We start from the raw sequence: 141,994 nt of genomic DNA on the forward strand, positions 1-141,994 counted from the left end.
ATTTCGAGAGAAGATGCAGGGAGGCGATCGGGAGGCGAGGGCACCCCGCGTGAAGTTGCTGGGTGAGATCGTTACATCGCTGGATGTTGGGGGGATGAGAGCGGCTTTAGGGAGGCATTCATCCAGCAGTGGATCGATCACGGCTGATGATGATACTGTATAGAAAATTGTATTCATTCATTATCAATTTACATTCCGCTGTCTCTGGATGTCGATTAAACTTGAAGTATATATTTTTTTGCATTGTCTACAATGGGGGAGATGGGCAAGTTTTTGGTTTGACATAGAGGACAATGGGTGGAGCGGGTGAAGCTGTGTTAGTTTCTCTCCGTGGTGTATCTTGAAGTGCAGTGTGCAATTGCTCCATCATCATCATCATTATCGTCGATGTCCCAATGCTTTAATCCCCACCTGATATAACTCTTTGTCTCACGTCACTTCAATGTCAATAGAAAATCACTTTCCCTGCAACAAAAAAACACCATCGCGACACATTCTTCATCATCAACGCTGTGGCCTTAAAAGAAAAAAATACAAAATAGGCGATGTTTGGGCAACGGCCCTTCTTCACCACACAGTCTCCAACTCTTATCATCCACTCTACCTCTGTGGCCTCGAATATGTACAGGGACTCCTCTGCTAACGAACGAGTTAGGTTCCAGAGCTCTGTTCGTAAGTCGATTTGTTCGTAAGTCCAACTTTACTCCTGTCGATTACAAACATGTTGTACGGCGTGTACACTAAACACGGAGAATGGCTTTGAAAGTTGAATAATCTCCTGTAGATGCCACTGGTTCTTCACATTCTGTAGATGTAGATGCCACCACCATCTATTGCGCGACGGTTGAACGTATGTCTCTCGGTCCAAACAGGCAACTCGACACACAGACGAGGTTTATCCAATGTCCATAAGTAAAGGAGTCCCTAGAAGTGCTATTCTATTCTTGCGTATGGCAGCGATATGTTCAAGAGCGAAATGACCGAACGTCGAGGAATGTCCAAGCCGACGGTACTACTTCTATGAAGAAGTACCATTGCTTGAAACGTCGGCTATTGTATATTGTTTTCAAGGTCACGTCGCAATTGACGAATGTGCTGTTTTTGTTAATTGTGCTTGTGTGATTCTTTCACTGTGCAATCGTATCGAGAGCACCGATAATCTGGGGTCTGTTAAGCATAGGATTGCTTTAGATGTGTCCGTATGTTGCAGTGTTCTCCATTTCCAGCAAACAAGTTGACTTCAAACAGCAACACAACTAATTGCCACTCTTGCTGAGAAAGTTGACGGCCAAAGTGTTGGAAACACATCCAACTGATACAGGATCCTTCATACGCTCCTGGATACATATCTGGCCACAATCCACCGAGTATCGCCCATGGCTTCCCGTCCACCCAGTCGATCGGCGGATCGTGTGTGTGGTGGGGGAAAGTGTGGGTACCACTGACGTGGAAGAATAGGCCAAAACACACCCTGCAGTACTCTGGAGAGGGGCTCCCCCTGGTGGAGGTCGTTCCACAAAACAGTGGCGTGAGATATAATATTCAAGGTTGCACGTTGGCTTAAAGAGGTTTAAATGTTCTTTCAAAGTTGAATATTTTGCCCTTCATTGGAGCAACACTGTGCTCTGCGAAATACCGCGTGTGGACTTTTCCATCGCGGCTGCAATAAACGAGGGAAAACTTGAGAGTAAAGCATCGGGCCATTGCCAAGCAATTGAGCAAGATGTACATCACACAGCGTATCGCCTTGGGAAATTGTGGTGCAATGTTGGGATTTATGAGTGTGTTGAACAGCGATATTCATTTTATATGGTGGCCTGTACGCGTGAGATATCTATTTGCATTGCCCTAATAAAAAAAACAACACGTAGCTATGATGGCAAGGGAGCAGGCAGGCAGGCAGAGCCATCAATCCATTTGCACACGTGCGTGCATACGGTATATGATCCCGGTGACGTGTCGGGGTTAGTGGAGGAGGTGGGTGCAAGGGAGGTTGCTGGATTGGTGTTCGGTGTCTTTGTCTTCCTGCGTGCGTGTATGACTTTGTTTGGCGCGCGGTGGAGCAGTCGTGAGCGCACTCGGCCGACAAACCCGGAAATCTGAGTTCCATTCCGGACCACGGCTAACATCAGTTGTGAGTGATGACCAGTGCCGGTTTAAGCTAGTGCGGGACCTGCAGCATATGTTATAATGGGCCCTAAATAAAAACACATAAATATTAAAACACATACATTTTTTTACTTGCATAAGTAAAGTAATTATATTCTTTCATTTGCTATACAGCCAGATAATAGGCAAATTGCTAACCTTAAACACCCAGGCGTTCATAAAAGTTGAAGGCGGTATAGTACTATAGTAATAGAGCAAGTGCAGAATCACTGAACTGGAATTGAAAGCTTGAAAGCATTTAGCGCAGGGCCCTTGAAAGTGCGGGGCCCGTAGCTCCTACATATGTAGCTACTTTTGCTACTAGGATAATCCGGCACTGATTGTGAGGGTTTAACTGATCCTGTCCCGGGCTTCCCTTAGGTTGACTCGGCCTTAAATGAGTACTCTACAGCAGTGGTGTGTAACATGTTTTGTTATGTGTATGTATGTATGTATTTCTGTATTTTTATTTTGTCTATGTTTCTCTGGCTAATGTACAGTATGCCTACGTGTCTTTGTGTATGTCTTTGTCTGTGTAGGTGTGTATGCCTCTCTATGTGTTATTTAAGTCTCCGTTGTGTGTGTGTGTGGGCAGCGCACTACGCTAAGAACCCGATGACCCGAGTCCGATTCCCGTTCACTACCAATACCAGTGGCGAATATTTGAACCGGTCCAGTTCCTGCCGCAGGTCGACTCAGCCTCAAAATGAGTACCTGGTGTGGTGCGTGGTGTGAAAAATATCATCATTAGGGAGACAAAGGCGGCCGGGCACGGGCGCACACACGAGCCCGTGTGTGCCCGTGCCGACCTTCATAGGACAGATATTCATCGCTGTCAACCCATACGGTTTAGCCGTATTCTTGTACAGGGAAATTGAGTTTTCAGGTCCGTACGGCATACAGCCGTTTCAATACGCGCAAAAAATATTTTGTCTATTTGTCTGTGTTTCTCTCTTGTGATGGGACTTTGTAGGATGAACGTCGAGATTTATAAGGAGCACGGGGTGACCAATAAGATCTGAATTGTTCTGATCGGGGGTTGGCAGGTATGCAGATACTCGCTTACAGCACTTGCCCCAAATGGTCCATTAAGGCTATACGAGACGAGGGGGGATCCTTTGCCTTTGTACGAACCGTGCAGGGTGGCCAACGGAGGGCGGTGCAGGGGGGGGGGGGGTAAGGAGGTGGCGGCGGTAGCCTGCAGCTAAAGAAGCCCCCCCACCACCACCACACCACCACCACCACCCCCCCACCACCACCCCCACCACGACAACCCCCCCCACCCCCCTACCACCACCACCCCCCCACCACCCCCCCCACCACCACCACCCCCCACCACCACCACCCCCCACCACCACCCAACCCCACCAACCCCCCACCACCACCACCACCCCCCCACCAGCACCACCACCCCCCACCACCACCACCCCCCACCACCACCCCCCACCACCACCCCACCACCACCACCCCCCCCTACCACCACCCCACCACCCCCCCACCACCACCACCACCCCCCCACCACCACCCCCCCCACCACCACCACCACCCACTACCACCCACCACCACCACCCCCCCCCCACCACCACCCCCTACCACCACCACCCACTACCACCACCCCACCACCACGGCACCACCCCCCCCACCACCACCACCCTCGTCACGCGCCACCTCGTGACGAGGACGACGCCGCTCAGCGCGCTCCGTGGGAAGCTCCGCGGCGCTGAACCTCATCATCCACGAGCCTCGCCACGACACCGTCACGACACGCGCGCGCGCAGCTAACGCGGCACGCCTCGATAACATCAACAACATCGTCGTCGTCGTCTTCGTCGTCGTCTTCTCACACGAGTGTCTACATCTTCGCTTCGTGATTATTATTATTTGTATTTGTTATCGGCTGGCTAGAAAGGACGTCGTCACAATCACATGGCCGAAGAGGCAAGCCGCGGTTGTTGTTTTTGCGCTCTGCGTGAACGGCGGCGCGTGTGGGTGGCCCTTTGGAATTGAAGAGGCAATAAAAGTTGCCGCCGTCACCGTCGCTGCTGCCGCTGCTGCTGGACGACCTGTTGTGGCTCAATGATTTCCGAAGACTGATTCAGCCAGCGGCTGCTCCGTCGATTGCCGGTGGATGTGCCCGCGACAGACGCAAGACGCAACTCAAACGCGGAGCGCCCTCTCCGCTGCGTCGCCAGGTGAGAAGCCGTCGAAGAGTCGTGCGACCACACGAGGTCCCGGGCGACACGCGACTCCTCCGTAGACGCGTGTCGCGGGGTCCTTTTTTAAAAGGGGCTGCTTCGTGACCGTTATCGATTAAGGATCATCTCGTATCCACCACCACCACGGTGCATTGCGGCTCTTGAAAGATTGACCGAATTCGGAAACAAATAATATTTTTTGTTATTTTAGCTGCTGGTCCCTGTGCTGCACTCACAGGCTATGTGTGCGCGTGCGTGTGTGTGTGCTACATATTGTGTGTGATTAGAGTCGTTATTATCCTGATGGTAATACAGACAAATCATGATGATAATTACAGCAACTTAATTCATTCACTGCTGGGTAAAGACATCCCCCACACCGTATCGATTATGGATGTGCGCGGGGGGGGGGGGGAGAGTAACCATACTTCACCACGCTGGTCAGTACCGGTTGTGATGTTAGGTGACCACTGATGTTAGCCGTGACCGGGAATCGAACAGAAATTTTAAATCAAGTTGGAATCGAACTAGAGGTTGCCGAGTTCACAGCGCAGTGCGCTAATCACCGCGCCACCGCTCCACCGCTCCACTTAACGTGTCCTTTATTTAACCAAGAAAGCCTCACAGAGTCTCAAGACTTTTTCAGTATTAAAACGCTCACTAACGTTTGACACATTCCATTAATGAGCGTTTTAATATCGCCGTACTCTACAATGTGTCACCTTACGTGGGGAGCGGTGGCGTAGTGGTTAGTGCACTTCGGGACGAACTCTCACCAACTTGAGTTCATTTTTCGATTTAAAGCTTTCGTGACTGCAGGGATTCATCTTCTTGGTTCTTTCGGTAAAGTCACGTAGAATGGAAATAATAATATTAGGTTTTATTTTTATTATTTTATTATTTCCATTCTACGCGACTTTACCGAAAGAACCAAGAACTTGAGTTCAATTGCCAACCACGGCTGACATCAGTGGCTCGGTGAAGCCAGAACCAGCTCTGTATCTCCCGGTGTAATCGTAAATAATGTGGCGGTGTGTGTAAAACATCGTCGCCGGGGAGACAAAGGCGTCCGGGCGTGGAGTTTTACCAAAACCTTCCACTCGTGCGCCGTTCCGACCTTTAATTATCGTAATAGGCGCTCGCTAACAACACTTGCCCCGGCGGCAGTCTGTTAAAGGCTACACGCGGGGGGATCTTTAACGCCACCAATTCGCTTCCCGTCAAATTCACATATTCGATTGCCGATGTAAATCAGCGTCGGAATGTTTATTTACACTGCGGGAGGAATCCGATGAGCTATGAAGCGCGTTCCCCCCCCCCCCGCCCACAGATTTCCCAGTAGATGGTCTCGCTCAGAACGAATCTCTCTCATGCCCCGACTCCACTCGTTTTTGCTCTAAGTTACAACGCGCAAGTCTTACGCAAACTCTACGGAAGTTGTTTCATAGTCCAGAAGGCTGTTAAGAACTTACGATCGGAGCGTGTGGTTACCACCACGACGAAGACAGTACATCCGCATAACGGGAGTTCTCTAGCTCGAGTGCGTCCAGTGATTTAAATCTGATTATCTTATTATAATCGTATTAGCCAAAGTATCCCAGAAGAGAACCCTCCTAAAAAAATCGAGGCGTTGAGACTCAGTGGGGCTAACCGTATCAAGGGACGTTAACCTTCGTTACCTTCGTTATACCTTTGTTATCATCATAGACATGAGATCAGCACGTGCCCCGGTGCTTGGGGGTTGGATTGTTGCAGTGCAACAGAGCGAGGGATTGCGACATCACAAGGGAGGCCTGCATGCATCCAGCAGTGGATAGATGAAGGCTGATGATGAATATTCAGATATACAGTTAGCGGGATGCGGTCAGGATCAGGGGTAGAGCTATACTTTACTTGCCTCGTGTGGTTTGGGATATGGTTATGATTAGTGTCTCGTTTGCTGAGTATATTTAGAGATAGAGTAGAATTGGCTAGTTTGTTGTGGTTACAAGCTGGGCTAGACTTTGGCGAGAGCGGTTTGGGATATGGTTACGATTAGTGTCTGGTTTGCTGAGTATATTTAGGGATCGAGTAGAATTGGCTAGTTTGTTGTGGTTACAAGCTGGGCTAGACTTTGTTTGGCTAGTGCGGTTTGGGATATGGTTACGGTTAGTGTCTGGTTTGCTGAGTATATTTAGGGGTCGAGTAGAATTGGCAAGTTTGTTGTGGTTACAAGCTGGGCTAGACTTTGATTGGCGAGAGCGGTTTGGGATATGGTTACGATTAGTGTCTGGTTTGCTGAGTATATTTAGGGATCGAGTAGAATTGCCAAGTTTGTTGTGGTTACAAGCTGGGCTAGACTTTGCTTGGCTAGTGCGGTTTGGGATATGGTTACGGTTAGTGTCTCGTTTGCTGAGTATATTTATGGATATAGTAGAATTGGCTAGTTTGTTGTGGTTACAAGTTGAGCTAGTCTTTGCTTGGCTAGTGCGGTTTGGGATATGGTTACGATTAGTGTCTGGTTTGCTGAGTATATTTATGGATAGAGTCTATTTGGCTAGTTTTTTGTGGTTAGAGGTAGGGCTAGGCTTTCACTTTTGGTGCTGGCCGCATCGTAACTTGACCTCGGATGAGGCGAACGTTCGCAAATCCCCTCCAGCAACCGATCGCGAACTTAAAATCAATATTTGTATTATCGCTATTGCCGCGGCCTACTAAAAGTTCCCACCAAATTACATCTAATCAAAATCGATTTGCAGAAGACATTTGGCATTAAAGTACATTTCGATAAATTTCTATAAATGCGTATAACACTGGATTGAGGAATTAATGTCTCACTGAATATTACCTCTGCCGCATCATGAGGTATCCTGGATGTGGTGTGCCGGATTTAGAATATTTTTTTTGTGGTCACTGACCCAGACAAGACACAGCTAAAATGAATCCCTGACGATATTTTACATCTTCAGTGATGATAGCACGAAGACCGCCGCTAACCTACTGGTTCCTAAGCCTAACGTGAGACATGGCGTTTAGCTGAATGTTTAGTGAGAGTGAATGTAAACCGCAATGCTTCTTGGTTCATTCGATAAAGTCACGTAGAAGGGAAATAATAAAATAATAAAAATAAAACATAATAAAATAATTCTCACGACGTTGTCTTTCCGACAGACCTGTTATTCACCTGAGGACGGCTGCTTGCGTTGTGGCCGAAACGTCGTGAGAATTATTTTATTATGTTTTATTTTTATTATTTTATTATTTCCCTTCTACGTGACTTTACGGAAAGAACCAAGAAGATGAATCCCTGCAGTCACGAAAGCTTTAAATCGAAAATTAAACCGCAATGCCGTTTGCTGTTCTCGTCAAGGAGCATAAACCATCATCACACGAACTCCGTCATGCTTCGCAGCAGCAGCGGCTTTTGACTCAGCCATCGAACAAAGACGGTCACCGCATCGCGAGATTTCAGATGCACTTCTGCGGCCGTCTGGAACGCTCTTCCATCCGATATTAGGACGCCACCAGGAGCTACGCACTTTTAAATAATTTAAATTGAAAACTCATTTCTTTAGAACTGCTTTTTTGTGTTGAGTTTGTTGTCCTTGCCCGCACATACAGTACATATGTAGTGACATCGCTGGATGTCACCATGCTGTGGGTGTAGTACCGGCCCTAGAGGGGCACGGTGTGCACTGAATAATAATTGCGCTGGATGGCACCACGCTTTAAGTGCAGTGCCAACCATACAGGACAGGGTGTGTGGGTGCCGACCGAACGATAAGGTTGTGTGAGGCCATGGCACTCTGGTTGACCCTGGAGGACACGTGACTGGTTAAGTTGACAGAGGTGCCCCAAAAGGGGGCCAGGGGGGTCACGTGATTGGGACCCAGATCCTTCCCGAGGATTCTGGAAGGTGGGCGTGGCCAAGGGCGGAGCCGGCCACGCCGCAGAGAATAAAAGCCGGGTCCCGAGAGGACCAGGGTTGTTGTTCATCCTGGAAGAAACCCTTCGTCTACGATCTCCGTTCAACGAGTCTCCAACACGTGGGTCCGTAGTAGCAGTTACGTAGTAACTAGTGTAGTTAGCTGGGTGGTCACCACCTTAGGTTGTTATTCTGTTCAGGGGAAGTGTGTTCGAACTGAATAAATGTGTCTACGTCTGTGACTCCGTTGAACCCATTACACATACATAAACTAATTTTAAGAGAGGTGTAATTGGCGCAGAAGGCCCTGTATGGTGTACTGTTATTAATAAGACAATTGCATGGTGGCCAGAGTTGCATGTTCGTTCCATTATATTTCCCGCCTTTAAGCAACAACAAAAAATGCGACGCTGATCTCCTGCCAATCACGTGATGCCTCTCTTGACAGCTTCCATGCAAAGTGGGGGTGTTTTCGGTGGTGGCGGAGACATGAACTTAGCTGACACGATGCACACAACCCTCCTGGGTTTCCACCACAGTAATAGAACAATGGCTGCTTTCAAACCATTCGTTGGTTGTTTGATCCCTCATCCCCGGCCCGATTGGCATGCGAAGGCGTCGTAGCTTCACGGAGCGCGCAGGTTATTGGTATCAAAGGTATCCGCTTATCTGTGCGCGCCCTCGCATCCAATTGCACATTCGCCCCCTTTCACTGCACGGGCCTGAGGTGTCACACAAGGGAAATTTAAAAAAATCGTTGTCGTCGTCGTCGTCATCATTATCAGCAGCATCAGCAACAACAGCAGCAGTCGCTGTGTTATTATTGACGGAAAAAAAGAAGAGGATTTTTTTTCCTTTCCGGCATTAATTCAGATGTTAAGACGTTCAAACACCAAATATACGCGTTTTGATAAGCGTCAAGTCTGCAATAAACACACATGCGTATGGTAGAACATTCAAACAAACGTGCTTTGATAATAGTGTATGCGTTGTCCTTGGAACTGATTGTTCTACACCACAGACAGCCTCCTTGTTTCACCAGTGTCAAACCAGAGAATGACAAAAGGCGAATAGCACAAAGGCAATCCAAATGCATCAATAGCTCCGGTTGAGCAGTTATTATAATTATCATCAACAGCAGCAGCAGAATAAGCGAAAGCAGACATCAAACCATCATCATATGCTGCCCTTTGACAATGTGTGCATGGGGAGTGTTTTAAAAGTAAAACTGTGAACTTAACTGTGATTGGTTAAATGCTTGGTGTTATTCATCTTGTGTGACTTTGTTTATATTTTAGGAGAGGAGGCGTCTGACCAGGGCCTATTGACCGGGACCATTTCCAAGTCCTGAATAAACCTTGCTGATCTCGTCAAGGAGCATAAAGCATCACGTGAACTCCGGTCATCCTCGCAGTGGCTTTTTCCTGGCCATCGGACAAAGACGGTCACTGCATCATGCGCTTTCAGAAGCGCTTCTGCGATCATGTGGATTGCTTTTCATTAAGATATTAGGAAGCCACTGAGAGCTGCTTTTTGTGTTTAGTTTGTTGTCCTTCCCCCGCACCTCCTATTAGCACGTTCGGCTACAGACAGTGCAAACGAAGTTCAACATACATACAAGCAAAACGAACTCACTCCCTCACTCGCTCAGGATTTCAGCTTTGCCAGCTCAGTGCTCTTACCCCAGAGCCACCTGGCCAACTCAAACACCCACCCACCGAACCCACTACCTGCACACTCACTCCCTCGCTCACCCCCTTGCTCACCTACCCTCCCATCAACGCACCCACGCTCTCACCCTTCCCCTGCCACAGCTCCTCTCTGCGCTCACAACTCTATAATCGCCTCACCGATCAAAGACTCGAGGCGCGATGCAAAAGGTACAGGCCCCCATGCATCCCACGGGAAAGAACGCGTGGCTATGCCCTCAGGGCCCACAGAGGCCTCTCAAATCTGCCCTCAAGGCGGCCGAGGGCGACGGAGACGCCAAGGAGCGACCCGCCTTGCGCGTGGGCTTCGACCTTCGCTCTACCGAAGTTCGGTACGTGCCTCGGGTGGTGAACGGCTCGGAGGAGCGGCTGCGCCGGGAGAAGGCGATCATGATGATGAGCAGCAGCAAAGCCGAGGAGGCCCTGCACCAGCTGCACCTGCACCAGCAGCCGCCGATGCTGCTGCTGCAAGGCAGGAGGCGCGCCCTCTCCACGTCGTCACTCACCGACGACCTGGTGTACCTGCAGCCGCCGCACGGCTCCCGCTACGAGCAGCAGCTGCAGCTGTTGCGGGTTCCGCAGCAGCAGCAGCAGCTCCACCGCCGCAAGCGCAGCCTGTCCGTATCGTGCGATGGCACGGAGCGGCAGCTCGGCTCGCCCGGCCGTGTGGTGGTCACGATGCCGGTCAAGGCACAGACGCTTCGCACGCTCAGGGACACGCGGCGGTGGCAGCTACCGGCGTCATCGCAGCAGCAGAGCGAGATGATGGACGGACCCCCGATGCAACTCATGATGGGACGTCGTGCGTCGCACAGTACCCAGGGCACAGAGCAGCACGGACTCCTGCCACGCCGTACCTTGCGCTCGGGCTCGCTTGACCGCTCCACCCTGCGGCTGGTGCCGGATCGGCTGGAGGTGCCGCCCAGCAAGATCGTCCACGAGAGGCGCCGGTCAGCGAGCGTGATAACGTCCCAGGCCGCGGCCAAACCCCCTGTGGCTCCCACGGTCGGCGAGGAGAAGAGGAAGAGCAGCGCCAACGTCAAAGGACGAGCGGCAGAGTCGAACTCGGCCGGGAAGGTCGGGGACAGCTCGAACGGCTCGCCGGTCAAAGAGGACCTCACACAGGTGGAGGAGAACTCGAAGCCGTCGCTCCGCGTAATGCTGCTGGGCATCATGAAGATTAAGAATTCGCGTGGCAAGGACACGACGTAGTTTGGCCTCTAGCTGATCCGCGTGAACAGCGCCTGGAGGTTTTAGCACAAGATGGCCGGGTGTCACAGGAGACCGATACTGTGTTTCAAGTCTCTGAGCCCTTCACCTGTGAGGTGCGAATCTGAGTTTTGGCCACCCGTGGTTAAACCAAGGTCTGGAGTGTAGTAAGTTGGTGGTTTCAGTTCGGTCGTCACTGACTGCACTAAGACGACATTAAGTTATAAAATTTGGGATGTCACTTCACTCGGTGTATTTAAATTCTCAAAATTACAAACATGTTTGCTTTGTCATGCGATGAATGCCTCTACAGCAGGGAATATGCGTTGGTGTGCCGTAGTGTGGATGAGGCAATTGAATGGATTTCAGAAGTAGTTGTTTGCTATCACCTTCCACATGCCATTCTCTAATAAGTTGTGATGTTATGTCACTGCTGTCCAAGAGTTCTGATTAGATAACTCCACCGTGTGACGTAAACACAATATACCTTGGAAAAAATAAATGCTTTTGCACTGCTGTCACTAACAGGCACGACCCTGTAATTAGAAACAGGTGAATTAATTTGTGGAGACAAATACCCCTGGATATGCGTAGACCTTAACTGGAAGGTCTCGAGTTCACATCTCTATTGGGTAGTCAACTCAGCTACTCATTCGTTCATCCTTTAGGAGTGGATAAAAATGAGTACCACTTTGTGGGAAGCAGACACGTGGGCTAGAACAAATACGGGGGTAAAGTGCAATTGGCAAAGTTTTTTTAAAAAAGAAGTTTCGTGGGCCAAAGTAGAATAATTAAATAAAAACTTGGAAGGGCAAGTGTCAAATGGTTGTAATCATTACTATAGATTACGCTTATATAGCACATTTCACAAACTACTGTTGTTCCAAGGCACTCAACAGTCTATCAAAAAGTGCAAAGTCTCCCAGACTACAACTGTTAATTCAACTTGCTCGCGCTCGCCATAACATTCTGGAATTTTTTTATTGGCAGCTTATGGCTTTGCCACACTTGCCAAAATTGGGGGTGGGCTTGGCGTGGCAGCCATGACAGGCACCCTGTGTTCCTTTGCTCAGGCAATCAACACAGTTGCTCCTCGAAAACATACACACACAAGCACACACATGCGTCAGCGGAGCCATAATGCGGCTCGGTGTTTTTTGTAAACAAGCCTTGCTCACAAAGGTCAGGTTCAAAGTTGACATCGCCTGGGCGTGCCTTCCTCTGCCCAGAGGTCAGGTCAACAATATTGCTGAGGGGCAAATTGTGGTGGGCCCTGCATTCCTGTGAAAATCAAAACATGCGTCTTGAGTTCCTGCAGCTGATACAGGCTGAGTCTGTGCCGTGTGTCTGCATGCGTGTGGTATACAGTGATGTGGTGGTTAGCGCACTGCATGATGAAACTGACCATCCGAGTTCAATTCCCGCTCATGGCCAACACCAGTGACGATTATGTGAACTAGTCCTCGGCTTCCCCTAGGTCGACTCGGCCAGGAATGAGTACCTGGTGCGATGTGTCAACGTCGCCACTCGGGAGACAAAGGGAGCCACTCACCCCCTCGTGTGCCGTGTCTCATTAACAAGGTGATCGCTAACAGCATTTGCCCCAACAGTCTGTTAAAGATTTGAAGCTTTCGTGACTGCAAGGATTCATACTCTTAGTTTTTTCGGTAAAGTCACGCAGGTAATAAAATTAAATTAAAATTATTTTATTATTATTATTTTATTTGTATTAATTCTAATTTCATTTTTTTACCTACGTGACTTTACCGAAAAAAATAAGAGTATGAGTCTGTTAAAGGCTGTTCGGCAGCAGTCCCCAACCTTTTTGGCACCAGGGAACGGTTTCGTGGAAGACGATTTTTTCACGGACCGGGGGGGGGGGTGTTCATCATCGGGTCTTTCCCCCTTTTCAAAGAAGCTCTCCAGCGACGTTTGTTTTTTACTCATTTTGGCTACTAGGGTTTGCTTGTGGGCTTACCAAAATTGTGACTGAAGTAGTAAATAAAATAATGGGGCGGGCCACGCGCGGACTCACCGCTCACCTCCTGTTGGGGGTCGGGGAGCCCTGCTGTACGGGATATCTTTGTCTTGATGTACAGACAGAGACAAACACAGAGAAAGAAACACAACGAGACATGGCGATCTATGGACACAGAGAAACACAGAAAGACGTGTTGCAGAGACAAGCATAGAGACAGGAGGCATGCAGAGAAACACAGAAACGTCCACGCGTGGCGATTCAGAGACGGGGAAAGAGACGGACAAGGCAAACGGAGAGACGCATCGAGACTCGGCAAAACACATCCACACAAACGCAAACAAATTTTGGAGGCGGTCTCCCAATCTCAGCGGCCGCGGCATTTAAACCCGGCCACCGGGTCACCAAAGGAACGTGGGCACACAAGGCCAAAGTACAATGCACCGAAATAAACGAGAACGCATTCCCTGGGCTTAGCAAACACGGGCGGAAAAAAGTCCTAAAATAATCTGAGCCATGCGCCACCCAATAGATTATAGGCTTACGTGACATCACGTCCACGCGGAGCAATGCGTAAAATGTAAAAGTAGCTGGAAGCTGGATAAGATTACGCCTTATATAAGCACAGCTCCGATATAAGCAACATCCTTCCTGAGAAGTTTGATTGGACACAAGGTGAACACATGGAAGCAAACTGAGAGACACTGTGTCCTGTGGACACAGTGAGATACGGAGGGAAACCAGACACAGACGCATACACGAAGACAAAGACACAGAGACATAAAGTGATATACTGTAGAGAGAGAGAGACAGATACTGGCAAACGGAGGGAACACGCTGAAACTCAAATATAGACGGGAGAAAAACATGTATCAGGGGCACTGGCTCTGGAGGGGGCAAACGGTAACTTAGAATACAGGCACACTTCAGAAATGAGCACACATGGAGGTGTGTATTTCGTTTCTTCTCCCCAGTGTTCGGTGCAGATGAGGAATGTTGTGTCGTGCTGGCCTTAATCGGGTGCTCGTTAAGAGCTCTGATTCCCCACGGCGTGTAAAGCTGAGAGTGGATCTATGGTTGCTCTGTTGTTCAGTTCTATGTATGCGCACTGAATGGACATCCTGTAATCCAAGTGGGTATTTGTATGTTGAAATTGTACGCATCTTGGCGTGGTGTTTATATATAGCAGGGCGCAGCTTTATTACCGTGTTATTGTTATTGTTAATTGGGATATGATCCGATCGCGATGTTGATTGACACAGACACGCAGATCGACGGATGCAGATACACCGCACGGAGAGAGATGTAGGTGAAGGAAAAGTCACATGGAGACATACCGACAGACACGTAGAGGACGCAGAGATGGCGTTACTGAGACGGGACGGAGAGAGAAGCGTAGACGGTGACTGAGATGGACATGGAGAAAAAAGACATGGAGACGCAGAGAAATTAAGACGGAGATATACGGAGACGATCACTGACATACACATATACTATGGAGACTCGTATATGTAGCCACTAATGCAGAATATGCTGCATGGATTATTGTTGACATTTGAGTACTAAAATTGTATATTGCAGTCATGTACTATACAAAGCGGGACTTTGTATGTCAATGGCACATGATGTTTTCTGTAATTACTAGTAGTTAGTACTATCACTAACAAACACAACAATAAAAGCGTTTTGTAACCTTCGGCAGAGAGACAATGACAAAATAAACACGTGTCATCAACCGCCGCCAATGTTGTTGCTGTTATTCATGTGTGGGATTCGGTTGACCTTATCTGAGTTTCAGCAGGTTCAAGTTCAAAGGACAGCAGGGCTGGGCACAGCTGAGAGCACAGATGCTGCATCTGTCAGTCATCTCGGTCAGTTGAGCAATGCCACCTGGGTCTGTCCCAGGACCTCCTTGCCAGCGGCGAGCATTCCGCACTTGGACATGATGATAGCAGCCTCAAACTGCACGGAGTCTGGCTCAAGTGGCCTGTGGCTATGCCAATGCCTCTTCGTGGGAGGATGGTGGCAGTTGTTGTTGTTGGTGTTGACTCAATGAAGAAATGGTGCTGTGCTTGTAACTGCAGTACATGCAGAGGTGCATCTAGTGAGAGGGAAAGGGAGGTTAGTTACCCCCCTCTACGGAATGCTTAGACAGCCGCTGTGTCTCATGGTTTTAGATCAACAATGTCTCCTTCGTATATCTGTCTCACCAAAGTAACGACAGTATTTCATCACGCGACCCACCAAGTCTAACGTCTGGACTTGAGAGGGCGCGGATTTCTGCAGCATCATTTCAGTCCGAGGGACTCGGTTTCAACGTGCGGCGCCTACATCAGTTTCATTTCAGTTTCATTTATTTGGTATAGCCATGTGAGCCATTCGGCTCTTGAATCGGGTGCAACCGCAACAAACACAAAACTAAAACATGAACAAGAAAACATCTTAAAGTGACTATGCGCAAACAGAAAAATCCAGGGAAAAACTGCAAAGTCTTCCAGAAAAAAGCACCGTACACCAACGCTGTGTGCAAAAATCTCAGTGGGATGCAAGTCAAACAACAACAACCACAAGACAACTTAGATTAAAGCCATCATTCTAACTCCGTCTAACATCGGCAGATGCAGGCGTGCTGGACGTACGTAGCCAACCATGTTTACACAATATTCCTCCTCCTGCTGCTGATGCTTCTGTGTTCACATTCAGTAGTTCATTGCAAGTGCGGGGGCCAAGCACGGGGCAGGCAATCTGAAACCACAAGATAAATAAATACAAACTTACACCTCCGTTCCCATAATTGTCTCACCGCACAAATGTAAAAGCGTTTGTGTACACATCCTACGAGGCACCGGTCACACGGCCTTCGAGTGATTTTGTTCTGCGGCATTTTTTCGACACAAGAAGACTCCGCACCGGTTTCAACATTCAGCGTCTCATCAGCAGCGTCGGATTTGCTCAAATTTACGCTGATCATTATTTTGTGTTTGTATCTACTCCATAGGTTTGCCTTAGAACTAGAGCCCATATTGCTGGTAGGAACCTCCTGGTTACACCAGCTCACAGGGGATTAATGTGTCCGTCTTGCAGAGAGGGGCTGGGTGGGGAGGGGAGGGTGGGGAGGGGCTGGGTGGGGAGGGTGGGGAGGGTGGGGAGGGAGGGGTGGGGCTGGGTGGGGAGGGGCTGGGTGGGGAGGGGCTGGGTGGGGAGGGTGGGGAGGGAGGGGTGGGGCTGGGTGGGCTGGGTGGGGAGGGTGGGGAGGGGCTGGGTGGGGAGGGAGGGTGGGGAGGGGCTGGGTGAGGAGGTTGGGGCTGGGTGGGGCTGGGTGGGGAGGGGCTGGGTGGGGAGGGGCTGGGTGGGGAGGGTGGGGAGGGAGGGGTGGGGCTGGGTGGGCTGGGTGGGGAGGGTGGGGAGGGGCTGGGTGGGGAGGGAGGGTGGGGAGGGGCTGGGTGAGGAGGTTGGGGCTGGGTGGGGCTGGGTGGGGAGGGGCTGGTCACCCCGTGGTGCCCTTATAAAACTCAACGTTTAACCTACCCACGCCGGCTTGTGCCCGCCCTCACAGTCGGTCATATTTGCGGAATACACCACGCCGCCGTTGACCCTGCAGGCCATTGACCGAGCAACCCAACGTTCCTACCAGCTCCCTCCGCAGGACAATGTGTTTAAGAGACAGAGAGAGAAGGGTCCTTTGCGTAGAGTATAAACATCTGGTAGTTCACCAGCATTGGTTCGAGCAGGAGATGGAGCGATGAAATTAGTCCACTCGCTGGGTGGATTTATTGTATGGGAGAAAGACGTTCATCCAGCAGAGTATTGAACGTGGCAAATCGTGTTGACGCTGCCACACCACCACGTACGCAGCGAATTCAAATTTAAATCTCGCCACAATCGATCCGCGTGTCGAATCACGTTTAGAATCGACTTCAAATCGATTACACTCAAAGTCAATGACGTCATTGTGCACGGCAGTGGGTCGCACGCTGCGCAATGACGTCATTCGCGCCGAACCGTTTCGCGACCGCACGGTGAAGAAAAAACACGCGGCGGCGTAATGACGTCACGCGTTGAGCTACCACGCGGGTGGTGACATGACGTCACCGTTACGTCATCACGCAGCTGACTGTCTCCATTGTCGGGGTTGGGGGCTATAGGGTCCGTATCACGTCGTAGGCGATTTGTATTTTTTTTTTATCCTTTTGGTTCGTAATTGACGACTTTGTAATTCCTACGACGACTCTCCTAACGACCCTGCAAAGGTAATATTTTTAATCTGTTGAGTTGGTGAATGTCACGCGCTTGCGTAGCTGCCTACCGGCTGTGATGAATCTAGTCGAGCCGGGAGTGTGGGTGAGTGCTGTAGGCCGCCACGTGTTGTGATTGCCGTGTATGGGTCCCAGTGATTGTTTTCTAAAAGTGAGGAATAATTATAATTGGTAACGTTATAATGAACCGCACAATTAGAGGCGCTCGGAGTTGTTAATGCTTGTCAGCGTTGCAGCGGTGGGTCAGCAGCAGCAGCGACGATCAATCGATTGCTTGACAAAGGCCTTCCGTAGGCTTCTTCATCCCTCGCTCCTGCACGGCAGTCGAGCTCATCTCGCTCCATCTCTCGCGGTGTACGACCTCCTTTGCGCGCCACTCAGTTATTCCTGCGTTGTATCGCCATCCAGTCTTGCCACTGGAGCTGTGCACTTTTAAATCGAGATTGAAAACTCATTTCTTTTGAACTGCTTTTGTGTGTTTTAGTGTTGTTGCCCTTTCCACCCCCACGTTTATCTACGTACGGTGCGAAGGAAGTTCAACATACATGCATTTAGACGTATGCTGTACTACCCAAACCCACTTATATACTTAACCAGTTAGCATTGCCTCACCTGCATATGTACGCTAAGCCACGTGTTTCTCGTATTGGTCGTGTAATCCCAAGTGTGCCTCCTTGCTTCTTTGCTCGCTTTTCAACGTTTGTTCCATCTGTTGAATCAGTCTCGGGGTTCACGTTTCTGGTCCAGATTTTCTCGTAGGTATAACATATACAGTGCCAAGTTGGGGGTCGCAAACGAATATCTATATTAAACAAAGTTTGCTGTGGCAAATTGTGAGGAGTTGATAATGAGAATCTACACCTTTTGGAAGGCTACTGCTGGATGAAGGACTGTTAAGTAATACAGGCAGACCTTGTTTAGAGCTCAAGATGCGTTCCTGGAGCGGTGAGCGATAATCGAAGCAGTGCCATTGTCATAATCAATATTTATAGTGGAGGAATCAGATGAGCAATAAAGCTCTTTTTCACAGATGACCAGTGGGTGGACGGGGTAAGAACGTTACAACAACAAACAGTACGAAACGTGATAGTTCAAAGTACAAGAAAGGTAAACAAATCACCCGAACACCTACAAATAAAACTAAACAATTCCCAACAGATGTTAACTTATTTTTCAGAAGCGACCTGGCCACAAATGATAGCTCAACAAAGTGGCCCATCATTTGGATATTTGATCCTTATGGCGGTACCCCGGGGTACCATATAATACAAAATAGCCGAGACGATTAAATATTTTATTTCTGGGACACTTTTTTTTCCAGGGGTGTCCTTAACTCCGCGACTGGGGTACCAATCAATACAAAATAAATGCTCGCCAAAAAGCATAACAAATCCGTTATCGAAAAATTCTGCTTTGAATAGTGCATCGTGTACAGCTCGTCGAGATGAGTCGATTTCCGCATCGCCGACCATCAACAGACTAAAAATGGTTCTAGATTTGAAGCTTTCGTGACTGCAAGGATTCGTACTCTTAGTTCTTTTGATAAAGTCACGTAGGTAAAAAATGAAATAAAAAATAATAAAAAATAAAAACTATAAAATCCGAAACGTCGTGATTTGTATTTTTTTATTGTTTTTATTAATTTTAATTTTATTTTTTACCTACGTGACTTTACCGAAAGAACTAAGAGTAAAACTAAAAATGACTGCATCACGGACATTATGCGAGAACCGGGGCACAATGGTACCCCGGGGGTACTGCCATAAGGTTAATTTATAGAAGCAAAATCTAAATAATCTCAATGCATGTTTGTATATGGAGAATGCATTTCCGACAGCTTTATTTCTCACGTCTGAACATATGAGGCCTTCGTTGGGACTTGGGGTATCGGTAGTAGCGCTACTAATAATACATTTGATAAATTATGCATTCGACTGTACTACAGTCCTGCTGGACATTTGTGAACAAAAGAGCTTTCTAGCTTATCGGATGCCTCCAGCATAAATTATAAATAATAACTCTAGGACCGCCGTTACCTTAGTGATTCCCGAGGACAGCATTTGCTGTAGTGAGGTGTCACTTCGGTGGAGCCTCAGAGTCTATCCCGGTCTCACGAGTTCTCACGAGTTCTCACGTAGCTGTATAATAACATTGTAATAAAATCGATATAGATATTTTTATGTAATCGTTCTCGTTAATCCATCGCGCCGGAGTGGCTGAACGAATGTCAGCACAGTTGCCAGCGGGTGTGCGAACTTTGGGTTTTCTTCTTCATTCTCGTGCAGCGTGATCCACGGGTTGTTAACAACTGCTTGTAAACTCTTCGCCCAAATTGAATGCTGTAATTCAATTCGCTCTTCAAAAATAGATTTTTTAAATCGAGATCTCCCTCTGGAGGCGTTCCGCGTATCAAACCACCGGGCCTGTACGCATGGCAAATTTCCAGTGACGGTAATAAGGGTAACAAGCCGGAGGGAATAATGCGTTTAGTGGGTGAATACATGAAAATGAATGGGAAATAAGTAACGTATTGCACCGGCTAATCAGGTAAATGCATTAAAGTATACAAACTCATGCGTTTATGTGGGGCACCGAGCAGAAATAAATAGCAGAACTCAGTTCTGTGTCTGCACATGTAAATTTAATGTTTTAGTCCATCGGCCTATTGGTATTCCAGACCGATTTTATAAGGCAACATTTGTTTAAGCAAGCAAACTCTGAACCAGTTAAGACCTTCTGTATCTTGTTTAACAAGTTTGACTAATGATGAAAATTATGATGGTAACAATTCATCTTCTTGGTTCTTTCGGTCAAGTCACGTAGAAGGGAAGTAATACAACCAAGAAGATGAATCCCTGCAGTCACGAAATCTTTAAATCGAAATGCTAACAATTGTCATAACGGTCACGACTCTTCATCGTAGGCGGTGCAGCTGGGATCATGTCACGGCAGCAAGGCGGCAGGTTCGAGAGAAACTTCGTCTCCAGAGGCTCACGGGACCGCGGGGGCAACCACGTCGTCGGCAGTGGCTCGCGGTTCGCGGGCTCCGTGTCCTCCTTCGCCTCCACTCCCGCATCGTCCTACTTCTCCGTGGGCAATGCGGCCGGGGCTCAGCTGATACAGAGTCTCGCCACCAACTCGCTCAACTCGCAGTCCAACGTGCATTTCAGGGTAGGGTGGGTCTCGCGTTATACTGGAGCTGTACACGTTTAAATTTCGATAGAAAACGTATTCGTTTAGAACTTGCTGTGTTTAGTTTGTAGTCCTTCCCCCCGCCCCCTCCCGATTAACATGGTTGGCTACGTACGGTGCAAAAGAAGGTCAACATTCCTGTAATTTTTCACGATACGACGCTTCGCACTCAGTTTAGCCTAACTTTGCAATTGTATTTTGTTGTCTTGTGTGATGTGATGTAGTTCTTAGTAGGAATAAATATCACTTAAAGGTTTTAAAAACTCTCAGCATCAGTCTGCCATAAGTGTTCTGACCATAGTAACTTTACACTCTGTAATGCTTACAGCGCACATGCTCTCAGAACCACAAAACATTATTACGGAAATGACATATGCCTATTGTGCGGTCAATTACTCTGGAATTTTTTTTACAAAGCACTGATGTGACGGGTAATGGAATTTCAAAAAATTATTTTGATGAACTGATTACTTCGTAAATATATTGTCAGTTATTTAGTATGTTCACACACGAGAGGGATACCGAAGGAAACAAGTATGTGTGAGGTGATTGCACTTAGAGGTGTCGTATAATCCAATACGTGTGTGTGCATATGAGACCAGCGTTATATAACTTTATTGACACTGGACACAAGTTTGTGGCGCATAATAGTTTCCGGTTCGTCTCTTAGAATACGGTTACATTATATTTTTCTCTTACAATGTGTGCTGTGTTTGTGCATTGTTTACTCCGTGGCTAGCCATCGCAGCTGCTGCCTGATGGCATGCAGTTTGGAAACATTCCCTGGAACACGGACGAGCCGCCGTCGAAGCAAATGAAAAGCAGTAAGTGCGTTGAGGCAATGTGTGCCTGGTGTCCTGTTATGGTTGCGTCAGAGACTGACATCTGATCTAGTCTCCTAATATACGCCTTCTGCCACGTGGCACGAGACAGTCAATGATAAAGAGGTCAGCGTAAACAGATGCCCTCATGAAGACCCCATTGGCACATTTAGATGAATCAGTATAATTATGCTCGTGTTTCCTTTACATGAAAAATATTACATGTTTAACCGCTTGAAGTTACATTTTCGATTTCCCAGCCTGGCATTTGAAGCTGAGCAATATAAAGTCTATAAAATCTCGTCCCCTCCCCCCACCACCTAAGTCCACCCACTAAATCGTTACACCACAGTCTATCGGCAGTTTGCATGTGGTGGGGTAAAGTGTGTGTACTGTCACCTCTCTAGATGTTTCCCAAAATACCCTTTAGAGGAGGCTCGACTCTCCAGGGCTCCCACTAGTTGAAGGCCCTTCTGTCAGCAGTGGTATGAGCAATGCGTTTCCTGTTTCGCACCGTTTACAATTTTAATTGGACCGTGACCATATATGTCAGCAGCGACGTGCAGTATATGCTGTACTGGTAAACTGTAGGTGTAAAATGCAGTATGCAAAGCAGAACCAAATAGCTCTTGTAGATACGAAGGTCGTGTATCCTTAACTGTCTATGATTAGTTTAGAGCTTTGTTTATGAAGGAAAAAAAGCACTTTCAAGTCCGTCAGGTGTGCTATGGCACTGCAGTAATGCAACTCCAATACATTTTAACACATCCATAAAGCGATGTCATTGAAATGCTATGCCTGCACACTTGACCATAACGAGAAAACTTTCAATCAACATTTCAAACTCATATTGACATGGCCATCGACAAAATTATAACTATTTACGCATTTCATGTAAACCTCACCGCGATGGGTCCGTCGTCGTGGTGACCAATGGAATGCGAGAGTAACGAGGGAGGATTCCAAAGCGAGGGGCTGATGTGATCATCCCGAGCTATTTCACCCCTCCTACAACCCACCCGTAGCCAAGGAGCTGCAGTCAAAGGCTTCATGGACAATTGTCAATGGACCAGAGAAATTAGTAAATTTGTATACATATTTAGTGACATCACGGGATGTCACTGTACAGTGCCGGCCTTAGAGAGGCACGGCGTGCGATGTAACGACATCGTGGACCCCGCTATGATGTGGTTGTAGTACCGGCCCTAGAGGCGCTCGGTGAGCACTGGTTGATATCCCTAGGTGGCACCACGCATTGGCGTGCAGTGCCAGCCCTACAGGATAGGGTGTGGGAGTGCCGGCTGTAGGAATGAGGTTACTAAAGGCCATGGCACTCTGATTGACCCAAGAGGACACGTGACCAGTTAAGTCTACAAAGGAGCCCCAAGTGAGGGCTAGGGGTGGTCACGTGGTCCGGGGCCAGCTCGATGATTCTGGAAGGTGGTTGTGGCCAAGGGCAGTAGCCAGCCACGCCACAGAGGATATAAGCCGGGTCCCCCAGAGGGACCGGCGTTGTTGTTCATCCTGAAGAAACCTTTGTCTACATTCTACCGAGTCCAACACGTGGACCTGGACCCGAGCTGTGGTCCCGGTCCGTAGTAGCCAGCTACGTTGTAATTAGTGTAGTTAGCCTGGTGGTCACCACCATAGGTTGTTGTTCTGTTAAGGGGCAGTTACTCCGTGTGTTGGTGTTAAATAAATGTGTTGCATCCAAGAGTACGTCTGCAACTCAGTTGAACTCACTACACATTAATACAAAACAGCTTGCGAAAGCGTCATTTAAATCCTACATGTTTCGTGTCTCCTTTGTCTCAGATCCAACCTGGATGTCAGGGCTGCTGCAGAACCAAAGTGGGTCCTCCACCCAGGACAGCTTTGTGCTTGGCCAGAGCAACAACTCCCTACTGAACCAGCCACCAGCTCAGGGTTTCCCATCGTCCAACCAGAGCGCTCTCAACCAGCAGCTGATCTCACTTCTCCTGCAGAAGCAGCAGCCACAGCAGCAGCCACAGCAGCAGCCACAGCAGCAGCCACAGCACATTACAGCTGTTCCTCCCGTTCGCCTGCTGGGGCCTGGCTTGACTCTGTCCACGCAGCCGAATCAGCAGCAGAAGGGGCTGTTGCCATTGCCGCCGAATTTTCTCTCAACGAGCAGCGCATCCTCGGCCTTCAGCTCGACGCCGTTTATGCAGCTCGCCTCGTCCTCGAGTCTCATGCAGTTTCCCCCGCCCGTGCCTCCCGTTCCACCCACAGCGGGGCTGGCGCCAGGTCTCGGCACAAACGGGATTGGCTCGCCTTTCCCGTCAAATATGTTCTCGTTGCCATCGACGGGCCTGGCCATGAACCAGGCTGCCCAGGCGATGAATCAGGTGGCCCAGCCTCTGTTGCAACATCTTGCACAGCAGGCGCCACCTGGCCATTTCATGATGGGCATGCAACAGCAGCAGCAACAGCAGCAGCAACAACAGCAGCAGCAGCAGCTACATCAGCAGCAGAATGCGGCGGTGCCGATGATTGCCGGTGTGCCGCTAAATGGCATGCTCCAGAACCCTGGTACCGTGGGTCTCCAGCTGCCGCAGATGAAAAAAGAAATGAGGGATGGGAAGATGGAGTTCAGCGATCCTGACCACCCTAAAGGTTAGTTATGTCATCCTATGTACCAACTGCCTGTCCAGTGATTTCACGAGCAATTGAGCAGTAGTTGTGTCTGCAATGACGAAACACATGTTTTGAGAGTGAACCTAAAGTGATGTGAACAAACTTAGGCGGATCAGGAATTGGTAACAGATATCATTGAGGTTATCATTTAGTAAATTGTATCATGTACAGAAAGTATGTTCTTTCGTGATTGATTGCAATTGTGATAAAAGTGTAATGCGTAATATGGTAGTTGATAATTATAACTTTTAAGCATATCTTTTTTTTTTTCAACGTTTATCATAATTGGCGTTTTTCAATACACTTCGTTATGGCTTGTCAATTGCTTGCTATCGTGTGCAGCTCCTGTTCGTTTTTGTCCTCCCATCGACTGACACAATAATTGTCTTCTTGTGTTCCTATTGTATATGTCATAGGTATTGTCTGCAAAGTTTTGTTTGCTCACACTTTCCAACTAAAGTTGAAAGCGCGTATGCATTCGCTCTGTCTCTCTCGGTCTGTCTGTGTAGGCAGTTCCCAATAACTCCCGTAAAGGTGATCCAGTATGAATTACATTTTAGTTAAAAGTTGTCTTACTATACGAGACTTAATATCTCAAACTGGCCATATCGATTAAAGGGTTACCCTACGCTTGCCAATAATTAAACAAGATTTAATGGGTAAGCCTTTTCGGCCAAGAAGATGACATGGGCACGCTCGCCTGCAGACGGCGTCATGTGTGACGTCACCTCGCGACGTAGTACGCCGTGTAACATCTCGTTTTGTGTTTTGGAAGGGTAATGTTCGCAGTCCTTTGTAAATCCACGGTTTTCAATCCACTGCTAGATGAATGCCTGCCCATGCCTTGCCAGTCTTGGGGGTTGTTTGACTATACTTCGCCACACACTGTGTGAGGTGGTGAAGGTGGTGGCTCAAATCGAGTTTGGATGGCACTTATCACTGATCTTAGCTGTGGCCGGGAATTGAACCTTTGTTGCCGGGGTGATCGCTTAACGATGGAACCGCTCCGCCACGACTCCCACCACCACGTGAATCATTTTGTAGTATCATCAGGTGTTAGGCCATTCCTATTTGTAGTTTTACACCACTTGCTGGAATTATTTAAAAGTAATTTAATAAATAACTATTTATAGTCTGAAATATGTCAAGCCCATTGTAAAATGTACAGTTTTTAAATATTCTGTTTCGTGACCTTTTTATTTTCTCTCAACAGGACATGGACTGCCTGCCACTAAAGAGTAATGTGATTCTGTCCAGTCAGTGTCCCTAATAGTTTATATAGGTCAATCAAGCAGCGTTAGTGCAGCTGTGATACAGCGCAGTAAGTACTGCATAAAACTGCGATTTTAACGGCGGCTCGGAGGAAGAACTTTACATTGACAAGGAAAAGGAAGTCAGTGTCTGTCTGTGATCGGAGCTTGTTTCTGACAGTGAAACAGCCTTGGGTTCCTCAGCATCCATGGTTCGTCCAGACTCAAGACTCGAAGCCGACATATTTTTTCTTCCTATTTCCAACACCCTCTTCCACCTCCCGCCTTCCCCCACCCTCTGCTTGTTAAACCCACACGTCGTGGGTGGTTGCCCGGCGGCCCAGCGAGAGCGATGAGAGCGCGTGTGCTTCCCAGGTTTGAGTGCGGATGAGACGAAAGGCTCGGCCGTTGGTGACGGTTCCCCATTGGGAGCCCTGGCTGGTCCAACCCCCACCCAAGACCCCCCTTGACTCCGACGCATCAAACTCCATCAGCCAGGATCCAAAGTTTTTGTGAAGTGTTAAAAAAATAACTTTGTTGGTGTTATCCCCCCCTTCCTCTGTTTTTGTTGCTGTTCCCCCTGGCTGTGTTTGTGTGTCCACTTCTTGCAGAAATGCTGAATGAAATGAACCAGCAACGGCATGACAGAGAGTTCACTGACGTGAAACTTATAGTTCAGGGTGGACTGTCCGTGGATGCTCACCGTAACGTTCTAGCCTCCTGCTCTCCTTATTTCAAGGAACTGATCAAAAGGTTTGCCGAACGCAATCGTCTCCCCCCACCACCACCTCCTTCCCTACCCGCTACTCTCCCCTGTTCCTTTGCGAAAATATTTTTTAAAACTACCAACAAGTCATCGATCTTCTCCTGTTCATACTACCCTTTCCCAGTTATATTCTACATTTGTATTCCTTCGTTTCTCTCTCATCAATCATTGCGCTATGATTGATTTATAATTTTGCTCCGCAGAGTGTTGTGCGGAATGTCCCCCGTCCATTTGTCCTTCTTTGACGTCCGTTGTTCACAGAGTATTATTTTTCATTCAGAACAAGTGTTACGCTGGAAGAAAAACATCTACGACGAGATATATTCAAATGACCAATAACATAATTAGTACAATAGTTGAGTGCTTTTCGTCTGATGTTCTGTAGGCTTTTCCATTTTGTTGTCGGGTTTCTCCGTGCCTGTTTGCAAGCCTTTCCACTTCCCTGTGCCAAGACATTTGCTTGCAGATCCTTCCAAGGTGGAATTATTCAAAACAGTTTGTTGAGCCGAATAATTGTCGATTTGAATTTGCCGATGGCCACCACCACCAATCCTGCCCCCTTTCCGCAGAAGCCGGGTTAAGAGTACGGTTCCGAATAAGTCCACAAGACAATAACGATCGCTTTTAATCCCAAGGAAGAACACGGCAACGACGCGAGGTCACCAGATGTGTTTCCGGCAAACTGGGTGCGTTCGTGACATTGTCCTAGCAGGTGCTATGGTTTGGCTCCGTTCGAGATTGTTGATTGACGGCTGCAGTGAATGGATGTTGGTTCTTTATAGGAGAGAGAGCTGGCAGTTGCTGAGTGAATGGGACAATGAACACAGTGATTGTTTGCCTACACTTGTCTGCTGCATTTTCACATTTTATACAGATGCCACGCTGCCCAGGAGACCCAACGTGTATCATGTGCTTTTGCGAGCGTTCATGATTGTAGGTATACGAGCTGGAAACGGACCCCGCATCAGCATTTAAAAGTGTTTGGTTTTGTGTGAATGTGCTTCCGTTCCAACGGTCAGCGGCTACAGCTCGAATTTCCCTGCGTGCCCGTTCGGAACTACACGTGCTAGTGGATGGAGAATGGTCCAGGATGCTAGTAGTGACGATTAGCACGGCGGAATGATGGAGAATCTTGCCTGCCGCGCCATCATCTAACCGACCGGCACTTAAGCGCGTAACCGTCTTCTCCCTGGCGCTGCTTTGCCAATGCAGAACGCAGCTGGAACAGTCGGGCACATTCGTCCCGACCAGCGGGACCGGCATGGGCGGTGTCCCCCCCCCCTCTGGTCCAGAGTTGCGGGCCCTCGAGCTGCATGTCGAGGGCGTGAGTGCCCAGGTGATGGAGATGCTGCTGGAGTTTATTTACACGGGCCGCTGCGTGTCGGAGAGCATCGCTCACGCCCGCCCCCTGGCAGAGGCCGCCCGCACGCTGCAGATCGCCTCCTTCTGCCGCGTCTGCACTACTTACCTAGGTACGACCGCCGTTCGATAAACTTTAAAAACTTGCAAACAAATCGGAGCCAAAAAAGGGCTATATGCAAATATGCAAGTTGCATTTTGCACCGACAGCTTTACATTAGCATCCGTAAAAGTTAAAAGTTCAGCCTTGCAATTACTTACTCACGTGACTACTGACGAAGGGCTTCCACTAGAGAGCGCTCCTAGAAAGTTTTTTCCAACTCTTCTACGCTGGCCGGATGTTTTATTGGCATCCGTATACGTCTTATTAAAAACATTCTGAGGGTGAAAGCGCATTGGACAGCGTCGCATTATCACGCATGCATCGATTTTTTTTTTCACTTTTTTGTTTTCACTTCACATCATTGTGAACGACGCAGAGAAGCAACTGAACGTGAGCAACTGCCTGGGTGTGTACGCCATGGCTGAAGCGCTGGGCAGCGCCGACCTGGAGAGACGGGCACGCGCCTTCGTTCTCACCAACTTCCCCGAGCTGGCGATGCGCGAGGAGGTGCTGAGCGTGTCGTGCGCCCAGCTGGTGTCGCTGCTCTCCAACGACGACCTCAACGCCAAGACGGAGGAGCTCGTGTACGACCTGGCCATCCGTTGGGTGCGCAAGGACATCTGCGCCCGCTTGCAGGTGCCCGCCCGTTACCCCGTGATGGAGGCCGCGTTTGGAAGCGTCCGCTCTGTTGTTTTGTGCTCTCGTGCGTATCGTTACTGGCACGTGCCTTGATGGGTACTGCAAGATCCGTCCGTGTCCGTCCAATGCTCGCCCAAGCTGCATTGGCTTCCGGTTGCCGAACGAATACATATGCAGAGCAGGTAGGTGGTAAAATGCTGCCCCCCGATTATGTAAATCAAAAGCAGCTTGAAGGGATCTCAGAGGTATCTCCGTGATAATAACTTCCTTGAGCCATTCTTTCTAACACAAACGGTTAAACTGCTCGTGGCCACGACGCCGATAAAAATTTCCGAAACGTGACCGCGGCATAAATATCCAGAGACGGCGTGGAGACATTAAGTCCTGGCCTCGTTTGATGCACGTTTTGCCAAACGACATCACATTTATCCCTCTATTTAATAATGAAACAGGAGGATTTCTCCACAAATATGGCTGTCGCCTGATGATGCTAGTCGTAATTACTGACTAAACGTCGTACTCGGATTATAAATGTTGTGGCTTTACTCTCCAACACACCTGTGTCCTGTACTAGTAACGTATTGGCTTTGTTTATATGGCAAACCTTACTAATTGGCTGTGGCGGGTTTAAGGACACATTTACGCGATCTAACCCAAATATAACTCTAATACGGAACGAAATCTGTGCGCAGCATGCCGCCGAGGTGCTGTCAGGTGGTGCGGCTGCCGTTCCTGCACCCGAGCTTCCTGCTGAACACGGTGGACAACGAGGACATCGTGCGCTCCTCCGAGGCTTGCCGCGAGCTCGTGAACGAGGCTAAGCGCTACCACATGTTGCCGGATTCACGCCAGGACATGCAGACGGCGCGTACACGGCCACGCGCCGCTACGGGTACGGCCTATGGCGCTGCCTCCCCCTCCTTCCCTATCACGCCTCCCCCCTCCCCTCCATCATCACCACCACCCGCCCACTCATCCACCACCCTATTGCCCGGCCTTCCCTGTCATCCACTCACGTGTAACATTATAGGGAGACGCAGCCCAAAACGAGAAATAAAAATGCGTATAAGTGTTTAATCCATGGAAGTGTTTAATTGGCAAAAATAAAGTTCAGGATATTGCAAATAATGTGGCGGGGAATCAATCGCTCGTTGCTGGACTGGTAAGCACAGTGCGTGGACCACTACAGCATCAACCTGCACTAACCAGCAACCGGTAACAACCTGTACGGCCAAGATGGTGTGGGGAGGTCGTCATCCAGCCGATCTCTAACACAGCACTCACATTACGTGGGAAATCGCACAATCGGGATTAAAGGCGCCACCTTAGACAACGGTGGTGCCAGTGAGCTCGTTGCTCCTGACGCCCCGACCCATCCGGCTACATTGCTTGCTCATTCCCTAATCCATTTAATTGGAAAAGTTCAGCGCTTGGGTAATCGGGCAAAGTCACAAAACAGAAGTGCCAGAAACGCTGTGTGTGTGTGCGTGTGTGGTAGTGCAGCGGTTCGCACGCTGCACTACGAACCCGGCAACCCGAGTTTGGTTCCCGCTCACGGCTAACACCGGTGACGATTATCTGAACTGGTCCTGGGCATTCCCTAGGTCGACTCGGGAGACAAAGGCAGTCGGGCGTGGGTGCTGGCCAATCACCCCCTCGAAATACTGTTCCGGCCTTCATAGTTGCTCACTAACAGCACTTGCCCCAACAGTCCGTTAAGGCTATACGTGAGATCTTTGTCTTTGTGCGTTGCAGGCGTGTCGGAGGTGATCGTGCTGGTGGGCGGGCGACGCTTTGACGGCGCCAGCCACCGCTGCCTCACGGCCGTCACCTGCTACAACCCGGCGGTTGACAAGTGGTTCCCACTCGCCAGCCTGCCCTTCTTTGAGCGCGACCACTACTGCGTCGTCAGCGCCGGCGACAATATCTACCTGACCGGTCAGCATCCTCATGCGTCGCCCGTGGCGAACACAACGCTAGTGCCGATGCATCAAGTTGTTTGACCTCGTATGTTCTATACGCTGAAAGCCGTGGTCAGGAATCCAACCCAGGTCATCGGGTTTTTTTTTGCACAGTGCCGTGAACACCTACATCACCAACCCACGCTGACCAGCGTGGTGAAGTATGGTCATACAACCCCCATGACCAACACATCAGTGGGTTGACAAAGGGACGGTACATCCATTTTTTTAAAATGTATGTGTTCATGTAAAATAATCTCTTTTTACAATTATAATTGATTATGATGATGCTGGTGGAGGTGACAGTGTGGGGAGCGGTGGTGTAGCGGTGAGCGTGCCGCGCTACGAACCTGGTGGACCGAGTTCGATTCCCGCTCATGGCCAACACCAGTGACGAATTTCTGAACCGGTCCTGGGTCTCCCCTAGGTCTACTTAGCCTCAAATGAGTGCCCGGTGCGGTGTGTAAACATCGCCACTAGGGAGACAAAGGCGGCAAGGCGTAATGCTGGCCACCCACCCCCTCCGACTTGGGGGAGTGGGTGGGTGGGAATTCCCTCCCTTGTGCCGTGTTGGCCTTCATAGATTTGAGGAAGGCAAGGGGAAGCAATCTCAAACGCTCCTTCCCTAGGTAAGGCAGGTCCACGGCAAGAGACGTGGACCTGCGAGCGAATAAGTAAGTCTCCTCTTTGTTTGAACGAGTGCAATTGACGTGATTGACAGGCGGCATCGAGAACGGCGTGACGCTGGGTGAGGTGTGGTGCTACTCGGTGATGAGCGACAGCTGGGGCCTGGTGTCCCGCATGGCGATGGCCCGAGGTCGGCACAGCGGCCTGGTGTACGATGGCAAGCTCTACTCGCTGGGCGGCGTGGGCAGCTCCAGCACGCTCACGCACTGCGAGAGGTCAGTGCTCCTTTGTTGTTGCTACAACTACTGTTACTACTACTGGTTTCATCATCAGGGTTGCCACGATTTCATGTTTCACCATTCGATAGGAAATGATGGATTTCTCGATATGACGATCATGATGGTATGTGTCCTATAAAATTAAACGGATTATTTGGTAATACTATGTTAGCAGTGGGTGCACAAACACAGCAAAAAAAATAACCTCATGCGCCATTAAGAAGGGCTGTTTCCCATAACTATTTTTCATGAGGCATGTGAAGTTAGTAGTGTATTGCATTTTTTCATTGATTCTGTGCTTTCACTGTACTTCTGGTATGGATGCATTGTTTCGAAAAGTTAATCGACTGGTTCACTCGGCCATGACGATGTTTCATTTTAGTTGTTTTTTGTTTCGATTACCGCACCGTCTCCAGGCTGGACACGGTGACGAACCAGTGGGAGGCCTTGTCACCGATGCCCAGGGCCGTCCACTCGGCTGCGGCCGCCACCTACGGGGGGCGACTCTACATGTTCGGCGGCATCAACGACGCGGGCCGCTCGGCCAACGTCATGCAGTCCTTCCTGCCGCACATCAACTCCTGGAGCTTCATAGAGACGCCCATGATTGGTGAGGGACGCGTCCCGAGAATGCGCGGGACGCGACAGCATGCCAGGAGGATGCTTGCTACTCGCCGTGTCTGACTGTTTTTAAATCCTTTATATTAAGTTCACTTACTTGCTTGCTTGCGCGCTTACGACCGTGCAAATCTTTCGGTCGTTTTTTAACCCACTTCCCGTGATCCAATCGAGCTGACATTTTGCACACAGACTCGTGCGTGACAATTTATTTTCGTGAAAAAACTTTTTCCAAAATTTTCCACTTTTTAGGAATTATTTTTTTTCATATTTAATTTAAAATACCAATGTGATAAAAATGAAACTCTTTCTCAAGAAAAACAGAAATGAATAATAATATAAAACCGATGCCACGCATATAAAGGATTAATAGTGAAAAACTTTGTTTTTACGGGTTAATTTTTTTTTAAATCCTTTATATTAAGTTCGCTTGCTTGCTTAGGACCGTGCAAATCTTTCGGTCGTTTTTTAACCCACTTCCCGTGATCCAATCGAGCTGACACACAGACTCGTTGTGTGTGACAATGCATTTTCGTGAAAATTTTTTCCAAAATTGTTTAGGGAAAATTTTTTTAATATTTAATTACCAATTGTTTAATGCTGCCAGACAATCATCTGACCCATAGGTGGCAGCCATCTCAAGCCAGAGGACGAGAGGACTCTAGCCGCCACGCATATAAAGGATTTCTAGTGAAAAACTTTGTTTTTACGGGTTATACTTGTTACGTATGTAGAACTTTCTTTCGCACCGTACGTAGCCAACCGTGCTAATCGGAAGAGGTGCGGCCAATTGGAGGTGCGATTAGCCTAGCGCATGTAAATTTGTCCCATCCTTACCGCATTCAACCACCGCACGCACTGCAGGTCCAAAACACTTCTGTTACTGCCCGACTTCGGAATCCCCTCCCGTCGTATCGTGCCTCCCACCAAGTTAAAAGGAAAGTTACACATTTGTAACGCGCGCAGTGTCCATACGTTCAGAGGCGTGGGAAGCCACCGACGAGTGTGAAGGCAAGCGCGAACAGGCGCCTCCAACACATTTTTATTTTCCTTTATATTCATTTAACCTTGCTCAATTCGAGAAATGCATTAACCCTTATCCATTGCAACTTTAATAGTGCTGTGTTTGGACCTTTGAGCCTCTGCTCGGTAACCATAATAAAAAGAAAAAAACGTGCACACGTACAAACATTCTTGTCGGTCCACTGTAGGATGAAGGCCTCCCACACCCTGTGAGTTATGAGGGTTATTTTTTATATCCTTCACCTCGCGCGTCAGCATGGGTTGGTGAAGGTGAGAACACATTCCTGCGGAGGGAGCTGGTAGGAACGTTGAGTTGCTCGGTCAATGGCCAGGGTCAACGGCGGCGTGGTGTATTCCGCAAATATGCCCGACCGTGAGGGCGGGCACAAGCCGGCGTGAGTAGGTTAAATGTTGAGTTTTATAAGGGCACCACGGGGTGACCAGCCCCTCCCCACCCCCCACCTAGCCCCACCCTCCCCACCCAGCCCCTCCCCACCCTCCCCACCCAGCCCCTCCCCAACCAGCCCCTCCCCACCCCTCCCCACCCAGCCCCACCCTCCCCACCCAGCCTCTCCCCACCCTCCCCTACCCACCCAGCCCCTCCCTGCACGACGGACGGACACAAACTTATGGGCTGATGTAACCAGGAGGTTCCTACCAGTAAAAGTGATTTCTCTGTACTGTCCTCTGCTGTCCACAATTGCCTACAACAACAACTTTTTGTGCGTGGCGGTCACTCATCCAAGTGCTACCAGGCTCAGTGCAGCTTAGCTTCCTGGAGTCGGATTGGATCGGGTGGCATTTTTGGCAATTTGGACAGGGCATAAAATGTGGACTTCCTGTTAACAAGGTTGCCAATGAAAGGACATTTAATTTCGATTTAAAGCTTTCGTGACTGCAGGAATTCATATTCTTGTTCCTTTCGGTAAAGTCACGTAGAAGGGAAATAATAAAATAATAAAAATAAAACATAAGAAAAAATATATATTATTTTATTAATAAAAAATAAAACATAAAAATATTATGTTTTATTATTTGTATTATTATTTTATTATTTCCCTTCTATGTGACTTTACCGAAAGAACCAAAGAGTAATGAAAGGAAAGTGTATGATCACATTCTTAGTTATATTATTTATTTGTTTATTGCGATATTCTTCCTCTGTAACCCAGGTGCGAACCTCATAATACTTTCTTTAAATGGATGTGTGAATTCACAGCCTTATCTGCTCATGCACCGTAACAGGTATTGAACGACATGACTGAAGTTCTTGTCTAGAACTGCTATTTATGTATTTTGTTACCTTTACACTTTGCTTTTCACAATCGTTATTATTCATAATTCATTTTTGGGTAAAGCCACCGAATGATCTGGCCAAATCTGTGTCATAAGACCCTCCACCACCCGACAACCAAACAAATGTGTCACATGTACAAGCGTTGCATGCACCAATTGTTATTGATATTCAGCTCATCGGTAAGTTTAAGAGGAATACCTTACAATGAAATTTAGCAATAATGTATGATGTTTCACTTGAAATTGCACCCAAGCATCTTCAGGACAAGATCCAGGAATAAAAAAAAAACCACAGCATAATTTTTTGTTGCATCCTATTTTAAGCTGCCCGCTCAACCTTCAGCTATTTGAACGCCTAACCCCTTGTGCCCCGTGCAGACAACAAGTATGCGCCGGCTGTGGTGTTCAACGGGCTGATTTACATCCTGGGGGGGGCGTTCTCGCGCACCACCACCATCTACGACCCCGAGAAGGAAAACATCAAGTCGGGTCCCACGCTCAACTACACCCGGCAGTGCTGCGGGTGCGTTTCCGCAGCAACCACCACCCACAATTCTCGCCGCCCTTACCCGGGAGATGGTCCAGACGGCAGGATTGGTCACCGAAGCGATGGAGTTAGTTGCGAAGGTTTCCCGTCGACAGGGTGGGGGCTGCTTGTAGGCTGTTGTCGTCTGCACCCCGAGTGTAAAGGGGGCAGGGGGGGACCTTTGTAGAGTTAGGCTCAGTTGGATGGCTGTTACTATTGGCTGGATGGATAATTGACTAGGTTAAGGGTTTAGGTGGTTAAGGTTATTTAGATAATTATTAGAGCTGGTGATGGTGGCTGGTTGGCTAGTTCATATATGCAGGGCAAGCATTTGGTTAGCTCGTGTGTTCCCATCCCAAACACTATTTTTTTTTATGCTCTCTCCCATTGCAATGTTTACGGCCTTTTCAGTTTGTGGCCATTTTTGGTTCCTAACCTGTGAGCTGTGTATCCCAACCTGTGGATCATGGGCCACTCACTTGTGCTCCTTCGCAAGGCCTTGGGAAGTGGTCCGCAGAACTGTTGCGGATACTCTGGGTGATAATTTATAATTTGCCCATTCCACAGCTATTTAGATTAATCGATAAAGAGCAAATTAATACTTTTTATGGCATGTTAACTGACATGTCATAGTGCTTACAGGTAAGTTTTAATTTTGAAAAACTATGTTTTTGGTGAATGGAAGTAAGTGAAAAAACGCTGAGCATTGATAGTGCTCCGTGGGTCCAGAAAGGGTTGGGAACCACTGCTGTAGACTGTGTTTGGCCTAGTCTTCCACGCTAGCCAAACGTCTTGGAAAAGGCGGCAGTACCCACATTTTACTCCAAAATACGCAACCTGCCCACTTGCGGTGTAATCATTTACACTGCCGCGTGGAGAGATGCAGGGAGATTTCAGAAACTTTGCCCCATTGTTTCAACCGCCACGGTATGGAGATCAGATCGAACCAGCCACCCGTGAATTGCAAGTCTTAGAGCGTTCACCACAATGTGATGTTTCTTATTGTTTATCCCCAGGGCGGTCGTGCGCGGAAACAGGATCTACGCGACGGGGGGCCTCGTGAGCCCCGAGGGCCCCGCGCTGGGCAACCTGGAGGTGCTGGACCTGGAGAAGAACACCTGGACGCTGCAGTCCGGGCTGCCCTGCGCCCTCTACCGCCACGGCTGCGTCCTCATCAAAAAGTCCTTCTCAAACAATTGACGTGCGTCGCCAAACGCACCACGTGCGGCTTCGTAGCCCCGGCCTCCCAAGGTTCGACGTCGGCAGTGGCACGTTTGCCGCACGAGTTCGCCGCCCTGGTTAATTGCTGTGGGTGTATTTAACTGTCAAAATACGCGCCGCCTGCTTTGCGTTGGACGTTAAAATATGCCGTCACATTTTAAACGGTAGGCCGCGTTTGCTGAGGTCGAAGTCCAAATTGGCCAAATTCGATAAATTACTCGCAAATTCCTTCCTTGGGATGCCCACAAAACAACATTGCCCCTCTAATTGCAGACCAATGGCCCGCTAACTAGCCGGTGCCTATTTCATTGCTGCATATCAAGAATCAGGAAAATAATTTATGCCACCAAATTTCTAGTTCATTCTTTGATCTTCTTAACCATCTGCAATTCTCTTTTTCTTGGTATCCCTGCCTCTGCCTCCCACTCCCCTCCAACGAATTGAGAATGCTTCTGCACGAGTTATTCTCAATCTCCTCTTTAACTCTCACACTTCGCCTCTCCTCCTCCAACTCCACTGGCTTTCCCATTCACTACACCGCTGTCTTTTCAAATACCCGATGCTCGTCTTTAAAGCTCTTCTATGGCCTTTCCCCACCTCATCTCGCCTCTCTCATCATGTCCCCTCCTTCTCATCCCCTTCATTCACAATCTTCTCTTGGTCTCCTCTCCCTTCTCCCCTGTGCCCCAATCCTGTTTTTCGGTATTTCTCCCTCCTTGAACCCCCCCACTGGAATAAACTTCCTCGCTGCGTTAAGCAGTCCCCCCTCCTTAAGTTGGTCTGAGCAAAGACGTTAGGCAGTGTGTGTCACAATTGTGTTGACCTGGTTGTACAATGTATATTTTTGTGATTGAAAGCGTCGTGTTCTGCTTTCACGCATAAACCGTTGATATAATGCACACTGAGGAGTGTGCAATTTACACTTGGCCCTATTCTCCAGATTATAAGACACTCCGGAAATGAACACGTACTCCATACTTGTGCCCAGGGGTGGTGGCACGGGGGAAGTGCGTTTTATAAAATGGAAATTGTGCTTTTTGTTTTGTAGTGCCGTATTTACCTAAACTTTCATTTGTTTTCCATAATTCACTCTTATACGGGTATAGATGAATGTTCTGCAAAACTATTATTTAGCCCATAGATATAGTGTTGCATACAATGTGTATATATATATACTTCAGAATTTTTGTAGTGTCGCATACCATGTATTTGCATTTCAATTGGAAATCGTATTTCGCTTTAATAGATTTCATAGGACTTTGTATAAGGCAAATGCTTTTAAGGTGCAGATGCCTTTTCCACCTGGTATATAAGGAGTGTACGCAGTGCAACCACGTTTGTATGTTCAACGTCTTTGGCACTATGTAGCCACCCGCGCTAATCGAAAGTGCGGTCGGCTGAATGCATTTGTCTGCGTAACTACCCGAGATCTCGTTTGCGTGGTCCCACCCTGGAGAAGTCAATTACACACAGTGGCACTGCTGGTCCCACCATGGGGAAGTTGGCCCAGTGGCACTGGTATGTACACGTACTACCCGCTTGTCAATCCGCTGCTGGATGAGGGCCTCCCCGCACCGTGCGGACCATGGAAGTAATTTGGCCATATTTCACCATGCTGGCCACTGCGGGATTGGTGAAGGCGGGGAGCATAGAAGTACAGTACAGCAATGGCTTTTGCTGTACTGCCCTCTGCTGCCCACAATGTGTAACTCTGTAGCTTGTCAACCTGTGTGTGATGGTCACTCATCCAAGCTCTTTGTAGGGTCAACCATGATTGTCTTAGATTTTACAAGGCCGGACACATTCTTGGTGATAATGGCCATACACTATTTGGTTTTGGGCAGTTTGATATTTGAGCTCGTAAGTCCTCCTTTATACCCCCCCAATAGTCCCATCCCCTACTGGTGCGACGATTTATGTTTGTTACTTTAGTAACGAATGACTGCATTAATCGATTTTGCATCGCTTAAGGGACATATATTTGCTGTACAGTTTACATGAATACACGCGCGTGTAGTCCATGACACAAGCACCAACGTTCTTAATATTGACGGGATCGAGGGGCATCTGGGCCAGATCCTTTAATTTGAATGCGGTCTGGTCAGTCCCCCAAACCCAGGTGCCCCTTAATACAAATAAAGACATCTCCCGTTTTTAATTCAAAGATTTTTGTAAATATTGCTCGTATTGTTTTAATGCATATATTTTGTTCCTGCCCTCAACTGTGTACATGCATCTCGTTAATAAAATGCAATAATTACACGTTTCCTGGCTACTTGTATCAGGGGTATTTTAAAAAAGAGTACTTTTTACGTATATTTTATTGATGGTATTTATTCAACCAAAGCCATGTAACAGGAATAATTTATACAATTGAAAGCAAGAAGCGCTGTGTAGCTATTCGTAATTTTGCGACGATGCTGCAATAAGTGCAGCTACAAAGTATAGGCAAACGCGGACCACTGGGTTACCAATGTTGATCCATATTTGTTTTTACAGTGAGACACCACGTAGTAATTGTGTTTGCCGAAATTCGTGTCTACTACCTGACAATTGTCACGTCTACAAAGATATTAATACGTGGCAATGCATTGAGAAAATTATTCTTATCAATAAAGCTCCACTGGTGGCTCCAGACTTACCGTACGACGATGTTTGATTCAAACTGATTCGAGCTTCATCGGGTAGTGAACTCGGAATTTAAGGATGGAGTTTAACCCAAATAACATGGATCATGATGGCTACGAAAACCTACATTTTAAGTGCTGTGGCTATGGCCATGTGTTTATTGTTATAGGTGATCCAATGTGGCAAAGGATTACCCTGTGACAATGATGGTGCATACACAGGCGAGGGTTGCCACCTGCCCTGGCTTTCCAAGACACCACTCAAGACAATGCTTTCACGTGTAGTTTTCCCCACATTCGTGGTCGTCTTCTGCTTCCCATGTCCTGGATTCTTCGTAGCCCGGTTCAGGCGTTCCTTCTTACGCCTCGGAGCTCGCGTCATCTGCGTTGCGTGCCGTGACCGTCCCGTGCCAGACCCGTCTCCTGCCCTCCCGCACCACAACCTCTGCACCCGGGTCAAAGGTCAGCGGGATCAAATTGTCCTCATCCCCACCGATGATCATCCACGTCTCGCCTGTTGAATGCGCAGCAAGGGGGGAGCAGAGTTCCACACGCAAATTCAACGGGGTTTGTTGAGTTACTGATGCATTGATTCACCATAGGGTACACATCAAATGTATGCGTGTTCCGTGGATCAAACAAATCACTCGAGACGCCGGTGCATGGCAGCAAGAGCGGTTTACGCAAATGCTGTCGCAAGAGGTCACGCGTTGGGCGCCGACTGTGCGTGATGAATGAATACATTTTGTTTTAACCATGCACACCGAATAGTGGAGGCACTATCGCGGTGGTGCCAAGCGATCCCAGCAAATGAGGCATTCTTCAATAGCTTTTTCTTGCTGATTGCAATATATTTCATGGAGATCGTGCCGTATATATGTGTGGTGGGTTCACTGAGAGACACACACACTAACTCAGTGGACAACACGTTTATTCTATGGACCACAACTGGATGACTACATAAACCGGCTCAGGACAGTCGCCACACTGCCTGACCCACTATGCCGAGCATGAATACCGAAGACGCAGCACGGAGGACTCCACTACAGCAGACAGCCCCAACCCAGCCTTGGGACCTCCCTTTTATGCCCCCAGCGTGGCTGGCTCCACCCTCGGCCACGCCCCCTTCTGGAACCTACCAGAAGGTTCTGGACCATACCCCACGTGTCCCTTTTGTCACCTTTGGCCCACGTCCTTCCCCTGGCCTATCACGTGCCCTTGCCAGCCAACCGGGCTGCTACGTCCTCAGGTTCCCCCTCGTTGCCAGCCACCAGAACTACGCCCCCTAGAGACCCGTTCCCTGACATCGCATGCCCTTCTGGCACAGAGGGCTACTACACTCCCAGTTGTCTGTCAGTAACTGACGCTCGGCACCGTAGTGACCCATTCTATGTCACTACATATGTTTGACAGTTTTTATAGTAGCTTCCGTGGGATACACCGATAGTTGCCTATGTTTTTTTTGTTGGTCTAACTGTATCGTGATGGGGGTTTTACTGGTCAGTATTTTTATGACAAACACATTTTTTTTATCTGTGATGTACAGTGCTTTGAGATTAGCAATAATGAAAGTTGTATAACTTTCATTATTGCCATTCAATGACATTCAGGTGTCGCCCTACTCCTCCACCTCCATGCCACAACTTTTGATAGTAACCAGTAAAAGTGGATGAAATGCGTTTGGCCCTTTTATCTACCATGTGACATTTTGTGGAATTTAGAGAGGTTGTGAGGTCGCTTGTGTTGCGATCGAAACGTCGTGATCTATTAATATTTTTTTATCTACATGACTTTAGCGAAAGAACCAAAGAGTATGGATTACTGCAGTCACGAAAGCTTCAAATCAAGATTTCGTCTACAATGTTTCTGCTTTTCGGCGACTGCAGAAAACTGGCCAAATTATTAAAAAATTTGCCTAAAACTTGCACTAAAATGCATTTTTCCCTGACAGCAACGCAGAGGCGGATCTAGAAACTGGTCAAGATAGTCCCAAATTTCCAATCGTTTTTAAATAGGGCCCTAGATGAAGTGACTGTTGCTGACCCGTCCATACTGGATATCTATGAAAAACAGCTTCATATCGCATCGGATTCCTCCTAGTCTAAATAAAAATTAATATATTTTTTTTAAATCATTCAATGCATTTTCTTTTGTGAGTGTCAATAAAATACCAAATTAATGGGGTTCTATCTTCTTGGTTCTTTCGATAAAGTCACGTAGAAGGGAAATAATAAAATAATAAAAATAAAACATAATAAAAAAATTCTCACGACGTTTATTATTACTTCCCTTCTACGTGACTTTACCGAAATAACCAAGAAGATGAATCCCTGCAGTCACGAAAGCTTTAAATCGAAATTTAATGGGGGTCTCTCAAGGTGGGGGTACCCCCATTTACCCCGAGCCACTTACGTCCTCCAGCTGCCTGTACGGGATTACGCGTTAACAAAGTCCCATGACAGCCTCTTTTGCATACAGAGAACTGGATGGTCTAATTTCTGAGACAGCGCCAGAATTACAGTGCTTATCGGCTTAGGGGGTTGTTTGGGATCTTGCCCCGGGATGCTGCCGCGGCTGAGCCGACATCTTAACGGAAAAATAATCTGGCATTTTTTTTATAGCGTCGTCGTGCATGAAAATTGCATCTCACAATCGCTGAAGGAACCAGAGACACGAGCTCAAAGGCTGGAGCCAGGCTGTGAGCCGGCCCCACCAACAGTCGCTCTGCAGTTCTCAATGTATTAAGATGTTCTAGATTTGAAGCTTTCGTGACTGCAAGGATTCATATTCTTAGGTTTTTTTCGGTAAAGTCACGTAGGTAAAAAATTTAAATTAATAAAAGTAAAATAAAAAGTGGGCCATTCCTGGCCCTTCCCCCCCCTCAATCATTATATATACGGAGTGGTATCTCCTGTAATCTCTCATTTACTTGATACAGCTGTCGGGCTGTGACGGTTCCACCTGAAGACGGAAGCTTGTGTTGCCTCCGAAACGTCGTGATTTTTATTTTATTTTACTTTTATTAATTTTAATTTTTTACCTACGTGACTTTACCGAAAAAACCTAAGAATATTAAGATGTTGTTTATTATACATGTGGGAGTAAACCAGATCACCTGGAGGCGCACGCATGCGAGGAGGCAATCAGTCCACACACTCTGCTGGACTGCATTCCGCTGGCAAGCCAGGTTATGGCACTTCCTCGATACCCCACGGGAAGGGAGTTTCGCAACATTTGTCATTCGATCCATCGTTCCTCGCCTCCCACCGTGCTGGATTACAGGCGTGCATAGCCACCACGGGACCGGCTGTCGATTTCTGTTCGCAGGACTCGCCTTGTGCACCGTGCATGGCACATCCCTGCCTGGGTATGAGCGCCGTCTTCCCCATGTTCACAGCTCGAATCTTTACGCGTCAAGCCGGCCGCTAATTCGGTCCGCGAGAGTCGCTGTGTTAAGGCGGCTGCAGTCAGTGGTGAGACCCTGTTCTTGTCACGGATCAGTGTTGGAACCGGCACTCTGAGGTTTGCTAGGTTTGCATCCAGGCAGCCGCCTATGATTAAAACACATTCCTGCGGAGGGAGCTGGTAGGAACGTTGCGTTGCTCGGTCAATGGCCAGGGTCAACGGCGGCGTGGTGGATTCCGCAAATTTGCCCGACTGTGAGGGCGGGCACAAGCCGGCTTGAGTAGGTTAAACGTTTGGTTTTATAAGGGCACCACGGGGTGACCAGCCCCTCCCCACCCAGCCCCTCCCCACCCTCCCTCCCCACCCAGCCCCTCCCCACCCTCCCCACCCAGCCCCTCCCCACCCTCCCCACCCAGCCCCTCCCTCCCCACCCAGCCCCTCCCTGCACGACAAACGGACGGACACAATAATCCCCTGTGGGCTGGTGTAACCAAGAGGTTCCTACCAGTACCAGATTCTCAAGTCTATTAAGTTCATGGTCTCAGCCCGCTCACCAATGACTGCACACACAAAAAAGCCATCTATATATATAAAATCGTTCATGTCTGTCTGTCTGTGTGTGTGTGTGTGGACTTTGGCCCATACGCACTTTCATTGGACGGCGGTTGCCCCTGGCAACGGCTAGCCACGCCTTCGCCGCTTTCATTGGACCTGGCAACGGCTAGACACGCCTTCGCCAAGGGCTGCAGTTTCATTGGACGGCGGTTGCCCCTGCCAACGGCTAGCCACGCCTTCGCCACTTTCATAAGCTCCGTATTTAATTAAATAATAGCCATTACACAGTATTGTTGGAGCGCTAGGGGCGGGGGGAAGGAACGCCACCCGTACCCAGCGTTCGCCGGGTGGGAAAATCAGGCGAGGCGGGAGGCTCTGCACGGTGCTAGGCCTCGACACCCACCACGCCACTCTGAGGTAAATTCATACAAATTTCACGTCCTCTACAGAGTAGTGAGGGAGGCAGAGTGGCGAGGGAGGGACTCAGCCTCAAAACGAGTAACTGGTGTGGCGTATTAACATCGCCACTGGGGAGACAAAGGCGGCCGGGCGTGCTGGATCCAAGTCCCGGGCGAAGCCGGGTCATGTGTATGTGTTTATGTGTATGTCTGTGTGTCTGTATGCATGTGTGTGTGTATGTGTTTGTGTGTATGTATGTGTGTGTGTATGTATGTGGGTTTTTTTCTATGTGTTTATGTGTATGTCTGCGTGTCTGTATGTATGTGTGTATGTACCTCTGTGGATGTGTTTGTGTGTATGTATGTGTGTGTCTATGTATTGTGTGTATGTGTTTCTGTGTATGTATCTGCGTGTATGTATGTGTGTTATGTGTCTGTCTGTGTGTCTGCATGTATGTGTGTATTTTTGATTTAAAGCTTTCGTGACTGCAGGGATTCATCTTCTTGGTTCTTTCGGTAAAGTCACGTAGAGGGGAAGTAATTAAATAATAAAAAATAATACAAATAAAACATAATAAAATTATTCTCACGACGTTTCGGCCACAACGCAAGCAGCCGTCCTCAGGTGAAAACCAGGTCCGTCGAGGCGACAGAGTCTGAATAATTTTATTATGTTTTATTTTTATTATTTTTTATTATTTTATTACTTCCCCTCTATGTGTGTATTGTCTATGTTTTTGTGTGTATGTATGTGTGTGTTTGTGTGTATGTGTATGTCTGTGTGTATGTATGTGTGTGTATGTGTTTGTGTGTATGTGTGTGTATGTATGTGTGTATGTGTTTGTATGTGTTTGTGTGTTTACGCTCGCATTACACAAATGTGTTGCAGGTCTAAGGCGTTCCTCGCGCAGCATTGCCGCTTTCTTTTTTCAGTCGTTTACTGCCGTACGCACCCTGACAGTCGTGTGTGTCTGCAGCAAGCGCGTGTATGTGTACCAATGGACGCGCGCGCGTGTGTTGTGTAGGGGGAACGGTAGTGTAGTGCTTAGCGTGCTGTCTGTGTCTGTGTGTGTGTCTGTGTGTGTGTGTCTGTGTGTGTGCGTGTGTGGTGTGTGGGGAGCGGTAGTGTAGTGGTTAGCGTGCTGTCTGTGTGTCTGTGTGTGTGTCTGTCTGTGTGTGTCTGCGTGTGTCTGTGTGTGTGTCTGTGTGTGTGTCTGTGCGTGTGTGGTGTGTGAGGAGCGGTGGGTGTAGTGGTTAACGCTACGCTGCGCTACAAACCCGGCGAACCGAGTTCCATTCCCGCTCACGGCCACCACCGGTGACGATTATTTGAAACTCCCCTAGGTCGACTCAGCCTCAAACGAGTAACTGGTGTGGCGTATTAACATCGCCACTGGGGAGACAAAGGCGGCCGTGCGTGAGTGGTGAGGGAGGGAGAGTGGTGAGGGAGGGAGAGTGGTGAGGGAGGGACAGTGGTGAGGGAGGGAGAGTGGTGAGGGAGGGACTCAGCCGCAAAACGAGTAACTGGTGTGGCGTATTAACATCGCCACTGGGGAGACAAAGGCGGCCGGCCGTGGTGGATACAAGTCCCGGGCGAAGCCGGGTAGTACAGCTAGTCACTGTATATTATAACAGAAACATATATGTATGTGAACACGCAGGTTTTTGGGCGGCCAATGTTATTATTCACAATATTTTTTTTTCTCGTTAGGACACGGAAACATTCCGGCCAGATTTGTGTCGTCAACACGCAGGTTTTTGGGCGCCCAATGTTATTATTCACAATCTTTTTTTTTCTCGTTAGGACACGGAAACATTCCGGCCAGATTTGTGTCGTTAATACCCTCCACCACCTCGTAGAGCCGAACAAATCAAATGGTCGAGTGTGCACGTGTTTAACGCGCCATTTAACATCGTGGTAGGTGACCGGTAACTTTAACACACATTCCTCACAACCAGACCCAGCGACTGGAGACATTGTTGAGTTATTCCCATCGGTTATTTCGTATCGCTTCTACACCCACGTATGCAGAATGCGTGAACTGTAACGATTTCGAGGTTAATCTCGTTACCTAGAGATTTCGCATTGATTACAGGCGGCTTCCACATACCGTTGACCGAATGTACAGTCGAATGACGGTAATTCCCCCGTCCTGTGCTTAATCAGATAAGAGCATATTAAGATCGCCTCGTGGAAAAGAGACTTGCGTAACCAGTTCATGAGGAATCGCCATTCAGTCTACATTTTATGTATTACCTATGTTGAAACTCTTTCTCGCCGTACGTAGTCAACCGGGCTAATCGTGGTCGCGGGTTAGAGGGCATTAAAAGTCACGTGTTTTTGTCAGTTGTGTTATGCACACGTAGTTCTCTCCTCGGCGAATATTCATCTTTCCATGATAGGTCACAATTTGTATTGTACCTCAGGGATGGCAATCTTATCTCCAAATGCGGCCGGGCGTAGAGCTGACCACCCACTCGGGCTGAACGATTAATCGATTTCAAATCGGAATTTGAAACAATGCGATTAGCAAATCGCAAAGGCTGCAATTTTTTTCGATTTGAAAAGTCCTCTTACTTTCTTATTGGAATTGTTTAATTATTTTATTATTATACTTTTATTTATTTAACTTAACAATTGTTCTATGTTTGATCGTTCTATTTCAATTAAAACATTTTAATAAATACATGTTGGAAGCAATTCATATCGTTTAAGTTCTCATCCTTGCATTAGAATATATAGAGCAGTTCATATTTTGATGGTATCATTTGGTAATGCTCCATCACATATTTTAAATCTATTACACAGTGAATATTGAACTGAAGCTTGACTTTTAAAAAATGTCATCGCAAATCAAATCGCAATTAGATTTTTTCCCCAAATCGTTCAGCCCTACCACCCACCCGCTCGCGTGCCGTGCCGGCCTTCATAGGTGCTCGCTAACAGCACTTGCCCCAACAGTCTGTTACAGGCTACACGGGGGATCTTTATCTCTGTGTCTGTATGGGAACGTCGGTGTCCTGTGGTACCCACCAGCTTGAATCTCGACGACACGCAGCGCGAACACTTCCTTGACCACGCCGAGATGCAGGCGTCCTCCAGCGAGGAGAAAAATTCCCGTCTCGTTCCCATCCGATCCGCCCTGCACGCACGCAGATTCAACGTACGGCAATCAGGGTAACCGATGATCCAGTAATCTACTCCAGGGGTCAGTCGCCCCCTTATCACTCTTCTATCGCTGCTACCATGGTTACTGTTCCCACGAACATCACTCATTGATTCGTCCACCCACGTTAACGACTCGGTATACCAGACACTGACGGGTTTGCGTCACCACACTCCATGTCACATCACTTCCCTTGCTGTCTCTGTCCTAGCCGTGAAACTTGCTCAACTCAATAATCCGTGCACCAAATCAAATAAACTCGCACTGCTCGACTTTGACATTCCCTCCCACCGTCTCTTTTCTATAGTTCTTACAACCTTGGTCAATTCAAGAATCCTATTACTGGTAGGAACCTCCTGGTTACACCAGCCCACAGGGGATTATTGTGTCCGTCCGCCCGTCGTGCATCCAAAAATGGGAGGGGTGAGGCTGGGTGGAGAGGGAAGGGTGGGGAGGGGCTGAGTGGAGAGGGTGGGGCTGGGTGGGGAGGGTGGGGAGGGGCTGGGTGGGGAGGGTGGGGAGGGACTGGGTGGGGGGTGGGAGGGGTGGGGCTGGGTGAGTGGGGAGGGGCTGGTCACCCCGTGGTGCCCTTATAAAACTCAACGTTTAACCTACTCACGCCGGCTTGTGCCCGCCCTCACAGTCGGGGATATTTGCGGAATACACCACGCCGCCGTTGACCCTGGCCATTGACGGAGCAACCCAACGTTCCTACCAGCTCCCTCCGCAGGACAATGTGTTAACTCCTTCAATTAATTTACTCTTCAGTCGTGTTGTTTGTTACTGACCGCTTGGCCCCTCCCAATGACATAAGTGACAGGAATCTGGAGTGCGCACGCGCGTGAGAGCGCGGAGCGGTGGCGCAGTGGTTAGCTCGACGAACCCGGCAACCCGAGTTCGATTCCTGTTCAAGGCCAACACCAGTGACGATTATCTGAACCGACTACGCCTCAAATGAGTACCTGTCGCAGTGTGTTAACATCGCCACTGGGAAGATAAAGCCATCGAGAGTGTGCTGGCCACCCACCCCCTCGTGTAATGTGCCGGCCTTCATAGGTGCTCGCTAACAGCACTTGCCCATAAAGCCTGTTAAGGCTGTCTTTGTTAAAGTGTGGCCAAAAGTATGGGGCGCCACGCTCGTGAGATATTATCTACCTTGCCTGGTATGCAGGAGGTCGTGGGTTCGATCCCGATCCCGACCCTGACGCTTGCTGTATGTTTGGGTGTCTCTCTCCCGGTGATCTCCAAGTCCCCCGGTTTCCCCCTCCACGTTTAGAGTCACCGTGCGAGTATTTGGCTTCTATAAAGTCCCACGCCATCATTTGTTGGCCAGGTCGCTTCTGAACAAGAACTAGTAGCTCAGTGGGCCTTAACCGGGTAAAATAAACGAGTTTAGTTTTAGAAATCGTTCCCCAGCTCAATAGCGGAGCCAGGATTTTCAAATAGGGGGGCAACCCCTCCAGCAATGAAAAATGATAGAGGAGTTGTTAGTAAGTAAGGACTTGTCCCTTGCTTTTTATTCGACGCGTGTGCGGCGATGACGCAGCCATCGATCGAGAGTCGAATTCGAACCGCGTTGTGTGATCGGCATCGCGCTCGCTGAAGGTGAATGCCTTCAGGGAAGTCGTGTACTCTGTACGCAACTGCGCACAATTCTGAGTCACTTATAACTGCTTTGCCGTTACTTATTTCCAATTATGGACTATTGCCCTATCATCTCATAGAGTCCCTGGCACGTAATAATATGCTACACAGTGGCAGTGGGGGCCGCAAAATGCCGATTTATTACTGATAAACTCCAATGGTCCGATCGAACTTAGGCATTTCGATCGGATCATTGGGGGGGGGCACGTGCCACCCCCCCCCCCATTGGCTCCCCTATCGCTGCGTGGCCTTGTACGCCACTACACTCCCTGGGTCGCGAGCAAAACGCGCGTCCAGCCACCTGGCAGGTGACGCGCACCCACTCGGCGCGCGCGTCCACGGGGACCGTCACGTTCCTCTCGTCCACCAGCCGTGCCACCTGCGCGGCCCGCACCCCGCTCCGAGGTGACCCATCAGCACCGCTTCCCCTCGCATCGTCCACTCTCTTCGCCGCGCAGCCCGGAGGCGAGTTGCGAACAACGGCGCTCGCACGAACTCGAGGCTGCTGCTGCTGCGTCGTCCGGTGGTGATGAGGACAACGTGGTGTCGTCAGGGGTGCCGCGGTCGAGATGGGCGACGTCGGCACCTTGGGCCGATCGGCGAGGTGCACGGTGACCTCGGCGACGTCCGAATTGAGGCGCTGCACGTTCTGCCGCAGCTGCACGAAGAGGCTGTTGAGGCTGTCGCACACGGAGCTGCGCAGGAGCGGGGAGAAGGTGGGACCGGCGCGGTCGCACTCAGAGGCGGGTCCCGTGCGCACATCCCCGTGGGATCCCAGGTGATCGCTGGAGTCGTGGTGAAGCCTGGGATGTGAGCCGAGCGGTCGTGGGCTCGTCATTAACTTGCCTGACAATTCGAGGTCTGTTGTTTTGTGTGTGTGGATATGCATGCGTGCGTGATTGTGTATGCAAGCAAAAACACAAGCCGAGTATTAACCGCGAGTTAGACTTTGGCACGTGGCTTCAATGCACATCCGGAGGATGCTCCCACAGAGCGTGGAGAGAAACGTCGGACACCGTGCCGAAGGACACGCGGCGTAACCCGAAAAACACATCGGAGAGCTGTACAGCACAACCGCGAAATGCTACGCATTTTAGTTGACTGTTTTTAATAATACGACGAATAATAACGATACCACGAGAGTAATCAACTCGCAAAAATCAGAAACTCGGGTGTGGATGGAGGTTGGATCACGCACTCCCGCTGGGGTGCTCGCCGTTCACGAGGAGTCTGGTGAAGTATGTCTGCGAGGTGGCATGCTCTTGGCCATGCCCTTGCCATTCCTCTGCCCTCGCTGAGCGATTGCCACGTGGCAGAGTTGCCTCCGAGTCTCCCAGGGTCGGGGGTCCGGCCTCGCACTCGACGACCAGCGGTGCACAGATGTCATCTTCACCTTTGCTGTCCGCGTTCACCTGGATTACGGGACAAGTTCATGAGCGTCGTCATCATTGGCGCCGCCGGCAGTAACAATAACACTGGTCAACACACTTTTTCTGGCATAAGGTATTCCAACGGTTTTAATAACTTTGGGGTGCTGATTCCAAATCTGGCATCAGTTTTTGTCCATCACATCAGGTTTTTGAGATATCAAATATTGCATTTTCAATAAAAAACTGTGGAAGAAAAATATTAAATAAATGTTGATATCTACATAAAATTATATTATAAACACACTATCCTAAAAATACAGCACCATATTTTAACACTAAAGCAGTCACTGACTCGCAACAACTTGCAATCATAAGTGACAGAGTTAACTTCGGGTAAAATCAATGAAAATTGGGTATGCCGATAGCATTAAAATGAGATGTGGTAGAGCAAATCTGAGATCAGATTTGGAATCAGCACCCTGAAATTAGTCTAAACAGCTGCAAAAGCCCAGGCCATAAAAAGAAATGTATTTTTTTTGTTGACCAGTGTAATCATCAGGAAAAAAAAAATCGGAATTCATTCGATTATGCACCTCCCATGCAAAATATCACGAGGCACCATCGGTACGTGAGATCAACACTTTGGTCAGGGAATGACCGCAGAAGAAATACAATATATGAAAGCAATACGGTGGAGATAATGCACACAAACGGGAATTTACAACATTTCATTTTGTGTCGTTGGCGGGATGTTAATTATCTCGCCTGGTATACAGGAGGTTGTGGGTTCGATTCCGACCCTGACGCCTGCTGTATATTCGGAGTTGGCGTGTCTCTCTCTCTGTGGTCGCGTGGATTTTTCTCCGGGTCCTCCGGTTTCTCCCTCCACATTTAGAAACATGTCTTTAGAGTACAGTATTTGGCTGCTATAAATGTGGGGCCGTCCATAAATAACGTCACGCGATTTTGGCCTAGTTTTGACCCCCCCATCCCCCTCTCGTCACACGGCGTCACAAAAAATCAGACCCCCCTCAAATATGATGTCACAAAGCTCTGCCCCCCCCCCAAACCATATTTCCATTTTGAAAATAAAACATGCTTAAAATCACTTTAAACTATTGTCATTGTAGTGCGTATTTAATGTGGCGCTGCACTCTGATGTTGTAGGAGAAAACACGTATTAAAAAGGAGGCGGTGGAAAGCTGAAATGTAGCATAAAATTCACTTGAAAATATTAAACGTCTAACTAAAACTGCAGATGTTCAGAATATTATATTGAAATTATCTTATAATTATAAAATATTAAAAGTAATAATAACTTTTTTAAAAATACTTGAAACTTTGTAGTAGAACGAAGCAAAATGAAGTGTACAGTTATAACAATCACACATTCATTCCACAGAATGAAAAGCCCTGGTAGAATAATTAAAATTAAAATGTTTTATAACAATTATAAAAAAAAAATTCAAAATGTATGCTTCTCCATTCTCCGATGGAGAAGCAAAATGCTTCTTCATGGAATAAATAAAAAGTGACCTTAGTCAATTTAAATAATAAAATAGTTAATAATGAAAATTAATCAAACGTTTATTTAAAGTTGCGCATTTTGATGAATGCGGAAGGACGGGTAATGAAAGCAGATATATCACGTGTCGACTCCAACACTGTGAGCATGTGGCCGGTTAGCTCAGCTGGTTAGAGCGTGGTGCTAATAACGCCAAGGTCGCGGGTTCGATCCCCGTACGGGCCATTGACGCTTTTGTTAATCCACACCATTGTTGTTGTGTTTTTTTCAGAAATGTCCAGCCGACTTCATCACAGTATGCTTCACGTAAAAAGCATCTTGATTTTCTTGAAACACATTCCTGCGGAGGGAGCTTCTAGGAACGTTGGGTTGCTCGGTCAATGGCCAGGGTCAACGGCGGCGTGGTGTATTCCGCAAATATGGCCGACTGTGAGGGTGGGCACAAGCCGGCGTGAGTAGGTTAAATGTTGAGTTTTATAAGGGCACCATGGGGTGACCAGCCCCTCCCCACCCAGCCCCACCTCTCCCACCCAGCCCCTATTCACCCTCCCCTCCCCACCCAGCCCCTCCCCACCTTCCCCTCTCCACCCAGCCCCACCCCTCCCATTTTTGGATGCACGACGGACGGACTGCAACCAAGAACTGGATGATAGTGGGTGGTTGCAGTCCTTTAGCGTCAATATACTAAATGCCTCTGTTGATATGTAAACTCTGACTTTAACATAGCCACTTCCGTGACCAGTTACATGCTAATTCCTCATATTAACATCATGCTAATCTCCCAGTTACATGCTAATTTCTAACTTTAACATCATGCTAATCTCTCACATTAACACAGCTTTGTCAAAGCGCTCTTCTCCTCCCACCCAGCTTATAATACGCTGCCAAGCTTAGCAGTGTTCATTGGAGCGCTGTCTTTTAGACAGCTCTGTCTGCACCTGAGGACGGCTGCTTGTGTTGTGGCCGAAACGTCGTGATAATTTTATTGTTTTATTTTTATGATATTATTATTTCCCTTCTACGTGACTTTACCGAAAGAACCAAGAAGATCCGGCAGTTCACCAGCATTGGTTCAGGTCAAGCCTGGGCTCTGCTGGTGAGACACTGAAATGTGGAAACTGGTCCAGAGTTTTTATTGCATTGCACTCATGCTGCCGACATTGTACACTGGCAGAGAGGTCCATGTGGCTCATGGCACGTGAAACAAATACTTTGAAGGCGTGAATGCAGAAATACGGGTATAGAAAGTAGACTTATCACGCGTCGACTCAAAGGCTGTGAATATGTGGCCGGTTAGCTCAGCTGGTTAGAGCGTGGTGCTAATAACGCCAAGGTCGCGGGTTCGATCCCCGTACGGGCCATTGACGCTTTTGTTTATTCACACCGTTGTTGTGTTTCGTTTAGTTATGTTCAGCCTCATTTATCACAGTATGGTTCACGTAAAAAGTATCGTGATTTTCTTGAATTACATTCCTTGAAGAGGACAGTCGTCATGGCTTCTTTCTAAACCGAAAGGTTTTGCAACATAGGCTGCTAAGCGGACACACAGACACCACGTGCGGTTTAACATAGAGAATAGTTCAATCTAATAATATCCCAGGTAGTATAGGCTGGGGAGCTATGTGCAGGGATGCAAAGGGCATGGGCAACAGCATCTGCTGTTGGACTGAACCTCTATGCTTTCACGTCTGTATGCTACCCTCTTCCATTCACGTTTGTTCCTCACTTCGACTGTGATCCGTTGCTTGGAGGGTATGGTCAAACACATGTTTAAATTTGATAAGGTCATGAAAATAAAAACAAAAGCTGAATAAGCCCATGAAGAACGATTAGAGAGATACATTGAGGCAGGAGGAGGAACACGTGGATTGGAGAACACATTTAAATATAGAGACATCGTATTGTCTGATGATTAAATTGGGCTTGGGGAGGACAGGTCAGCTCGAAGCGACGTTGGCAGGTGGTCGAGACGAATGATGGAATGGCAGACAAATGAGATGAATATGCCAGAGAAAGGACGTCCACTGCTGAGATCCACAGGTATATTTACAATAAAGGACTGCGTGTGTATATAGTGCATGTAGTCTCCAGACCCACATTACAGTGGATAACATCGTGTGTCATTTGTGTCGGTGGCGAGATGTTAACTACCTCGCTGGTATACAGGATGTTGTGGGTTCGATTTCGACCCTGACGCCTGCTGTATATTTAAAGTTTGCGAGTCTCTCTCTCTGTGGTCGCGTGAATTTTTCTCCGGGTCCACCGGTTTTTAACTCCACATTTAGAAACATGTATTTAAAGTACAGTATTTGGCTGCTATAAATGTCCACGTGATAAGCCACTTTGTTCAGCTGTCATTTGTGGCCAGGTCGCTTCTAAAAACGCGCTTAAAAGTCGGTGGCCGTTATCTGGAGAAACTTGTAATAGTTTGTATCTTAACAGAGGTGTCCTACCTCGCCCCTAAACATCCGTCAGTTCACCAGCATTGGTTCAGGTCAAGCCTGGGCTATGCTGGTGAGACACTGAAATGTTGAAACCGGTCCATGGTTTTGCTTGAATTGCACTCATGCTGCCGACATTGTACACTGGCAACGATGAACGTGTGGGCTGATGGCACGTGAAACAAATACTTTGACAAGCATGAATGCGGAAGGTCGGGTAATGAAAGTAAATAATTCACGCGTCGACTCCAGCACTGTGAGCATGTGGCCGGTTAGCTCAGCTGGTTAGAGCGTGGTGCTAATAACGCCAAGGTCGCGGGTTCGATCCCCGTACGGGCCATTGACGCTTTTGTTTATTCACACCGTTGTTGTGTTATGTTCAGCCTCATTTAACACAGGATGGTTCACGTAAAAAGCATCGTGATTTTCCTGAGTTACATTCGTTGAAGAGGACAGTCGTCATGGCTTCTTTCTAAGTCGAAAGGCTTTGCAACATTGGCTGCTAAGTGGACACACAGACACCGCGTGCGGTTTAACATAGAGAACTGTGAAATATAATAATATCCCATGCAGGTATTCTTTGGGTCTTTTGGTAAAGTTACGACGTCGAATTTTTGTTATTTTCTTTGAACCTATCTACGTGGCTTTACCGAAAGACCAAAATAATATTAATTCCTGCAGTCACGAAAGCTTCAAGTCAAGATTGTATATCCCAGGTGTTATAGGCTGTGGAGCTACGTGCAGGGATGCAAAGGGCATGGGCAACAGCATCGGCTGTTGTACTGAACGTCTATGCTCTCACGTCTGTATGCTATCCTCCTCCATTCACTTGTGTTACTCACTTCGACTGTGATCCGTTGCTTTGGGGGTCAAGGGTTGATGGATCACAAACATGGTGATGGTCAAATAACCACCATGGCCATCAATCAGGGCGTGGTGAGGTCTTCATCAAGCAGTGGATGGAACATGGGGCTGTTCATACTGCGGAGTGGCCTCTGCTGGCAATGATCAGTGATGTCCATGATTTAGAACAGCCTCACACGTTAAATTAAAGATCACTTGTCATTATCGTTAAGCGTCGATGTGGATAATAAGTAATGACATTAACAAGCAGACACAACGCCTCTAATACTTATCTGCCATTCAACGTACATCTCTATATTTGTTTCACACGTCCTATTCGCAACAAGTACGGCATCCTGGGAATAAAGTGAGTTCCGCATTGAAATTCCTTCGGTATGATATCGTAAACTTTCATAATATGTGTTATTGCGGGAAGGCCAAGAAAAACCAAAATTAGTGCAAAGCAAAGATAAATCAACAGAAATTTGCTAAAACATCCTCTTTTAAAAGGATAAGCTTGTGTTTTTGAGAGGGTGTGACATGACCTACATAGCTAGCAATAATGTTTAATACAACTATTGGTAGGTTCATCTTCTTGGTTCTTTCGGTAAAGTCACGTAGAAGATAAATAATAAAATAATACAAATTTAAAATAATAAAATAATTTTCTTTCTTTTTCTTATTCTATTATTTCCCTTCTACGTGACTTTATCGAAAGAACCAGGAAGATGAATCCCTGCAGTCACGAAAGCTTTAAATCGAAATTTATTGGTAGGTTATAATTGCTGGCGAGTGACAACTATTGATAATGATTGAATTCTAATTGTCATATTTTGTAATATATCAACTTTGATGTATGGGAAATTAAGGCCATACATCTATCTACCTCAACAATGGCGTAGCATGTTAGGCATAGCTCCTGGTGCAAACCATGAAATTATCTTAATTCCCCCGCCCCCGCCTATCCCACCCTATGGACCTCTCCCAGTGCAATTACACCACTCAGACACTCCACAGTTCCCGCCGCTGGACCTTGACGTGCCTGCATGTAGTTAAGGCTGGACCTTGAGCTGGACACGGTGCTCTGGATGGAAGCGCTGCGTTCGTCCTCCGCTGCCCGCGGGGTCGGGAGGTCGCGTGCGAGGATGCGCAGGGAGTATTTGCTCGTGTATGAGAACGGCTCCGGTGACGACGTCGATGATGGCGGTGACGACAACACGAGAGGCGCGTCTCCCTGGCAGAGTCTGCCCGATGCCAGCAGCAGGGTCCGGTCGCCAAAGAAGCACACGCCTGGAAGAGCGCAGAGTGCAGTGACGCGCAGGGCGGTGTTTCTGAGTGTGATAAGCCTGGACATTTGGAGTTTGCGTGTCTCTCTCTCCGTGGTCACGTGGATTTTTCTCCGGGTCCTCCGGTTTTTTGCTTCGCATGTGGAATCATGCGTTTAGAGTATGTGTCTGGTATAAAGTTCTCCATAATAAGCCACTTCATATTCATCTTCTTGGTTCTTTCGGTAAAGTCACGTAGAAGGGAAATAATAAAATAATAAAAATAAAACATAATAAAATAATTCTCACGACGTTTCGGCCACAACGCAAGCAGCATCTTCCCGACAGACCTGTTCTTCACCTGAGGACGGCTGCTTGCGGTGTGGCCGAAACGTCGTGAGAATTATTTTATTATGTTTTATTTGTATTATTTTATTATTTCCCTTCTACGTGACTTTACCGAAAGAACCAAGAAGATGAATCCCTGCAGTCACGAAAGCTTTAAATCGAAAAAATACCACTTCATATTCTTGGTTCTTTCGGTAAAGTCACGTAACGTAGAAGGGAAAGGTGTGAAATACAGAGAAATTTTCTTTCTGTGGATTTCACACCTGATGATGATTGCTTGTGTTGCAGTCGAAACGTCGTGAGAAAATTTTTATTGTTTTATATTTATATTATTTTATTATTTCCCTTCTACGTGACCGAAAAAAACAAAAATATGAATCCCTGCAGTCACGAAAGCTTTAAATAAAAAAATAAGCCACTTCGTTGGGCTATCTGTTGTGGCCATGTCGCTTCTGAAAAAAGAGCAATATATCTCAGTGGGCCTTTCCTGGCAAAACTAAATTATTCTAAATTTCGATTTAAAGCTTCCGTGACTGCAGGGATTCATCTTCTTGGTTCTTTCGGTAAAGTCACGTAGAAGGGAAATAATAAAATAATAAAAATAAAACATAATAAATTAATTCTCACGACGTTTCGGCTACGCTCCAAGTTTGGTGGTGTTTCATTCTTCACCTGAGGACGGCTGCTTGCGTTGTAGCCGAAACGTCGTGAGAATTATTATATTATGTTTTATTATTTTATTATTTCCCTTCTACGTGACTTTACCGAAAGAACCAAGAAGATAAATTAGTTTAGTTTATCGCTTTCAGATTTCTCAACGTGATTTTCCTGCTCAATCGAGCATTGAGGCGGTGCTCATATCCTCTTCGCGTAGCCCTGAGCCAGTGGTGGAAGAACTTCCATAATCTCATGTTTGGGCTGAGTCTATCCATAGGATGGCCACTGTTGACGTCCCGGTCGACGTAATGGTTAGCACACTGGATGGTGAACCCATCAACACGAGTGGGTTAGATTCCTGACCACGGCTAACATCAGTGGAAAGTGTTAATTAACCCCTTCACATGAATGTCATCAGTCGTCCTTCGTATGGCTAATGTAAATGCAGAACAACCACTTACAATTTCACATTGAGGTGTTCAAGCCATGCAACCACGTCAGGATCAGGGGAGTGTATCGCTGTGACGTCTCCTTCGTACTTGTGGATCAGGCATTGCGTCGTTCATACGTCGTACGGTCCGCTCCAAATCTCATCGGTGCTTGGCCGGATCGCGCAGGGCGCTGCACCGCGCGCGCGATTTTGGGCCGCTACCTTTGACCTTCTCTTCCGACGCCAGGCGAACGCTGCCGCTGGCCACGACGGAGCCCAGAGGTCCCAGCGTGAAGAGCAACACGAGGCCCGCGGCGTTGGACGCAAGGGCCAGCGTCGCCGAGCGAGGCTCGAAGGCGACCAGGTCTGGCACGGCGAGGCCCGGCATGAGCACGCGACGGGTGGCGCACGTGCCGTGGCTGCTGCCGTCGAACGACACGAGCAGGAGGGTGGAGGGCGGGGGCCCCGCGGCCGGAGAGTTCGCGGACTCCACGCAGTGGACACAAGTCCGCCGAGCTGCGGTGCTGCAAGGCATGGGCCGGATGGATTCAAAGGTAAAAAATATATACCGATACCACAATATTATCGTTGTCATAATCACGAGCATCGGGATGCTACCGCGGGGGTAATGGTTCGCGGTCTATGGTTTGCAATCCTAGAGGTTAGCAGTTCAAACCAATCTTTTGGTGCGGCAGTTAAAACAATGGGGCAATTTTCTTGATTCCACCTGCCTCTATCCAAGCAGCCGTATAAATGTGTAACACCAAAGTTGATCGGCAGTTACAGCTGTCGATCAGGAAAAATTTGAAAAATCTCACCTTGGTCATTTAGCCAACGATGTTAGCGATGGCTGGGAATCGAACTCAGGTGGCATGTGGAGGTCATAATGCAGTGTACTAACGACCGTGACAACCAATCCCTCTTCACGTACATTGCCATAAATGACAAATCAAGGGAAATATTCGCTTACGTTATTATATGCATGTCGAAGTAACCATTGCCGCGGCCGTGAATCTCTCACCCTAGGGTGTCCCGGCAGCGCCCTCATCTCTTGAATTCCCGGTTCGACAGCGGGTACGAGGGAGACTTGAGAGCTCGCCAGTCGCTCGCCCGCCGTTTTATTGTGAGGCCACGGAGTTGGCGCTGCCGCCACCGCCGCCAGCCCCGGCGCCTCCAACGCCACCGCCAGGAGCGATCCCCCCACAGGTAGCGCCGCAGAGGCGAACCCTCCCAGGTGGAATATGGGGCAGGTGGCAGACGGGGACAGGGACCGACGCGCCTCGTGCCACTCGTACAAGAAGATGGAGGCACCCGCGGCAACAACCAGTCGCCTGCCACCGTCGCACCACGCTGCGCACCGCACGGCTTGCGAGCAGCAGGGATGGCGCAGCTGGTGCTGGTGCTGCTGCTGCTGGTGGTGTTGGTGGTGCGGCAAGGGGACGCGGATCCGCGAGTTGCCCTGGCGGGCAGCGGGCAGCAGCCACGCCTCGCCGCCGGTGAGCAAGGCCAGCGCGTCGCTGTTCGGGTGCCACACGCAGCCCTGGGGCAGGATGGGCTGGTGCACCGCCACCTCGCAGGTCTGCGAAACGAGCAGGTTCGCGCAAGGATCGTGCCCTTTGGCCGCCGGGTCCGACGGGAGCTGGCCCACGTGGCGCAGGAGCCACACGGTGGCGTGGCGCTTGTGCTGGACGGCGAGCAGCGCCGCCGAGCCGGGGCAGCAGAAGGCGCCCCAGCAGAGGTCCCGCACGTGCTCGAACGTGCCGATGATGGAGTTGTCAAGCAGCGAACAAGCGGTGGTACTGGCGGGCGGGACCGGTCCGGTTGTGGGCGAGGCTCCGACTCCCACTGCGAAAAAGGAAGGGTGCCGTTGTTTATTTCTGTGGCTGGCGTTGAGGTTGTTATGTATGTTGAACTTCTTTCGCACCGTACGTAGATAACCGTGCTAATCTGAGGTGCGGGGGAAGGACAACAAACTGAACACAAAAAGCAGTTCTCAAGAAATTAGTTTTTCAATCAAAATTATTTGAATGTAGATAACTCCAGTGGCTTCCTAATATCGGGAGAACGTTCCAGACGGCCGCAGAAGCAAGCACTCCTGAAAGTGCGCGATGCGGTGGCCGTTTCTGTTCGATGGCTGAGCCAAAGGCCGCAGCTGCTGCGGTGAGGATGACCCAGAGTTCGCGTGATGATGGTTTACGCACTTTGAGATGGCCGGATTTGCAGGGTTTGTGTAAAGTGTTTCTTTATAGACAAGGATCATCATTGTTATCGTTCACGAATGCTACTTCCAAATCATGTTGATCTCATGTCATTCATCAAAGTTTGTACTACTATAGTGTTTTTGTATTGTTTCTTATTGTAACTTCCTGACCCGCCACTACTGGACATATGTGAAAAAAGAGCTTTATAGCTCATCGGATTCCTCCAGTAAAAATAAATATTCTGATTCTGAAGTTACTTTCATCTTCAACTTTGTCACAATCATCATTATCATCAATACTGCTATCATCATTATCATCATTATAAAAATCATCCACCAACGTTATCTTCACCATCATCGTCCACAAATGTGATTTCCAAAACATGAATTGCAATTTATCGTCCATCAATACAATACTACTTTCATCATCACCGTCTGTACTGCTCTCATCATGAACAACCATCGTCCACCAAATGCAACCGAGTCATCATCATCGTCGTCGTCACAATCACCTGCCGTGTCTGTTCGCCCGCCCTTGTCGGGGTCGGCGCTGCGGAGTGTCAGGCAGGCGAGCATCACGCGGCGCCCGTCCGTCCAGGCGAGACCGTGCACGGGGTGCAGGGCCTGGCGGAGCGCGTTGGCTCCACACCGCGGCATCTTCGTTCGTCCCAACTCCATCTAAACTACAAAAGAAAAAAGAAGCGACCTGGCGCCTGCCACAAATGATAGCTCAACGAAGTTTCTCATCGTCGCGTGGAAATGTACAGCGGCCAAATGCGCTAATCGCATGGTGATTCTAAATGTGGAGGGGAAAACCGGAGAACCCGAAGAAAAATCCACCCGACCGCACGGGGAGATCACGCAAACTCCAAATATACAACAGGCGTCAGGGTCGGGATCGAACCCACGACCTCCTGTATACCAGATGAGGTCGTTAACATCTCACCACGGGGAGAGAGAGACACGCAAACTCCAATTATACAACAGGCGTCAGGGTCGGGATCGAACCCACGACCTCCTGTATACCAGATGAGGTAGTTAACATCTCACCACGGGGAGAGAGAGACACGCAAGCTCCAAATATACAACAGGCAGTCAGGGTCGGGATCGAACCCACGACCTCCTGTATACCAGATGAGGTCGTTAACATCTCACCACGGGGAGAGAGAGACACGCAAACTCCAAATATACAGCAGCAGGCGTCAGGGTCAAGATCGAACCCACGACCTCCTGTACACCAGGCGAGGTAGTTAACATCTCCTAGCCACCGTGATGATGAGAGAGAGACGCAAACTCCAAATATACAACAGGCGTCAGGGTCTAGATCGAACCCACGACCTCCTGTATACCAGATGAGGTCGTTAACATCTCCCGCAGCTCCCGGTCAAGCGGCGCTGTTCGCCAAAATTCTAGATTGAAAGTCAAGGCCAAAGGTTGCACCTCTGATGAACACGGTTGGCTACATACGGTGCGAAAGAAGTTCAACGTACATACAAAGGTGATTTCCTGCTCAAATGAGTATCGAGGCGGCGCTCGTTCTGAGCAAGTGGCAGATATCCCACGTTCCTATATGACGAAGGCCAGTATAAGCACCATTGTTAAATTCCCCACGAATCGCCCCATGCACATTCAAGTTTAATTGTTTAGCCGGTTGGGAACTCAGGAGGCGAGGATTGTTCTCGTTTGAAAGAGTGACCTTTGCCACTAAAATGAGTAAACAATAATAAGATATAAACTTTTTTTGCCAAGAGATCTAGCAGAATTTATCTGTGAATATTTGTTTTACGTAACCATGCAGCGCTTAAGCATCATTAACAGCATTATCATCATCAGTATCATCAAGAAATAACATTAATGCTGTGTATATAATCATATCAGGACAAAACGTCTCACTTGTTCATACCGAACATGCAGTCGTGCTCATCTCAATTGATGGCCATGGGCCAGTGGAGGAAATTCCACATTGCCCTGACAGGCCCCAGTATATCCATAGGATATCCACTGTGTAGATTTAATGTTGCAATTGTGTGATTATTAACTAAAAAAATAATATCAGATCACCTTATCTTTCTTAAATCGTGTTGCCAGGTAATTTATTGTCGTGTAGTAAATGCCAATACTATATTTTATATAGCATTACATACTGAACTTCTCAAAATTATATAACTTCTCTTAGCGCTTGCCACGGAAGCGCAATTTTTATTATCATCAGCAGCAGTCAGTGCCGGGTTATCCTAGTAGCATGAGTAGCTACACATGTAGCTACGGTCCCCGCACTTTCAAGGGCCCCGCGCTAAATGTTTTTAAGCTACCAATTCTGGTTCAAGTGATTCTGCACTTGCTCTATTACTATAGTACTATACTGCCTTCAACTTTTATGAACGACTGGGTGTTTAAGGTTATCGATTTGTCGTATTATCTGGCTGTATAGCAAATGAAAAAATTCAATTACTTTACTATGCAAGTAAAACAATTACGTGTTTTAATATTTGTTTTTATTACATTTTAGGGCCCCTTTATAACATATGCTACAGGCCCCACACTAGCTTAATCCGGTACTGGCAGCAGTAGAAGCAACAGTGGTAGCACCAGCAACATCACCATCAGCATTTAAAACAAACTGGAGCAGTCATAGCAGTAACAGCATCATCATCGACAACCGCTGCAGAAGCTGACGCACTTGTAGTAGATTTACACCATTGGAACCTCATTTGCCAGTAAAAAATATGATAATTGTTTTTTACCCTTCTATCTGGCAACAAAACTGACACCTTTTTTACAAGGAGTCATCTGGTCCAACACCATGAGCGACTAGGCTCTAAAGAAAGCTGTCTCGGGTGTGGACCAATCAACTTCAAGGATAGTGCATACATTATCAGAGTTATGTTTTTTGTTTACATTATGACTGCAGGTATTGTGGTCTATGCAAACATGACTCCTTGTAAAAAAAGGTGTCAGTTTTGTTGCCAGATAGAAGGGTAAAAAAACAATTATCACTTGTAGTAGCGCCAGCATTATCAATCATTAACAGCAGTAGTATTGTTATCATTACCATTATCATGTATGGTGAACTTCTTTCGCGCCCGTACGTACCCAACCGTACTAATCGGAGGTGCGGGGAAAGACAACAAACTAAACACAAAAAGCATTTCTAAAGAAATGCATCGACAGTTGCTGCAATATTAGCGACAGTCACATCCACCGTAAGCATCATCCGTAACTTCAACAGCAGGAGCATCATCAATTATTGTTGTTATTAAACAATGTTACATTATTCTTACCTGGAGGATTGTGTAGTCGACAGGGATTTTTCCAGATTTCCTGACTCTACGTCGCAGAACTTATACAAACGTTGAATCAAGCAATTATTGTTGTTATTAAACAATGTTACATTATTCTTACCTGGAGGATTGTGTAGTCGACAGAGATTTTTCCAGATTTCCTGACTCTACGTCGCAGAACTTATACAAACGTTGAATCAAGCAATTTAGGAACTCGTAGATAACGTGCATGTTTTATTTGTAATTCTCAACAGCATTACTACATATCCCGAATACAAATGCCTGTTCAGACATTGTAAAGCTTTACCAGACGCAGGTAAGCGATTATAAATGGTGTGGCTTTGCTCTCCAACACACCGGTGTGCTCTACTAGTGACGATAACGAAATGGCACGTTCTGTTAACGTGACAAACCTTACTAATCGGCTTTGTCGGGTGGTGGCCGGTTTAACGAAATATTTATATGTACGCGACCTAACCTGTATTATGGATAAATATACCTTCCATAATTATATGCTTTCATAGCATCATCTCTCGCAGCAGGTGCCATGGCTCTCTGACCAAAGCCTTGTGAGCCGCGCACTTTATAAAATAAAAAAATAATTGTTAGCCAAAATGCTGTAATCCGTGGCCAGATGTCCACACTGCTCATTGGATTACAATGTCTCCTGTGTGTGTCTGTGTGTCTGGAGCGGCGGTGGAGCGATGAACGCGCATCGCTTCGCGACGAACTCGGCGGACCGAGTTCCAATCCCGCTCACGGCCACTAACATCAGTGACGAATATTTGAACCGGTCCTGGGCTTCCCTAAAGTCAACTTAGCCTCAAATTTGTACCCGGTGCTGTGTGTAAACATCGCCACTGGGGAGACAAAGGCGGTCGGGCGTGGTGCTGGCCCCCCTACCCCCCTCGTGTGTCATTGCCGGCCTTCATCGGTGATCGCTAACAGCATTTGCCTAAACAAGTTTGTTCAGGCTATACGTGGAATCTTTGTTTTTGGTTGACCCCCCATGACCCGATAAACGTATCCCATCGCCTCCCGGAGGAGCTCCATCATAATAATCATCGGTATTGCTGTGAAGACAACAGAAGCATTGTCCAGATCTTTTGTGGATGTGTCAGCTCTCTCCACAGTCCAATGTGGATTGCACGAAGAGTTCCCAGACAGCATTTAGCCTTAATGCTCAATTCCGCCGCATATACAAACAGTCTAAGTTTGATTTCGATGTAAAGCTTTCGTGACTGCAGGGATTCATCTTCTTGGTTCTTTCGGTAAAGTCACGTAGAAGGGAAATAATAAAATAATAAAAATAAAACATAATAAAATAATTCTCACGACGTTTCGGCCACAACGCAAGCAGCCATCCTCAGGTGAAACCAGGTCTGTCGAGGCTGCTTGCGTTGTGGCCGAAACGTCGTGAGAATGATTGTATTATGTTTTATTTTTATTATTTTATTATTTCCCTTCTACGTGACTTTACCGAAAGAACCAAGAAGAAGTCTTAGTTTGTTTGGATAGAGGCGGCTCATCGGATGTGGCATGGGAGAGAGAAGAGATGGCCTGATGCGGTGCAAGAGGTCCCGGCCTCTCGGGAAGATGTTTGAAATCAAGGGGCTGTCCATAGATGACGTCACGCACCTAGAGGGGGGGGGGTTGTCAGACATTTGTGACGATGTGTGACGAGGGGGGGGGGTGTTTGAGAATTGAGACGTCACAGCAAAATGCCCAACTTTAAATAAATATAGACAACACGTTCTACTTAATTAAATATACTTTTTAATAAATGTTTTCTCCTACAACATCAGAGTGCAGCGGCACATTAAATATGCACTACAATGACAATACAATAGTTTAGAGCTATTTGAAGCATGTTTTATTTTAAAACTGAAAATATGGTTTTGGGGGGGGGGGCAGAGCTTTGTGACGTCATATTTGAGGGGGGGAGGTCTGACTTTTTGTGACGCCGTGTGACGAGAGGGGGGGGTCAAAAATTGCGTGACGTCATTTATGGACGGCCCCTTGATAGTTTGGTTCTCCAAGCATCCACAAGAGGCGTTCCTCTGTACATTTCACAAATTATTTGATGGGGATGCTGCTGCTGCTGCTTTAGCAGTGGTGCGTAGAACAATAAAACAAAACTCAACACAGTCGTCAATAAATCTGTGGCCTTAAACGAAAACGATAGTATATGTGACGTCTCGGCCAGTAGTTTTTCTGCATTTGCTGTGATATAAGTAATATTAAAAAATAAATATTTTTTTAAAACACGCTTTAACGAAATGTACCGTACGAGTAATGGAAGAACTCCACGACTCCAGGAGGGGCCGTGATATAAAAAAGATTGTTTAAAAATATATATTTTCTTTTTAATGATAGAATATAGTATTGTCATCAGTATGACATAAATATACCAAGTTTGCAGTCAATACCACACTGGGAAGTGGGTTAAAACTTGAGTTACAAGATTTGAGGATACAACAACAACGACGATAACGATAAGAAGACTGAGTGAATCTTGATTTAAAGCTTTCGTGACTGCAGGGATTCATATTCTTGGTTCTTTCGGTAAAGTCACGTAGAAGGGAAATAATAAAATAATATTAATATAAAAAATAAAAAAATTATGTTAATATTATTTTATTATTTCCCTTCTACGTGACTTTTCCGAAAGAACCAAGAATAAGACTGAGTGAGTTAAATAAAAGCGTGTAATAATAAAAAGAGCCATTGTTTGTTCGGCACGTCGTGTATTTCACAGGTGAGTATTGTATGTGCTGGTGAGTAATATGTTGCAATGGGAGTTATTTCAATGTACAATCAATATCTCTCAATTAACCATCAGCCATGATCATTCCACTGCTGGATGAAGGCTTCTCTCACGACCCTGCGTTTGTGTGTTATGAAACGTCGTGTACACATTATATATATATATATTACTACTTCCAGGGTCACAGTGTTGTTCAGGAATTTGTGGCGTTATTTGTGGGTTTGTGCACCAGTGCTAAAGCAGCATCGCGATAAAATTAATTAAGTAATGAAAATATGCACAAAAATATAAAAAACGAATATTTTTTAACCCTTTCTTGGCGTTTTCTTGTCTGACACTGGTGGTGAGACTAGCCAATAAAGAAGGCTGCTGTTTCTGGTGTAGTTTCAAAGACAATGCACATATTAATAAGATAACATGTTTTTGTTTGGGTGATCACCACACTTTAAATACAATTACAGCACTTTTATATTTCCCACCATGCATAAGCAAACTCGTCGAGCTTCGTCAATGCTCTATTGTGATTGGTCGAGCGGCGGCGGCGGCTGCGTCACGAGCCGCGCTTTTGTCCAATCGCGAGCTTCGCCGGGCGGCGCCCGCGCTTATCGTCGCTGGGAAATGTAAAGTCGGGTGGCACGTTACCGTGGCAACGGAAACGCCGCGACGAGCTTGGCGGGCGCCCCAACCAGCGCAGCGATTGTTGAAACTTGTTGAAGTATTTACAAATATACAAGAGTTGTTGGCGTAATTGCTGACTTCCTGTGCGCCGCGATGTTTGTCTACTTAAGTAAAAAGGTGCGGAGTTGTTGTTGTTGCTGCTTTACTCGCTCGCTCGTCATTTTGTGGCCAAAGGCCTACCGCGCCGAGACCTGACTGGTGCTAGCGAGATGTTTGGGGGTTTTCAGTGTTCGATAAAATACAATCGAGTGCATTATTATTCTTAGTATTAAAACTAATCTTGTAATGCATCTATGCTCATTGTGTTAGTCTGTGCTGGTGATTATTAAAAAAGTGTTTGTCTTTAATTCGTTATAATTCGCGACGGTTTTTTGGGGGGTTATTCGCTGGTTTATTACAGCATGTTTCTGTTACGCATCGTCGCTTTAAGATGTTCTGTGTTCATATTTTGTTTGTTGTGGTTGCACCCGACTTAAGGGCCGCATGGATCACAGGGCTGTACCAAATAAATGAAACTTGAAACGGAGGCTGATGATCCTGCAGTAGGGTGATCTTGCATGAGCTGTCAACCCATACGGTTTCCCCCGTATTCTTGTACAGGATAATTGAGTTTTCAGGTCCATGCGGCGAACAGCCTTTGCGATACGGGCAAAAAACTGTTTTTGCCTATTTATTTGTGTTTCTCCCTTGTGATGGGACTTTGTAGGATGAACGTTGAGATTTATAAGGGCACGGGGTGACCAATAAGGTCTGAATTTGTCTGTAATAAGGGGTTGACATGTGTGATCTTTGCACGGCTGATGTTAAGATGGAGCAACTATACATTTGACATAATGCATAATGTTATATAATCATCAGTTGATGTTGTCGCACATCGCTACCCCATCCACTGATGATGAATGTCAACAGTGGTTGTCCCATTGACAGGCCTGCCGCGCCATGGGAATGTGTAATTACCACCACTAGTTCAGAGTTGTGCATAGGAGATGAGTGGACAACCGCTTAGTTTATGTACTCTTAAGTTGAAGGGAGGTGACAAAACTGTCAATCGGCAATGTTTGTATGCCAAGGGCGATTATTGAAGGCGGATCGGGATCAAGATGATCGAATGTAGCAGGCTGGAGTGCTTTTTGAAAAGTTAATTAGATCATCAAGAAATACAAATGTGCCCGAAGAACGAAGGTTTCATTCATTGCATATTTCCGTTTACGGTATCGTAAACATGAACATTGACAATGAAAATGAGGCACAAGCTAAACCGCTTTGTAAATAATCACGGAGAGATTCGTACTTGGAATTGAACTGTGCGACAAAAAGAGAACTACCTGCATATGAGAGACAAAGTATTGACTGTTAAAGAAAGTTGATTTGGTCAGGATACTCTTTCTCGTAGGGATGATGACCGATGGACATGACTGGTGACAATGTCAGCCAAAGGAGAAACACGCCTGAGAGGGCGATCACCAGAGAGATGGCATGACAAGATCAGTGCATGTGTTGCCATGAGATAAATTTGGGCCATTGCAAAATAGTGGGAAGGTAGGGAAGGAATTCATCTAGCAGTGGATAGATCAAGGGCAATGATATTAAATGATAATTGAAACAATACCTTATGGAGTTATCGGAGAATGTATTTGGGAGTGAAGATGATTAGAAATAGTTTCCTAATGAGGTTAAATCCTCTGTGTATGCTGGATTCCTCAGATATCTATCCCAAATAGCACCAAGCTGCGCTGCGTGGCCTGGAATAAAGAACTGGGTTACATAGCCTGTGGAGGGGAGGATGGACTGCTTAAGATTCTAAAGTTGGAATCTCAGACAGGTAAGACCAGATCACCAAAGATAGCCCATATTTATCGATAGATTTAGACGCATTGATTTTCATTTAAAACTTGCTCACAGTGGCATTGCAAGGGATATTCGCATTAGCAGTGGTATTAGATAAAGTGGGCTTGTGGTGGGAAGACAAACGTGCAATAGAATAGTAGTTGTACAATGAATTTTGGTATAATGGAATCAATTGTATGAGAAGGGATGGTTGAATCTAAATACATTTGCTGAAATGTAAAAATATTTTTCTATGATTATTTTTGGTGATCAGAATGTACATGATTTTCCCCCGAAATAATTTCAGTGACAACAATTAGTTTTACGAGTCGAAAGAGTTTTGTTTTAAAATTATTCCAAATATACATGACATTTTCAGACAGATATAACATCTGTGTGGATTGAAAATATTCGTGAAAATGTATATATATTTTTTGCTGTGCATGCTATAGCTCACAACTCATGAATTCTGAAAAAAATCCTTTATATGTTTTATTACCTTTACACAGTAGGGGTGCACCATCCCCCAAGCCTGCATGCGACTGGTGTATGATAGTCAAACTGATATGTTTTTTAAATAGTTGAAATGCCAAATAAAGTGCAAAATTCAATGGAATATGATGAGTTTTATCATTCGTGAGCAGAATTAAGATGGTCAACTAAATATGTTTGAAACCCAGATTTTAACAAGGTTGGAAGCCCATATTTGAATCCAGGATATCAGCAGTGCCAGCTCAGATTTCTATAAGAGTGATTCGGCCACCTTTACCTATTTATCTATTGAACAGGATGGTTTTCAAAATCTTAAATGCAGCATCGTACTATTATGAACACGTTTTGCCACCTTCGTGTGTTAAATGGAGATATATAACACGTACTATGTCAATGGTCATTCACCCATGTATGTAGGTGAAGATGCTAAACTCAAAGGGTTGGCAGCACCAAGCAACCTATCATTGAACCAAACTATGGAGGGCCACAGTGGTAAGTCAGAATTTTATTGACACTATAATAATGCTCCCAATTGTGATGAGAGTCGTGGTGACCTAAATTGATTAAATTGAAGCTGTTTTTATGGTTTAATTGAAGATGTTTTATGGTTTAATTGATGATGGTAATAATGCAACATTGGTGTTTGTAGGTGCAGTGCAGGTATTGGCGTGGAATGAGCATTATCAGAAGCTCACTAGCAGTGACCAGAATGGCCTCATCATTGTGTGGATGCTTTATAAGGGTGAGTACTTAGAGTAGTTATTTTAACATTTCATGTTGACATTAATGACATGCTAGAGAACTCAGAAAACAAATGGGTGGCAAGCATCCACCTGCAGTATAACGTCATTGGCACATATCTGTTCTGAACAATTAACCCAGTACAGTATTTGTCCATGATGTAACTGTAATTTTTTATAGATGTTCAGAAATTTGACTATTTCACGTGCAGGAATGTGTTTTTTTATAACTCGCACACATTTGCTAAAGCAGAGTAACGTGTTTCTAAAGCAGAGTAATGCATTTCCAGTAACCTATTGAACTATTATGTTCGATCGAAGTTTATATATCTGACCTTTACACAAGAGCCACCTATATTTCAATCCCCAGTGAATCGGATATTCGACATTGTACATTATATTAATAATTACTATCTTGACAAACGTAGGCTTGTGGTACGAGGAGATGATCAACAACCGAAATAAGTCCATGGTGAGGAGCATGTGCTGGAACCTGGATGGACAGAAGATTTGCATCGTCTATGAGGATGGAGCTGTCATTGTGGGATCGGTGGACGGTGAGAGATTTGCAGGAAATGTCTTTGGCAAAAGGGTGAACTTGTATCTGCAAGCCTTATAAGGGCATATAGTATAGGCAAATAAGGATTCAGCCTGCTCCACCCCATTTTTAATGGGACCAGAACAGAAATTGGTATTGCTGAAGGTAGCAAAACTTTAGTAGTATATCGACAATACAAGTAAATTATTTGATAACCCACTCATTTCAAATGGTTATGTTATTCACTGTTATTGGCCACGTAAAAAAATTGGAACCATAAGAGTGATGCCATCTCATGTGGTACCGGGAAGTGAAATACGGTATCTGGCCTGGGCTCATGAACTACCAGTGCAATTTGGGGACAATTATTCTCTGTCTTGTTTGTAATGTTTCGTCTGACTTTGTTCTTTCTAGTTTTAACTTGTTAATTTCCAAAGCCTGAAGGCAATACTGGCATATAATTTTGAGAAATTGTTAACAGTTCATACTTACACAATTTGCTACATGTATTGTGAGTGTAAGATTAATTACATTCTGACGTTTTAAAATAACCTTTAAATATGACTTTCCTGATGCTCACTCTTAAAATAACAAAAATGCTTTGTGCCATCAAGGAAACCGCATATGGGGGAAGGAACTGAAGGGCATACAGCTTTGTCACGCTGCATGGTCGCCAGATGGACGGACGCTGCTGTTTGGGATGGCCAATGGAGAAGTCCACATCTATGACAACACGGGCAACTTTGTGGTCAGCTTCGCATCATTGGCAAAGCACCCTGGTTCTGACGGGCATCAAAGCTTGAAATATTGGGGCTGATGAGCTTTTACATGTCATTGAAATTCCACCTTGCTGTCTCAAGCATATATATATATATATATAAGCAAGCTGCATTTGTTTAGGAAAACTCTGGACTTTTTTTTACCCGGATTTCATTAGTAGCGTCAGGTTTGTTAAACAAATGCTGCTAAATTTTCAAATGTCATTGGTAAGGTTACTCCATATAAACTGCAGGACCCCCACACGCATTCAGCAAACAGATTATTCACGATCTCAATTAAATAATCTGCCAACAATGGCCAATTTTTCTTCTATTGGCCAATTTTATCTCCTATTAATCATAGAAATTTAACTTGGGTTTTGAGGCCCTCTAGATACCTATAGTAGTGCCACAGTCAGATTCTCTAATAGAAGATGCAATTCAACAGATAAATCTAGGCCTTGTTTTGTGCATGCATACCTTTACTACTTGTCCTGGGCTATACAACACAACTCTGAAATGTCGTGAGAGATGTTTTTTAAATTTTTTATCGTGTCATTATGGTCCTCTTTTTTTCTCAATAACAAAGTTTCATATTCATATCAGATGACCTGGGAAACAGCTTAGATGATGTATCTACAAAATGAGGTTCATTTACCTTTTGGGTTGTTTATTTATTATTTTATGTTGGAGGCAGTTGCTAATTTAAAGGTTGGTGAGATAGTGGACATCTTCAGGAATAGCTTGGTGACTATTTTAAATGCTGATGGTGAATTGTGAAAGCAGGCATTGGTGTACTATGTAGTCCGTGGTTTTAGATTGGTGACTGCAGTCACACTTTTGGCTAGTCTTAATTTCTGTTGGTGTAAGTAGATATCTGCAACTGCCATGCATTGTTCTTAATTCAATACAGACCATTGCCTTGCAAGCTGTTGTTCTGTGCCATCTTCCTTTGAGGTTTATCGACGTGTTTCAATGTTTATAATGGCAATTTGGGCGGTTGTTTCATTGTCACTTTTTATCGGGAACTCCCACAGGCCAAGATGTCGCTGCAGTGTCTGGCAGAAGCGACCGGAGTTGTGAGCATCGCCGGGTTACATTGGTACGATGGGCGGGAGGGCTTCGTGGACCCTGGCTGTCCCTGCCTGGCCATCTGCTTTGATAACGGGCGCTTCCAGATCATGCGCCATGAAAACGACGAAAGTAAGCTTCTCTTTGACATCGATGAACGCTGCTGTCGCCATGGGTTGAATTTGTCCTTGGCTTGTTTTTGTTGCCTTCCTCGGACGTACATTTATAGGTAACAAATAACGTTGCTGATGTTACAACTGAACAGTGCTTCTGCAAACCTTAATGGGACCTTTGTTGATCCTTGGTTGAATTTTAGGATGTTTGGGTGATGATTTTACACTGAGAGACAGAAAGCGGTGCCCGTGGATTTGAAAAAATATTCAGTTTAGAGGCATCATATTGACTGTTAAGAAAAGTAAATTGACTTGGGAAAGACATGTCACAAGAAGAGATAGTGGCAGCCAATAGAGGCACTATGCCACGAAGATGGAGCAATGATAACCAGTTCATAGGCAGGTACAATATGGAGTGTTACTTCACAGGACCGAGAGATGGAAGTGGTTTGTAGAGGTTTGTAGAGGCCTTCATATATCAGTGGATTGATCATGGCTGATGATCATAATATGCTTATTGAAAAAGGTTACCGTATTCTCCAGATTAAAACGTGCACTTTTTTCCACTGAAAAGGAAGGCAAAAGTTGGAGGTGCATCTTATTATCCGGTAGGTATTTTTGTTGGATCAAATTTATATCATTATCGAGCACAAGTTTGGGGTGTGTCTTTTCAGAGCATCTTTTTACCTGGAGAATACGGTAATGTATGCAGATGTGAGAAAACATATCTCTTATTTTTTTAAGATTACATGTAAGTTTGCATTCTGGGGTGTTGCTGGGCAGCACACAACAATCCGGTTATTTATCTCTGCATCTGTGTTGGGCACAGAGCCTGTTCTGATAGATGCAGGCATGACGGTGATGAGCATCCAGTGGAACCACTGCGGCAGTGTGCTGGCTGTGGCCGGATCACAGAGAGCTTATGGCCAGGATAAGGAATTCAACTTGGTGCAGTTTTACACGCCATTTGGCGAGGTGAGTGATTCTGAGTGACAAGCTCTTACTCAATTCCGTCAACAATGCAGCTGGTGTTCTACCCAGTAACATTTTTGGCCATAGTTTGGCCTACGGCCAAGTTACCATGAATGTGCCCGATTTTATCAGATCTCAAAATCTAAGCAGTTGTGAGCCTGGATAGTTCTTTGATGGGTGACCACCATGCATAGCCAGTGTTATAGGCTCCAAGGCTGCTTGCTGTGCAGCAGAAGATAGTGTGGCAAAATCTGTTGTATTGTGTTTCTATGCTTCCACGTATATACTCCGCATCTTCACCAACCCTGCATTGACCAGCTTCGTGAAGTATGGTAAATTATCCCCTGCAACTCGCACGGCATGTGGAGACCCTCATTCAGCAATAGATTGACAGGGGGTTGTACATTTATAATGTTGTAATTTTGCCAATTGCTAACTAGCACTCTGTGCATCTAAAATAAATCCAAACTATAATTATGTTGAATATGCTTAATGGCTAGATTGTGTGATTCACTATCGTAAGGTCGCAAGTTTTAATTTAGACTGCTGTCCCAGGAATGTAAATGAGAGATGACTCTCTCCACGTTTTTGTTGAGCAGGAAACCACGTTGACTTTTATTTAGTATGTAGGGTAGGAGCCCGTGGTTTCGCCCTGTGTGAGCGCATTATGCACATGTCCCTGCAGCACCTGAGAAGTCTGAAGATGCCAGGGAAACACCTGTCTGCCCTAGCCTGGGAGGGGGGCGGCCTACGCATCGCTCTGGGTGTTGACTCCTTCCTTTACTTTGCAAACATCCGCCCAGATTACAAGGTAATCGGATTGCTTTCGCTGGAGCCACACTTGCGCACAGTGTACAAGGCTGCCACAAGCCCGTTATGCAGTGCATTGAAATCCACAATCCAATATGCTTGATCTGGATGCTTACCAACTCAGAAGGAAAGTGTGTTAACATTAGCTCTGTCCATATGTCCATTTGTCTGTAGCATGGGGTTAGAGTAACTCTCTTAAATATGTTCCTTTATATGTACAATTTTAGTTTCTTTTGTTATTCTGGACTTACCCTGTATAAAATCGGGAAATTCACTAAAATGTTACCAAAAACATGGCAATTAAAAACCCAGAGATAATGGGTGAGGATTTACCGCCACTGCGACAATGTTGCACTCCGTATGTGCACTCGCCTCCCATATAATTACCTGTGACAATCTTAAGATGTCACATATATATGTTAAACTTCTTTCGCACCGTACATAGCCAACTGTGCTAATCGGAGGTGCCATGTGACGTGTAACGTCTCATTCTGTGACTCGGAAAGTATCGTTACAATCACTAATGAAATAGCTGCGCTTCCGAGGACAAACGCTTGTTGGAAAGCAATGCAGGCTCTCACATAACGTGTCACTGCCCCGCTCCCTGCATTTCCTTCACAGTGGGGCTACTGCTCCAACACGGTGGTGTATGCGTACACCAAGCCTGAGCGCACGGAATACTGCGTGGTGTTCTGGGACACCAAGCACAGCGAGAAGACGCTGAAGTATGTGCGCAGCCTGCTGTCCGTGACGGCGTGTGGTGATTACTGCGTGCTGGCCACGCGCGCTGAAGACACTCAGGCACAGGTGACGATCCGCCTCGCTTGGCAGCAGTGCACGCCTTGCCTTGCAATGGTCTTACCTTAAAAACAGCCTCTTGTTGCTGATTACAGTCACTTCATGATCATCCATGGATTTGCCCCCTGTATACCGCTTCAGTTTCATCTTGATATTTGCCCCTTTATGTGACCTGTGCTCCTGCAACAAGGGATTCCTGTCAGTGCCCTTTCAATCTCCATTCAACGGGGGATTACCCCGGTTAGTGTTTCCCCCGTCTAGAATGTTCCTCTCCTTGGGTATGCACACTGCTGAATACCTCATTCTGTTCGAATCGGGGATAAAGAATTTCTTAATTGCATCTGCCCGTGACTGTCTCTTTGTGAAGTGTCTTCATAAGCAGCCTTATTGTGTCATGTCCTTCTTTGTCATGTAGACTTCTTACATTTCTAATTTCTGCAAAAAAATCCCAATAAATACGCTGTTTGTTTTACCAGGCCACTCATTGTGCATGCCCCCCCCCCCTTCCTTTACATCATCTTAAGATACAGTCATGTTTAAACTCTTTGTAAATACAAATTGTATTATGTTATGCACGGCGTGTTAATTGGGCTGCTTGTGCTGCTGATTGTAGTCTGATGGTGCAACTGCATTCATGTATTAATGTTCGTGAATATCTCAGTTCATAGAAGCAGGATGCATAGCATCATGAGTCTTATATTCCACGTTTAATCACATTAACTCGAACGGGTATTTGCAAAAAAACTGTTGTAAATTTCCAAGAAATCGTTCAACATGGCATCATGCAGGGCGTCTCAAGTGTGGCTGAAAATGTGAATTGAGTTATACCATTTGTTTAGCTAAGTCTTTGTGTAGTGTGTACTAAATATTTAATTGGTGCATTTAATTATGATTCTGTCTTATATTTGCCTTGCAAACAAGGAGGAAGGCGTAACTGATTCTGTGGTTGATATGGTAATTTCCTTATTATATTTTCCATTTCATCATACGGTATATTATGTATAAATCTGAACACTGCTGTGGATGTTGCAAGATAATACTAAAATCCCAATTGTCATAAATAAGAAATGTTCCACATCAAGCACATTATTCATTGCTGAACATTGACTCCATATTTCTTTGACGTTCATATGTGGTGTTTCATTGTCAGTTCTGGCAAAGAGTAGAGCCAGCTTCATATCTTGACTAAACGTCTTGGTGAATTTTCTTATGATTGGTAGTGGAAATATCGGCATTTTTTTGACAAAATCTGAACAAAATGAACATTCCATAATATGCGAATCGTTTTCTATACCTCAATCACCACAACAGACACCACCATGCCAATATCAGTGAGGATAAGGCATTGGTATATTTAAACTGTAACTTAAGACATGACCCTAATCAACCTAAGCAGATTGATGTTGCATTTTATCAACCACTGTAGATGTCTGTTGTAACTGTCCTCCACAGTACGTCCTGGTGCTGTGCAACTCTATTGGAACTCCACAGGACTCCAAGTACATTGACATTGGTAATTATCATTTCTTATTGGTACAGCCGTGGATTAACGTTTGCGAATGAACCCCACCGGCGACCAGTTATTGAAGCTGATTTAAAGTTTGTAAGACGAGTATTTAAATGTGTGTCAAGTTTTATACGCCGATGGTCTGGCCATCTCCCACGTTACGGATGTTGCTCTTTATTAAATCTCTCTGACAGAACCTCTGTACGTGGCCATGACACACTCCCACGTCATCGCAGCATCCAAGAACGCTTTCTACGTGTGGCAGTACCGTGTGGCGAAAAAAATAACCGGCCTGGAGATCAACCAAGTGGCCCGGTCTCGTCGTGACGGCAAAGAGAAGTAACCAGCTCTATGCCTCTATATTTATGCTACATTGTTTTACATTCCTGTATTTGTCACGATTTTGGATTCGATTATTTTTTATGTGTCCAACTTTTAATTTTTAAAACAGTTTCTGGACACAGAGGCCCAAAGGCCCAACATGTCAAGCAACCAGCATCAAACACCACTCTCAAAGTTTCAATAGACAAGAGTTTACACATTTATTAAATTGAGCAAGGTTATAAGAGGAAACATTAGAAGGAATTCCAAACTTGATGTCATTGTTAAAGACAGTGCCCCGTTGATGTTTGCGGTAAAATAAATTGCCAATGTCTCGTGTGTTTGGTGGTTGCACATTCAGACCTCTTGTAAGATACACATAAATGAAATTGATGATGATAATAAGGAAAATGTTGTTTCTCTTGAAGGATTTTTCACGTGGATGACCAACCTACAGGAGCTGTTGATAGCATGCCGGACATCAGCAAAGCAACAACTGTATGCTCTTTTTTTTATCACGGGCGATACTTAATATAGCACATGCTGTTTTAACAACACACTTGGTTGTTGACTTGGTATGTTTTGGTGAATGTGCAGGATAATGCCTCCGTTTTCCTTGCAGGCAACTAAAGACCCAATTTGCTGCATCACAGCTTCAGACAAAACCCTGCTCGTGGTCAGTTCCAGCAACCAAAAACACCTCCGATTAGCACTGGTGGCTACACACGCTTCGAAAGAAGTTGAACATACATATACATAAAGGATGTTTTTACATTCGACCACAAAGGTCAAATTTCTCTGCCATCACCATTTGCCGAGTAGAACTTTTAAAGCAACAGTGAGTGATTATACAAAATGCTTTTATGTAAAAATAATGTAACGCCTCTTCAGGGAAGTGTAGCTGGAATGCACATTGTGCCTTTAGATCTACTACCTTCCATCACTGTCATTAACGAGATGCATCTGTAGTTTTTGTATGTGGTGTTTTAGGCATTAACAATTCACCTAGCTTTCTGTCGTGACGGATTTGCGTGATTTGTGTATATGAAGAATTCGCATGTGCTCTGTCTTGTGTGCTATTAGCCTAAAAGCAGCAACAACGTATGACGTGCATATCAATTTGCAAAAGTCACAAATAATCGATTCTTACGAGCACAATTCAAAGTCTACTGTGAGTATAAACGTATATTTGAATTGATTAATTGCTACATTGTTACGTATTACTATATTGCGTCTTATATATTTGTTTTTGTGGCAGGCAAGAGAGTCGGGCACCCTGCAGCGCTACAGCCTGCCCAACGTGGGCTTGGTGCAGAACTATGTTGCCTCTGCCCGGCCATACCGCCTCTCCCTCAACTGCAACTCCACGTAAGTGCACAAAGAAGCATTGAGAGAAACGTGCTTGGAATTACATGTAGAGATAGAGAAACACATGAATTAGTGTACGTGCACGTATGTATGTTGAACTTCTTTCGCAGTCTACGCAGTCAACCATGCTAATCGGAGGTGCGGGTAAAAGACAAAAAAATAAACACGAAAACACAGATTCATGACATCATTCAGACGATTAATAAAAGTGAGCTTGGGAAGAACACGTTACTGGAAGCAATAGTGGATGATAGTCAAGAGTAATGACGACAAACACAATGCATCCAACAGGACATCCATCAAGGAAACTGAGTGATGAATCGGCTTGTGTGCTTATCTCGCAATATTTCGAGAGATGGTGGTGGATTGGGAAGGCCTTTACCCAGCATTTCGATTGACCGTGGTTGATGATGGCTATGATGTAAGGGCCTGCACATCTACCTCGTGGCATTGTATGCCCTTATAGGCTAGAATGACAAGTGTATAGACTGCCGTTACGCACTAAGTTTTAATGATCCGCATTATATTTAATATTTGGCTTTGCGAAGACTATTGAAAAAAATTATTGGGAGATGCATGTTTATACGAGAATAATAATTGAACGATGCAAGAATAATTGAGAGATGCATGTTTGAAATTAAACGTAGAGAAAGAGAAGTACATGGTTCTGAATAAAAAAATAATGCAAATCAGAGGCGTAAAATTGACTATTAATAAACGTAAGAGAGTTTGAGCAGCGTACATTGCGAGAGGGTATGATTTCTGGTGGACAAGATTATATACAAACTGGCAGCCAAAGGAGAGATTGTGCCCACCGTTGAGATGGATCAATGAGAGATACGTTTAAGTGTAGGAGTGACGTGGATTGTGGCATTGCAGGACCATGAGTGGTGGTGATTAGATGGCTAGGTCTTCCTCTGACAATGTATAGACACAGGAATATGATAATGAGGCTGTTGCAGTTGTTGACGATAACTTTAGAATCGTGCTTTTATAATATTTGGCTGCTATAAAGTTCCTCGTGATAATCCACTTCATTAAGCAAAAATTTGTGGCCAGGTCGCTTCTGAAAAAAGAGGTATATAGCTCAGTGGGCCTTACCTGGTAAAATAAAAAAAAGTTTAGTTTTTTTCTGTTATCAGCCGTCTGGCAGTGGTGGACATCTCAGGCGTGCTTACCATCCTCGACTTGGAGGCTGGCGGCTCACTGATGGGCTCCGAATCTGGCTCGGATGCGGGAGGTGGTGCAGGGGCAACGGGAGTTGCCCCAGGGCATCCGCGGGACCCCATCGGGTTCGAGCGCAAGGACGTGTGGGATGTGCGCTGGGCGGCCGATAACCCCGACCTGTTTGCGATGATGGAGAAGACGCGCATGTATGTGTTCCGCAACCTCGACCCTGAGGTAAGCTGGACAGCGCTATCGTGTTGCTGTTTCCGGTTTAACTGTCCGAGTTGCTGGAGGCATTTAGACAAATCTAGAATGGTACTACTATGTAGGTTTTCGCCATCGTGCTGTATACATCTAGTTTTAAAGCTGGTCTGATTGCTCTGTGTAACTATTATGTATTTTATGTAAAATCATGGAAAAAATTTTTCTAGACACTTAGAAATTTTATTATGGAGATCCTTACTGAAAATTTATTTGCTAATTAAGGCAGTTGGAGCACAAAGATTTTATTTGCAAAAATAGCATTATACATTCACCTGACTTATGTCCACTGCAGTGTATTAGATTCATTTTTTTTATTGTAACTCATCCTTCTCAACAGGAGCCCATCCAAACATCTGGATACATTTGCAGCTTTGAGGATCTGGAGATCAAATCTGTACTCATGGATGAGATCTTAAGGGTGAGAAACCTCGATTATATTTGATAGGCAATCACAACATTGTAATGAGATAACACTTGTTTGAGAAGTTTGTGACCATGCATCATTATGAATGTTGTATTCTGGAATAGCGTTACAGTGATAATTCTTGTGAGGAATTGAGTGGCTAGTCCTGCTCAGGCTTTCATTATGTAATATTTTCAAAGCCCTCCTTTTCATATTGCACACAGCTGCATTTGTAAAAAACAACAACTTCCAAACAGCTTATAAGAGAAACCTTGATTGATTTTGTGAAATTTTCATGGATCACCACATGCGTGCGTTTTGCTGCTGCCACACAGGACCCAGAGCACCCAAACAAGGAGTGCGTGGCAAACTTTGAGGTGCGCTCACTGAGAGACAGCCGGGCCCTGGTGGAGAACGTGGGCATAGAGGAGGCCTCGCAGTTCATCGAGGACAACCCTCACCCTCGACTCTGGTGGGTTGCAAATGGCACCCGTGCACTGCACTAACATTGGCATTGTTTTATCCGGGCTTAATTTCAGCCTTGGTCTGTGGATCAGCAAACCCACAATTTTTTAATATAAAGTATAAATAAATATTGCCATTCTGATTCTGACATAAATCCACTATACTACATCTAGTATACCGCTATAAGTGACTGGATACTAGTCACGTGCGTATTACAACATCAACCCAGTTTAAAGACCTGCGGCCAGTTGCCGAACATTTCTTCACTGAACTTTGACCTTCGCACTCATTTACATTGCAAACTAAGGCAGAATATAACTTAAGATATTTTATGTAACTACCACTGTCTCCTGGAAACAGACTTGATTTGCTTTACTTTAGATCATTGCTCACAACATTGTTCTTTATTTCTTCGCATAATTTATTTATCCAGGAAAGGCATGGATTTTTTCCACAGGAAATGGGTCATGTATTGGGTTGTTTGGCATGCTCATTTCTAAGGATTTGTTTTATATGGGAGGAAACAGGAGTATCCAGAGAAAAACAATACATGAGGAGATAACACCGCAAGGTCTCCACAGATGGGCTAAACTCATTTCATGTGCCGCCATCTCAACCCAGCAGGTTTGGTTTCACAAACCTGTGTGGTCCACCAATTATTGCCTACAGGTTGCAGCATTACAGGTTTGCACTCCACATTATGAACACGTGTATTGCAAATATGCAGAGGCTATCTGCTTAGTGAGTAAACCTGCTTACATAACACATTTAGTGTCCATCACTGAAGATCTAGGATATCTGTGGAGGAGATTTGATAAGCACAGGGACAATAACTGTAAATAGGTAGGAGGTATTTTTACCCTTTTATCTGGCAACTAAACTGACACCTTTTTAGCAAGGAGTCATGATTGCATTGACCACAATACCTGCAGTCGGAATGCTAACAAAAAAGGCGTCATCTGGTCCAACACCATGAGAGACTAGGCTCTAAGGAAAGCTGTCTCGGGTGTGGACCAATCAATTTCAAGGACAGTGCATACATTATCAGAGTTATGTTTTTTGTTTGCATTCCGACTGCAGGTATTGTGGTCAATGCAAACATGACTCCTTGTAAAAAAGGTATCAGTTTTGTTGCCAGATAAAAGGGTAAACAACCGATTATCATATTTTGCTACTGGCAAATGAGGTTCCAATGAGGTTGGAGGTAATTTTAATATTTAGCTTTTGGGTTATGGCACCACAGAGCATGAAATCAGTATTTCAGGTAAGAGCCTACTTGTAAAATGTTGTTGAAATTTTAAGTGATAAATTAATCTCTATACTCCTTGCATTTTCAATTACTAAACTTTACTTGTAATTGAATCTATTTTTGTGTGTTGGTTCATATTTTGGCCATGTTTACTGTTGTTCTGAACATTTATCACATTTACTGTAATGATTTATGACCTAGATCTCGTTTGAAAATGACATTTAGTCTCATCGGGCTCTCGCTTGGTTTTAAGCAAAGGTGCCAATGAATTTGTTGAGTGTATTTTAAACCTGTGCTAATACACCACCACCATCATAGCCTCTTATATTTTATTGTTTCCATTAGCTTCAACAGTACTATGCTTGGCACAGTTCTAAGCACAGTGCTGCATCCGTTTTTTGTGTGGTAGTGCTGTATAGCTTTACTATGTTATTTTTTGGGTTGAACCATGAGTTATGCTGCATGATGTCCCAACGTTTGGAATCCACGGTGCTGGGAATGAACTATAATTTCTGAAGAATCTACCGGGTTTGGCTCCAAAACGCTAAGAAGAAGCTTCCAGATAGGTGGAGCTAAACGTCAGACAACATGCTGAACAACACGCAGTACAACCTGAAAACACATCAAGAGAGCTCCAAGCACAGCATTTCCCACTTGTCCACTCGGCTCGGATGTAGGCGTCTCCTTGCAGAGGCTGCGTTGAAGCAGCTGAACCTGGAGATGGCGGAGCGAGCGTGCGTGCGCTGCAAGGACTTCCAGGGCCTCGAGTTTGTCAAGCGGCTGGGCAGCCTCCAAAGCCAGGCCATGAAGCAGGCGGAGGTGGCGGCGTACTTCAGCCGCTTTGAGGAGGCTGAGCGCATGTACCTGGACATGGACCGCCGGTGTGTGACTCGCACAGCTTCATTGTTTATCATTCTTTTTTTACACGTGAAAATTAGGTACAAAAATACGAGGTTATGTCATGGCATGAAGAATATCTCAACATTAACATGAATTGCATTGTTTTGAGTAGTTGTATTATCCAGCTGATACAAACTTGGATTTTAATGTCTTGTTTTGACCGCCAGTCTCCGCCCATTTTTACTTTTAAAAATATATAAGTTCGTTGAGCTCAATAATTTTGACCAAGTCATGTTAAAATATAAACAGCCTCTTGGAAAAGAGTAAAAATGTGACAAGTTGTGATAAACCCTTTTTACCCAGTTTTACACTTTAGTCATAATTGGTTTAATGAAGCTCGCTTATTTTCTTTCATGTTAACAGGGCTGTTAAGCTCGTCTTCATGAAGCTCATCTTTGTTAAAATAAAAAAAATCTAGACTGTGTATACATAGTTGGACTAACTTTCTTACATATCCTTCATAACTTATCATGGCCTCCAGTGACCTGGCAGTGAATCTGAGGATAAAGCTGGGAGACTGGTTCCGAGTCCTGCAGCTCTTGAAGACGGGCTCAGGCGACGCAGACGACACCTTGCTGGAGCTCGCTTACAACGCCATCGGCGACTACTTCGCTGACCGGCACAAGTGGTACACCCCCCCCCCCCCACCCCCTAGTGGTGTGGTACACAGGACTGTACGTGTTGCCTATAAAGATAGTGCCCGTTGTGCTGTTCATACCAGTAACGAGATGCTACTCACTTGGAGTAAATATTTTAAGATGGATTTTTAGTTAATCCTAATCATCATCACCACCACCCATGATAAGTCCAATCCTTATCCCCTGTTCTTCACTGGGTGACTCTGTGATGTCCCCTCAGATTTGTCCCCCTGTCACTCACTTCCTGCAACCATTTATTCATTCCAGTAAAAGTTTGATCTATGCACATCTTACCGGAGCAAAGTTCTAACAAATGAAATACATCCTTACATTACACTGTTGGGGGGAATACGAAGGGACAATTCGAATGCAAAAGCACACTTTGGATATAAGCATAGTTGGCCTTGTTCCCCAGGGGTGTGCTTAGCTTCTGCTTTATCTGTGCCAGTCATCCCAAATATATATTCTTTCTTCAAAATGCAATATTCGCCACAATATACGGCGTATACTGAGTACAAATTGACTCGTTTGTCGAACGCTAGTAAAAGCGACGATGTGAGAATAGGCTGCTGTTAATAGTCATATCAAAGCCCCCAATGCGCCCCTATCGAAATGCAGGTCCCACGCGGTGCAGTACTACGTGCAGGGGCGGAATCAGGAGAGGCTTGCCGAGTGCTACTACATGCTGGAGGACTATGACGGGTTGGAGAGGCTGGCTACGTCCCTCCCTGAGAATCACAAGCTGCTGACGGTACCGGCATGAAAAACAACTACGTTGCTCACTTTAGTTTATTACTTAGCCAGGGAAAACCTGCTGAGATGTGGCATGTCCTTATGCAGATAAATGTAGAAGGGAGAAGTCATTGGACTACTCCAAACATTATTTTGGTAAAATTTTCCAAAGCAGGGCCCTCATTAAAAGAGTCTTGACACGTAGGTTTTTTCTTTCCTCTGTAAATAATGATTAATTGATATTTACTGGTGGCTAAATCCAGGTGTGGTAGTGCATACCTGTAATGCAGCACTTTGGAGCCCAAGGGTGGTGGGTCATGCGTATTGGTAAGACTGACAACCCTCTGAGCTGTGAGTTGGTCTGGAGATGGCAGTACAGAAATGTGGGTTAATCCCTCCTAATGCATGGACTTTCTCTCGACATCCTCCCATATTCAAAATACTCATTAAAAGGTTTATTGGTCATATATTTCAAAGCCTGATCCTCCTGAAAGAGCGTTAAAACGTAGTGATGTTTTTCTGGACAATGACATTGTTAGAAATGTAAACATTTCTTTTGACACAACACACAGTGGCCTACTCGTTTTAACAGGTGAAATTAAAATGAGTCATCCATTTGCAGCAGAATTAACTCCTGAGTGCAAACCATCTGGTTGGTGAATCTACTGACCACTTTGCCGTTCTAATTCATGGCGTGTGTCTTGTGCCCGTGTGGTCGCAGAACGTCGCACACATGTTTGTGACGGTGGGAATGTGCGAGCAGGCCGTGGCAGCCTACCTGAAGTGCAACCAGCCCAAGATGGCCGTTGACACGTGTGTGCAACTCAACCAGGTGAAATCATCCCACCTTGTCACATGGTTCTATTTGCCGAAAATATTGTAATCCAGCGCTTTGGAGCTTAGGGTTAGTAGATCATACACTTTTGTTATACTGCCAAATCTGCTGGGCTGTGAGGTGTCCACGAGATTGTAAGAAATACATTTTTCATGGACATATCTTTGTATATGTTGATTGTGTGTGTGGACCTTTGAGATTGCCTTTTTTGAAGATCTTTGATTGTATGCACGAGATTTTCTCGGCCTCCTTCGGTTTACTTACACATGCCAAATATTCCTTAAAAATATCATTACTAAACCTCCCGAGACAGGACTTCGTGAAAAAGTGTTTAGAGACTCCATGACACCTATGTGGACAAATACGTTACATTATTTACTCCTTAAGATTGAAAGTGGTATTTACAATTTTACTTTTGTACCATTTGCCATCACTGCCCCCCCCCCTGCCCCACCCACAGTGGAACCAGGCGGTGGATCTGGCTCAAACACACAACATGAAGGAAATTGGCTCTCTCTTGGCCAAGTACGCGGGCCATCTGCTGGAAACGGGCAAGCGTCTGGATGCCGTAGAACTCTACCGCAAAGCCAATCGCTTCCTGGACGCTGCCAAACTCATGTTCCAGGCAAGGTTGCACATCTTCAGCCTTTACACCATTGGAACCTCATTTGCCAGTAAAAAATATAATAATTGTTTTTTTTACCCTTCTATCTGGCAACAAAACTGACACCTTTTTTACAAGGAGTCATGTTTGCATAGACCGCTATACCTGCAACCATACTCCATTGTTTTACTCTACTATGCTCTAACATCTATGTTCCATACCTTTACCAACCCACACTGATCAGCGTGGCGATGTACGGTCAAATAACCCCTGATGACCCATGGGGTGTGTGGGGAGGCCATCATCTAGAACAGTGGATTGAAAAAAGTACTGTACATGTACAGCTTACTCAATGAGATTACAGTCATGCTACATGTAGTTGCATGTATGTTGAACTTCTTTTGCACCGTACGTAGTCAACCGTGCTTATCAGAGGTGCGGTGCGATATTTGAGGTGGTCAGGCAGTACAGCAATCTAGATTGGAGCTTCCAGTATTGCCACCTCATATTAGTGCGAGGTTTCTCTCCAGGGACTACAGTTTGCTTCCACTTGAAGGCATACATTAATGGAATTTGCTTAACATCCTAATGCTGGACCCTCCCGAATAATGGTGTTGAGGCTCCGTGAGATGATTAACAAAGGGTGTTATTTGCTACAGGTCGCAGATGAGGAGGCAAAGAAACGCACAAAGCCCCTGCGCGTGAAGAAGCTGTACGTGCTGGCCGCACTGCTCGTAGAAAACTACCACGAGCAGGTAAAGAACGGGCAGAGGGAGAAGGTCAAGGGCAAGCGTGTGGAGGTGAGTGAGGGCAGCATGTGCCATTAAAAGCCCCTACCTGAATGTCAAACCTTCACGCTTAAGATTGTTAATTTGTCTTGCTTCACGTAGTAAGTTTGATCCTTACCTGTGTATCGATAGTTCAATTTTCATGAGTGTTATCTTGGTGTGGTCTGGGACTGATTTGTTATTGCTTTTGCTGCCTAGCTTGATAAATTTGACTTACATAATGAAAGTATTTAATATGCATTTATATTTAGTAACTTGTTTACCATTTTCTCAATTTTTCACTCCTATCGTTTTTGTATTGTTGTTGTAACTTGCTGATCCACCCATACTGTATACATCTGTGAAAAGAGCTCCATAGCTCATCGGATTCCTCCAGTCTTCATAAAGATTGTGATTCTGAACTGAGATTATATGTTTTCTCTCCCAATTCTAAGAATGCTTATGGTATTGTCATGAGATGGAGAAATCTACATTCAGAACTCTCCCAGAAAGCAGTAATATCAACCCACATTCGAGCCTCTGGAAACCGATATCCCCCAACTACTTCTGATTGTAACTTTAATTTCCTCGTATAATAAGCAGGGTTACTCCGCCTTCTCACATGCCCTGCTATAGAGATGTTTGCCACATGTCAACGAACAGAAGAACATATTATCTTCAAAACTAGAAGTATGTTGAATTGCGTGAAAAACTGAATTTAAGCCAATGGGGTTTATTTTGTCGGCATTAGTGACCAAGCTGAAACCATCAAGTTGGTTACAATGGAGAACCTGGTTTAATCACTTGCTCAGTGCTCTGACAAGGGTGTTTGCCACCTGATCCACCGAGCCACCTCAGCCGAGACGCCTTTTAATATTGCGCGTTTAATTTTATTGGCAGGCATCTTCGGCTTTGGCCGGGCTACTGGAAGAGGACGCGGCGCTAGATGACAGTCGGCTGATTGATGGGGCATGGCGGGGCGCCGAGGCCTACCACTTCTACCTGCTGGCGCAGCGACAGCTGTGCTCCGGGCAGGCCGAGAGCGCTACCCGCACCGGTACACGCGCGTGGGGCAAGCGGTGGGCACAGCGGTGGGCACAGTGGTGGGCACCCGTCGGGGCTCATTGCGTTGGACACAAGAATAGCGGCGATCACTCGGTCATTCTTTTGACAAAAGAAATAAATTTAGTGCAACCGTCGCGACCAACACGTTTAATATAGGAAGAAGTTGGGAGCTTCTTTGGCAATTGAATAGTTTAAATTCGGCATACAGTACAATATGTACTACAACCCTCAACATATCAGAGAGCTATACAGCGCAACTGAAAAAAACTACGAAGTAGTTCATAAACCACCTCGTCGTGATCATATTGCAAGACAGTACAGCATATATTTCACCAACGAACTCCTAAAGCCCACCTGCAAATGTTTTAAATTTTATAAATTTCCACGTCTCCAGTACGTTTTGGTTGTTGCTAAAATTGGTGGTTTTATGTCCTGAAAACGGTTTAGAAAGTTGATAAAACAAAGTAGAAATTAAAGTTTCTTTATTGAAGTGTCCCGCTTGAAACCAAAATCAACTTTACCATCTTCAACAGCCACGATCTATTCACTGCTAGATGATGGTCTCTCTCCCTCATAGTCTTGCAATGCCAGAATCCATCTCGCCCCGACACATGAGCCAATCTCATCGATTCAACTTCACGTGTAGACATCCTCTGGCTCGTGTTCCCTCCTTTGGCTGCCATTCCATAGTCGGTCTCACCCGATGGCCATGATCCCTTCTAGCAATTTCTCCTGCTCTTAGCTCACTTGGGCAGGATGATTAATGTATTAAGTTGCTTAATGAAAAAAAAATGCGTGGTCGGTTAATCGGGCCCCTTTAAAAAATTGAAAGCTCCCCCAGTCTGCCTCACGAAGGCATAAACTCCCGAAAAACTGTGCCCAATGTGATGTGGATGATTCTATTGATGTCACCAAGCCGTGCCCCATCACTTCCCATCCAGCAGCACGCATGGAAACAGTGGTGGAAACCACTGGAAGCGATGAGCCCAACTATTTTCTTTGTGTTATCCAATTGTATAATCAGTCGAGCAATCAATGACTCATGTTATTGGATGCCTCAGCTCTCGTACGATGAATGTCTCTGACAATCCATTATTCCTCCGCCCCTCTGGCAGCACTGTTACTGTGCGACTACGAGGACGTCCTGCCACCGAGCGACGCCTACTCGCTGCTGGCGCTGTGCGCCGTCGCGAGCCGTTCGTTCGCCACGTGCTCGCGCGCCTTTCTCCGCCTCGAGGCCCTGGAGGGATTCTCAGAGGAGCAGCTGCGGCCGTACCGCGAGCTAGCAGTGGAGATCTTCACGAGGCACGCGCCCAAGGACCCGCCGGCACGCGGCCAGTCTGACCCCAGTGCTGCCGCGGTATCACTCGAACTGTAAGGCATTTGCGCGTGCACGCAAGCACCCTGTTCGCACCATCCACCTGGTAGTTTTGTTCGTCCATCATTGTCAAGAGACCCCCATCATAGACAGGCGCTGGAAAGCATCCCACACTGCACACAGGCCACCTTTTTACATACTGGCTGGCGATTGTCATCTACTGCATTCGTTTTGTTGAATAGGTATGTAACAGTGCATCAAGTAATCGATGACAACCAGTTCTCAAACTGGTTTCTGAAGATTCATGTATCTGTAAGAAATTACAAAGTTAGACATTAGAGGTGATACTATGCAGACTTAGGCGTGTTAAACAGACGCTGCTGGATATTGGTCGGGAAAGCCAATAGTCCGATGACTAAAAAAATATTTCATTTGTATGTGGAAACAGAACAGAGGTCTGTTTATAAATGTTAAAAGCCATGGTGCTCCACAATAACCCCAAACGATGTTGTGTACTTATTATATTGTGTTGCGACTCTTCCTGAATCCACAGAGGCGAGGATAAGCTGCCCTTGTGCGTGGCTACGGGACGGCGCATCTTCGACTTCCAGTTCTGGATGTGCGGCGTGTGCAAGCACTGCGCCGCCGAACGAGACATTGCGGCGCGCGCCGTCTGCCCACTCTGCCACAGCCCCGTCGCCTGACCACCCTCCAGCTCACAGTATTACATCCAGTACTTGATAATTGGTTTTTTACCCTTCATTTGCCAGTAAAAAATATGAGAAATGTTTTTTTACCCTTCTATCTGGCAATAAAACTGACACCTTTTTTACAAGGAGTCATGTTTGCATAGACCACAATACCTGCAGTCATAATGCAATACATTATCAGAGTTATGTTTTTTGTTTGCATTATGACTGCAGGTATTGTGGTCTATGCAAACATGACTCCTTGTAAAAAAGGTGTCAGTTTTGTTGCCAGATAGAAGGGTAAAAAAACAATTATCATATTTTTTACTGGCAAATGAGGTTCCAATGGTGTAAACATCCAGTACTTGTCAAGCCTACTAAGTTAAGTGGTAGGCCGCCGATGTTTAAACCCTTTGAAGGCATTCCAATTTTCGAAGCTAACATTGTATGCAGAAAAAAAAGTTAGGTAAAATTTTTTTTTTAGAATGTGTTACGATTACCTTTGCAAATAGCTATGCAGCAAGAGAGTTCAAAAATCGGTAGCCTACCACTTAAATCGATAATGTTGGAAAGTACACAGTAATGACACCAGAGCTTCATGACTGACTCTCAGGATCCACAGAAACTCACAGAAGCACTTAACACTTGACTCTCATTCAGTGACAATTCTGTATGGGTTTGCAAAATCTGAATGCCCTTTGTATGGAAGGTGGAAGAGCATTCTGAAGTGTGTCTCGTGTTTTTGTGACTATTGCGCATTTGGCGATTGCTGCAGTGTACAGTTATATTTTCATACAGCCACTGTTTGTTTTCTTGTAGTCTAAAGGCAAATTGTCTCATGCTTGAAAAATGTGCAGATTTATAGACATGTATTTTAAAAAGTGTACATAATGATATTTTCTCTTTTTAAATAATTAATATCTTTATTGTGCTGTCTTGTATTCACTTACAATAAAAATGTAAAAGCCGTTTGTGACTAATATGCGAATAAGTGCCAGTTTACGGCTCTGCAGGTATTCCCTGTATGCTGTTAATACGTACACACAGTTTGCCTCGTTTTAAATACAATGTTTCGGAGCTACGTGAAATGGATGGTGTTTGAGTAGGACTCCGGAAATGGAGAGATGAGTAAGAGGGAGCACATGACGTGGTCGGTAACATGTTTGTGACTGTACTCACCACTAGCCTATGTCATCATAGCCAGCGTCAGACTGTGGAGCACTCTGATGGACGTCCTCTCTGCTTGCATCACATATTGTTTCTAAGAGCTCCTCTCCCTGGCAGTCCCTCGCAGGTTCATTTTCCTCATGAGATTCAACTTCTCGGTCGGACTCGTCAGAATCCGGTGTGACGAGGTGAGCGTAGCGAGTCAGTCTCCCTACCGGTGGTCCCCACACGAACTCATCTTCCGGCCTACAAGTATTGCACACAAAAAAAACGATCACCTGCTTTACAAAAACTGAAAACGTGAAAGGAATTGTGAGTGAGCTGATTGCATGGCCCTACCATGCAACCTAACTCCAACCACACAGATTATTTCAATTAGTCACATTCTTCTGCAAAGGATGGTGGACGAACACTCAACCGTCCGAAAGGAAAAAGGCCACGATCTGACTTGTTGAATATCACAGCATTGGATGGGATGAAAACTATCTCGGTCGAAAGACACAGCGACGAACAGGGACGTGGAGGGAGCACTGCAAGGAGATATCGGTGAAGGAAATGGTCATGTCACACTGGCCCAAAAGGCCAAGGGACGAGAAGAAGAGTAGTCTTCAATGGACTTAGAGGTCACTAAATTACACTATTTCAAAGTTTCTGTTCAATGAAACACTGCCCTTCTCTCTTGTTTATCTCGCTTTAATCTTACTATCCTATCCCTCTTCCATTGGCACATGCAAACCAGGCCAGTGTGGTGCCTTCACGGTATCGGTGGTTTTTCCACTGGCTATTTGCCGAGCCGAGCCAGAACCAAACATCGTCTCCATGTCACCTACGTGCGACTCGACTCGTTCATTGTGTGCGATGTAGGCGGCACGGTTCGGCTTCTACAGTGAAAAATACCCCAACCTGGCACCTCCAAAAAGGCGCCAGGCTGGCTCTGCTTTGAAGAAGGCCCTGCTACGCAAATTGTGTTAATGTGGCTTTCAGAAAACGCACCTCCGATTAGCACGTTTGGCCTATATACGGTGCGAAAGTTCTGCACACCACATACGAACGTGCCTGTACTTGGCCCGTGCATAGAGCAGCAGGCGTCGGCGCTCTCCTCGGTCTCGCACGGTGAACACAAAGTAGTCGAGGGCGCTGCGTCGCATGTGGGTGGCGGCGGCCTGCGGGCACGCGGACGACAGTGCAACGCGCAGCAGCGCTCGCACCAGCGGCGCCTTGTAGTGCTCCAAGCCCAGCTCGCCGAGGCTCTTGAGCACCCGTGTGAGCCGCATGTTGTGGTGTTGCGACGTCTCGTCCCTGCGTGGAAGAGACGTGTCTGCATGCAATCCTCGGCAGGAAAGCGTTCAATCGCTTTCTCGAGAAGCAATTTGATGCATTAGGCACAATTAGACCTGGGATGATTCAATATTTTTGCGTCATCAGATTAGTTGAGTAATCGATGCAATAATCTCTAGAGAATTTGTTTGCTTAAATAACACTGGTCAATACACTTTTTCTGGCATAAGGTATTCCAACGGTTTTAAGGTAATTTTGGGGTGCTGATTCCAGTTTATTACATAAGGTTTTTGAGATATCAAATATTGCATTTTCAATAAAAACTGCAGAAGAAAAATATTAAATCAATGTGGATATCTACATAAAATTATATTATACACACTATCCTAAAAATACAGCACCATATTTTAATACCAAAGCAGTCACTGACTCGCAACAACTTGCAATCATAAGTGACAGAGTTAATTTCGGGTAAAATCAATGAAAATGGGTTATGCCGATAGCATCAAATGAGATGTGATAGAGCAAATCTGAGATCAGATTTGGAATCAGCACCCTGAAATTAGTCTAAAACAGCTGCAAAAGTCCAGGCCAGAATTTTTTTTTGTTGACCAGTGTAATCGGATAGCTCGGTTATAGTCATAAATTGAGGGTGAGAATTTTATTCAAGAATTTATTTTTTATTTGCATTCTGGTTTGATTGTTCGTTTTAGTTCACTTCATTAAAATAAATGTCATGCCATATAATTTGCAGATAATTTACATGAATGTATGACTCATGGCTTCCCCCACGGACAATTTTATGCATGTATCTTGAGCGTAAGAATATTTTTTGATGAATCAGTGCATCATGACTTGCGTAAAGCATGGCAAACGCACATGCATTCACATGCCCGTACACATGAATTAAAGATGACATTAAATGGTGCAATCCTCCTGCAATACTGTTTCTTGCAACATTATCATTGACCAATTTGCACCATTTACCAAGGGCTTCAACACGAGGTAACCTACGTTACATGTTTGTTCGTAACAAGCAAATTTGTTACAAGTAATTTGTACTTTTTAAAACATTGACTGGAACAGCAACGCGATTGCATGACAAGTTCACCGGGCTTAGCATGGCAAGGGTATGTCACGTATGGAGATTTTTAATAAGAAACAAATCTCCCATTACAATAAAAATTCACCTTCATTCTTGCACACGTGAAATATTTATCCAAAATGCTTCATTATATTTTCATAGCCCAAACAAAAACATTCAATAAATTATTTATGATTTTGAGTGCAGTGGACAGAGGAGCAGCAAGGAAGTGGGTGGCAAAAGGGGCAGAGATGGCCGTTTGTACATTAAAGACAATTTTTAAGAAAATATTTTCAGATATGTAAAATTATGAAACTCTTATTAAGCGTTCCTTGATGTGCGTTTCATGTTCGATTTTAAATGTTTGCCTTCTCTGAAATGACGGCACCCGCTGATGCATCCCATCTCACTTGAAGACGTCACGCAGACGCTGGTGGAAGTGATCGGCGCGGCGAATGGTGCCGCGCTCGCGGTCGTCGAGACGCAGCCCGTACGTGTCCAGCATCATCTCGTACGCGCGCACCAGCCGACTCTGCACCGTGGGCGACTCGCGCATCTTCTGTTGCGTGGTGGGGGGTCAGAGGCACTCGTGAGTGAACAAGTATAATACTATATTCTTGCTTCTTTCGTTAAAGTCACGTAGAAGGGAAAGAATAAAATAATAAAAATATTAAACTATTAAAAAAAAGTATAATACTGGTAGGAACATCCTGGTTACACCAGCCCACGGGATTATTCTGTCCTTCCGTCGTGCAGGGAGGGGCTGGGTGGGGAGGGAGGGGCTGGGTGGGGAGGGGAGGGTAGGGAGGGGCTGGGTGGAGAGGGTGGGCTATGCTCAACGTTTAACCTACTCACGCCGGCTTGTGCCCGCCCTCACAGTCGGGCATATTTGCGGAATACACCACGCCGCCGTTGATTCTGGCCATTGACCGAGCAACCCAACGTTCTTACCAGCTCCCTCCGCAGGAATGTGTTTCACTAATACAAATAACTAGATGTGTGGACATCGTTTGCCTGTAAGTGGCCTCTTGTCTTGTCTGCACTTTCTTTTTTTTTTACCGATGCAGACATCGTGCTGCTCGAAGCAGACATCGCGGCTATCGCGATTTTCACCTGAAGACGATGGCTTGTGTTGCGTTCGAAACGCCATGATTTATTTTGTTTTATTTCTACCTACGTGACTTTACCGAATGAAACCAAAGAGTATGGATGCCTGCAGTCACGAAAGCTTCAAATCAAGATTGATGTGTTTTGCTCGGTGCAATGTCGTTTTTGATTGATGGCGCATTTATATATATATATATTTTTATTGGAGATTAAAATGTAGTGTTTCTCGGAAAACGGTGTGTTTTACCACTGGCACTTATGCCCAATCTTGCACTTTTTTGATTCCTTTTTAATTGGCTAAAACTTTTAAAATAGAAATGTTATATTTGAAATTGTTTTGTTTCATTTGTTTTCATTTGCATTATTATTAAAATGTTCTCTGATGTGTTATGTATGTCACAGAAGCAGTGTGTTTTTATTGATGAATCCAGACTTATGTGCTTCTTAGCTCACAGGGTACTTCAAAAAAACCTAAAAAAACTGTAACTAAGTATTTGAAGGGAATTGTTGCGGAAGAGCAGAAGGGAGATAAATAAGGATCAGGATGGTTTGGATATATATCAATCGTGCGGTGTCTATTTCGCACACCTCAGATTAGCACGGTTGGCCACGTACGCTGCAAAAGAAGTTCAACATACATCACCGTGGCTGAGTCGGGGGATTCCAAAGCTCACCGTATTGGATGGGTCGCAGCATTAAACCTGAAGGGCAGTGACCTGCTGTGCCCCATAATATACTTCATTGGGCCCTCTTGGCCATTCACATTGACCCCAATACCATGGCTATTCCTTTATTGCCATTTGTGCTAAGTGTATATATTTTTTTCCAGCCCCAAATGTTATCAAGATTGTGCTATCTGTATCATTTCTTCAGAAGAAGTACCCAGTCAGACCTCTCGCAAAGCAGAGCGACCATTTGTGTTCTAGAACGATCCACGGAAGCAGATATTACAGATCGATCCCCTAACCAGGTCTACACGTAGAGGGCAGCACCCTCTCTGCCATACGAGAGAAATATTCCTTGCATGACATTGATATCTTTAACTCTCAGAGTTAGAACTTAGCCTTATGAAGTGCAGAACCATATTAATCTGATGTTTTTTTGTGTCCACTCATTGGTGATCCAGCTGTGACCTCACCACTTGAGAACATGGTTTAATCACAGACAACTGCCAGGATTTGAACCCAGGATTTCAGTAGTGGTAGCTCAGAATTCTGACCTCCAAACCACTTCTCTAAATGGCATGTAATGTGTATCTTAATGTAATGATTAAATCAGTCGGTCATTTTATGCGGGGTAAGGGTTATTTAGCAAAGAATCATAACATACCTTGATCTCTGGCAAAGTCAGTTCCATAGCGTACCAGTTCAGACCCATTTCACGTAGCGGAAACAGCCTGTGTGACAAACGTAAGTGAAAATTCATTTCCAGTTGTTAAGAAATGCATTGTTATCCATTAATAGATGTCCCAATAACAATTGTGAGAAATTGCATAAAACATTCAAAGCCTCTAAACTTCTCCCACTAATCTTAATGCACTTTACAATATTCTATGGATTACAATAAGCATTTTCCCCTCTTTTTAAAGCAACAGATGAGATGCATCTGACGGTCCGGAGCTTCTTACAATATGGAGACTACGGTATGAAATCTTTTAATGCCCTCTGTAAAATATGGAGCCATCTTTTTCACAATATTTAATCACCGTTTGATAGGAAATTAAGCTAATTAGAAATCAATGGGTTATCTATAAATGGCTTGTTTATGTGTGTAAAAAAACGACAGTTGAATGGATATATGTGGACAGATTTGTAAATAACCTAAGACATTACTGTTATTAATCTTTATTTTGCAAGAGAAGCATGCGATACACTTGAATTATTGTAATGTAAATGTTCAGTGCTTTCTTGTGGACATTGTAGCCTGTTGTGTACCATTGAATGTAGCTGTGGTTCTGATCCAGGATGGAATAGTTTCCCTTCCACTTGAGGACATCCTCTATTAACACACCTGCACGATGGACATTCGCAACATCGTAATCACTAGCAATCAATGTTACATGGCAGAAAATCGTTTATGCATTTTCCCCCACCCATCGCTTTTGTCAAAATACTCACCGTTTGGTTCGAAGCAGATCCGATTCTGGTAGAACTTCAGGTTTGGCATGTCACTCCTGTGCTCTTTCTTGTTCTAAAAACAGCAAACGAGCTACTACTACATAGTAATCCTTTTTTTTGTCATTGCATCGTTAAAACAAAATTACTACCACACATCAAGGAAGCAGCATCATCATATTCTTAGGTTTTTTCGGTAAAGTCACGTAGGTAAAAACATTAAAAAATAAAATAAAATAAAAATAAAAATCACGACGTTTCGGAGGCAACACAAGCTTCCGTCTTCAGGTGGTACCGTCACAGCCACGACAGCTGTATCAAGCTTGACGGAAGCTTGTGTTGCCTCCGAAACGTCCGAAACGTCGTGATTTTTATTTTTATTTTATTTTACTTTTTAATGTTTTTACCTACGTGACTTTACCGAAAAAAACTAAGAATATGAATCATTGCAGTCACGAAAGCTTCAAATCCAGCATCATCAATTAAAGCAAGCCTTGGGGCTGAGCAAAGAAAATGATTGACGTACCGGGTAGCCGTGTCTGTACTGATGCATGTCGCGGGCAGCGTAGAGGCTTCGTTTGGGTCGTGTGGAGAGGACGGAAACAGCGAAAGTAGCAGCAGGGGAAGCATTAGTGGCAGTATTGTCATCAGCCACCGCTCTTGCCAGCCTGGTCCCCGCCGAATCTCCTTCACCTCTCACCCCGCTCTTCTCATCCCCTGGTTGGGACTCAGTCTCGGACTCGCTTTCCCAGGTTGTATCATAGTCAGTGATGGTGAGAGTCCTCGACTGGCCGTTCCTGCCGTCCGATGGTGAATTCCCCATTTGCACAATGTCAGTGGTTGTTACCTGCACCGTCAGATGATCTGAAGCTGTGAACACCAGATAGGAAGCCCTTGCATTGTAGCAAGGGGGGATGAACAGAGGTTTGGGCAGTAACCAACTAAACTCGTCTACCGCAATACTAAGCAAATAGCCAGCCACTAGTTACTGTCCTATCACTAACACAACCAACCAAACTCTAATCATCCCCCAACACAAAGCAACTAGCCATTAGTTATAGCCCAATCATTAATACTCGTGAACGAGCCTTGCCTCTAGCACTAGCAAAGTGTAGTCAACCGGCCACTATTGCTGGCTCTACCCCTCACCACCTAGTCAACCTGCCACAAATAGTCGTCCTCTCTCAAACAGTAAGCAAAAGGTTAACCAGCCAGCCACCAGTCGTGGCCTTACCTTTCTACTCGTCACCTCGACAAGATTTCGCCAGGGCCGCCTTTTTATTTTTCGTTTGCTTTTCCGTTTTGGTGTTCAACGGCACATTGCCCAAAACATGGATTCTCTCCTGGATCAAAGAGGTTCGAAACTCTTAAGTTACGTGATATTCACTTTCTCTCTTGCCCTCTCGCCGGCTACCAACTAGTCTGCACAACAGAATGTCAACAAGCCGTTGAAGAGAACACTATCTGTGCCTCTGTGTCACAGCGCGCTGCATGCTTTCACCGATGGCATTTGAAAAATGTAGCCTTTCTTTTTTAAAACATCTGCGCGTCCGCTTTTTCCGCCGGCTTCAAGGGAGGCTCCGTTTGGACTAGAGAGGAAGTGGGCGGGTTGTGGGTAATTTTACATTATTTTTTTAGTGGGTGTATTTGTGGCTGCGGTTGGAATTTCCCCCCGTCGCTGTGGTGACTCTAAGCTGGGTTTTCCCGTGCTGGGGCAGAACAACAGTTCTCGTTAATGATTAACGGAGGGCAAAGTTTGTTTACCGGCTCAGGCCAAGTTGTTCTGCGTCGATGCAGCCTCATTGGGGGGCCCTCAGATTGATTTTTTTTCGATGTATAAACTTCGAGTCCAATGCCGAGCTTTTGATGTCTCGGCTCAAGAAGTGGAACTTGTTGGATGAAAGTGTGCAAGTCGCAGATCAGAGAAAGCGTCACCAACCTTTTGGCAGCTTCTTCACCCGTCAAGATGGGCTCTGCTTCTGCCACAATGTGACCAGTCTGTTAAAGGCAAAAATTGTGTGACATAGTGTTCTCATCATCGTCATCAGCCATGACCTATCCACTAATGTACGAAGGCATGCCCGCTCCCTCGCCACCCTCCACGTGGCCCAGTGCTGCGACCATCCATATCACTCGTGCACGTGAACTGATCTCAGGGCTCCGTCTATGCGGTGGCCGTCCTCTTGAACGAGTTACTGGGGACTTGCTCTTTTGAAAAGCGGGCAAATTTATTTATCCAAGGGGGTTGCCCAAAACGTGGAGGCCCAAGCCAGAGCAAAACGAACGACTCTGCTTACAAATATGTAAATGAGGTTTGCCCTTGACAGCTACCTATCAGCTGTCATACTGCTAATTAAATACTGCTTAGGACAAACGCTTGTTGGAAAGCGTTGCATACGCCATGCCTAATGCATGGTTTTTCTCCTAACTTGTTTCTGCACGAGTGTACTGCCCTCTGGCAAATTCATTGCCCAGCCTCCAGCTCCCTCGATCCCACCCCTTTCATCTCACGACACTCCACTCGGGTTCTTTTTAAATCCTTTATATTAAGTTCACTTGCTTGCTTGCTTGCGCGCTTACGACCGTGCAAATCTTTCGGTCGTTTTTTAACCCACTTCCCGTGATCCAATCGGGCTGACATTTTGCACACAGACTCGTTGTACGTGACAATTTATTTTCGTGAAATAAATTCCCAAATTTTACACTTTTTAGGAAAACTTTTTTTAATATTTAATTACCAATTGCTTAATGGTGGCAGGCAATCATCTGACCCATAGGTGGCAGCCATCTCAAGCCAGAAGACGAGAGGACTCTAGCCGCCACGCATATAAAGGATTTATAGTGAAAAACTTTGTTTTTACGGGTTAATTTTTTTTATTATTATTTAAACGCTTTTATTTAACTCACTCCGTCTATTTATAAATGTGTCGTAACCCTCCACCACCCGACACGGCCAATCAGTAAAAAATGTGTCACGTTGACAAAGACAAATAGTTCACTGCTTTAGCCCACCGGTGTGTTGAAGCAACAACATTCACAATTTGAGTACGACGTTTCGCTGGTAATTACAACCAGCATCATCGGGCAATTCGCCAGAATGGTGAGGCTCTCCTGTGTCTCCCGTTCTTATATAGAGCAGCAGCAGGATGACGTCATCATTAACTCATTAACTCATCAGGTGCAAAGATTCAAGGGGGGAGTGATTGTAATTATATACTAGATTAGTAATCAGGCTATTGTTACGATGCGAGTTGTAGATTAGTAATCATTTGGAATGTGTTTTATTGTGATTATGCTACATTAGTAATCTGTTAGTGGTTGTTTCCCTTATAAGTAATTGTAATGTATCTTATTTAATAATACGCTTCCAGGCCGCACTAAGCCTGTAGTTGTCTGAGCGATTAAAGTTATTTCTGTTTCTCTCAATTTCAATCGATTCTCTAATTAGTCTTTGCCAGTAGTAACTAGTTTTACACAACACTTCCACGTTGTCAAAATCAATTGAGTGTCCCTGTTGGCATGCATGTTCTGCTACTGCCGACAGTTGTGTTTGTGATAGTTTAATATTTCTCTGGTGTTCTTTAAGTCTTACACTAACGTTACGCCCTGTCTGTCCAATATAGCATCTGCCACATACACAATTAATCCGATATACACCTTCTGTTGATAATTTAGGTAATTCGTCTTTAGTGCACGTTACTAGTTGTTGAATTTTGTGTACTGTACCAAATCTTACTGTAATGTTTTGCTTTTGCAAAACACGGGCTAATTTATCAGTTACTCCTGAGATAAATGGTATTTTTATTGTTTTAATAATCTGATCGCTTTCAGCAGTGTTGCTTTGCGATCGTGATTTGGCTTTTAGTGCTCTGTTAATTTGAGCATTATTGTAGCCATTCTGTCTTAGTGCTTCTTTAACATGTTTAATCTCTCTCACTAGACTTTCACCATCTGACACTGTTTTAGCCCGATGTATGAGCGTCTTGATAAGAGAGGATTTCTGAGCTGGGTGATGATGCGAATCTGCATTCAGATAGGCATCAGTGTGCGTTGGCTTTCTGTAAACGCTGTGTGTTATTTTACCGTTTGGGCCATGCCCAAGTACAATATCCAGGAACGGGAGTGTGTTATTCACCTCCATTTCCATGGTGAACTGAATGGCCGGGTTTTGTGCATTGAGATGATTTAGAAAATCGTTAAGTGTATCTTTACCATGTGGCCAGACAACCAAAGTGTCATCCACATATCTAAACCAAAAGGATGGTTTTAATGTGCTCGAGGCAAGTGCTCTGGTTTCAAAGTTTTCCATGTACAAATTTGCTATAGCAGGAGATAAAGGAGAGCCCATTGCTGCTCCCTCCCTTTGTTTAAAGAATTCGCCTCTCCATAAGAAGTAAGTGTTATTTAAACAATGGTCTGCGAGTTTCGGAATATCTTTTGGTAAACCTGTATTCTTTACCAGTGTATCAAGTAATTTAAGTGACTCGCTCACTGGAACCTTAGTGAATAGCGAAATCACATCAAAACTCACCAAAATATCATTAGGGTTAAGTTTAATATCTTTGATCATATTCACAAGATGTTCTGAATTTCTTATGAATGATGATGTCCTACCGATGTAAGGCTGAATTTGTTTAGTTACATATTTTGCTAATTTATAGGTGGCAGAGCCAATTGTACTGACTATAGGTCGTAAAGGGATGCCGACTTTATGGATCTTTGGTAGCCCATACAGTCTAGGTGGTTTTGAAGCCCTTGGCTTCATTAGGAATTGCTCATTTTTTGGGATTAATGAATTTGCAATGATTGCAGTAGTCTTACGTTCCAAAGTATTAGTTGGATCTCGTTTAATTTTAATGTAGGTACTTTCCTCTAATAAATCTTTAATTTTATTATCATAATCGGCTCGTGACATCACTACTGTAGTGCGGCCCTTGTCAGCTGCTAGGATTTGAATATCTTTGTTTAGACGAAGCTCTCTTAAGGCTTTTGCCTCGTTCGAGCTAATATTTACTTTAGGTACTTTACTATTCTCAATAATTTTGGCAACCTCGTGTCTAGTCATCTCTGCCTCATTATGTGGAAGGAGTCTTACTGCTGATTCTACCTCAGCAATTATCTCATCCACTGGAATTGTGCGTGGGGTAACGGCAAAGTTAAGGCCTTTAGAAAGGACAGAAATCATGTCAGTGGTTAAATCAGTGTTAGTCAAGTTCAACTGACTAACCTCTATGGGGAGGATACTTTTCTTAAAACCAGAAAATTGGAGAAGCTCCGCATTAAGCGGATGAAATTGATATCTTCATTGGCGTTCCTCAAAAGGTGCAGAGATTCGAAGGTAATACCAAACGCAGTTAAAATAACACATCACATAAAGTCTTCTAAGGCTAACAAAATACTACACAAAGCTAGCGAATTATTATTAATAGAGAGAATACAACACAACAGGAGTGAATTATCCAACATTTCTGAATCGCTAAAGCATTTACATTTAAATATAAGCAATAGTGTGTCCATGCATGATTGGAATATAATCGATACTATAACACAACAATCGGCTGATAATGTGTTTAATCTAACAAATGCTAACCAAATTAACAAATTTTCTAGACTTTACAATAAACAAATCCCTATTAAAACGAACAATTTGAAAACAAAACCGTAATGAACTTGACTAACACTGATTTAACCACTGACATGATTTCTGTCCTTTCTAAAGGCCTTAACTTTGCCGTTACCCCACGCACAATTCCAGTGGATGAGATAATTGCTGAGGTAGAATCAGCAGTAAGACTCCTTCCACATAATGAGGCAGAGATGACTAGACACGAGGTTGCCAAAATTATTGAGAATAGTAAAGTACCTAAAGTAAATATTAGCTCGAACGAGGCAAAAGCCTTAAGAGAGCTTCGTCTAAACAAAGATATTCAAATCCTAGCAGCTGACAAGGGCCGCACTACAGTAGTGATGTCACGAGCCGATTATGATAATAAAATTAAAGATTTATTAGAGGAAAGTACCTACATTAAAATTAAACGAGATCCAACTAATACTTTGGAACGTAAGACTACTGCAATCATTGCAAATTCATTAATCCCAAAAAATGAGCAATTCCTAATGAAGCCAAGGGCTTCAAAACCACCTAGACTGTATGGGCTACCAAAGATCCATAAAGTCGGCATCCCTTTACGACCTATAGTCAGTACAATTGGCTCTGCCACCTATAAATTAGCAAAATATGTAACTAAACAAATTCAGCCTTACATCGGTAGGACATCATCATTCATAAGAAATTCAGAACATCTTGTGAATATGATCAAAGATATTAAACTTAACCCTAATGATATTTTGGTGAGTTTTGATGTGATTTCGCTATTCACTAAGGTTCCAGTGAGCGAGTCACTTAAATTACTTGATACACTGGTAAAGAATACAGGTTTACCAAAAGATATTCCGAAACTCGCAGACCATTGTTTAAATAACACTTACTTCTTATGGAGAGGCGAATTCTTTAAACAAAGGGAGGGAGCAGCAATGGGCTCTCCTTTATCTCCTGCTATAGCAAATTTGTACATGGAAAACTTTGAAACCAGAGCACTTGCCTCGAGCACATTAAAACCATCCTTTTGGTTTAGATATGTGGATGACACTTTGGTTGTCTGGCCACATGGTAAAGATACACTTAACGATTTTCTAAATCATCTCAATGCACAAAACCCGGCCATTCAGTTCACCATGGAAATGGAGGTGAATAACACACTCCCGTTCCTGGATATTTTACTTGGGCATGGCCCAAACGGTAAAATAACACACAGCGTTTACAGAAAGCCAACGCACACTGATGCCTATCTGAATGCAGATTCGCATCATCACCCAGCTCAGAAATCCTCTCTTATCAAGACGCTCATACATCGGGCTAAAACAGTGTCAGATGGTGAAAGTCTAGTGAGAGAGATTAAACATGTTAAAGAAGCACTAAGACAGAATGGCTACAATAATGCTCAAATTAACAGAGCACTAAAAGCCAAATCACGATCGCAAAGCAACACTGCTGAAAGCGATCAGATTATTAAAACAATAAAAATACCATTTATCTCAGGAGTAACTGATAAATTAGCCCGTGTTTTGCAAAAGCAAAACATTACAGTAAGATTTGGTACAGTACACAAAATTCAACAACTAGTAACGTGCACTAAAGACGAATTACCTAAATTATCAACAGAAGGTGTATATCGGATTAATTGTGTATGTGGCAGATGCTATATTGGACAGACAGGGCGTAACGTTAGTGTAAGACTTAAAGAACACCAGAGAAATATTAAACTATCACAAACACAACTGTCGGCAGTAGCAGAACATGCATGCCAACAGGGACACTCAATTGATTTTGACAACGTGGAAGTGTTGTGTAAAACTAGTTACTACTGGCAAAGACTAATTAGAGAATCGATTGAAATTGAGAGAAACAGAAATAACTTTAATCGCTCAGACAGCTACAGGCTTAGTGCGGCCTGGAAGCGTATTATTAAATAAGATACATTACAATTACTTATAAGGGAAACAACCACTAACAGATTACTAATGTAGCATAATCACAATAAAACACATTCCAAATGATTACTAATCTACAACTCGCATCGTAACAATAGCCTGATTACTAATCTAGTATATAATTACAATCACTCCCCCCTTGAATCTTTGCACCTGATGAGTTAATGAGTTAATGATGACGTCATCCTGCTGCTGCTCTATATAAGAACGGGAGACACAGGAGAGCCTCACCATTCTGGCGAATTGCCCGATGATGCTGGTTGTAATTACCAGCGAAACGTCGTACTCAAATTGTGAATGTTGTTGCTTCAACACACCGGTGGGCTAAAGCAGTGAACTATTTGTCTTTGTCAACGTGACACATTTTTTACTGATTGGCCGTGTCGGGTGGTGGAGGGTTACGACACATTTATAAATAAACGCGATCTAAACCCAAAAATCGTTGATTATGAATAACATTGGTCGCGAAAGCCTACGTGTTAAACTCACTCCGTCTGTTGTATCCTCAAAAAAGAAATCTTGTAACTCAATTTTTACCCACTTCCCAATGTGCTATCGACTGAAAACTTGAAATACCTATGTCATACTGATGACAATACTATATTCTATCATAAAAAAATCGAAAACATATTTTTAAACATTTTTTATTTAACTTATTTAACTTACTCTGTGTGTTGTCGTATCCTAAAATCTTGTGACTCAATTTCAACCGTATTCCCAATGTCGTATCGACTGCAAACTTTGTATAGGTATGTCATACTGATGACAATACTATATTCTATCATTGGAAATTAAAAAGATATTTTTAAACAATCTTTTTAACGGCTCTAATTGTCCACGTTTACTGCTCTAATTGTCGACGCTCAACTCACGTTGCCTGTAAATCACCACGGTCCTTTAGGTCACGGCAAGCCTCGGGGAGCCACGCTAAGAGGCGGGGGATGTGGAAGGAGGGGAGGGGCGATGGGGGAAGGGGGCACGGGGAGGGGCAGCTCGGACAGTACATTTCATTAAAGCGTGTTTTTTTAAAAGTATTTTTACACGATTTTTATTTTGTGACGGTCGGATATGCTACGTATTATAAAACACAGGGTGACTCGCCAATCAAGGTGAGATGGTAGGAAAAGGGGGGATGATTTGGGGATGGGGTGGGGCAGTGCAGCAAAATCCATAGTTGTGCTGTACTATGCGCCAACTTCTATGGGGAGCGGTGGTGACGCATTGGTTTTTGCGCACTGCATTGCGAACCTGGCGACCCGAGTTTAATTCCCGCTCGCTGCCACCAGCGACTAATATTTCAACCGGTCCCGAGCCCCCCCCCCCCCCCTAGGTCAACTCAACCTTAAATAGGTGCAGTACATGGGCAACGTCAGCTCTGGGGGATACAAAGGCAGCCGTGCATGGTGCTGGCCACCCGCCCCCTCGTGTGTCGGCCTTCATAGGTGCTACTCGCCGACAGCACTTGCCCCAACAGCACGCGTGGGCTACACGGGGGATCTTTGTCTTTGCCAACATGTGTGCTCCCCACCTGCAACAAACCGCACGGCGTGGTTAGGCTCGCCTCCGGCAGCGGATTAACAAACCGGCTCTGAAGGGTTTTGGCGAAGGGGGCACGACTGCGGCAGCGTAGAAGTACAGCACAACGCTGTCGATTGTTATTTGTCGCTGCACTGCCCTCTGCTGGCCGCCTTGCCATAAATGACGTCACGCGATTTTGGACGATTTTTACCCCCCCCCCCCTTCGTCACACGGCGTCACAAAAAGTCAGACCCCCCCCTCAAATATGACGTCACAAAGCTCTGCCTCCCCCCCCCCAAAAAAAATAAAACATGCTTCAAATCGCGTTAAACGATTATCATTGTAGTGCGTATTTAATGTGGCGCTGCACTCTGATGTTGTAGGAGAAAACATTTATTAAAAGTCTAATTAAGCAGAACGTGTTGTCTATATTTATTTAAAGTTGCGCATTTTGATGTGACGTCACAATTCTCAACCCCCCCCTCCTCCATCGTCACACATCGTCACACATGTCTGACCCCCCCCCACCTAGGTGCGTGACGTCATTTATGGACGGCCCCTTATGACACGCAAACCAACATTGACGAAACTCAACCGGCCTGACATCAAATCGGATTGCTCGCCGATGCCCACCGATGTGCACTAGCGAATACAAACGTCGCGAGTCACGCCTGCCAATGCGCACTAACAATTACAACCACGTGCAGCACACACACATATATAAAACCAAATGTAATCGCACTGTCAAGTCCTCCTATTGCATTAGGGGCCGTCCATAAATGACGTCACGCACCTAGGGGAGGGGGTCAGACATTTGTGACGATGTGTGACGAGGAGGGGAGGGGGGTGAGAAATGTGACGTCACATCAAAATGCGCAACTTTAAATAAATATAGACAACGCGTTCTACTTAATGAAATAGACTTTTTAACAAATGTTTTCTCCTACAACATCAGAGTGCAGCGCCACATTAAATACGCACTACAATTATAATAGTTTAAAGCGATTTGAAGCATGTTTTATTTTTGGGGGGGGGGGGCAGAGCTTTGTGACGTCATATTTGAGGGGGGGGTCTGACTTTTTGTGACGCCGTGTGACGAGGGGGGGGGGGGTCAAAAATCGTCCAAAATCGCGTGACGTCATTTATGGACGGCCCCTTATCACATCACCCCCATCTGTGTGCACTTGCAAACCTCTTCCGTACACCCGCACGGTGCCCAACGATGAATGCAAGTGTAGCCGTGCTCGCGCATACACACTATGAAATCTAATACGTACGGTGCGACAGAAGTTCAACATGCACAGACACACTTCTTAACACGTCCGCCTATGTAAACTAGCAAATACAAATCTAATGCCGCTCATCTATTTATATGCACTGGCAAATACAATAGACTCGCCACGACCGTTTGTGTTTCATGGAAGAGCCGCATTGGTCAATATGCACTAACAAATACAATCACATCATCGCGCACTTATTAAGTCTACCAAATAAAATCCATTGCCCACCCCGCGTCAAACGCAGGACTGACGTGCATACCTATATGCGTTACCAAATCTAATCCCATTGTCACGCATACCCTTACGCATTACCAAATACAATGGCACTGCCACACCTAATTACATGCACGGATAAATACCGATTCCCACCCAAAGTGTAAAACTAATTGCCTGGTAAGGGCTGCTGATAACATTGGCACGGGTGCACAGCGCGCAATTAATAACGACAACACAAACCCTCAGGGAATTCGTACAAACATCCCACGTGTGTGTCTGTGTGTCTGTGTGTGGCCTTAAAAGGAAATATGGAATGGGTGAATAGCCCCTTCATGGCGCATCCATTTGCGTGTTGCCCGTAATGTCTCCCAAGTATATAATATTATTATTATTTTTTCTACGGCGGTTGTATTGACGAATATTTATATTTTGTTAAATGTGATGCCATGTAATACAATTAGACTGCCACGCCTACCAACCCGCATGCATTACCAGATCTAATCGCGATGCCAGGCCAACACAATGTTGCATGACAACATCTATTGACATTGCCACCGCCGACCCGATGCACACTACCAAATCTAACCGCAATGCCTCGCCTCCCCACCTACACTACCAAGTCTGAAGGCGCTGCCACGCCCGACTGTGTGCACTGGCAAATACAAAGCCGCTGCGGCGTGCAGGAGTGGAGCTGCAGTGGACGAGGAGGGGAGAGGGGAGGGGGAGGGGGGGGAGGGGAGAGGGGGGAGAGGGGAGGGAGAGGATGGGGGGGGAAGAGGGGGGGGAGAGTGGGGGAGGGAGGGGGGGGGGGAGAGTGGGGGAGGGAGGGGGGAGGGAGGGGGGAGGGGGGGAGAGGAGAGGAGGGGGGAGAGCGAGGAGAGGAGGGGAGGGGAGGGGAGGGAGAGGGGGGAGACGGGAGGGGGGAGACGGGAGACAGCTGGGAGAGGAGGGGAGAGGGGAGGAGGGTAGAGGAGGGAGAGGAGAGAGAGGGGAGAGAGAGGGGATACGGGAGGGGAGAGAGAGGGGAGAGGGGAGGAGAGGACGGGAGAGGAAATACGAGAGGGGAGAGAGCTGGGAGACAGCGGAGAGGAGAGGGGAGGAGAGCGAGGAGGAGAAGAGAGGAGGGGAGACGGGAGGAGAGCCGCGCTCTCTCGCTCTCTCCCAGGGCCGCGACGGGGGCATGAGAGACTCGAGCCCCGGAGAGGAGGAGGAGGAGGCAGCGGCGGCGGCGGCAGCGAAGAAGAAGGAGGAGGAGGTGGTGGTGGAGGTGGTGTTGGAGGAGGAGGAGGTGGTGTTGTCAGTGTTGGAGGCTCCAACGCCGCGATGTCGTCTCGTGCCAAGGCGCAGGAGACGGTGCGAGTCGTGGTCCGCTGCCGACCGCTGAGCCGCCGGGAGGAATCGGCGGGTTGCTGCGGCGCCGTCGACCTGGACGTGAAGCTGGGCCAGGTGACCGTGAGGAACCCGCGCGCCGGACCATCGGAACTGCCCAAGAGCTTCACCTTCGACGCCGTCTACGACTGGAACTCGAAGCAGGCAGACCTCTACGACGAAACCTTCCGCCCGCTGGTGGAGTCGGTGCTGCTTGGTTTCAACGGCACCATCTTCGCCTACGGACAGACGGGCACGGGCAAGACCTACACCATGGAAGGTCCCGGCAGGGCCTGCGGTGACCCGGAGCGCCGCGGCGTCATCCCCAGCTCGTTCGAGCAGATCTTCACGCACATCTCGCGCTCGCAGAACCAGCAGTACCTGGTGCGCGCCTCCTACCTGGAGATCTATCGGGAGGAGATCCGGGACCTCCTGTGCAAGGATCAGAGCCAGCGGCTGGAGCTCAAGGAGCGGCCCGACGTCGGCGTCTACGTGAAGGAGCTGTCGTCCTTCGTGACCAAGAGCGTCAAGGAGATCGAGCACGTCATGAACGTGGGAGGTCAGAATCGCGCTGTGGGCGCCACCAACATGAACGAGCGGAGTTCGCGCTCGCACGCCATCTTCGTGGTCACGGTGGAGAGCAGCGAGCGCGGCGTGGACGGGCAGGCGCGCATCCGAGCCGGGAAGCTCAACCTCGTGGACCTGGCAGGCAGCGAGCGGCAGGCCAAGACGGGGGCGCAGGGCGAACGACTCAAGGAGGCCACCAAGATCAACCTGTCACTGTCGGCGCTCGGCAACGTCATCTCGGCCCTGGTGGACGGCCGAAGTAGCCACGTCCCGTACCGCGACTCGAAGCTCACTCGGCTCCTGCAGGACTCACTGGGAGGGAACGCCAAGACCATCATGGTGGCCACGGTGGGTCCCGCCGACTGCAACTACGACGAGTCCCTGACGACGCTGCGCTACGCCAGTCGTGCCAAGAACATCAAGAACAAGCCGCGCATCAACGAGGACCCAAAAGACGCGTTGCTGCGCGAGTTCCAGGAGGAGATCTCCAGGCTGAGGGCGCAACTGGAGAAGCGCAGCCTCTGCAGGGAGCGGCGCAGGAGTCGGACGAGCAGGAGGAAGTCTCGCGCGGGCGGTGACGGCGAGAACGACAAAGATGACGATGGTGACGACGACGGCGACGTTGACGATGATGAAGTGGACGATGACGGTTTCGCCATGGACTCGGCGGGCGGAGAGAAGCGGGATGAGGCGGAGGTGCGCAGCTGCGGCAAGAAGCAGGAGAAGCGAGAAGGAGCCGAAGAGGAGGAGGAGGAGCTCATGGCCGAGAAGGACAAGGTGGTGTGGGATCTGTCCAAGGAGCAGGACGCCAAGGACGCGCTCATGTCCAAGATCAAGGTGTGGATGATTACGCACGCACCGCTCATTCAATCCCTGTCCGTTGCACTCTCCTCTACTCGGCGCCGAGCAGGGTTCGAGCCCTGGTTCGTGCTTGGATGGGGTGGCGGCCACGAGTGCTGTCCAGATGTTGTTGGGCGTCGGGGAGTGGCCAGACGATGGCAGTGCTGAGTGTCACCCCCCATCGTTTGCTTTTGGTGGCTTTTCTCTGGGTACTCGAGTCTGCTCCCACATGCCACAACGATCACCAGTGGAATTTAGCTAAACGTCCCAATGTAGAGCCCTTCCTGAATCAAAAGTATAGAGATTAGATTGAGGCGTAATTATTGTTGTTTTTGGGATTAATTGTGCGGTGAAGTGGGGGTGTGGTTGATCTGGTTCGGGTGAATTCTCTGCCTTTCTCTTGATTGGGAGACTCGATCTCCCGGGGAGAGGAATATCCTTTGTGAGTCTCGCTGCCCCCAGGTCTTTCCTCCTCACCGCTTCTTGCAACACAGTCGAGGCTTGGCTTGTCGCCTCGGCAGGCTGAAGGGAGTTCCCGTCTCTGAGCTCTTGAAGGGACCCTAGCAGAGTGAACCACGGCACACGGGGTGCGGGGTCAAAGGGGTTAGAGGTGTGTAGGGTCGAACCCCAAGGATATCCCCCGTCGGATTGACACGAACAGCACCAAAAGACTGCTTAGGATTTCTCCTCCTATGGCCACTGCCCGGCATTGTATCGAATTCCCACTGGACCACCCCTCTCGCTGCTGCTGCTGCACAGTACAGTATTATCGATAGCAACACTGTAAATTAATTCATTAACCCAAGGTATTCTCAGCACGCCCATGTCGGTCAGGTCTTTATCCATAACCTCATGATGCTGGTAAATGCGGGTTGGTGGAGAAGCGAGCAAAGATGGAGCGTGGAACGCTTGTCATATTCGACTTTAGCCGTGATTGGGAATCTGTCTCGGCTGCCAGGGTTCATAGCGGGCCTAGACCTCTGCTCCAAGCCTGCACGACAATAGGGTTTCTCTGAAGCTGCCCTGCAGAAATCCGCCCGTTTGTTGCATACGAAAACAGCTGCTGCACAGCAAGCAATGGGGTTTCGCAAACTATGCTTAACCTGCCGGCGCGACTCTGTGTTTAAATTCAGCACCATGGCCAGCAGCTTCCGTGTCCCAGGGCCCTGCCTTCGGATAGATCCATGAAGCTACGTGGTTAAGTCGCGCATGATAATAGTAACAACTCTCGTGCCAATGAGTCACCTGCGAAAGTCTCTGAGTCTGAAGACTCTTTTTTTCAAAGAGGGTCCTGCACTGGCATGTTTGGCCATTTCCGAGTGGAAACCGGAGTACCGTACCTGGAGAAAAACACACTGTGCGTACGTGGGAGAGTAAACTAAATGCGCCGCACAGATAGATTAAATAATCTGTCGCTGTACTGCCATCTCCCGGCCAGCTCGCAGCCTGTTGTTTTTCCTAGGCAGCGTCCAAGCCGGGTTCCAGCCGGACTCTCACATGCTTAACTTGTGAGGTTTGGCAATCGGAGGCATATACATTCGTTTGGTTGCAGCCTTGAATACAATACAATCTGGATGCACATGGATATCAGTGGCTAAATATTTCGTAATGCGAATGAAGCATATGTTTTTATGTTCCATTTCTTGTAATTAAGGTGAACTAATTCGACGGAACATTTTGTGCAGGCTGGAAACAAATGAGTTATAATATTTGGTGATTGATTTTAGGCGGCATGAAATCGGTCGTTCCAGCATTCCTTGCATGTCACGTGACATCAACGCACTGTGTGTATGATGCACACAGCGGGGGAGTGAGTGAGCGGCTTGCAGTCGCAACATTGCCAGTTAAAATGCGCATTATCCCTCCGGTGGGTCGATAAAATTGCTACCACGTTGCAGGGGAAATCACAACACTGGATGCAACTTTGCAGAGACCAGCCCTTGCCATAGAAATGTGGAATTTTCACCCCTGGCTCAAGGTTCTAAACAGGAGATGAGCACCGTCTCGATGCTCAGTCGAGCAGGACATCACTAAGCGTTGGCCTTTTTGTTTTAGCCAGCAACAGGACAAGAAGACAACTATTCCGGTTTCTTAATTATGTAGGAATCATCAGTACACTATAGCCAATAAAACCAGTGTCAGCACCAGCTCTCAAACTCTTCAGCTACGAGCATCTGCAGTGATGGCACTGTGGGTGCACATAATTCAGCATTTTTGCTGTTCTTTATTCAGGGCCTCGCTTTGGCGTTCTGCAGCCCCATGCGGATTTTTTTATTGTCAAAATGGCAGTGGATCATGAGCAGAGCGGTTCTCTGCTTCGGTGCAGGGCACGAAGAGTGAAAATCAATAGGAAGCGGCCTCATAGCAGCTGGCTCGGTGGGGAGGCTGAGAGCCCGGGCAGGGTGGGTTAGGGGAGGAGTCGGAGTGCCTTTCTGAGAGGAGACGGGCAAAGCGGGGCTTTTGGGAAATCAACATCCGGCCATTTAACACGCGTAGGCTTTCGCGACCGAGATTATATTCGCATAAGATTTTTTTGGGGGGGTTGGATCGCTTAAGTAGATTGTGTGTCCTACACCCTCCTCCACCCGACGCAGCCAAATTAAAGGGTCCCATGTAAATGCATTGGTTGCCACGTGAACACACGCGCCCAATGTATTACTGCTCGAGCAGCACCAACGCTATTGTTGCTGGAGAACGATCTACGCTGTGTGTGGACGCTTCGCTCGTGGCTACGACCAGCATCATCGGGAAGCTGCCAGAATCCTGGCAAATGTGTCGGGTGGAGGAGGGCGGAACGGCGTCAATTTTATTTGCGAGATCTGTCCCTAAAGGAAACTACTGTGCAACATCCACCCGTGTTTACACGTGGTAGCTACCCTGATTCATGCGACGTTGGTGAACGTCCGTTCCTTCATTGTCGCCGGAAGAGACTAAGACGAATGCCGGGCGAATGGAATTCCCATACACCGGCGTTATTGTTTGTTACGGAAAAGGGAATGGCCGCAGGCTGTAATGGAAAAGAGAATGCCCAGAGTCGAACGGGGCTTCCCGTTTCCCATCACACTCCGTGCGCATTCCTTACCCCCGACATTTGCTTCAGGCTGTTGTCCCCCTCGCTGTCGGGGTCCTTTTGGCGACCGCGTGCCGGCGACTCCCAACGCAGTGTCTCCCCGATGACGATTCGTGCGTTTCGTGCGATTCGTGCGTTTCAAATGCTTCGGTCTGGGCTCGAGATTATACCCCCCCACCCCCTACTGCACCCCCACAACACTACATGCCCACGGCACCCCTAAGACACCCTCTGTGACACCGCCACTTCAACCCCAATGCTTTTCAAATGCACCCCAGCAACACATCCCCTCAAGACCCATATGACAAAGACTGCTAGGGCAAGTGCTGCTAGCGAGAAGCACCTATGAAGGCCGCCATGGCACGCGAAGCGGTGGGTGGCCAGCACCACGCCCGAGCCGACATAGGGGGTGCTCAGGACCGGTTCAGATAATCGTCACCGGTGTTGGCCGTGAGCGGGCAATCGAACTCGGGTCGCCGAGTTCGTAGCGCAGCGCGCTCACCGCTACCCTACTACCGTCCACACCCTTTAACGTCTTCACTGCTCTTCCAAAGCATCCTAACGATACGCCCACAGCAATCCTACGGCACACTCGTAATGTACAATTTCATGAATTATTCTTCAGAGCCTTGGATAAATGCGCTTTATAAATTTATATAAAATTAAATAAGCCCCAACCCCCACACTGCACACTCGCAGCATTGATGTCACGGGCGTGCAGTGAGCCGTTGAAAGAGCGCAGCGAGTGGGGAACGCCACGCGTTGTGACTGGGTCCACACGCGGTCAGCCCTGACGCACGCACACACGGAATGGAATGGATGGCGGCGGCGGTGGCGGTGGAGGAGGAGGAAGAGGGAGGCTTGTAAAGAGCGGCGTTGTTCTGCGAGCGCTGTGCTAATTGTGCGCGTGCCTCGATGTCCCTACCCTTGGCGGGGGGTGGGGGGTGGGGTCGACTCATGATGGCCCGGCCACAGACATTCCGTCGCGCCGGCCTTAATCGCAGGCGGGTAACACAGCGCTATTGTGTTCCCTCTCGTGGGAGAGATAATTGATGCTTTATATTCTGGGGGGGGGGGGGGGGGGGGCGGTAGTGGTCACCGCTCGGCCGTGTGTGGCTGGGATGCCTCCTCCTCCACCCTGTAGATGCCTGTGGTTGGCGTTTGCCTCCAGCGTGCAGCTCATCTCTGATGCGCTGCACACACATTACATCACTCGCGCAGAATACTCATCCGTCAATGATGGAGGGTGCACGTCGCTCCCTGACGCAGTGTGTGCATGGCTGGCACGATGACGTGTGTGCGAGTGTGTGTACATGAAGGCGGGGTGCATAGCCAGGACGTGGGATACACGTCTAGCTGTGGCTCTCTCTGACAGCACAGACAGGGAGGTAGAGAGTGTGCTGTGAAGAAGGCCCATTGCCCGAATCGTCACCTATTACAATAATTTTCTACTCATTTTAAGAAAATAATAAGCACACGATACACCCCCTACACACCCCCCGTCTCTCAACATAAACGGCGGAAGTGTTTCTTCCCACGCGACCCATCAGGACGTCACAGCCTTGTGGGAGAGTGCATAGCTTCAGCAGAATTGCTTCAAGGCAAGCTAACTCTGGACCGGTTTTCGACACCATCATCAGCCATGCTTCATCCGTTGCCGGTAGAAGGCCTCCCCTAAGTCGTCACCTTCCCTCGTGGTCTCATCTCGCCGTTGCACGTCAGCGGATCTCATCGCTCCGTCTCTGCGAGGTGGACGTGCTTGACAGGCCTCTCTACCCGCCCTGGACCACCGCTCGCTTGTCAGTCTTGACCCTCGGCAATCGTCCACCACAAGCCCCCACTTACTTGTCTTCACAGCCGTTGTGTTGAAATCGGGGGAACGGTCGTATTGCATAGGTCTGTGCGGAGCGTCGAGTGTCATTCCCTCCATAATACAGGTTTTTTTGGGTTGGATCGTGTAATAGATATTTACGCGATCTAATATATATTTACGCGATCTAACCAAAACAACTTGTATTTTGGATGATATTGGTCGCAGAAGCCTACAGTGAGGGAAAAAAGTATTTGATCCCCTGCTGATTTTGTACGTTTGCCCTCTGTGATTGCCAACAAGGGTTTTACCACCAAGTACTAAGTCATGTTTTGCAGAGGGGTCAAATACTTATTTCCCTCATTAAAATGCAAATCAATTTATAACATTTTTGACATGCGTTTTTCTGGATTTTGTTGCTATTCTGTCTCTCACTATTCAAATAAACCTACCATTAAAATTATAGACTGATCATTTCTTTGTCAGTGGGCAAACGTACAAAATCAGCAGGGGATCAAATACTTTTTCCCTCACTGTACGTGTTAAACTGTCATCCCCTCGTATGCACGATGGGTCTTCTCCGGGCACTCCGGTTTCTTCCCACATGCCGAACAATCGTTAGCGGAATTGGCCAAACATCGCAGCGTAGCAGGACCCTCCTGTCAAATTAGTCTCAGGATTCGCTGAAATTTTCCTGGCTAAAGGGAGGGCATTAATAGTCTTATTGGTGCAGTCTGTTCTCCTATAACGCGTGTTGTTTTCATACCGCGAATTTTATATAACGCGATGAATGTATTCAGGAACACATTTATTATAATAACGCGGATGAACGGAACTACGTCGCGCGAGTAGGAATAAGCGGTCGTACGCCTGCCTCGGCGTAGCACTACACAAGGCATTGGGATGCTGCTGGATGCTTCCAGATGCTACCAACGCGCCTCAGTCTTTGCTCGGCCTGCGTCACGCATCTCACCGTGTTATCGCGGACTGTGCCTCACCCTATATTATATATTACACTGGTCAACACACGTTTTCTGGCATAAGGTATTCCAACGGGTTTAAGGTAATCTTGGGGTGCTGATTCCAAATCTGGCATCAGTTTTTGTCTATCGCATCAGTTTTTTTAGATATCAATAAAAAATTTCAATAAAAACTGCAGAAGAAAAATATTAAATAAATGTGGATATCTACATAAAATGATATTATAAACACACTATCCTAAAAATACAGCACCATATTTTAACACTAAAGCAGTTACTGACTCGCAACAACTTGCAATCATAAGTGACAGAGTTAATTTCGGGTAAAATCAATGAAATGGAGGTATGCCGATAGCATAAAAATGAGATGTGATAGAGCAAATCAGAGATCAGATTTTGAATCAGCACCTTGAAATTAGTCTAAAACAGCTGCAAAAGTCCAGGCCAGAAAAATGTATTTTTTTTGTTGGCCAGTGTAGTCATCAAGAAAAAAAATATTTTTTTTGTTGACCAGTGTAATCATCAAGAAAAAAATAGATTTTTTTTGTTGACCAGTGTAATCATCAAGAAAATATTTTTTATTTTGTTGACCAGTGTAATCATCAAGAATTTTTTTTTTTGTTAACCTACGTTACTAATGACACGCAAATTTTTCGACAACGCAGTGTTCTTCCGTAACGCAACGACCGCGTCATAGGAGCACAGACTTTATTGTCTTTAGCTTTTCCCTGCTTTGGTAACGCTTGCTCGATGCAACCCGTGCGGTCTCTGCAGGCCATGGAGAGTAAGTTGCTCGTGGGAGGCAAGAACATCATGGACCACACCAACGAGCAGCAGAAGATGCTGGAGCAGCGGAGACAGGAGATCGCAGAGCAGGTCCGAGTCTCCCCGCAACAGTGGGGTTGGAACTATGGTTGGCGCACGGATCGCGGTACCTGGAAATGTATTCAAATTGTTTTTATATACATCACGATAGCTGAACGCAGGCCTAAAGATGCAAAGCGCCAAGCGGCCAGCAACACACGGCATGATTTAAGCTGTAATAGAAAAGAGTTCGTACATGTCTTAGATTGAACAAGATTATAAAAACTTGGGGGTGGGGGGAAAGGAACGATAATGGGAGTTGCATAATCACGTTGGGTTGTGTTGGCGAGGAGTGCCATGTTGTTCTCTTGCGTTGCCGTATAGAAAACTAAAACAAAGCAATTTTTATTTTTTTTTAGCAGGTAAGGCCCACTGAGCTATATAGCTCATTTTCAGAAGCGACCTGGCCACAAATTATAGCTCAACGAAATGGATTATCATGTGGATGTTTATAGCAGCCAAATACTCTAAATATGGAGGAATAAACCTGTGGACCCGGCGAAAAAAAACCACGGGGAGAGAGAGACACACAAACTCTAAATATAGAGGCATCAGGGTCGGGATCGTAGCCATGAACCTCCTGTATACCAGGCGAGGTAGTTAACATCTCGCCACAACGTTGCGTGGTCATATGCTTGCGTGTGTTCGCACTGCATCGCCGCTGTGGCCCATCGCGCTCCCAGAAATGGCGCGAGCGGGAGATGCAGCAGCAGGTGGAGCGTCGCGACGAGGAGACACTGGAGCTGAGGGACACGTTCACCTCGCTGCGCCAGGAGGTCGAGCTCAAGACCAAGAAACTCAAAAAGGTTCCGTGCCCGGACACAAACGCCGCCGTTGCCTGTCGTCACTGTTGTCACGCCGCCGGCGGAGCGCCCGGTTCGTGCCTCGCCGCACCCTGAAAGCAGAGGAGTCCGGATGAGTCGATGATCCAACACTCGTCGATTCGCCGCCGCTGCTGGTGCTGCTTGCCACGCCGCCGCTTCGTGCGCCGTGCCGGCTTTTCGTGGGCGCTCGCCAACGGCGCTTGCACGTGGACACTACACGGGCGGCGGACCTTTGTCTTTGTGCCGTGCGTGTTGTTTGTTTCCAGCCTGAGTGCACTTTTCCGTTTTTTTTTACAATTTAACCAAAAGAAATGGAACAGAAAACATACGATTCGTTTGTGCCGATGTGCATGTAAATTAAGATAGTTTTGCATTCCAACCTGCGACCAAACCAACCTGAATGTGTCCGATCGTCAGATCTCACGTTTTGGGCCTGGCAGGAAGCTGCCTGGAATAGTAACAGGCATTGTAAGGCACGCGGCTGCGATTTCGCCAAGGAGGTGGCAGTGGAATGACGTATTTCTTGAATCTATCCGTGTGGCGCAGCTGTTTGCGAAGCTGCAGTCGGTGAAGGCGGAGACGCAGGACGTGCAGGACGAGCACGTGAAGGAGCGGCAGGAGCTGGAGCAGACGCAGAACGAGCTCACGCGCGAGCTCAAGCTCAAGTACGTGCGGAGACACCCAGCCACCCACCTAGCCAACCGCACAAGCACCCCAGCCACCCAGCCAGCCACCCACTCACTCACCTAGCCAGCCAGCCACCCATCCACCTCTCCAAGCACCCAGCCACCTAGCCGCCAACCCACCCATCCACTCACTCAGCCAGCCAGCCAGCCACCCACTCACTCACCTAGCCACCCACCCATCCACACATCCACCTGTCCAAGCACTCAGCCACCTAGCCGCCAACCCACCTATCCACTCACTCAGCCACCCAGCCAGCCACCCACTCACTCACCAAGTCCCCCACCCATCCACACATCCAACTCTCCAAGCACCCAGCCACCTAGCTGCCAACCCACCCATCCACTCACTCAGCCACCCACCCAGCCAGTCACCCACTCACTCACCAAGTCCCCCACCCATCCACCCATCCACCTGTCCAAGCACCCAGCCGCCTAGCCGCCAACCCACCCATCCACTTACTCAGCCACCCAGCCAGGTACCAATCCACCTAGCCACCCACCTCGCCACCTGCCCACTCAGCCACCCATCTACTCTCAGCCACCCAGCCAATATTCACTCAGCCACTCGCCCAGCCACCTGTCCAGCCACCTAAAGCAGTCAAAAATTGAGTCAAACATTTATTCGATGTTGGTGTTAGAGGCGTGACATTTTGTCGACTACCCATTATTATAAGTCAATCGGTGAACACGCCAAACATCTTTTCATACACAGCCAATCACCATGGTTAATCTTACAGACTGCATCACCAATCACGTTCTTAAATCTTCTCATTCATTCAGATTTGGCTCATTTCGTTTGTCTCATCAGTCGGTCATCATCGTCGCGCTTGACGATTTGCATCCGTTCTCAGTCATCGTTGATGCAAATTAAAGGCGCTCCGTTGACTAACAATTTCTCCGTTCGTTTCGTTAAACTCAATTGATATTGGTGCCCGTCCCAACCCACACCCGACCCCACTCTCCTTCCCAGGTACCTGACCATGGAGAACTTCATTCCTCCGGAGGTCAGGAGCAGGTTGATGGAGCGAGCGTTCTTCGACGAGGAGGAGGAGCAGTGGAGGCTGCAGCCGATCGTTCGCAACCCCGGGTAGATCTGTCCCCCACTGCCCCCCCCCCCTCTCGGGGACCCCCCCTTGCCTTCTCCCCAAACCGCGTCGCTGGTGCCCTGGCCTGAGACAGCCTCGCCGGCGCAGAGTCCTGGTCGGGCTCTTCCTGCTCGGATAAACACGGCTCGATCCACGCCCGGCCGTGCTTAGTCAACTCATCTTGTTGTATTTTACATTCACAGAGCGCCTTAAATCAAGGTGGCGTAACATAATAATAACAGTAGAAGCAGTGGCACGCGCGAGAGATGAGGAATGGGTGACTGCGATAGAGGGGTGCGTAGGGGTTGAGCAAGGGAGGGACGGGAAGGAGTGGAGGGGCGGGGGCGAGGCAAGAGGAAGAGAATGGGTGATAAACAAGAGGTGGACCTTTAAGAGTGGAGCGGAAGGAGGTCAAGGAAGGGGGACTGCTCAATGTACAAGGGAAGCTTGTTCCAGTGGAGGGGTGCAAGGAGATGATAGGTTCATTGATCGTCTTGGTTCTTTCGGTAAAGTCACGTAGAAGGGAAGTAATAAAATAATAAAAATAAAACATAATAAAATAATTCTCACGACGTTTCGGCCACAACACAAGCAGCCGTCCTCAGGTGAAGAATGAAACACCACCAAGCTTGGAGCGTGTATTTAAGCTGCTTGCGTTGTGGCCGAAACGTCGTGAGAATTATTTTATTATGTTTTATATGTATTATTTTATTACTTCCCTTCTATGTGACTTTACCGAAAGAACCAAGAATATGAATCCCTGCAGTCACGAAAGCTTTAAATCGAAGGTTAATTGATATCGCGGCAACACGAGATGGAGCCGGATCCCAGGGGGTGGCTCCTGGGCTGCTCGTCTGCCCGTCCCTCTTTAATTCTGCCCGGGTCAGTCCAGCTCGACGACCAGGAAAATATTTTCCACGCCCGGCACACAGCATCCACGAGATGCTACGGGCCACATCTCGCTGTGCCCCGGGGCATCTCGCCAACGTGCCTGCTGCCGTGCCGGTCTGCCGGCGACCCGGGGAAAATATTCGGAGACCGAACGTCTTAACGCTTGAGTGGTCGCCGCTCTCGTTGACTGCGACTTGGCAGAGCCCAGCAGCTGAAGAGGCCGGTGTCGGCCGTGGGGTACAAGCGGCCCGTGAGCCAGACGGCCTGTGCCACCGTGCGCTGCTGGGACAACCCGCGCTTCCGGGTGAGGCGCTCGCCAGCGACTCGATCGTCGACGTTCCGGCTCGCGGTTTGATTTAAGTAATGGCGTTTTTTGTTTTTTGTTGTTGATTACCTCTGCTTATGCTTTCCAGCTAAGGTTAAAATCATTCATGTGGGTGGGGGGGCGGGCGAGCAGGAAGGTTGAGAGAGAAACCCGCCGCGAGATAATCGACGGCGGATCGTCACCGTTTTTTTCCCCGCGTAACCATGTCCACAACTGTGCCGCTCGTTGCGCTTGCGCGGGGCGGGGGGGGGGGCAGGCGGAGAACGTGATGTTCGTCGAGCTGGAGCTGCCGTCGCGTACGACACGGGATCACGTCGCGCCCCGCGGACGTCGCTCCGTCCCCTGCGCGCGAGATTCTCCGGGGCAAGGGGCCTCTCAGCAGCAGCAGCAGCAGCCCCATGCCGCTTCTAGGGGCGGCAGCAGCAGCAGCAGCAGCAACGGCAGCAGCAGCAGCGGCGCAGCCGGAGCGTCTGAGAGCTCCGAGTGGGAGATGAGGAGAAGCAAATCCAGGTGAGGCCTGTCGTCCCTCGGCACTCGCTCTCGGCCACGGCACCCACACGCACCTCCGCACGCACCTCATCGTTGCTATTACACTGGTCAACAAAAAAAAAATTCTGGCCTGGACTTTTGATGATTCCAAATCTGATCTCAGATTTGCTCTATCACATCTCATTTTGATGCTATCGGCATTACCCCATTTTCATTGATTTTACCCGAAATTAATTCTGTCACTTATTATTGCAAGTTGTTGCGAGTCAGTGACTGCTTTAGTGTTAAAATATGGTGCTGTATTTTTAGGATAGTGTGTTTATAATATCATTTTATGTAGATATCCACATTTATTTAATATTTTTCTTCTGCAGTTTTTATTGAAAATGCAATATTTGATATCTCAAAAACCTGATGTGATATACAAAAACTGATGCCAGATTTGGAATCAGCACCCCAAAGTTATTAAAACCGTTGGAATACCTTATGCCAGAAAACGTGTTGACCAGTGTTATTTATTCCTGTGGTCGTCGAGCAGAATGGCTCTGTAAGTTGTAGAGGAGCCGTGCCGCTCTCCGATGTGTCTTGGGGTCGTACCGTGTTTGTTTTTCGGCGTGACGTCCAACGTTTCGCCCCACGAGCCGTCAGCGCCTCCTTAAAGTCTTCTGTTTCCCCAAGAAGCTGTTACGGCGCAACCGCAAAAAACCTACGCAGCGGATCCAGCGCTCGGACGCGTCTAACGTTTGCTTTGTTTATTTTTTGGTGTTCAACAAACAGGACCAAGCACAGCCGAAGACCCGTGTCTGCGATGTCCTTGCTGCCGATTCCGATCTCCGCTCTCGGCGTGCGCTCTCGCCACTCGCAAATCTACCCTTCGTCGGCTTCCGCCATCGCCTACCCACAGTCCTCCTCTGCTTCTCAAAGCTACCCGCAGCCCTCCGCCGTCCTTCAGGGCTACCCACAGTTCTCCGCTTTGCAGGGGTACCCGCAATCCTCTGCTACTGCGGCCTACTCTCAATCTCCGGCCTCCCAGGGCTTCTCATCGCAGTTGCTCCCGCACGCACACGTCCCCACGTAGTGGCGGCGGCGGTGGACTCGGGACGGGCGGCTGCGTCGGGAAGCTTGGCCGACCCGGTGGCGCTTGCGCGGATGCTTAGGGGCCTCTGTGACGTTCGTCAAGAGTCAAATTTGCCCGCTCGGCAGCCAACCGTTGAACGTGCGTGCGTGTGTGTGGGTGCCACCGAGAGTTCGTGCGGGTACGGGTCCCGACGGGCAGGTCGGGGTGGCACGCGCGCCGCACAAAAAAAAACCCGCGGCCTCGCTTGGCACGCACAGGGTAGCTGATACGCCGGGGAGCCGTACGCAGGACGCTCGCTCGCGCGTCCGGCTTCTGCGGAGGCGGCTGCGTCGTTGTCTGCTGCCGTCGTGATTCCTCGAAGGCCGCCGTGGGTCGTTCACGGTCGCGCGCGTTCCCGCGACACAACGACAACGGAGGGGCTTGGCTGCGTTATCGCTCAGGCCGGCAAACTCGGCCCGGTGATATTACGCCGCCAAGCTGTTTTCCTTTGGGGCCCCCTTTCTTTTCTTTTCTTATCTCGTGTTTTAAGATGCAGCGGCAATAGCTGCCGACTGCACAGACGGTGCAACTGGGCCAGGGATGACCGCGTGTAGCCTTGCCACCTGCTCCCGGGATCGTCTTCTTTTTGAAGTGGCCTGTTCTGGGAAATCCGTGCATTTTCCCAGGATGTTTAAGCGTCCTGGATTTTGTCAGTTGCGTAATTAAAAAGAATAATACAATAAGTAATACAGTACACGTAATAATGCACCGCGTAAAACGATGCGTTCGCACGTAGATCTCCCCTCTGCCAGTGTTGTGAAGTGTTTTTCTGCTTCCTCTCATTGACATGCTCCGGTCTTTTTTTATTGTACCTCCAGAAGTGGCAACCGTAGCTACGGGCCAGAGGGGCCCAGGCACAGGGCCACGGAGTGGGGGGCGGGGTGGTTGGGGGGGGATGTGGGTGTGGGATCTGGGTATTTAATCTCCTTCAACCAGGGCCCCAATGCCAACCAGGCTGGGCCACCGCTACCACGTCACCTGCACCGTTGCCTTTCGGTGCGGCTTACGTGGTGGACGGTGGCTAAGTGGGCGAGCAGTCGGGGAGAAGACGTGAACGCCACGCGTGGTCGTACCCAAGCAGGGTGGTGGTCAGAGCTCCACGTGCGGAGATTCCAGCCCGGATGACATTGCCGTGCTGGATACGGATGCAAGTGACGGTCTCGTGGCTCCACCTTGGGTTGTTGTTGTGGGGGGGAGGGGTGGGGGGAGGGGTGGAGGGGGGGGCCTGCAAACCCCACGGTGGCGTTTTCAAGTCGTGGGCGTCGCGTGCAGCTCGTTTTCAACGAGGAATCGTGAAGTGCCGGTCGTGCCGTGCGTATGGGAGTAACGGATTTCTCATCCGCCGTAACATCAGGTCTTTCAGCTGGCGGTGCACGCGGCGCTTTAAGAATCGTTTGCTGTTCAACATCACCGCCGCCTCACCGTGGCCAAAGCCGTTGATGCGACCGCCGCGACTACTCGCAGCCAGCGCTCGCGGTCGGATCCCGCCGCGGCCGCCGCACAGTCGGCACGCAGCGGCATCCCAAGATCTGACCTCGCAGCATCCCCCGCCATCTGCTGTCGGGTCTTGCTCGCCAAATTCGCGGAGGCCACGGTCCAGTGCCGGTCTCGGTAGCCGGGCCATTCCCCCACCCCCACCACTGTCCTGCACTCACGTCCTTCCCAGCGCGATGGGGTTTTTTCGTGCGCGTGTCGAAACGAGTTCCTCCGGCCACTGGAGGCATTCGCAGCGGCGTTACAGCAGCGAAGGGACCTACGACCGTTCTCCGCGTCGAACCGCAAAGCTGGCCTGTGACAAGCCACTGCATTGCCGGCGACAAAATTCGAGCACTCGACGTCGAAGAGCAGAGGTCCCACCCGGTAGGGCACCCATTGGTCCCGCTGCCGCCCATGTTACGCACAGTTGCAGTGCGAAAGAAGATCAATATACGTACGTACGTACATGTTCGCTGCCGTTCCCCCCTCTGCGGTAACGACGCATCTTGGGAATGGGAGCCGCGTTGAATAGTGCCCGTGTACAGGTATTTGGTGTTGTGAGAAGTGCCGTGGGTATGGCGTGAAACGTCGTATAGCGACGACATTCCCACCACCAGTGACACCCCGCGTATTGTCCTCCCATGCTGCCACTGGCGCCAGGCCAGACCTCTGCTGAAGCTGCGCTCATTTGCACGACTGAAAAGCCCCCAGGAGGAGATTTTGCCACCGTCTTGAGCGGGAGTCACTAGCCGGGCTCTGAACATGAGAGCACGCACGTGTGTGCGTGGGTGTGTGTGCGTGGGTGGGATGTATGTGTGTGTGTGTGCCTGCGTGCACTCTTGCTGTGTGTTGTGTGTGCCCTGCTCACAGCACTGCTGACCGTTCATGACGGTTAAAAGTGGGTCAAGTGGAAATGCCGCGTGTATCTGAATGCGGCAGCGACATTGGCTTCTCACATTCTCACATCCCGTGACAACTTTCAATTTCATTTTGGTTAACCAGGTGAGAACTCAAGAGACTAGGATTCGTCTTATTTCCAAGAGTGACGTGGGGCGTTGATTGCTTCTGCCGCTGCCATGTGAAACGCCGAGCGAGTTATTTGCGGGGGAATTTTAAAATTTGCCAAATTCGGACCCTGACGCCGGCACACGGCGGCCCACTCTTGCGCGTGATGTCAGGGGAATCTTCAACGTGCACTGCGAAACAGGACGGGCGCGTGCTACTTTTAGATGCCGTCCCACCGCAGTATTAACTGGGGTAGCCGCTGGATTGGAACCACGAGCCTCTGCGAACGCGCGCTACCTGCCGCTGGGCAGCGTCACCGCCGCGCTTCCTCGGCCGAGGGTCGCTGTTCGCGACAACGTGCTTCACAATTAGCCTCGCATTTATGAATCAAACCCGTACCGCTGTACTCGGTGTTTAGAGATCGTGGTCGTCCTTGTACTTGGATTCATGCTGTGTCGTGCCTAGCTTATTAACCCTGCTGTTGCGTAAACCGGCAGTCGGGAGTTTTAAAGCATATTGCTTCAATTTAATTTAAATATTGCAACAAAATAAAGTTTGCACCCGTTATAATTTACCCAATTTTAACCGCGCGTCACGACGCCCAGAGAGGTCGCGTGTGAACGGCGAGGGAGCGCAGCCCGCTCTGACCTTCTGCAGTAGCATCTGTACGAGCGGTACCCTTGCAGGAGACTCAACACCGCCTGCTCGCATCGCTGCCCTTGTTTCTCAAGTCAAGGTGCAGCCCTGCAATTGCTTGCTCACGCCGATGCTGACAGAAGGGGCCTCCGCTCGAGGCCACCATGGAGAGGCCCTCTATACGGTATTCTTTTCGTGTTTCTCCAAGAAAGCCGCTGAGCCTCAAGGCCCTTTTTTCAGGAGGGCCTTGCCAATTCTTTGCAGTAGAGGGGGCGACATTGATGTCATGCCATTTGAGTGATTTTGTTAGTCATGTGTCAATATTGGAATGTGGTTTGGCCAATACCAGTTGCATTTTATGGGGGGTTTTTGTGTTAGCTATGGGAGGAAACCGAAGAACCCGGAGGAAACCCATTCACGACAAAGGGAAGAACATACAAACTCCACGCAGCAAAGCGCCTACGTCGGGAATCGAACCCAGGATTTTTTTCCCCGCGAGGCGCGAGTATTGCCACCGCACCTCCCTGCCGCCTGCTCTTCGTCGCCGGTCAGGTGTCTTGGTAGAAGTGCGAGTACCCACACTTTACCCCACCACACTCGACCTGCCATTGCACGAAACTGTGGCTTTGTGACCCTTTGCACTGCCGGGTGAACAAAGACGGCGGCTTGGGGGTGGAATTAACCAAACTTCCCCACCCCCCCCCCCCCCCCCCCCATGTTTCAACTTCCGTTGCGGGAGATGGAAACTAACTGGCGACATCTGGGTTGTAAGTCCTTTGTGCTGACCATTACACCGATGTGGCAGCATCCCGGATAAGTGGTTGGGGTCACAATTTGGCAGCATTGTGGCTTCGTGGACTGAATGAATTTCGCCCCCCCCCAACTCCACTCCCATCAGGTCTCCACACTTGTTCACCAAGGCCTAATTACATACCTCCTCGTTTCACTGCGGTCTCCCCAAAATAAGCTGTGGCTTCCTCCCGTCTCCGAATGCCAATCGTTTGAATGCGAGATTGATTATTTATTTTAAGGAAAGGTGTGTGCGGTGTCTGTATGTGTGTGGGGGGGGGGGGTAGCGGTTAGCACGCTGTGCTAGGAACCTGACGACCTGAGTTCGATTCCTGCTAACGGCAAACACCGATGACGGTTATCCGAATCAATCCTGGGCCTCCCCCACCACGCCAGGTTCTCATTTGATTCGGCCTCAAATGAGTCACCTGGTGTAGCGGTGTGTAAACATCGCCACTGGAGAGACAAAAGCGGCCGGGCGCGGTGCTGGCCACCCACCCCCTCGTGCGCCGTGCGGGCCTTCATAGGTGCTGCTCGCTAACAGCACCTGCCCCAAAAGTCTGTTCAGGCTATACGGGGGGACCCTTTGTATTTGGGATGGAGGCTACACATGGGGTAACTTAGGCAGATTTGCATGCAGCCCCCCTTCTCGTTAATGCCCTGTGCATCCAGTCTGAGTGCGGTGATGTGCAACTTCCAGTCTTGTGAATGGCGACTGGTGCCGTGAACTTATTGAGAACCTGTAATAAAGTAGATTTGCGCTTTACGTGCCACGATGTTTATTCGATTCGCTCCGTTAATGGTCTAAACTGTGATATCGTCAGCATTTTAAATGTTATTGACAGTTTAACGCAACACTTTCAAGCAATCGGTATAATGTATTCTTCTCATTTGAGGCGTAAGTGATGCATTGATTCGACAATTCTAAAGCTTGCGATCACAAGTGTAAGAGTAGACGCTTTTCTATTCGTAGCATCGTCTCATCATCCATGGTCAATCCACCGCTGGATAAAGGCCTCCCCAATCCGACCGCCATCCCTCACTATCCCGTGACGTAACAATTGTATGCAATTGCTTTACGTGACCCCTGCAGCCACGAGTGGCCGCTGTACTCGCCAACAATGTAAACAATAAAAGGACTTGATTTTTATAAATCCAACCGCAACCCTCTATTGCTACAATTCATCGACTTGCCAGGGAGAGGGTTGGATCATTACTCCTCTGTAACGCATGTTGGCAGAGCTCTGCTTTAAGCGTTGATTAGAGAGGGCCATGGGGCATTCATAAGCCAGGGCCATGGGGCATTGATAAGAGAGGGCCAGTGTCCCTGGTTTCCCAAGTTGTCATGGAAGGAAGATGTGAAGCTTGAATTGCCATGCACTTTCTAAAAACACAAATCCAGGGATCTGGAACTCGGGTTGCTGTGTAACCCAGCGCTGCAAGGGTATAACATTAAAAGCCTCCCAGAAGCCTCCAGTGTCATACAAATGAGGCGGACGTGTGTATTCAAGATGTGGGGACTGGTTTTGTGTTGAGTGGTCTTGAATTCTTAAATGAATTGGGGCAGGCATTGCAACACGCCAAGTTGTGCTGGCCCGGATTTAATTAACGCTTTGGCAGTGCAGAATTTATTTAGACGAGTGTTATTTTGCTGCGCTTTGGCTCTTTTTAAAATCCTTTATATTAAGTTAACTTGCTTGCTTGCGCGCTTACGACCGTGCAAATCTTTCGGTCGTTTTTTTTTACCCACTTCCCGTGATCCAATCGAGCTGACATTTTGCACATTGACTCGTTGTGCGTGACAATTTATTTTCGTGAATTTTTTTTCCAAAATATCCCACTTTTTAGGAATTTTTTTAAAATATTTTATTTAAAATACCAATGTGATAAAATGAAACTCTTACTCAAGAAAAACAGAAATGAATAATAAAATAAACCCGATGCCACGCATATAAAGGATTTATAGTGAAAAACTTTGTTTTTACGGGTTAATTTTTGCAGCATGCATATGTGGAGGAGTAGCGCACCTCCGATTAGCATGGCTGGCTGCAGTACGGTGGCGAAAATAAGTTCAACATGCATGGCGCATCGCGCGATGAACCCAGAAACCCGAGTTCGATTCCTGGCCACTGTTCACATCGATTGGCGAGTGACATCTGCGTCAGCCCTGGGGCCCATAGCACGTCATCATCCCCAGATCTGACCGGCGTGGTGAAGTATGGTCAAACAAAAACCTCCATAACTAACAAGTGTGTGGGGGGAGCGGGGGGGGGGGGCATCATCCAGCAGTGGATGGACAAACGGGTTGTAGTAACACGTGGGCCTTCAATTTCTGAATGTACAAGTGAAGAAAAAAAAGATTCCAACGCACACATACACCCACCCTCATCACACACAACGGAGCAAATGCAGTACAAATAACCCGAGGCGAACTTATTACTAGGACAAAACAAGGCGGCCCCTCGGAACTTGACGCCGTGCCAGCGGGACACGTACCGGTGAGGCTGGGGACCCTGGGGGGGGTGGTGCGGGGGGTTGCATTGCGAGGGCGCTTTCCAACCAGCGGAGCAAATTGTGAACCAAAACATGAAGATTTTTTTTGTGGGGGGGGGAGGGCGTCTGAAAACCAGCTGACAATTGGTTAAAGCAACGCGGTCGTTGGCGGCTCAACGAGCTACGCGCGTACACTGCGGCGCTCTGTGCTTGTGCATCCCAAGAGCTTGAACCGTTTTGACAGCATTATGCACATCCACGTGCACAAACACAACAGAGGCGCGCGCACAAAGACAAAGATCCCTCCCGCCCCCGCCGCCGCCGGCCCTCCGTATAGCCTTGAACGGACTGTTGGGACAAGTGCTGGGCCGGCGACTGCACTCGAAAGTTGGTTGGGGGTGCGGGGGGTGGAAAATGCCACGACGGGGCCGCCTTTGTCTCCCCCCCCAGTGGCGATGTTGAAGACGTCGCACCAGGGACACACGTGGCCGGGCGGTGGTCGCTATGCAACATCTGTTATCCATCACTCGAGAGGCAGTGAGGGTTAGTGGATCGCACGCAGATGGTGTGAAACTTCCCTTCCCGTGGGCGTCGAGGGAGCGCCATACCCTGGCTCGCCAGGAGAATGCGGTACAGCGAAGTTTGGACTGACATCATCTGTCCCTTCCATCCATATGGGATAAAGTGTTTCCCCCTCGCATGCGTGGGAATTTATCTGGGTGCTCCGGTTTCCTCCCACGTGTACAATAAACACTCACTAATTGGCTGAAAGCATCTTAATATGTAGGGAACTGCAGAGCAATGTTTGGCGCCGGCTACCGCCTGGAAGGATTCCAGTTTGTCTGCGGTTCCTCAGCGATTGTGAGATGCATGTTGCACGAGCGACGCTAAATAAAAGGAATCATTAAGATGTTATATCAAGGTACTGTACTCATTTAGGGCTGACTCGACCTAGGGGTGGCCCATGACTGGTTCAGACGTTCGCCATCGTTGTTTGGGCGTGAGCGGGGCAATCGACTTGGGGTCGCCAGATTCATAGTGCAGTGCACGAGGCTTCTACCAACACTCTCGCACCCATCATCAAAGCCCGATCCAAACAAACTCCGACCGGACCGACACACGTGTGCAACATTGATAATTGTAGGGCGCTGTCCAAGTAATGCCCTGTACTTATACAGTGTGGTGAACACGCTGGTGGCGATTGCAATTGTCCTGGTATGTTCTGTCGCAGGCTGCACGCAGTGGCAGAATTCAGGCGCCCACCGTTTAAAAAGCCTCATAAGACTTCGAAAAAAAATAAAGTCTGACACTATTGCAGATATCACTTCTTGTTGTTTTTTTTCATGCCATTGGACAAACGTATGGATGTGGTCGGAACCATTGATCCAACGTCGGCATGTGGTCGGAACCATTGATCCAACGTTGGCATGTTATCGGAACCATTGATCCAAAGTTGGCATGTCATCGGAATTGGCCCAACGTTGGCATGTTATCGAAATCATTGGCCCAACGTTGGCATGTCATCGGAACCATTGGCAGGTTCCATGTTTACTCGATAAGAATCTAACAATCCATACCTGTGGATTGATGAATGCATTCTTTCCGTCTTACATTTACCTTCATTACCATTACGACCACACCTACGCTTGTTTACGCAGGGAAAGCGCCGAGTCTCAACTCTTTTCAGAATCTTGCCAAGTTTCCGCAGTCGGGGGGTGATTTTGCTACTTGTCCTATACTGTACTCTAATCCAAATATAATCATTTGCAGGTACATTTATTATTTTGTTTCACCATTGGGATGTTCTGTCGGAGGGCAGCAGTTATGCGGTCATTTTTTTTTACCAAATGTAGCCAGAGCCACACATTGTTTTATTTTTAAATGTCATCAGCAGTGTTCCACTATAATAATTATCGCTTAGCTGTCACTAGTAGACACGACACTGGCTTCGAAAATGTTACTTACAAATTGTGTCCAGATTCTGCAAATGCGTAAGAGTTGCTGGTGTTTGTCATTTCGCCTTGTCTCTTTATTAGCAGCATGATTACCCGGACGACACTGTACCCCTTTAAAAACTAGTTTGCTCTGATATACTGTAACCCCATTGATAATCAATTTACAATTACAACAATACTACGTTTCACCGCGTTCAATAATACCGCTATAATCACTGACAATGATTTATGAATGCATGTTTGCTAGGTACTGCCGTGGCTTTTGTCTTATACGCTGTTTCATCAGTAAACACATTTTCAAAAAAATCTATACATTTGTATCATATCATACACGATATATCACTTGTAATATCATACATTACATAGTATCATTCGTCTATCATCATCATTTTAATATATTAATACGACTCACACAGTTATTAACAATCCGTGGTTATATTCTATACGACGGGATGGCTAATGTATGAACAAACTGCATTGATTGGGACAAACAATGTGAGGAGACCTGGGACGATTGTGACGGATCAACTAAAATAATCATCAACTACGTTCTGTCTTCAAAGTTAAACAAATTACTTTGCTGATACTAGCTTCTCTGGCCTACATATGGTGCTGTGAAGGACCATGCCCCGAAACGTCGCCTATTATATTATAATAGGCACCACGGTGGCGAGATGTTAACTACCTCGTCTGATATACAGGATGTTGTGGGTTCGTTCCCGACCTTGACGCCTGCTGTATATTTGGAGTTTGCGTGTCTCTCTCTCTCTCTCATCATCATCACGGTGGCTAGATGTTAACTCCCTCGCCTGGTGTACAGGAGATCGTGGGTTCCATCCCGACCCTGACACCTGCTCTATATTTGGAGTTTGCGTGTTCTTTCTCCCCGTGAATTTTTCTCCGGGTCCTCCTGTGTATTTGGAATTTGCATGCTCTCCCCGTGTTCACGTGGCTTTTTCTCCAGGGCCTCCGATTTTCCCCCTCCACATTTCGACACATGTATTGAGAGTATTTGGCTGCTGTATATTTCCACATTATACGCCACTTCGCTGGGCGATCATTTGTAGTGAGGTAGCTTCTGAAAAAGAGCAGCTCATTGGGCCTTAACGGGTAAAACAAAAATACGTTTAGCAGTTACATACCTTTCAAACGATATTGTTTATCCCGTATTCTTGTACAGGGAAATTAGGTTTTCAATTCCATACGGCATACAGCCGTTTCAATACGGGGGGAAATCACATTTTTGCCTATTTGTTTGTGTGTCTCCCTTGTGATGGGACTTTGTCGGATGCACGTTGAGAGTTATAAGGGCACGGGGTGACCAATAAGATCTGAATTGGTCTGTAATAAGGTAGGCACTGATAAGGAGTTGACAGGTATGGAGTTATGTTATAAATGCAGTTGAGCTGTCAGCGTGAGTGGTGTCACGTGTCCCGAGTGGCGTCGAGGACTCTGCGTTGCCGCCCTCTGCTGGCGACGTTTCGTGTTCAGCCGTGATGAAAACACGTTCCACCGACTCCTGGCTCTCATCAGGAGCTCTCAAGAACTCGACGACTCTCTTCAGAGCCTCCTCTACATCCCCCTGCAAAGAAACAACAGTGAACAGAACCTCCTCTACCGACACCGCTTCACACTCCACACTTGACGGCGCAAACGGGGTTTGGGCAGGACGTGTCGCGGCTAGGATGGACAATGGCTGATGGTCAAGAATAGCGATGGAGCGGCAGCCGGGATATGGGATCCGTCCGAGAGGAGATGGAGTTATAGAATCAGCTGGTTATGCAGGCGGATTATTGCTTTGCCGGATCGTAATGGTGGCAGCATAGGGAGGCCTTCATCCAGCAGTGGCTTGACCATGGCTGATGACAATGATGACGATGGTATAGTACACAGCAGAGCTTTCCAAACTACACTCCAACAGACATTGAGTCAAGAAATCTAAGAGAGAGGTTCGCAGTTCTTCCCTTAAGAAACAAACGAAAAAAGTTTAATATGAGTCCATCGTATTGATTTCAGCACTAAAAGGCATCGATCTTGCCTCTTCTGAAGCCACATAGAATAACAGCCCATGACCAAAATGGTCCAGAACGATGCTGAGAGATCCAGTGGCCAAGGTGATGGTGACAGATGAGGAATACCAGAGTATACTCCAACACGAGGACGACGCGAAAAAAAAAACTCCACACATTCGTCAATAACATTGCTTACAAAAGAAAGGATATATAATTGTCTAGTTTTCACGCACGATCTAGCCATACGCCAGAGGAGTAAGAGCCGGCATGAGTCGAATATCGTCAGACCTGGGAGGCTTTGCAGACTTGGGCCTGGATAGTTGGTGGATAGGCAGCTACCGTGGATCAAATAGGATATCGTAGACTGCTGCAGGGGCTACATCGTGGATAGCAGAAGGCAGCAAAATACATTATTCTGTGTTCCCCATTCTTGTACTCGACTGTGGTGGGGTAAAGTGTGGGTACTCCTACCTCTTTAAAGAGGTCTGGCCAGTGTGGAAGACTCGTCAAGAATACTCTCTACAGGGGCCTCTCCAGTGCTCCCTCTCGTGGACGCCTTTCCGCCAGAATCAGATAATGTATTTGTACTGGAGGAAGCTGATGTGCTATAAAGCTATTTTTTCACAGATGTCCGGTTGTCGCAGGTCAGAACGTTGCAACACAAAATAATACGAAACACAATAGGAGTGCAAAGTATAGGAAAGTCAAACAAATCACTTAAAAATATATACAAATAAAACTAACAATTTTTTTTATCTTACCAGGTAAAGGCCACTGAGCTTTTGGCTTCTCTTTCAGAAGCGACCTGGCCATCACAGACGATAGCTCAACGAAGTGGCTTATCATCATGTGGACAATTTACAGCAGTAAGCAATTGCAGGGCTGCACCTTCACCTCTCACTACATTCCCGCATTTATACTCCCCAACTTCACCGACCGGCTCTGACCAGCGGTGAAACAATGCCCACGGCCCCGCACGGCGCAGCGAGGCTCTCATCCAGCAGTGGATTGGCACACAGGGGGCTGTGGCACGTGCTAGGCGGTCGGCTTGCGGTCTCCTACCTGAATCTCCACCACCTGCTGTGCATCGTTCCAGGACTGGGCCTGGAGCTCGTCGAGGCTGGCCTGACCACACAGGCCTCTGTGGCGGAGGTAGCGCATCAGCAACGCCTGCATGCGGGCCTGCAGTAGCTGGAGCTGTAATTGGGATTGAGAGGAGAGAGACGTCGTGAAAGCACAACCTTTTCAATATTTTCGCTGCTGTTGTCCCTGCGCCAAATTAGTTTTGTGCAGATTATGCTGTCGGCGTCATCACACAAGACAAATAATTAATTTGGTACTAATATAATAATAATTAAAGTAGCCCCACAAAATAGACACGACACATCTGAGATCCCTTTAAGTGACCTCTGGTCCTAACAGTAGAAGGCAGCACTTCCCTGCCTACCATGTCACTGACAGTTATGTTCACGGAATGACAGTACAAACAACATTTTTAATTCTCAGAGCTAGATATTCAGACAAGATTATTGAGCTGTCACGATCATGTCATGAGATCAAGTATCCATTTGGATCTCTCGCAGAGCAGTTTAGTCCTTCATGTTATTAATGGCCCACGAAAGTGGCTTTGGAAGAGCCGCATCTGAGATCCCATTCAGTTGACCTCTGGTCCACGCAATAGAGGGCACCACTTTTCCACCTGCCATATCACTGACGGTAATGTTCGAGCAAATCAGTAAACCGATATATATGTATTAATTCCCAACAGCTGGAATTTAGCAAAATAAGCACAAAACCAAATAAAATGTGATAGTTTTTTTTTACGTGCAGCCATCGGTGACTGCGCTGAAACCATCAACTCACTTCACTTGAATCCACAGTTTAATATCACAGGCGGCTGAAACCTGGATTCAACTTCTGAGCCACCCGGCCGGTTCAGTGGCGGCGTTTTCCAAACACAGCCTTGCCTTTAAAACGGACGTCCTCCCTTTTGTGTAGCACCAATGGTCAATGTCCTGGCGCAGGATGGACTCAGCGTTCCCCGCAACGGTGGCATTGCCTCTCCCGTCACCGCTGCCACGCGGGACGGTCACGATGGGGGAGGGGCTTCACCTGCTCGTGGTCTTGGACGGCGGACTCCAGCCTCAGTCGCTGTTCACAGAGGGCGGCGGTTCGAGCTTTTGTCTCCAAGTGCTTCTCTTGCAATTCCCGATATTGCCAGGCCAGCGTCGAGTTACTCCGCAATTCTGCCTCCAGTGCAGCCTGCGAAACGCAACCAGATTCGTGAAAAAAATCGCCACCTCCCCCCCCCTCCACCGTTAACGGCAGCAATGCGAGGCGCGTGGAAATTGACCGCGCTCTTGGCCGTATCGAATGAGCCTGCCCGTTTACAACGTACGTGGTGCTAAATGCGTTTAGGTGGCTCCATCAACCGCTTCGATAGCGGCGACTGGTCACTGCTGCGCACACCTCTTCCATAATCGCGAAATTAAAGATGACCCCCCTCCCCCACCACACAGTGCGGTGACTGCGGCCACCCGACCCAAACAATGGGCCACGTCGTGAACCGCAACCGCATCGTTCTACGCCCACTCTCCTGTGGACTGGACAGCATGGGTCGCGCTACTCCCGAAGCTATTATTGCAAACTTTAACCTGGGCGTATAATTTACACGTACTTTCCATGCACTGGAAGAATAACACTATCGTTGAAGACTGTAAACAAAAATCAAAACATCGCTGACTAAGATAACGCCGGAGCCCACTGCCCGTCACCTCGGCTTCGCAGAGGACGCGGGCGCGCGACGTTACGAGCGCGTCGTGCGAGGTCCGCGAGCCGCGACTCCGCGTGACGCACACGCTCAGCTCGTCCCGCAGGGCCGCTAGCACGGCGCGCCTGTCCTCGCAGCGGCCGCGCAGCTCCCCGGTCTCGCTCCTGACACGCCGCGGGGGGCGGCGGGGGGGGTGGGAAGGGGTGGGGGGCGAGAGGTAAACGAGGCAATCGGCGACGGTCGCTCGCCGATGCTCCCCGGAACGGAGAGAGAGAGATCGCTCGCGGCGCCGCCGACGGCGAGCCGGAGCCAGCGAGACGAAGCCACCGTACGAAGTGGCGCGTGCACGTTGGGGGATCAAATGCGTTCAAGCGTCAGGGTTATTTTGTTTCGCAAGGGGAGGGCTGAAGATACCAGAAGGAAACTCTGGGCAATGTCACCGTGGCCCTTTGGAGAAAAAAAAATCTAACAGGCAACTCTTTGGCCAATGGCTCCTTCTTCAGACCATGAAGGGCCATTAAGAAGGGAGGGCCATTTGCCTGTAATGTCACCTGCTGTTATTTTTTTTGCTGTTATGGCCGCAGTATTTTTGGCGAACGTGTTTGAAGTTTATGTTTTTGTTCCTTAATTGTGCTTTGTGCACCGCTGCCAACTCAGCAGCATCACCAAATAAACATTTGCATTGTTTCTGAAGATACCAGGATGAGTCTCAAATTTTGCAAGAGTGACTTGTGTCACCAACAGTGGCCACATTGAAAATATTGCAAACAGAATTCCCCGCAGCGCAAATCGGCTCGGGCAGATTATCTCAAGGTTGAATGCACGACCGAAGATAAAGTCATGACTGATAGATAACGGTGACAAATACAGGTAACGGTGGTAATGCTGCCCCTGCGGCCTCAATATCACAGGCGGTGTCGACGAGTGATCGACTTAAAAGCTTAGCATTTGAGTGGTAGGATGAGGTGGCCATGCTTGTTCGTTCAGAGGTCACAGCGCTGAGCCGGCACGGCCGAGAACCTGGGTTCGAACCCAAGTGTGTCAGCCACCTGTGATTAAACCGGATTCTCAAGCGCAGCGAGTTTATGGTCTTAGTTCGGTCACAAGTGACTGCACAACAACAAACCCTCATCACGTTGTTAAATTTGACTCCGCGTTTAATGTGGTCCTATTCGAGCTCTGTCATGCGACAAACATTGCTCTCCATGGCAGGGCAGGTGGGAAAGTGCCGCCTCATACTGCGTGGATCAGACGTCAGTTGAAGGAATCTCAGACGGAGCTCGGTGACATCCGTTTCTACGGGCAGCCGCTTTTGTGTCGAGAGCATAACTGGGATAAAATTGGGGAAAATGAAAGCAGGCAGCCGCAGTCACTTAGCAGTCGGGGATTGATGTCACACTGGGTCTGTCCGAGTTGGTGAGCCGGGATATAGTTCTGTACCCAGCGTCCCTCTCACTATGGCTGGGGCTACAAGTCACTGTACCCGATGCACCGGTCCACTGTGACACAACGCCGATAGCACAATTCGGATACAATTTAAGAGGGGAGAAATACCAAAGAAGAAAATGTTTCAGGGATGGAACAACACTTGCTAATGAGCTACAAGCAGTGATGACGCATCGAGTCTCAAGCTCCCCATATACAACTTATCAAACCGTACATGAGAATCAATATTTTCTCATTCACACGTGTTATATGTGATGGGTCGGTGTGGCCCTTGCAGCCTCCAGTGGCCGCTATATTTTCCACACTATCAACAGATAAACAAGATAAAAATGTGTCGAAGACAAAGAGCGCGAGCGATGAGGGAAAAAATGTATGTTGTAACGGCGGAACGACGGAACGGTGCAACGTAACTGTAAGTGGTTCAGGGCCTCCTCCGTGTTCGTGCGGAGTTTGTCGAAGACGAGCAGCGAAGGGCGCAAGCGGGCGAGCTCCTCGCGCAGCCCGAGCGCTGTCTCCTGCATGCCCTGCGCTCGTGTGACCGCCTCGTCCCGCCGCACCTATGGCGCACCGCGCACAGTGCACGTGTGTGATTACATTTTCGTGAAATCAAGAATGAACCGTCCAAGTTGCGATTTTTTCCGGGTTGGACCGCGAGCTGACCGTTTCTCCTCTCGGTCTTGCGCCTCGCGCTGCCGCCGCTGCCCTCCGCAACTCCTGAAGATGCCCCACGCGGTGGCGCGTGGCAAAGGCTTCCGGGGAAGAAGCGATCACAACGCGCAGTCCATCCCAGAAAACCGAATGTGGATTACAAGGGGCTGAGAATAATGCGAGTTAAATTGACAATTAGAACACGTTCCACGAAAATTTTACAAAAATATTAAACAGTTCCCGCGAGATTCCAACTACAGTCACTTTTAATTCACACGAGTAGTCTAGGGGCATAGACGGGAAGGAAATAAAAAGGAATAAAAGGGAAATCCCAATGGCACTCAAGCAACAGAGTCACAATCTCCAAACTAATCAATCCATCAACCGCTCATCGACCGTCACCACCATTCCCTTTAGTCTCACCAAACCGTCTCTCGAAAAGTTCACGAACGCACGCCACACCGTCTGACACCGATAGAGTTGAGGACCGAGGCCAGGAAGCGACGATGTTTTTTTACGCAAGGAGCGGCGGAACGGGTTGCCCACAGAGCACCCGGTGGGAGCCGATTCACTCGGAACTCTTCTTCAAGAGACGCCTCGATCATATCCTGGAATCGATTCGCTACTCACAGCGGTGGGCCGAATGGACCTCTCCATTCGATTGTAACCTTATGTCCTTAAAAGCGGACGATATTTTTACGTGGAGCGGAAAAACCTTTCATGAAGGAGCAAGCCTTACTTTCGTTTCCGCATCCTATTTGTACGACGTCATTTCAAAGACCGGCGGGGAAGACGATGTGCAAGCGAAGGGTGGTTCCCTTGCTGCCTCACCTTTGCGGCTCGCAGTGCGACCTCAATCCCCGCCGTCTGCTCCTTGAGCTCCCGTTCCATGGTCGCCTGCTTGAGGGACACATCCCCGAGCTGCTGCTGGAGTGACTCCAGCATCTGCCGTCAGAGCAAAGGAGACTTTCGCGACGGCATCCTCGGTGGCTGAGCGTAGTTCCCATAGAGCTTCCGCTGGACTTCAGTGGACAGTTATCGACGATACGCGCGACATCGTTTCCACGGTGCCTGTCATGAAGGTCGTGGTTAAAAGGTAGTATGGGGCGAGTTCAGGTGTCAAGTTTATTATATTGAGGCCGGGTCAGAATTCAAAAAGAGACCAGGATGGTTTCATTTTGTAAGAGCGACGGACCTGGGTCACCGGAATGACGAAAGCGATCACATAAAAAACGAAGAGTAACAGTGAAGCAAATAGAAATCAGCACGAAAACGACCGTGTTGCGGATGACATCTAAACATGCGTACAACCAAAAATAATTTCCTGGAACGAAAGATGGCTCGGAAAATCTACATTTAAAAAGCATTTGTGGTAAAAATTCAACTGAAGTTAAAGACACATTTAAATGTATTCGGGGCTATGATTGCACACGTATGGGCAGGGAGACGACCTTGCAGCAGCAGACAGGCAGCACTAACTAGGCATGCAACGACACAAGCATCTCGCGGCGCTCGCTGTCCGTGCTGCCCTGCGTCTGGTATCTCGCGGCCATCCCTACCTGCTGGCTGTGCGCGTGCTGCTGGCGCTCACTGTCCGTGCTGCCCTCCATCTGCAGGCGGCGCTCGGCCGCGTGGGCGGCGCGGGCCTGCGCAGCGCGGCACTCCCCCTTCACCTCGGCGCGACTCCGCTTCAGCTCCGCTCGCCCCCTGTCCAACGCTGCCTGAAACGCGCGGACACGCACGGACGGGGGCAGCTCGCTCGCGCTCCGGCGCGAGAACAGCACGGTCGCGTCGATGCGTTCAGATCGGCTGAAGCCTCCCATAAATCACGTGGCTTCTGTGTGGCCAACCACACTCTGAATCCCTCTCCTCCGCCACCCTGTGAAAACGGACGCCGCTTCGTGTAGCAGCGTCCGAGGCCCTTGCGTAGCTTCTTCTTCCCCTATCCTTTTCTTTCCCCCCTCTTCCCTTTCCCATTTATTTTCCTTCACTTACCCATTCTCAGAACACTGGAGACAATTGTAAGGTTTAGCTTCTACGTTCAGGGCAGTGGCGGATCCAAGAAGGGGGGGGGGGAAGGGGGCATTTGTTCCCCCCCACCCTGCCCCCTTGAGACACTGAATATTAGTATGTCAGTGATATTTACCAGACAAAATAAATATCTGTTGATTACAATGTTTAGATGGGCCCTGTTTAAATGCTTTGCATTTCGCGAGTTGGGGGAGATCTGTGTTGTATCCCAACCTCAGCTCTCTCCTTGCCCTTCACTTCTCGCGCCAGGTCTCTCTTCATTGTCTCCACCGTATTCTGCAACACAAACATAGGACAAGGTCCACTTTGACGTCGTGCGCAGGGAAAAGCGACGTTTAACAGAGATGTGATCATGAATTATGTCGGAGGTGATTCTGGGAAATGAGTAACAGTGGACAGCCGTCCATTCAGATGTTCCATTGTCCATTCAGATGTTCCATTGTCTTGAAGGTAAACAAATAGTTTTTGGTGATCATTAAATATATATCGAGAACTCATTTCTTAAGAGCTGCTCTTTGTATTCAGTTTGTTGTCCATCCGCCGCACCTCCAATTAGCACGGTCGGCTACATACGGTTCGAAAGACGTTCAACATACATACACACGTACGTGCATGCAACACATCCTGCAGCATTAACCAGGACGGTTGCCGGGCTCAAACAAACGAAGCTACGCAACGAGCGGCAAACGCCCTGCCGCTCCGCCACGTCTCAACAAAGTGCGTGGCTTGTTGGCCGTGACATTATCTAACCAGCAGTTATAATGAACGGCGACGGGCGGTCCGCGTCGCTGAGGCACGTGGACAGATCCACGTCCGGGCTTCCTCACCTTCAGGTTGGCCTCCTTCATCCGCGCGACCCTCTCAGCCTGCTGGAGGGCGGCCTCGACGCGCGACCTCTTGGCCTGCACGGAGGCAAGCGTGACCGGCAGCTGCTCCTGCTGCGCGGCCATTTTGGCCACGTCGCCAAGGAAACGCTGCGTCTCTGTCAGCGCCGAGTCCGTCGCCAGCTCACTGTGGTGGACATTCGCCCGTCATTCAACGTATCGACAATGTCAAGCGACGTCCTCCCTCGTGACTACTTTATGTATGCCATTGGATCTCACAGTGGAACTCGCTAATCGGTATATATTACAAGCGTAGCAAGGTGACTATTTTCTTTCAGTTGCTTTTTCTTTCTTACAGTTGTTATTGACGTCGTGCAATGGCGTGAAGCATCTACCCAGAATGCTGTTCAGAGCAGTGCAACCCTTGTGCATTGCTTCTCATAGTTTAGATGGAGTGCCCTTGCCAATAACATCTGCTAATCAAGCACTATTTGTGTAACGATCCCCGACTCTGATGACGAGACCCAGAATATCCCAAATAAGGTCCAGAGATTGCTGGCTTGCTTGCCTGGACAAATACTGCTCGGACGATTTTGGTCCGGAATGTCAAAAACGCCGATAGACTTGAAATGTATTTTGAATTGAATTACATGCAAATACACGGTGAGGCTTTAACCACAGTGAAACGGTGCTGTACCTTTTGGTGGCCTGGCCTCTCAAGTTCTTAAGTTCCAAAGCGGAAGCCTTGTTCTCTTGATGCAGGTGATGCAGCTTCTTGGTGTCCACCTGCTCTTTGTTCTCAAGTGCTTTGATTTGTATCTCCAGGTGAAGTCTCTAGCAGAACATCGCCACGTGGTATTAATTCTGCCGCGAGACCTTTTCAGCGATGCGATCTGTACAATCGAAGCGGTTTCCGCGTGCGAAAGTGGCCACGATCCGCCAGTCTTACCAGGTTCTGTTTTTGTTCTTGCAGGACGCTGCAGTCTTGACTAAGTTTGTTGTGCTCGCGTTCCTGCTTCCTGAGTATATTCTCAAGCTTCTTCACCTGTGTGCATAACCACGTGCAGATGATGAACAAATAAAAGTTGAACGTATCCACTGAATGCACTTCTACAAGTTTGAAACAACCACCGACTTTTTTTTTCGTTAAACGAGGAAGAAAAAATCCTTTCCAACAAGCGTTTGTTCTCGGAAGCATTTCATTTTTTTTGGAGAACATTCACAGGCTAACGACATCAAACCAAACTGTAACGTAGTCGTATACCGAAGTATATCGTCGTCGTTTTTACGCTTGCTTACCCGGGGAAAGTCTCGAGACTCTTTTTTAGGAGGGTCCTGTCAAGTCTTCGGAGCAGGGTGTGACGTTGCTTTAGTATAATCCCAACTGAGTAACTTTCATATCATTTCTCAGCATTGGAATGTTTGGCCAATACCATTGTTTAGTTGTTTTTTTTCATCTATGGGAAGGAAGCTGGAGAACCCAGAAGGAAACCCATGCAGAACAGGAGGAAAACGGAAAGATGCCTGAGTCAGGAATCTAGCCCATGCCCTTCTTGCTGTGTGGTAGGATCAGTCTCTTAGAACCAAACGCTGAATTCTCGGGTTAAGCTTTGGGGTTCCCAACATCAGCCACCCTTAGACAACGGCTAGGCTTTTGCATTTCCTGCAATTTTGTTGGCCGTGTGTCGTCACAGTGAGGGGGATAGTGGCCGTGCAGCGATTAGCGTGCTGCGTGATGAACCCGCCAACTCGAGTTTTGATTCCGTGGTGAAACATGGATAATAAGCCATCGAACAAAGGCGGTCACCGCATCGCGCGCTTTCGGATGCGCTTCTGCGGCCCGTCTGGAACGCTCTTCCTTCCGATATTAGGAAACCACTGGAGCTATGCACTTTTAAATCTAGATTGAAAACTCATTTCTTTAAAACTGCTTTTTGCGTTTAGGTCGGTGTTCTTCCCCGGCACCTCCTATAAGCACGATCGGCCTACGTACCGTGCGAAAGAAGTTTAACAAATATATATACATGGCTTGTAGATCGAGAATACCTCCATCTGCTGCTCTGCCTCTTCCGCGTTCAGCTCCTTACATTGCTCCTGCATGGCCTTGTGAATCTTCTCAATCTCCTCAATTTTTATCTTCGATTCGGCAATTTTCCGATCGTACGCGGTGAACAGACTCCGCGCCTGCGAAACCTCCGTCCTGTCGACCCACACAAAGTAGGCACGAGGTGAGGGCATAAAATGTGGTGGCGTGTGAACAAGGGTCCATGTAAGAGATGTGGAGACATTACGGTATTATCCCTCGTCAGAACGAACAACCATGCTTATACCCCCCCCCCCCACGTCCTCCCCCCCCATTATTAATGAACATGTTTCTAGATTTGAAGCTTTCGTGACTGCAAGGATTCATATTCTTAGGTTTTTTCGGTAAAGTCACGTAGGTAAAACATCAAAATTAATAAAAAATAAATAAAATAAAACAAAAATCACGACGTTTCGGAGGCAACACAAGTCTCCGTCATCAGGTGGGACCGTCACAGCCGGATTAGCTGCATCAAGTGAGGCAATGATTCAAGATGTAATCCCTTAAAAAGCAATTTGAGGGGAAGGAGAGGGGGGGGAGCTAATCAGAATGTGGTAGCCAATGAATGGAACGTATCGGGAGGGAGGGGGGGCGGGGCTCAAAGACGGCACGGAGTGCCACGTACAACGCATCGGGAGGGGGAGGTGGGGCGGGGCCAAAAGGATGCACGACGGCGTGGGCGCTGTTGCTGTTGCACAACGCCAACGCATTGGACAGAGAGGGGGAGGGGAGGCCTGATACACATGATAGAAAAGAACGAAAATGCCCATGTTTATACCAATGCTGGCTGAACAATGAAGAGAGTACTGTTAAACACTGGGGATGTTAACACTCGGTAAAGTAAAGTAAGATAGTGCCTGTCAGATAAGATGGTCCAAAAAAGTGTAATTAAGTCTTTTTTGCGTGGTTTATAACATCTTTCAACCGTGATGATGGGTACAAACAGTGGCGGCTCCTGTAAAATCTCTCAGGGGGGGCAAATGTCTGGATGATTGATAAGGATAAGGTCCACCCATGCAATGGATAAATTAACAGCTTAAGCATGTAAAAGCAACTTCACTTCTTTAATATTAATGAAAAATAAAGTGACTCTTACAATACAGCTTGTTTGTTTCTATACTCACTATTAAAACAAACCACTCAAGTTTATTTTATTAAAGATTCTACTAGGTGGCCACAAATTATATTGTTGGATGAAACGTGCTTACGTATGATGACGTAAGCACGTATGATGACGTAAGCACGTTAGGGCGAGCCCTCCCGGAAGCCATAGAGAATGCATTGCAGCGCCCCCGTTCGAAAAAAAACATCTTTGAATGTAAGTCTATGGGGCCACTCGGGGCGATTCTCAGCTGGAGGGAAATCGCCCAAAAAGAGGCGGTACTCCACAGAACGTGACATGACGCTGATTGGACTATATCCAGAGGCACAGTGACGGCTAGCGTGACTCTGTGGTTGAATGACATTGGTGGTGCGTCGCCCAATCGCCCTAATGAAGAAACCGCCCCTGGGTACAGACTTAGTAATCATTGGAAAGATGTTATCAACCACGCAAAAAAGACTTAATTACACTTTTTTGGACCATCTTATCTGACAGGCACTATCTTACTTTACTTTACCGAGTGTTAACATCCCCAGTGTTTAACAGTACTCTCTTCATTGTTCAGCCAGCATTGGTATAAACATGGGCATTTTCGTTCTTTTCTATCATGTGTATCAGGCCTCCCCTCCCCCTCTCTGTCCAATGCGTTGGCGTTGTGCAACAGCAACAGCGCCCACGCCGTCGTGCATCCTTTTGGCCCCGCCCCCCCCCCTCCCCCTCCCGATGCGTTGTACGTTGGCACTC

At 47.3% G+C, this 141,994-nt stretch overlaps 8 protein-coding genes and 3 non-coding genes across 17 annotated transcripts in view; 7 read left to right on the plus strand and 4 right to left on the minus strand.

The window, feature by feature from the left end:
- The first annotated feature begins 3,848 nt into the window (after positions 1-3,848).
- LOC133352892 (uncharacterized) lies at positions 3,849-14,877 on the plus strand. Of its 2 annotated transcripts, none has more exons than XM_061568884.1 (2): positions 3,849-4,340; positions 9,546-14,877. In XM_061568884.1, the coding sequence occupies exon 2, from the start codon at positions 10,119-10,121 to the stop codon at positions 11,166-11,168; it is 1,050 nt and encodes a 349-aa protein (XP_061424868.1). In that variant the 5' UTR covers positions 3,849-4,340; positions 9,546-10,118; the 3' UTR covers positions 11,169-14,877. The 2 variants fall into 2 exon arrangements, with proteins under 2 accessions (XP_061424868.1, XP_061424870.1); XM_061568886.1 differs by lacking the exon at positions 3,849-4,340 and adding an exon at positions 8,380-8,904.
- A 2,377-nt stretch (positions 14,878-17,254) lies between these two features.
- Positions 17,255-38,003, plus strand: LOC133352852 (kelch-like protein 29). The gene is given in 14 exon segments (XM_061568811.1): positions 17,255-17,393; positions 20,323-20,570; positions 21,331-21,415; positions 23,228-24,049; positions 25,932-26,073; positions 27,299-27,558; positions 27,925-28,184; positions 28,880-28,900; positions 28,902-29,079; positions 29,943-30,125; positions 30,870-31,050; positions 31,470-31,663; positions 34,369-34,513; positions 35,533-38,003. Coding segments are annotated over 13 exon segments (2,886 nt in total). The 5' UTR covers positions 17,255-17,393; positions 20,323-20,339; the 3' UTR covers positions 35,717-38,003.
- A 155-nt stretch (positions 38,004-38,158) lies between these two features.
- Positions 38,159-48,382, minus strand: LOC133352900 (WD repeat and coiled-coil-containing protein-like). The gene is made up of 3 exons (XM_061568901.1): positions 47,835-48,382; positions 45,757-45,865; positions 38,159-38,878 (listed from the first exon to the last, which is right to left on the minus strand). The coding sequence occupies exons 1-3, from the start codon at positions 48,369-48,371 to the stop codon at positions 38,724-38,726; spliced, it is 801 nt and encodes a 266-aa protein (XP_061424885.1). The 5' UTR covers positions 48,372-48,382; the 3' UTR covers positions 38,159-38,723.
- A 341-nt stretch (positions 48,383-48,723) lies between these two features.
- LOC133352922 (WD repeat and coiled-coil-containing protein-like) lies at positions 48,724-61,979 on the minus strand. The gene is made up of 6 exons (XM_061568927.1): positions 61,894-61,979; positions 59,125-59,295; positions 57,414-58,257; positions 56,635-56,936; positions 54,755-55,002; positions 48,724-48,945 (listed from the first exon to the last, which is right to left on the minus strand). The coding sequence occupies exons 2-6, from the start codon at positions 59,288-59,290 to the stop codon at positions 48,724-48,726; spliced, it is 1,782 nt and encodes a 593-aa protein (XP_061424911.1). The 5' UTR covers positions 59,291-59,295; positions 61,894-61,979.
- Positions 50,580-50,653, plus strand: TRNAI-AAU (transfer RNA isoleucine (anticodon AAU)). The gene has a single exon. It is a non-coding gene; the product is annotated as a tRNA-Ile (tRNA).
- On the plus strand, positions 51,716-51,789 carry TRNAI-AAU (transfer RNA isoleucine (anticodon AAU)). The gene has a single exon. It is a non-coding gene; the product is annotated as a tRNA-Ile (tRNA).
- Positions 53,136-53,209, plus strand: TRNAI-AAU (transfer RNA isoleucine (anticodon AAU)). Its single transcript has one exon. It is a non-coding gene; the product is annotated as a tRNA-Ile (tRNA).
- Positions 61,980-65,303: 3,324 nt separating the features above from the next.
- Positions 65,304-88,718, plus strand: WDR35 (WD repeat domain 35). 2 transcript variants are annotated; one of them, XM_061568801.1, is made up of 28 exons: positions 65,304-65,455; positions 67,043-67,160; positions 68,075-68,149; positions 68,307-68,399; positions 68,826-68,954; positions 69,550-69,683; positions 70,731-70,896; positions 71,707-71,852; positions 72,535-72,660; positions 73,281-73,466; positions 74,379-74,411; positions 74,910-74,970; positions 75,159-75,303; positions 75,714-75,783; positions 75,908-75,961; positions 76,544-76,653; positions 77,796-78,054; positions 78,422-78,502; positions 78,823-78,959; positions 80,879-81,082; positions 81,583-81,729; positions 82,358-82,490; positions 83,193-83,303; positions 83,767-83,931; positions 84,570-84,710; positions 85,578-85,734; positions 86,858-87,116; positions 87,614-88,718. In XM_061568801.1, the coding sequence occupies exons 1-28, from the start codon at positions 65,432-65,434 to the stop codon at positions 87,762-87,764; spliced, it is 3,615 nt and encodes a 1,204-aa protein (XP_061424785.1). In that variant the 5' UTR covers positions 65,304-65,431; the 3' UTR covers positions 87,765-88,718. The 2 variants fall into 2 exon arrangements, with proteins under 2 accessions (XP_061424785.1, XP_061424786.1); XM_061568802.1 differs by lacking the exon at positions 74,379-74,411.
- LOC133352889 (opioid growth factor receptor-like) lies at positions 87,076-96,077 on the minus strand. Of its 3 annotated transcripts, none has more exons than XM_061568882.1 (9): positions 95,734-96,077; positions 95,026-95,296; positions 94,503-94,575; positions 94,320-94,395; positions 93,715-93,781; positions 91,689-91,837; positions 89,973-90,215; positions 88,929-89,162; positions 87,076-87,370 (listed from the first exon to the last, which is right to left on the minus strand). In XM_061568882.1, exons 2-8 carry the CDS (start codon positions 95,050-95,052, stop codon positions 88,931-88,933), a joined length of 867 nt encoding a protein of 288 aa, XP_061424866.1. In that variant the 5' UTR covers positions 95,053-95,296; positions 95,734-96,077; the 3' UTR covers positions 87,076-87,370; positions 88,929-88,930. The 3 variants fall into 3 exon arrangements, with proteins under 3 accessions (XP_061424866.1, XP_061424865.1, XP_061424864.1); XM_061568881.1 differs by having other exon boundaries at positions 95,026-95,346; XM_061568880.1 differs by having other exon boundaries at positions 95,026-96,077.
- A 10,167-nt stretch (positions 96,078-106,244) lies between these two features.
- Positions 106,245-120,844, plus strand: LOC133352859 (kinesin-like protein KIF3B). The gene is made up of 8 exons (XM_061568825.1): positions 106,245-107,836; positions 114,474-114,575; positions 115,247-115,369; positions 115,934-116,052; positions 117,044-117,160; positions 118,251-118,353; positions 118,631-118,884; positions 119,641-120,844. The coding sequence occupies exons 1-8, from the start codon at positions 106,388-106,390 to the stop codon at positions 119,939-119,941; spliced, it is 2,568 nt and encodes an 855-aa protein (XP_061424809.1). The 5' UTR covers positions 106,245-106,387; the 3' UTR covers positions 119,942-120,844.
- A 7,549-nt stretch (positions 120,845-128,393) lies between these two features.
- LOC133352858 (rootletin-like) overlaps positions 128,394-141,994 on the minus strand; it is a 22,877-nt gene continuing 9,276 nt past the window's right edge. For 2 of the 3 annotated variants that reach the window (XM_061568822.1, XM_061568823.1), the window contains exons 9-20: positions 140,112-140,265; positions 139,015-139,110; positions 138,763-138,899; positions 138,069-138,252; positions 137,455-137,517; positions 136,770-136,931; positions 136,042-136,155; positions 134,974-135,119; positions 133,121-133,280; positions 132,459-132,608; positions 131,409-131,543; positions 128,394-129,916 (exon numbers count right to left, since the gene is read on the minus strand). In XM_061568822.1, the coding sequence (XP_061424806.1) occupies positions 129,719-129,916; positions 131,409-131,543; positions 132,459-132,608; positions 133,121-133,280; positions 134,974-135,119; positions 136,042-136,155; positions 136,770-136,931; positions 137,455-137,517; positions 138,069-138,252; positions 138,763-138,899; positions 139,015-139,110; positions 140,112-140,265 (1,699 nt within the window). In that variant the 3' untranslated portion in view covers positions 128,394-129,718. Of the gene's footprint in view, positions 129,917-131,408; positions 131,544-132,458; positions 132,609-133,120; positions 133,281-134,973; positions 135,120-135,222; positions 135,312-136,041; positions 136,156-136,769; positions 136,932-137,454; positions 137,518-138,068; positions 138,253-138,762; positions 138,900-139,014; positions 139,111-140,111; positions 140,266-141,994 lie in introns of those variants that run through there. The other variant, XM_061568824.1, reaches the window with a different exon arrangement.

Source organism: Lethenteron reissneri, chromosome 42 (genome assembly GCF_015708825.2).
Source record: "Lethenteron reissneri isolate LAM-NWPU_2019-01 chromosome 42, ASM1570882v1, whole genome shotgun sequence".
Classification (NCBI taxonomy): Eukaryota; Metazoa; Chordata; class Hyperoartia; order Petromyzontiformes; family Petromyzontidae; genus Lethenteron; species Lethenteron reissneri.

Excerpts from the sequence above, each read along its gene's own strand:
- LOC133352892 (XM_061568884.1), top strand. The coding sequence starts at position 10,119 with ATGCAAAAGGTACAGGCCCCCATGCATCCCACGGGAAAGAACGCGTGG.
- LOC133352900 (XM_061568901.1), bottom strand. The coding sequence starts at position 48,371 with ATGACGAGCCCACGACCGCTCGGCTCACATCCCAGGCTTCACCACGAC. Across the intron at positions 45,866-47,834 it reads GGGTGCGCGTCACCTGCCAG|GGCGGATCGGATGGGAACGA; the intron begins GTGGCTGGACGC and ends GCGTGCGTGCAG. Across the intron at positions 38,879-45,756 it reads TGTCGTCGAGATTCAAGCTG|GCGAGACGTGGATGATCATC; the intron begins GTGGGTACCACA and ends CGCATTCAACAG.
- LOC133352922 (XM_061568927.1), bottom strand. The coding sequence starts at position 59,290 with ATGGAGTTGGGACGAACGAAGATGCCGCGGTGTGGAGCCAACGCGCTC. Across the intron at positions 58,258-59,124 it reads CGGGCGAACAGACACGGCAG|TGGGAGTCGGAGCCTCGCCC; the intron begins GTGATTGTGACG and ends CCTTTTTCGCAG. Across the intron at positions 48,946-54,754 it reads CCAGCCTTAACTACATGCAG|GTGAACGCGGACAGCAAAGG; the intron begins GCACGTCAAGGT and ends CCCGTAATCCAG.
- WDR35 (XM_061568801.1), top strand. The coding sequence starts at position 65,432 with ATGTTTGTCTACTTAAGTAAAAAG. Across the intron at positions 76,654-77,795 it reads TCCCTCAACTGCAACTCCAC|CCGTCTGGCAGTGGTGGACA; the intron begins GTAAGTGCACAA and ends TTCTGTTATCAG. Across the intron at positions 87,117-87,613 it reads GCCGCGGTATCACTCGAACT|AGGCGAGGATAAGCTGCCCT; the intron begins GTAAGGCATTTG and ends CTGAATCCACAG.
- LOC133352889 (XM_061568881.1), bottom strand. The coding sequence starts at position 95,322 with ATGGGGAATTCACCATCGGACGGCAGGAACGGCCAGTCGAGGACTCTC. Across the intron at positions 94,576-95,025 it reads AGTACAGACACGGCTACCCG|AACAAGAAAGAGCACAGGAG; the intron begins GTACGTCAATCA and ends TGCTGTTTTTAG. Across the intron at positions 89,163-89,972 it reads TATGCACGGGCCAAGTACAG|GCCGGAAGATGAGTTCGTGT; the intron begins GCACGTTCGTAT and ends CAATACTTGTAG.
- LOC133352859 (XM_061568825.1), top strand. The coding sequence starts at position 106,388 with ATGTCGTCTCGTGCCAAGGCGCAGGAGACGGTGCGAGTCGTGGTCCGC. Across the intron at positions 115,370-115,933 it reads AGACCAAGAAACTCAAAAAG|CTGTTTGCGAAGCTGCAGTC; the intron begins GTTCCGTGCCCG and ends CGTGTGGCGCAG. Across the intron at positions 118,354-118,630 it reads GGGACAACCCGCGCTTCCGG|GCGGAGAACGTGATGTTCGT; the intron begins GTGAGGCGCTCG and ends GGGGGGGGGCAG.